Here is a 144,179-nt window from a genome sequence, read left to right on the forward strand (position 1 = left end):
CTGTATCACATAAAAAGGCCCACATGCTGCAAACCCAACCCCAGAAGGGGGGTCTGGGGGATTCTCCCCAGGAGATTTTTAGAAATACTAACATATAAACTACGCATTCTGGTACACTCTGAGAAGAAAATAAATAAATCTAATACTAGCCGACATATTAATAATATGTTATGCCATTGTTTGTTTTTCACTTTGCTCTGACAGCTGAACTTGCTGCTCCTCACAGAGAGAAGAGCAAAGATGAGAGAGTCTGTGTGAATTACTTTAAATTGTGGGTAAGGGTAGATAGCTCCCATTGTTCTGTGACCTGTCAATCATCAAACCGGGGGTCATATTTCATTGTGTGTACATTTTTATATGAAGTTGTACCCATGGATGTATAAAGAATAGTTCTACCGCAAAGTTATTCTCCGTGGGGACTTCCGGCAACAATCTTGATTCTGATTGGCCAGAAGACTCGAAAAAACATCAGCAAAGATGTTTTATTGAGAAGATGATCACGACGTGACAGAAGTTTTCAAAACCGTTTATGGTCTCCGGTACTTCCAGTCCAACGCCTACTGCATGCACAGCGTTAGAAAATCAGGCGTTTAAAATAAAAGTTTGACTTTTTTCCAAAAAAAAAGAAAAGAAAAAAAGTCAACTTTTTTTTCCCTTCACTCTCACATCCGCGACCCATTCAAAACGGGTCCGGACCACTGGTATAGATACGAGCATGGTTTTATATACTATCACGTTTAATCATGTTTTATGCCGTTCGCCGCCTACTTGATAAGTCGCTCGTAAAACACAGGAGGTATGGAAACTAAGAACACCATATGTGGTAAATTGTACAGCTAATATAACACAACACATTAGTTGTATTTCCTTTAACTGGTGGATTATGGATATATAGTTGCTGATCGACAGCTGGAACACAAACCACCAAATACAACAAAATAATTCAGATCCAGTCGTCATGACTCCACTCCGGAGGGATTCCCCGATCATTTCTTACAGTTTCTCATCAAGGGGGTGTCTCCTGTCCCCGGTGCAAACACACTGCCTGAGGAAGGCTATGTGTATTTATTTTGTCATTAACTTTTTTCGGACCACTTATTTATTTATGTTGGTGACGATCCGTCCTCCATGCTGCTACTCTGGTTCAAACTGCATCCACCAAACATTATGATTTATCTCCACCTCCCCAAAATAACCAAAATCTGACACGGTGTGAGATGTCTTTTTTAGCTGTTCTGTCATCATTTCCTGCGATCTTCTTCATGCAGTCAGTCAAAATGAATGAATGAATGGGCGTTTCTTTGACTATTCATAGGCAAATATGGGCGTTACGTGAAGCCTGCAAAATCTGCGCCGCATTTCGAGTTGATTGTGATTTATAAAGGGAAACCAGCGTAGGATGTGCCGTACGCAAGTCCTGCGCCGGTACGCAGTCTTTTATGAATCGGAAACAACAAGTCCTCCAACTAATACGACCAAATAGGCCGATTGTTCCGACCCATAATACGACCCACAGGAGCGTTACGTTACGTTTGTTATGAACGTATCTCAAATACGTTTATTTTCTACATATCTTCTAGAAACATATTTTCTCCCACGTTACGTTTGTTATCAACGTATCTTAAATACAGTTATTTTCTACATATCTTTGCCATTTATTGTCTTGCTTATAATAATGATAATAGTCATTTAACAAATATCATTTTAGAGCACACATTTGAAATCGACAATCGGGCTCGATATAGGCTATGGTTAAATTAAAATCAGTAGGCGAGGCTGTAATTTCGCCAGCTGTTACTCTCATGAGCGAGGCAGAAAATAATAGTTGTAACATGCCAAAAAGCTGCTGTGTCGTTTATTGCACCTCAAACATTAAAACAAATCCAGAGTTACGTGTTTCTGTACTTCCTCTAAGAAGAAAGGACAGTAACAGAAGAGCTCTGTGGCTTCAGGCTTGATCGCTGTTCAAATGACAGGCCGTTTTTCAATCGCGAGGATGCTGGCTTGGTAGCACAGCCGAGCCGAGCATCTTGCTTCAGAAGCAAGGCAAGAATACTTCCTGGCATTCGGAAAACAAAGAGTGGAACAGGCTAGCAAGTGTGCAGGTGTGCGTCATATGAGAGGCCCCGCCTTACATCTTCCGCCACAGATTTGGGGAAATTGGTCCATGCGCAAAGCATTGTGGGGATTTTAAGGACGCGAAGTCTACTCATGTGCAGCCTCGAAATTTCCCCCAAACCAAGGACGCGGCCTCGGTGGAATTCCAAGTATGCTGAAGATTGGAACAGTCCTTCGGCGGCACTCGATGACGTAGCATCCTTGAAATATTGGCTTGGAAGCCAGTTTCCTCGCGATTGAGAAACGGCCAGTGTTGGTTTCCCCAAAAGTGGGCGGGGCTGTAAAGTGACGTAGATTTTACTCTCATCTATTATTCAAAACCATTCTATTTATTCTAACGTAAATTACATGCCAGTGTTTTATCTTTTTATTTAGCAATTTGTTTATGTTTAACTGGAATGTTTTTACAGGAACAATACCGGAAACAGACGTAGGCAAGATCCTCAGCTCGGTGATTCGATGGTTTAGCCGCAATGCACGTTGGGATATGCCGTTTATGCAATGTGAAATCCGAAAACATTTAAAAGAAATAAAATAATACTTTATTCCGAGTGTTCTTGCTTTTCTCTTTGGAAGTCATCACATAAAGGCATTGTAATACACGGTTCGGCTACATTAAATATTGCATATCTGCCGTAGATATTTATTTATAGAGCCCTGATCAGAAGACCTTTGGACAAACTGGAAGAACTGCCGCCGAAACTGAATACGTGACGTAAATAATAAATCATAAATATATTAGCAATTAAACAACATCTTCCATTTCTTTTCACACAATACGTCTCCTTGCAGTATCAACACTAATTCGGCTGACTTTTATATTTGATCCAATTGGTAGATAGGTTATATTTACACCATAACGGTGCACAGCTGATAGAAAGGGATTTTTTTGTAGTTTTTAAAGATATTATTTACTGAACTACCTTTCCAACTCCTCATGCAGTTGACTGTTACAGGTACAGGTTCATAGTACAATGCATAAGCTTCAAATCGAGAGACTGAAACTGTATTTTCCTTTACCGTTCTGTTTTAATTTCACAATAAAGTTAATAGTCATATTATGTTTGATATTATTATGTTTTATTAACTACACCACTGTTTTTTTTAACCCGCACCGCCTAGTGGTTAAAGCACGTTATTTAATTTTGTTGTTGAATAAGTTTTATTTGATGAAAACATTTAAATATTAAGAGTAGCCTACATACAAAATAGGGGGAAAGTAGAAGGCATGATAGAAATATAGAATAGAAAATATCAAGAAGATACTGTGGTGATCTCTACAATAAAACAGTTTAGTGCAGGACGTCCAAAGATATTAACAGGAGGATGTGCAAAACAGACAAACTAATAAGGCTTTATTTAAACATTAAAGAATACTTTAAGTTAAGGTCTTCTTTTGAATAAGAAAAAAACGTTGGGGTTATGTTGATGTTTTTTAGTGGATGAGTATTGCAGATATCACTGTGTAATCATTTGATAGTGAGGGGAATATATCCGGTTTTATTATGAAAACTTTGAGACCGGAAAAACTGTTTTCACCCACGCTAACTTTACATGGAAGCTGCCCCATATACACGTTATCCTGGCGAGACCTCTTCGTAATATCTATCAAACTATAGATCCTACACATCGACTGGACGTGGATTCTAAGAGTGCAATATACACTTCTCGCCAGAAATGGAATCACAAAGCATTTTAATGACCAAACTATTCCACAATTTAGGATTTTCCAGAGAGGGTTATTTGTGAATAAACGTCCCTCCGGAGCGTTTGCAATGAACGGGCCGGGAGCATGTTGTTTCTTACACGACCACTAGAGCACCTCTAGCGGTCGTGTAAGAAACAACATACACTTTAAAACGTGTCTCTGGGTCGTAATAAGGGCATGAACAATCGGCCTATATGGTCGTTTTTTGTAGGAGGACAGGCTGATCGGAAAATGTCTGTGCGTATTTATTTGCTTTGTCCTACGTAAGCAACCTTCCCACGCCAATCCTACGCAAGGCGTTATAAATGAGGCCCCTGAGCCAGAACTACCCCTAGTGGAAAAGCAAAAAAACGTGCGGTAGTGGAAAAGCGCCATTAGAGATGTCCCGCTACTTAGCCAGTCAGGTACAATGTGTTGGAGCGCTAGCCAATAGGAGCGCGAGTGTTACATAGTGTTGTCACTATGTTTGTGAGAGAAACTCCCTCTGAAGCGAACACAGGGATTTTAGCCTTTGTAGACCATTTACACACAAAATGCACAAAAACCTACACAACACACTACAGGAAAGGAACATTATCTATACAGTGAAATGGTCTGTATTTGTTTTGTTTTCCTGCCATGTAGCCTAAACTGATGTTTACTCTTTGTAACCAACTGCTGGAATGACACACACAGAGTTCCTGTTGAATAACCTTTTATTACAGCACACAAAATAAAAACATCACATGAAGGAAAACTCTGTCTCTCCTCACTGAGAACAAGGACAAAGGTAAAGCAAGGATTCCTTTGGATATCAAAATGTACCCTCTCTCCACTTCTGTGGAAGGCAAGAAAAACTATCGCACATTTTATATTCCTATTGAAATAATCATTGGCATTCAAGCAGTGTTATGTAAAGTCTTGGTGTGTGCCATTATAGCAGAAACGCTCCAGATCAAAGCATGTTTTCAGTATTGAGTTTTGTGTTGGATCTGAATCCATTACATTCACAGACACTTTCATTATTCTCTCACAGGAGATTAGGTGACACATTATACATTATATTAACAGGCTTTTAATTTAAATTCCTTGGTTCTCATAGCATATTGTACCACTTTTTACAGCCCTGTTACATTTATATACAACTCATTTGCAACAACAAATCAGTTTGTGTATGGAAAGTTATGCTGCCTGGAAGTTTCCTATTCAGATAATGAGGAAATGTCAATTAAATAATGTGAGTTAACATAAATGGGTGGTGGCAAGGTGTTGCTACTGAATTTAAAATGATCGGAACATGAGCAGAAATCTTTAGCTGTATTTAAATATGAAATGTTATACAGATATAACATAATAAATCATCTTATTTTTCACATCTTAACCATGCAAATGTGGAGAGAAGGTACCAACAGAAGTCACTGAGCTCCTCACACTGCACTCTGTTCACCATGTAAGCAAAAAACGCAGATTCAAACTCTTATTAATTACATATTTACTGTAGGTGTTGCTGGAGGAGCATCACAGCCAACCTCCAGTTCTGACAGACAAACTGCCCTAATATTTTCTTTACAAAATATGCAGTATTTACATTGGCATTTACAAGCAACTTTTAAAAAAGGCAAAACAAAAGACTCTAAAAAGAAAAAACGTTCAGTCAGTTTGAGTGCAAAAATGCCTTCTGAAAGTGGAGCACAGCGCCAAAACATAAACAGTCTTATTATAAAATGTTTGAGATGAGCATCGACCAATTCATTATTGCTGTGCTTTGTGAATATCGGTGAAGTTTCATTTCACCCTGAGGATCAAAAAGAAAGAATGTAGAATAAAACTGTCAAATATAAATATGTTTTGTATAAAATCACCAATAATATCAGTTGTTTTCTTGTAAGCATGATTCAAGAAGTTTGAGTTGGTAGTAAGACAAAACTGCAGTCAACATAACATAAATATAGTCCTTCACCGCTCAGAGGGAGGCACACTGTCACCTGACACATTCATCAGATTTAACCATGAGGTACAGTCGGTCTGAGGATGTTGACATGTTGGGGAATTTGCAGTTTACAGTCATCTCCACCTGGTAGTAACATGTGCTCTGTATCTGGATAACATCTGATCAGAGACCTGTGCATTCACACCTGCAACAAAAGATGTTCCTATCCCTTAGCAAGGTTGCTACCTGAGTGAAATAACCCAGAAGAACCAAAGGGTCAGCCATGATAAGAGCTGTTTGAAAACTCTAGATGAGCCTTCAGCTCAGGACAATCCTCAACAAAAGGAAAGTAGATCATGATATCCCATAAAACTTGTTCACAACTGGAACAAATGAAAACAACGTGAAAGACTCTTGAGGAACAGTTTTGACACACAAGGTAAGAGTGGTGTTCTAAACACAAACACATGGTATGAGGTCATAAGAGATATAAAGGAGAATTTAAAAGGACTTAGGAGAAGACAACCGCAGTGCGACGAGTATACCAATGCACTGACTTTAGGATACGTTATGTGACGGCGGATGTTATCTATTGTTGGACGCCATTATCTCCACTCCTTTATTAAAGATGCCACTTAAATACTTAAGCTTGCAAGCCATCTGATTTCTTTGGTATTATTACCAGGAGCGTTGACACATGGCTGAGATCTGACAACCCTTTCAGACGATGTCGGGCTGATCCAATCACATTCCTATTGCTTTACATTTACACCAAACATATCCAGATACTGAGTGCATGTTAAAACCAGATGTTGGTAACACCTCATGCAAACCCTCCCTATTGTGTATTCTACCACGAAACATCCATACCAGCTCATTGGAGCCTCTGCTGACCAAACCCAGATGTTTCCGCCCTCATTGCAGCTCTCTGCCATGTGCTGTGTTCAGACACAGTGTCAGGACGCTGGCTTGAATGTTCAATATGACGTCAAAAGCAAGACAAACAGCAAGCAACGCCACAGAGGGGTTCAACATGACTTCCCTTTTATCATGAACATCACACACACACACACACACACACACACACACACACACACACACACACACACACACACACACACACACACACACACACACACACACACACACACACACACACACACACACACACACACACACACACACACACACACACACACACACACACACACACACACACACACACACACACACACACACACACACACACACACACACACACACACACGGAAAATGAGCTGAACTTGGGTCTACTTTCTCTGTTTGGTTGTTCCAGGTGTTGTCAGGAGGTCGGTTTGAAATGGAAGTTTTGATGACATTTTCAATATCCATTCAGCTACAAGAGAAATAGCCACATATATGAATTTGTGACGAAATGGCTGACTGGCAGACTTAAACCCTTAATGTATATTTAGACTGCCTCCGCAACTAAATAGTTTGATAACAGAAATGTTATTAATTAAAGTCTTTATTATTAATCAACATGCAGCTTCTTTAGGACCCAGATCAGAAGTCAGAAGTCACTTAAGAGAGTGGGTTGCAGTTATGTGTTTGTTTTTTTTATTGTATTTATTTATTGTTAAAAAGTGTAAGTGTGGTTTACCATACTAAGAGTAGAGGATGAGGGGAATATTATTTATATATAAAATATATATTGACTGAAAACCTTTCTGAAACGTTTATCCCCTCTCATTTGTGGAGAAAAGTGTGGACCCTTTCAGCTCATTGTCCCAGTACTTTGTGATGTCACTTCCTCTCTCTATGAGCCTCCCTCTGCAGCTACAATCATCTCTCTCTCATTAAGGTACTAAACATAGTTTGTCTTATCATAGCCATTACAAATAATTTACATATATTACTGTTCAGTGAAATGTGTAGTATGTGTGATATTTACATTGAGTATCCAGTCAGGTATAACAGTTAGGAGGGATATGCCTACGTGTGTGTGTGTGTGTGTGTGTGTGTGTGTGTGTGTGTGTGTGTGTGTGTGTGTGTGTGTGTGTGTGTGTGTGTGTGTGTGTGTGTGTGTGTGCGTGTTGTATTTGCTGAAAGTCTGTTTCCTGCATGCCTTGTACAGCGTGTGTACTGCTGGGCCTTCATAAAGTGTGTGTATGTAAGCGGTCTATCTGTTCCTTTTGTGTGTTTGTATGTGTGTGTTGTGTGGTATTACTTCATTACATGTGCCAACATCTCCTCCCTCAGTGAGTGTCTTGGGTCACTGTGTGTGCATGCATGTCACTCGTGTGTGTGTGTGTGTGTGTGTGTGTGTGTGTGTGTGTGTGTGTGTGTGTGTGTGTGTGTGTGTGTGTGTGTGTGTGTGTGTGTGTGTGTGTGTGTGTGTGTGTGTGTGTGTGTGTTTAGGAGGACATGCCGTTGACCAGGCTCCTCAGCTGTTTGACCACTGTCTCTATCAGCTTCTGTTTGTCTCTGTCGTTCTTCCTGAACTGAGAGAAGATGTTGTTCTTCTTACTGGTGTCCTTCATCCTGTCAGAGAGGAAGACAAAGAGACGAGTCAGACAGATGTTTAGGAGGTGTGAAAGCAGCCAGTCAAACTCTAGTGTGGACAAAACACTGGGGAAAAAACTAAGGCTGCAGCCACACGAGGACGATAACGCAAACGGACCGAAATCGTTATCAAAAAAGTCTTCCGTCAACACGCAATAGGCACCAGAAACGTGTCCGTCCACACGAGACCGCTCGAACCGCTGGAGATGCTGTAGTACATATATGCCGGGCCTGTAAGTGGCGCTGTACTTCTGCCACAAAATACACCAAAAGCAGCGAAGAAGACTTCTCGCGCATGCATGGTTGCCATGGTTGCCCTTCTGTTTATTCTCCGCGCTGGATTTAACAGCAGAGGTGGGGTTTCGCCGGTCAAGATGTCCGTTAAAGTTTAAATCTTCCGGACAAAATTAGAAAAGTGCCGGTCAAAGGTCTTCTTTGTTATTTATTGAGCTTTAAAACAAATGAATAACGACTCTATATAATAATATAAGAATAATACATGGAGGACAGAGCCTCTCTTTTCCTCCCCCTCTCCTGACAGCCCGTCAGTATCCGTGGTCTCATGCAGCTGGCTGATCCAGTAATGAGTGACTCGACAGTCAAAATAAACATATTTATAACTAGTTTAGGTAGTTTGAGAGGTCATTAAAATAGCTAAGGGTGATGATCTAACTTGAAGTGTGTGTTTTGTTCTGCTCATCGCTCCATCACAGCGGGCGGAGCTGCAGGTTATCATGCAGAGCTGCGTGTCTCCTCTCCTGTCCGATTAGACTTCACTCGCGTTTATGTCCATATCGATCAAAACTAGCTGGAAGCTCCTGCTGGGTGCACTGTCCTGCGAGATACCGGGACCTGGCTCGAAACACTGGGGCTATTGCGTCATCGTTATCAGGAAATGATCGTATAGGCGTAAACACGGAGTCGTTTGCCCCCCAGAGCGTGGGACCCGTTATCGTTTTATGCGTTTCCATGGCGGCCTCGTGTGGCCGAACCGTCTATCTGATAGAGAACCGTAGCAGATACAACCGTTATCGTCCTCGTGTGGCTGCAGCAGGCTGTGAAAGCAGAACACTAGAACCACAGGAGCTAATGACTGCTGAAGACTTTAGTGGGAATTCAGAAGCTAAACTGTTATTAAATCCATCTGCTGAACTTGAACTCTTTAGAGAGCGATTACCCAACCTGTGTCAGTGTGGAGTAACTAATATAAAAGATCATTTTGTAATCATGTGTGTCACCATGTAATTGTGGGGTTTTCCTCCCAATCAGGAGCACCCTTATATATTCATCAATGGCATTTAGTCTTAATAAAACTCTCTATTGTGCGTTTATAAAGTGGAGACAATTCATTCTGTAGGAAGTGGAAACAATGTTGAGATGATCAGAGCATGCATGGGGACGACCAAAGAAAAGCAGTGAGGAAACGGCACCTACCCTCTGTAGACTCTGAGCAGCAGCAGAGAAAAAGATTGAGTATCAGAAAAGCACCAATAAATCTCAAGCAAAGCAGACAAATTCATATAAATTACATGCAAGCATTATTGTAATAAAGTGCTGAAAATATCAAAGACAATGGTACAACTTTCACTGAAAACTTCTTAAAATAGGAATACAAAATATGTGTTGACATTTTATCACACTAACAATTTTCTTAAATTCTATAAGAATTCCGGTGTAGATTTGTTTCCCTTCTGTTCTCATACATCACAACTATGACACCTGTTTTGGATTCATCCAAAAGCAAGCCTGGAACCCATCACCTAATCTTTTCCTTTTAATATCTGAAGGAAAGAGGGCAATAACCACCCACACTAAAACAAACTTATATAAGCAAATGTTCTGGTGAAGCTGGTTTGACTTCATTTTCACTACACGGGACGCGTTTTTCCAACCCAGTTTAGATTAAACCACGCCCACTTCCGCATTAAAGGGGACCTATCATGCAAAATGCACTTTTGTACGTCTTTTAGACATGAATATGTGTCCCCGGTGTTCCAGGGAACTCACCAAGTGTCAGAAAACACAACCCTCTCTATTTTCCTCCATACCCAAATCTCTAAAAAAGGGGCTGCAACGGATCTGATAAAAACTGATCCAGATTTGAACACTGTCCTGATGTCAGGACGGTGGCGCTACGGCTATTGGGCCAACTCCACCAATCAGGAGGAGACAGCCACGGCCATTGCCGTTCGAAAGCGCTGAAGACGCTGTAGTACATATGCCAGGCCTGTAAGTGGCGCTGTAGTCTGCCACAAAACCAGCGAAGAAGACTTCCCGCCCATAGTTACCATGGTTACCCTTCTGTTTATTCTCCGCTGTGGCTTTCTTTCTCCCTCCCCGAGGCAAGCGTTTGCTCCCGCTGCTGTAATTCAATGCAATCCCTCCCCGTCGAGGCAAGCACTGTAATTCTCTCCGGTTAGTCCACCAGCAGATGACAAACACCCACCTCTCCGCCTCTTCCAAGGAACGAGGGGACCGTGCGGCAGAGTTTCAGTTTCTTTCGCCGGTCAAGATGTCCGTTAAAGTTTAAATCTTCCGGACAAAATTAGAAAAGTGCCGGTCAAAGGTCTTCTTTGTTATTTATTGAGCTTTAAAACAAATGAATAACGACTCTATATAATAAAACATGGAGGACGGAGATCTCTTTTTCTCCCCCTCTTCTGACAGCCCAGCAGCTGATCAGAGCACGTCTCCCCTCTCCTGCAGGGGGGCGTGGTCAGCAGAATCAGCCCCGTAGACAGCAAACAGCACATAGAGTGAAATGAGGCATGGCTAAAATGCATGATCTGTTTGGTATTTTGAAAACAGAAACGTATAAATATACCTTATATAGGTATGGCCCTACAATATATCATTTAAATATAGCATGATAGGTCCACTTTAATGTAGCTCTGGGTGACGTATAAAGAGAACTTCCCCATGTTAACAACGCTGAAGTTATATTCTACTATAGCTTGGAAAAAAATGATATGGGTTGTTTATGTATGCATAAATCCGCAGGTCTCCCTTGAAAAAGAGATCGTTGATCTCAATGGGATTTTTAACCTGGTTAAATAAAGGCTACAAACAATGCACCTTAAATGTATATATATATATATATATATATATATATTTAAAATATCTGTTCTGCTCACATTTCTGTATATATTTACATTCACTGGATCATAGTTTAACTCACATTATGTTTGTTATTTCTATAAATAATGTGAATACATGTTTATTCTTATTATTTCTTTTTTTTATTCTTGTTATGTGTACTATCTGTGTTTCCTTCTCTGTCTGTTGCTGTTATGACATGTGAATTTCCCTACAGGGATGAATAAAGGTCCATCTTCTCTTAATCGGTCAGTGAAAAACGTTCCAGCGGTCTGCAGCAAGAGGAACATTTTTTATCCTCTGACAGTGTTGGAGAGTAATAAAGTACATTTACTCAAATACTGTACTCATGTACAAAACGTGAAAAAAACGAAAAACAAGCTATTAAGCTACAGTACATATTGGTTTTTAGTTCATTATATTTAAATTCATGGTGAATTCATACAAAAAATTATAATTAACATTTACTCAGCTAAGCTTAACTATGACGTTCTTTCATATTGAGAAAGCGCTATTTCCATCTACTTTGAAAAAGATGCTCCATGAATTCATATTTCGTGAAGAAAACTCCTAGACTGACGCTCTGACGCTGCACTGACTGAATAATAACCCATATCGGTTTTTTCCAAGCTATAGTAGACATGATATTACTTTTGTTAACATGGGGACATTCTCTTTATAGGTCCATGACGCAGTCACGCAGAGCTACGTTAATGCAGAAGTGGGCGTGGTTAAATCTAAACTGGGTTGGAAAAAAACGAAAGACGCGCATGGGACAGCTACATTTGACTCTACACGACTTTTGGTACCAATAAGGTTGAGCCTTACTGAGCCTTGTGCTTCATTCACTTCAGGAGCATGTTGACTGTTACACAGCACTCGATGGCTTAGAGAGGTTTGTTTCAGCTGAAAAACACAAGACTGGTTTCCTCCATCGCTCCTTCCCCAAGTTCACTCTCCAGCTCAAACCTCAGAAATCCAAAGGCCTGTAGAGCGCATATTCAGGCCTTAACTGTATATCAAATGTCCCCAAGAGAACACCAGAACGCTTCCTCAGCAATGAGAGAAGCCAGAAAATCATACTACTCATAATCTCTGACCAGAACAATCCTAGACACCTGTTTATACAATAAATCAATGCTTGTTCCTGGAGATTCCTCTGGATCCTGAGGATATTAAATCTGCATTTGTTTAGCAAAGGTCTTGGAGTTGGCCCTTTAAAAGTGTTGCAATAGTGTAAACACGTTAGCAGCAGTGTGTGGACTCACTTCTCCAGCAGAGCCAGGGCAGTAGCTGGGTTCACTCTCAGATATTTGGAGGTTGGTTGGCCGTAGTCTGCCAGGTACGTTGACCAGTCCCACACCATGAACAGATCCAGGAGCTGTAAAACAGACACAACACTCAGAACAGAAGCCCACTTCAGAAACAGAAGAAGATTGAGGCTGGTGGTGGTGACAGTTTGAACGGAAAGTTATCATTTTTTAATACAGGATAAATGACTTCAGTGTTTCAGCCAGTATTGTTGGGAGGTGGTCAAATGCTCGGAGGGAGAGATAATACAAATATTGTCAAACATGGTGAGTTCCACAAAACATAAAAATTGAGATGAGATTTAAATGAGCATTTGCACTACCGTAAAAAACGTTGGAACCGTCTGTTATTTTGATTCTATTCTTTCTTTCTTTGCGGCAGCGGACACAAATATGAATCCAACCTGCTCCTCTTAAGCAAGTCTTCCCCTTTACAGTATCTCCCCTTTCAAAACTGTCAATATCCAAAAAAGGGCAATCTGACCAAAAGCATTTTATATTTTTCAGTTTGAGCCCCAAAATATGAATAAACTGATTAAAAGTTCCATTTAGTTGATGTCCCCACAGTGTTGCATTTCCACTAGAGCATAGAGCTAGTGATTCTTGATCATTATTGGTCAGTTGGAGTTAGTGTGTTTCTTTGGGCCCTCTGCAGTCTAGTTTCGATTGAAGAGGTTTAAACTCTGGTTTGACAGTCCATCGATCAGCTAACCCCTTGACAATCCTATTGTGAAGTTTGAAGAAGAGCTCTGCTAAAGCAACATGTATGTTAATTCTAGCTTGTTTGAGGCATTGTGATGCACTTGACAATGAAACAGGAACATAATTACCTGCAAACACTTTGATTCTAAGCTTCCAGTTTCATTGATAATGTGACGATGGTAAACACTTTCGTATCTTGGGTCACTGCGTCACTCAGAAGAGTGAGAGAAGAAGGGAGGAGGGGGGTTCTGCTGCTTAAAATGATGAGTGTTAAGTCTAAACAGGAACATTTTAAATGAGCCCCCCACGACCCCTGGTTAACCTGATGGAGATGACCCCCCCCTGCCCCACCCACACAGTGTATGCTAATGTCATAGGGTGAAACAGCTGGGTGTTTGGCTCACGTTGAAAGAGCAGCTTAGTGATAATAGCATTATTCAGCGGACTGAGAGACTCCGACACACAGAGAGAGGCTTAGCAACAAAGCCATTATTCTCACCTGGAGCTAAGTGATGAGCCACCAGCAGCAGCCATCTAAGGCTGCCTTTACACGAGAACGAAACGGCTTGTATCTGCATAGTTTCTCTTGCGTATAGCCCTATTATTTACACGAGGCCGTAACAAACGGACCTCATAAGCGATAACGGGTCCCAAGGTGGATAGATTTGCAAACGAAACGCTCTGGGGGGTCAAACGAGTCCGTGTAATCACCTCTATACGAATATTTCCTGAAAAAATAACGTTAGCCCCACCTCTCCACGCCTCTGCTGCTCACTGCTGTAGCATGGCCAGTAGCTACTGTCAGTAGCTACTGCTAGTGCTACTGCTACTGACCATGCTACAGATGTTAGTGCAAAATCTACAGCTCCTCTACCACAACCATCAGCAACAAGTGGACATGGAGAATTACATGAACTACTACATGTTGCTAAATCCACCGCGGGGCATGAACAGAAGGGCAACCATGGCAACATTGCTCCGGGGTCTTCTTCGCTGCTTTTGGTGTATTTTGTGGCGGAAGTTACAGCGCCACTTACAGTCCCGGCATATGTACTACAGCGTGTCCAGCGCTTTCGAGCGGTCTCGTGCGGAAGTACAGCGCCACTTACAGTCCCGGCATATGTACTACAGCGTTTCCAGCGGTCTCGTTTGAACAGACACGTTAAATGAAACGAATGCATGTGAACGGAAGACTTTTTTGAAAGCGCATACTGTGCATAAACGCAAACGTTCCCGTGTAAAGGCAGCCTTACTCTGACGCTCACTCAGCCCTCCACAGCTCACAACAATTAATGTTAATTGGTAAGGAAAACTCCAATGGGTTACAACCACGCTATGAAAAGAGAGTTTTGTGGACATACTGCAGTGAGGTCGAAACATCTTAGGTGCACGACTAATGCTCTCTGGTAGAAACACAATGACAAAACAAAACCTCGGCATTCCTCTATTCAAATGTCTTTATATTTACTGGGCCTGTACCAATTTAGGACTGATACATTATGATGCTCACTTTCAGTTTGACGTCCAAATAAAGTTTGTGTAGATCTTCTGGATTAACTGTTGTCTTGTAAACAAATGATGATAATTGTTTACTTTGCAAAGAATCATCAGAACTGTTAAAGAAAGATGTCCAAAACAAAAACCAGAGCTAAGAGCTAAAGTCATGTTACATTAGAACTACATCCAGATCAATGCAAACCTTACAGACATACTCATGCTTGGATAATCAAATCTAATGTTGTTGCATTAATGCAGCCCTCACACTACTGTTTGTGAACCGTTCCTCAATATCCAACACCAACTAGGGGATCTCATTCCCACCCCCAAATGCAGTGAGGACAACAATCAGTGTAAACTCAATTACGCATTTCCTCTGCAGCACGTAGCACGGTTTAAGCGTGCCGTGCCAAACCGGGCCCGTTTTTTTGTTGCTTTTCCACTAGGGGTAGTTCCGGCTCAGGGCTACTTTTTCACCTTTTTTCTGGCTCTCCAAAATCAAGGTTCTTACCGGGCCAACAACCGGGCTGAATATGCTAAACTAGTGACGTAAACACTCGTCAGAAGAGAATCGCTGGCAAGGGGGCTACAACTACAACAAGATGAACATATTTGACCGTGATTTAATTGTAATACACGTTTCAAAATGATGCCGAAGTAACAACATACTGATACCGGTTAGTAAAAACCATGAATTAATGCTTTGACAAGTCTGCAGACAGACGGCAGGCGAAAAACCTTTTAAAATGCTTGTTTTCTAAATGGAGATTGGCTAAGCTAACGCAGTATATGCTCCGACCTTCCACACTCACAACAACGGCCTATACAGACATAAATAAACCAGCGACTGTATTCACCATGACACAGGCAGTCTGTGGTTTGTACTTGTTTAACTTTTGTCTAGTTTCTGAACAGATATGAGGAGCTGTGAGCTCTGAGTGCTAACAGCTAACGGCTGTGTTGGTTTTGTGGTTCTCATTGAAGATGACGTCACGGCTCCGCCTACACTGCGTTACTATAGTTACTGCCCCAGCTACTAAACTGTAATGGAAACGCAGCATAAAGTGAGCCTGGACTACCAAGGCCTAACTATACCGTACTAAGCCGTGCGAGCAGTGGCGACTGGTCATTAGGGGCAGGTGGGGCACAGCCCCACCTAGTGTCAGCAGAAAGTATTACAAATAATGATTACAAAAATGCAAAAAAATAAATAAAAAAATATATAAAATATATTTTAAGATCATGTTTAATCATCTGATTCGTCTGTACATTGCTGTTTTAGTCTGTGTTCTTCTAATTAGTGTGTCTACAGTCACAGTGTGTGCCTATTGAGCTGTTTAGAGCCATGTGGGACAAAACCTGATTATGCCCCTTCCTCTCGCTGTGAAGTCAACGGTGACTGTAAAAACTTCACTGCGCATGCTCAGAGTATTTTGTAATGAAATGTGTGTGGCAAAAAAATAATGACCAGAGGGGCATGGAGCTACCAATCCCACCATACGTCATCTCAAATCATTCAGAGCTGATTGGCTGTAAGTACGTGTGCCGCGAAAAGTGTGCTGTGTGAAGAGGAGACGAGAGAGCTGCAGTGGCGCGTCCTAAAACCAGGAAGTAAGCACAAAAAAGCAATGAGATTTCTCCAGAGGATTTTAGAAAATAGCTCGAAATAAGATCTGTGGGAAACGTACCTGTTAGATAAATGCACGTTTTGATTAGCCGGATAACATCCACATGTCTACCCTACTTATATAATTTTTTTATCATAAATCTATGGATTAGATTTATGATAGACTTTTGAAACTACAAGAACATAAGGAGGACTTTTACAAAAAAGTAATAGAAATGTTTGTCCAGAAGGATAGGCAAATGGACTTCATCTTCAAGTCAAGGTAAGACCGCCATTTTATTGAAAATGGGATCTTACTAAGAGAGAACAATTCAATATTTAAATGATAAAATGACATTTTTTGGGTATCCTTTTGTTGAACTGTCTGTTTAAAATTAATCGAAGCATCAGACAAAAAAAGCTTTTGAAAATAATATTATATTTTGGTTTAGGTCAAAATATAATATTTGTAAACCTGAAGAGTCAGTGCCAGTGCCTCACCAGCCATGAACCTCACTGCACGTCACTGCAGAAGCTTATATATAGACATCTAAGTTTTTTGTGCCCCACCACTTTTGTACATATAAAAACGCCACTGCGTGCGAGGCCCTGCAGTGGAAATGCGCCAGATTCTGCTGGGTCATGTTATAAAAACATTGATATAGTAAACACTTCTGGGAAATAATCTTTTAGCATCAGAGAGATAAAGAGAAAGGCTGAGTGTGTGCACATTTCCTGCATAAAGGTTGACCTTTCCTGGAAAAAAAATCACTCAGGGTCATGGTGTTGAATGTCCAAATTCCAGAATCTCCCCTCCCAATATCTATCTGCATTAAGCTTTGAATGAATAGGCTTGCGGACACAAGTGGTTGAAATTAGGGATGCACCGATGCATGTTAGCCCTATTTACAACCATAGGAAAATAAGGTGACATGCGGCGATGCCAGTCGTCCATATCTACGTTTTGCTCGATGACTGGAAGAGGTCGCATTAGCAATTAGGATAGGAACACTGACTGGGTAGCATCTGTCTCTCAGTCTTTTTTCTGTGGATGTATTTTGTCAGAGATAGTAAAAATGTGGTCACAAATGTACTGGACGGCAAGGAGCCATCGGCCCCCCACCTTTACGCACCTGGCAATGTGCCTTCTGAAGATTGCTTTTTTAAATAATTTCATTCAAAAATTGAACTTCAACCTAGAAGGTAGAAAGTGACATGGTGTTGGTGTCCAGGGTTAGGCTGAGGTGACTGTTTATGATTAATGGCAGGAGTCTGAGCAGAAGGAAAAGAGAAAGATGTGTGTCATATAAACTATCTATTAGTTCATGGTCTGTTGGGACAATCTTAGGTTTCACATTTGACTTTGAAACAATGAGTGTTGGCGTTCTGAAATTGGAGAAATCCCTCTCTGCTTTCCTTCCCTTTATTAAGCTTGGCTTTGGATGTGTTCCATAAGATGCTATTGTCTCATTGACTAGTATTGTTAAGTAAAACATTAGTAATAATTGTATACAAGGCTATTATCTCTGTCACCATTACATTGTCATCAGAGAGTGGGAGTCAAGAGGTGAGACAAGGTCAACTCTAAATCATTGTTACACTCTGTTTACACTTTAAGAAGCCTGTATAATGTATCGTGTGTGCAGCTCCGTGAATACAGTGTAAATACAGCCCCTAACAGACATGTAAGAGACAGTCATTTTTGATTTCATCATTTCAACATTTACATACTATTATAGTATATTACTACTATCCTTTTATTGGGGGGAAATATAGGTTTGTTGTTATTGAGGTTGTATAAATAAATGGAATGATGGACTGCTGGATTGCTCTCCTACTGCCCGGTACATGTATGCGTGTGCCTTTGTGCGCAGCAAGCAGAGAAAGAAAAGTATCTCCATTACATATCAACCAGAGAGTTGATTTTTACACTGTAAAACATTCTGCTCAGTATGGATGTTGGTCACAATAAAAAACCAAAACAAACAACAAAGATCAGTTCATACTGTATATCAGATTTCTATGTTGATATTTGTAAAGGCCTGGAACATGTTTAACTCACACAAAGGCATCTTTGCCACAATTTGCATTACCTAGAGTGAAATCTGCATCTATTCATGTTGCTGTATGACTTTGCATGCAATCACACTGCCACGCTCAGTGTGAGGCCACTGTTTGCTTGTCCTTGCTGGAATGTCAACACTTGCAAGCTTGTTAGCAAGCATTGTGTAAACAGGTAACTCACAACTTTCTCCAACAATTTACATGATATTGGGCCAAGCAGCACTCCTATTTATTCAAACCTATACCCTCAGGAGATACGCTATGAAAAAGGGAATGTACCAGATATATATATATATATATTCTCCTCCTATGATTTTTGTCCAAAGCAACAAAGTCAACTAAAGTCACATTTTCCTGTCAGTTTCTGGCCAAATCAATTCAGATGTTTAACACAAATGTCCTGTCACAAGTTATTCAGGCTGATTCAAATCAGAAATCAAATGCAAATGTCTCTTTAGTGACAGTGATGGTATGTTAAATGTCTGTTTTCCTTGTATCTTGTCTTAATATTTGTCCTTGTTGATGTTATTGACAACAATATGTTATTAAGCATTGGCGTATTGTGTGTCTCCACAATGACCACACATATAGAGATCAAACTAAAACGACAGAAATCTCTTTATCTGTGTATATATGACTTTGTATTATCTCACCAACCCTTGGACCTACCTAATTCACGCTTGCTGTGAGTGTTGTTGAGGACCAGAGGAGGGCAGGTAAGTGCTGGTTAGAGCCTTCGCTAAGACAATAAGATGCTCATAAACATCCACACACCAGTGCGACCAATACTGCTAACGACTACTATCAAAAAACGACAATGTGTGTATGTGTGTCAAACATGTTGCATGTCTATTCGTACAGTAACGTTACAGTTGCCTGGATTAGCCCCATGTGTGTAGGATTGTAAACAAAGGTTTCTCTTTTGCTTGATCTTTATTTAGGTCATACAACTATAATGGGAGTTTTGTGCACATGATGCATATACTGTAGCGTTGCTAACCTAATCACCTGATCACTTCAAATACTAAGAAGAAGCGGCACAAGCACATACCGAACCAGCAGCGCATTAGCCTCTATAACTGTATTCATCTTAACATTCACCTGCCCCTCAGTATAGTTCATCATACATGCATTCACTGCCTTTCTATACATTGCATTTGGGATTAAACAAGTTCAATTAAGTACAGGTAAAAGTAAATAGCTGCATTATAATAATAGAAGTGCATTTCATTTTCCTAAAAAAGCATCTAAAATGATTTTATATATCATTAAGTCAAACTCAAATATTCGTCATGCACAGGTTATTGAGGTGGCCACTTTAAAGGAAATACTGTATAAATAAGTTTCACATTGTATTGACGAGACTTTTGACATATGTTATTTATGAAAGGTGATTTGATAACTGAAGTGTAGAATATACTTGATCAAGATTTGTTTTAAGTAAGCACATCAACTATATTGCAGGCAACAGCAAATACTATCAGGTAAATCTTTTTTCCAAGCCTTTTAGCCCTACATGTTTGACGTTCAATCACTTGAAATGGTTGGAGGATAAGGATCTAAAAAGCAGTTACAGATATGGAATCAGGAGCCATGAGATAAAGGGAAAGTAAAGGCTGACCTCGGAGTCACCCCGGCCTGTGGAAGCCTCCAAAGCCTTCACCTAGGGCTAGGATTAACATGTCAACCAGCAGCCTGAATAAAAGGAACATGGCCACATCTTGTCTAATGAGCTGCATCGGAGGGAACCAGTTGAGTTGAGAAGCACTTCTTGTTTCTTAGCACAATTGCTTCAGTAAAACCCAAGTGTATTAAACTATAGTTGTAGTTTACTTTAACTTCAGGTTATGAAAATATGTAGAGGTTTAGCAACAATATTGACTTTTGACCATTCGGTACTGTTATTTACGGACTGTTAGATCATTCCTTTTATATGTTCATTACTTTTATAATGCTGCAAGTTATCTTTACTATCGGGATGTGTACTTATACATTTGTTATTGTATTAACATGTGCTTGCTTCTTTATTTAATAAGTTAGTGTACTCTTATTTCATGTTTTTATCTGCACTGTCCCCATTTTTGTAACAATGTAAATGTCCCGCTGTGGGACGAATAAAGGACTTCTGAATTCTGAAGCCAGACGAAGATCTTCATTAGATCGTAACGTTGCACAATAAACTTTGTGTTTACATTTGTTTTGCTTTTGTTGATCCATCTTGTGGTGTTTATTGGATGTGTACCCTAGAACCTGTTATCTTCTATAAAATACAAAGACAAACAAAATGATGGGGTTTCATCTGTGTTCAAAAAGCTGCGAAACATAAAATGACAATATTTGATTTACATATTGCAAAAATGGATCAGCTACTTTAGTAACAGTCTCAGATGTATTGTTGAAAAAATAAATAAATGTTGCAGAAATATAGAAAAGGCCCCTTGACCCAAAACAAAGAGCAGGTCACTGGGAACTGCTGGGATCACTAAAGAATCCAAACAACGTTACTTCATATGCAGGAATTAGAAATAGAAAATCTAGAGCTCACAGTTTTAATAACAACTACTGCGTTTACAACTGTTGCATTGTTTCGACAACACTCATGTCTTGAGAGATTAAGAAGAGTCAAAAATAGTTCTTATTCCTCTACTTGCTGCATCATAATAAAAGCCTTTACTATAACATTGCACTCCATATCCAGATCTAGCCTTTTTGTCTAACTAGGCTGATTAAGACCTTCATCTTTATGCCTAAAATGCATCTAACGCTCTATGTGTCTTATCTGTGTTAGGATTTCAAACTGATACAGGCTGGGAAAATGCACAATAGAATTGCCTTAATGTTTGAATGTGAAAGGTTGGTTTATCTTCTCTTGTCTTTTTGCACTTTCAACAAACGTGCTGAGTACCGCGGTGACCTGGACTGGATTCAGAACCAAGCCTCCACCTCAGGCTCAGATTAACCGGTCAGCGAAGACACGAGGTAATGAGAGCCGGCAACACTTTACATACCACTGGTGTTTACAACAAGAAGGGAGGCAGGGGGTTAGTGCGTGTGTGTTGCTATAGGAATGTTTCCTGAGCGGGTGAACTTTGGGACATGTGAAAGTTGAAAAGGTTACACACAGACGGCCAGTTAAACCCAATATTGTTGATGAGATGTGTAAAAGGTAAGATGTGGGACAGCTGAGAGTTAAAACGTGAAGTGGAAAACATTTTAAGTAAATATAAAAAACTGTTCTTCTTCTGGCAGTTCTGGAATCTTTTAACTATAACACTCATAACATAATTGTTAAGTGGTGAAGACTAAAACGTCCTGTATCAGAGGTTCAAAAACGTTGTGTAGACGCTAGGAGTTAGTTACACCTTTTGAAATGAAACGTATGCGAGTGGCCTGAGGATGACAGACTGAACGCAACACAGATGGCAACAAACACCAGGATTGTTATTACTCCAATTCAAGAAAATCCACACATTGATGAAATAACTACCATGAAATAATAATTGGTGCAGTAAATTAAGCTTTGTCTTCCTACAGAGAAACATCATAAGTGAATGAATTCAATCCAGCTCAGTTTGTAGTTTACCTGTCGCAGGTCGATGAAGGCCAGCTGCAGCGTGTCTCCTTGAAAACCAGGAACCGGCTCTGAGCTGGCAAACACTGAGAGGAAGCAGAAATACCACCAGTCAACGATCAAATACATTTCACAGATTACAGAGCACATAATCAGTGTTAAAAAAGTACGCTTTATATTGATGGGACCACATATAATCACAGTGGACATCAACAAAACACTAGATAAAAAAAGGGATACAAATATACCTCAGTGAAAAAAACCAACAGACTAACTTTCACTTTCATTGTGATGGACTATAAATAATAACATCGATTATGGGATGCTACAGGTTTCTTCCACATATTGAAACATTCCCCTAATGAAAGCATTGATTTTGATAACAGGACTACAGCATGTTAGTCATTATAGTCTGACCAACACATGTTCTTTTGAGGCCAATACCACTTATGATTATTCATAGTTTAAAATCAAATAATAAATGAATGATAAAAGTGATATGTTCCGTGAACAATAAAGGCCAGGATTGATTCATTATGTATTCCCTTCTCCTCTAAAGTCTTAATGAAAAGAATTGTAGAATTTGAAATGTTAGAGAAGCTGTTGGTTTACTGAATCGTATTTTGCATATAAATTAGATTGTGTCTATATTTGTTTGTCTGTGTGTTTCACTTTTCCCTGGTGAAAAAATATCTATTAGATACTATATACTTACATTCACACTGGATGACATCCAGGTTGAATTGCTGAATGGCCCCCATGCTGATCTGTTTGAGTTCTGTGTCCAGCAGCATCTGCATCAGGGACGTGGACAGATGTTTGCAGGCTGACATACACGCCGTCTGGGCCACTTTACCCTGGAGATGCACAGGAGGAAGGAGGAGAAGGAAGGTGACAGAGGATGGGAGGATGAAAAAGAAGAGGGGGAGATGGAAAGGTGGGAAATATTAGGATGAGAAGCACAGATAATGAGTAGACTTTTTATGGTAAAGATCAGTTGACTAGTCTAATACTGTATCATACGCAGTCTGTTTTGAGAAACAGCTGATCCATAATGGGAGTCACTGCCGCAAACCTTGTGAAAGACCTTTCAGCCTCAGCAGGAGCAAGACTGAACACTGAAGGCAAACCCCCCTCATGTCTCTACACCATGTATCCTAATGTATACTTCAGTGCACACTGAAAGATGTGCCTAAAAGCACTTATTCCTATCAATATTCTGCATTATGTTGATAAGAACTGCAACAGTCAATGACGATGGATAATTGACACAAAAGCACCAAGACCGAGCATGTGTGTGTTTGGGGCTACAAGTGGCACAGGTATGTTGTTGAATGCCATTACAACTGTAGTCCTTTAATACTGAATTGTTCTAGAGGAATGTCAGGACCCATCCTACCAAGGAAGCATCTTTAACTTGAGAAGTCTCTCTTATTACATTTTTGGATGTTTTTGGATCAAAGTGTATGTCTAACAAAGAACAGTTGTGGATTATAGTTAAAGTCAAGTAGTAAATTAACAAGTTATTGCATTAATAGACGCTATAAGTGCATACAAAGAATCTTTGACAAAAAGGTATACAAAGCTGACATGGGTTTGAGTGTTGTTGAGTTAATGATTTCAAAAATATGTTATGTTATATGTTTCCAAGCCTCTATCAAGCCAGATAAAGAGCTACTTTGGAAAGGGAATCCCCACATTCAAAAACAGTTATTCATTATACAGCGCATCTATTCTTTTTTTGGGAGGATTTGATGTCATAAACTCCATCCTTACCGTGGATAGCTTCTGAAACAGGCCATTATGATGCAAGTTGTTACTTAAAAGCTTTAATACCAATTACAATGCTTTTCATTTGACAAACTTTGTTCTTTGGAAAACATCACACATTTGACAAAACACAGATAGCCTAACACATGCATAACACTCCACATAACTCCACAGCATGTTTACAACTTCAAAGTAAATACGAATTGTGAGCGTTTCCACTACTTGAGGTGTTTAAACACATGATCCACATTGAAACAGGTGGGATTTGAATCACTTACACCTTTCCTCAAGTGTGTGGAACACTAACAGTCATGTGAATGTTTCTGTTAATTACAGTAAGTGTTTGTGGTACACAGAAACAGAACAGCAGCTCAACAGACACTCATGCAACAACTCTAAAACCCAGGGATGATGTGGTAAGCTCAATGTCAAGGATAATGCACAGCCAATAATGTTGTTGATTTACAGTTACATAAAGAAATCCCAAAACACACTGAAGAGACAATCAGGGATTCTTTTAATAAATAGTTTGCTAGTAAAAACAGGAATCACTGATGGCACCTTCAAAAATGTGTTTTAGTTGCAAAACCAATAGAATAATCTGTGGCTTTCCTTTCTTTGAGCTCCAAAACATCCCTTTAACATCCTTCATGCTGACCGGTGACCGGCAGACAGAGAGCAGTGACACATGGTGTGGCAGGAATATTAAGGTCTGTCCATTTGCTATAAGTGAGTTGCTGCGTAGACAGCTAGCTAACTCAGAGACCATTCACACACAGATGTGGCACACTGAGAAATACTTTACTCCATGCATGGCCACTGACGGAAGTATCTGTGTACTTCCACACTAAGCCTGCTTCATTTAGAAAACTGTGTTGGCCAAGCATTAACACTAAGACACCATTATGGTATGTGTAGCTGTAACATTAGGAAGATGATTTACATGAAATGTCAGTTCACCAAATCAAGCAGCACAGATGCTACCATTTAACTGTATTTATGTTTATCTGTTTGGTGATGATGGTCAGAATAAAAAAAGCATGTAAATGAGATCAACTAAATCATAAGTTTAGAAAAACAATGGTTTGAGGATGGCTTCAATGCATGATAAGAGAGATTAGCCGCTTTATCCAATGTGATGTGGACAGAGAACTTTACACAAACAACCTGAAAATGCTAAAGTTGTACATTTACAGCCTTTCTTCAAAATGTAAAGCTGAATGGATGAATTAGTCTCGGTGCCTTCCTAGCAAGCTGCAATAAGGAGCCAGTTCTTGTCACAGCCCATTTTGGTCTTTAGGTGTTTAGTCTCACTGACTATCATTTACGCTTAAACACTTTTATTTATTGAAGAATTGCATTCACTTGTACCAGTGTCCTTTTCCGTTTGGATAGAAATTGGTTTCTTGTAAAAAAATGGCAACATTTGTATGAGGGCAAAAGAGTGCACTGAATGCCTTACATTATGGTTCCTTGGCCATATGCTATACATTCTCTTAAACAGTCAAAACTAAAACTAAAGTATAAGCACCCAACTATCCCAATGTGGAAATTATGTGTAAAAGCAAATTCATATTTTCTGCATCGGTCCACCATGGGCCTGGGGATGCAAATTACATCATCGCGCGCAGCCCAACATGTGTGACTGCATTGACTGTAATCTTTAAACTGTAAAAACAGAAAATGTTGTTCAAATAACCCAGTCCAGTTGGTGGTGTATGCACCACTGGCATGTTCATGGAATAAAACAAGTAACAAATGAAAAACTAAGTGATTGTTTTATAGAGGTAGATAGGTGTGTGGGGAGATTTACCGTTATGGACGTTACCAAGATTCATCTAAATGTCATTTTAAGAAATACAATGATAAATGGAATTAGACATAATGCAGTGTGGATCAGTAAATGCACATGCATGGAACTCCAGACCGACGCGTGTGTGTTATGAATGGAACAACGCGCACATCCGCGTGGCGTGAAGGGTTACCACAGGTGTCTGAACAATCAACAAGCCTAAAGTAGTGGAGCGTCTACAGTCAAACATTAGCATGCTTCACATCTCCCCTCTGCCTGTGTATGGCAGCATAGTGTTGTAACAGCCAGGCAGGAATACTCACCGACATCGATGCATGGTCATTGTTGTTATTCTGAGCAGAGACACCCCAAAACCAACCAAAAATGGAGGAGGGGAGGAAAAGAGGGAAAGGACAGGAAAAGAAATGTGGCAACAATAAATGGACAGGAGGAGGTAAATTCAACTAGAGATAGCTTTCATGCTTGGTAAGTCAAATTAATCAAGGAATAAAACTGCTAGGAAAACAAATTAGTAACAGCGCTGCTTATTAGAAGGGCGGTTAATGGGGAAAGCAGACATTCTTATAAAAATAATCTATAATTTATTCAAGACAGGAAAAGAGACGTTGGAGAGAAATGCAGGAGTGGAACTCAACAAGCTGTATCTGTGCTATTAAAACACATTAACTGACCTTTAACCCTTTGATATCACTAAATATGTCTTGTTGAACATAATGGCAGTGTGTGCAAAAGCAGTCAGTAACAGCACACTAACCATGCATACAGACACATTACCAAACACCCTTAAATTAACAATGTAAAACTCTACACACATTTTTATTAAGGATGTGATGGACATGTAGCAAAACACCAGGAAAACAGGTGGGGTTACGGGGAAATGTAAAGAAAAGAAAATCACATCCCTACTAACAACAAGACACAATGGAAACTGCCAAACACCATCAAAAGCTGATAAGATGTGATCAAAAACTAAAAAGACTTTGTACCGACAGTTCAAAGACAATCAGTGTGTCAACGATTGGTGGGTCAGACTCACCGGGAGGTGTGTGAAGACCTGGAAGGTGGAGCGCAGGAAGTTGATCAGGTCCATGAGGTATCCTGAGGCTCGCCCGTCAGACTCAGCCATCCCCCATTCATAGTCCGCCAGCTGGATGAACTCATCGATCTTCTGGTTGAGTTTGGTATAAATCTCTCCCTCTGCAGCATGACGAGCATCCTGGAATTGATTTTATAAGCCACTATTACCAGACTGATAGGACTTAATACATGTTTCAATACAGTTATACTGTATATCATAACTGTATAAGGAATATAGAGACAACTTGGCGAAACGCAAACCTGAGAAGTGTACCGCTAGCTATTATGCTAGCATTTTAGCACTTCAGACCATATTAATTACATTTTTCTCCCTTTTTTTATAAAACAGAGTATGGTTACAGTGTCGGACAGTCTTCTGCCAGTACTGAGAACAACATATGTTCAGAACAGAACTGATCAATGTTTTGACTTTCAGTTGAGATCAAAAGAGACTTTGCAATAATTTGGTGTGGGTGGAATCACATTCCAACCTGTCACCAGGTTGGAAACCAAAGTAAATGATTCGTTCTCTCATCCCTTGCAACACTTGTGAACATATAGACAAGCAGAACCAATGAAAACTCAATAATTGACAAAGAACAATCCAAACCCACATTTACCTTGAACGTGGACAAGCCATAGAGTCTTGTGGTGTGAACTGTTTCAGGGGAGACGTTGGTGATGTTTGTTATAAACTCCTCCAGATACTTGCAGGCCTGCTCCAGGTGGGTGGTGTTAATGATGATCTGCACCAGCTAGAGAAACAAGGTAACAGCTTCAGACTTATTGTTAGACTTAATAACAGTGTGTGTGATTGTGCTCTGTAACAGTAGTGGTTCATACCTCGGTCAGTCCTATGTGAGGTTTCTTGATGAGGTTCTGCAGACAGCTGCTGAGTGTTCTCGTCAGCAGCAGGTTGGTGGATTTCCGCAACATGTCATCGATCTCTGTTGAACTGGACACACAAACAAATGTTCTGTCTATTCATTTTAGATATTTAGTTGTACAACAAAAAGAAAAATGATTAGCACTATAGAAGTGCTCTAGAATCTGCTCTAAAATACTCAAAGTATACCCATGTTAATGTTGTGTGGACCAACCTCCGGTGTAGAGACTCAGAGAACTTGAGGCTTGCGTAGATTAACTCTTTGACCTGCGTGTAGATCTGAGGGACGGACTGGGACATTGGCAGCTTCTTTGGAAAGTCCTGCTGCTTACACACACGCGAACAAAACACAGAGAATGACAGTATTAATTGACTCATTATCTATTATACACTCCGTTTTAAAATGTCACTTTTTTTGCTTCAATGTTTATGGTTCTATAAATCTAATTGCAGTGGAAAGTAAGGGAGGGTAAGAGGGTGTTGGTTGAAGGGGGGCTTTTTTTACATTCATTGCCTTAACCAAAGATTAAACATGACAATTAACTTAAGTCTTTATTAATAAAGATTTCCAAAGGGGCAAGTCAAAATGCACTTTGTGGCAGTAGAATTCTGATCTACTTGATTTGATTGAGCGAGTTAAAAGAAACATGTGTTCTGAAACTGTGCTGCAGTTTGGTCAGTGTAAAGCACTTGAACTTGTTACCTTCTCTATCTCAGCATCATGGAAGGGAAAGCGGCTGACAACCAGTATATACTCCTCCTCTGTCTCCACGGGGATGGGACTGTAGTTGTCCAACTCAAAGATCTCCCTGTGGAAAAAAACACAATTTAATGTGTGCACATTTACATTTTGGGTTAGTATTGGAGCTTTGCGAATCTCTCTCTCTGCGACATTTCGCGACGTGTGTTGCTGTTCTTAATTCTACAAGTGTTGTCTGAGTTTGAAACTTTTAGGACCTCTACATGCACCTTACAGTACGATGAGCCAGAAAACAACGCTTTACAAATGTTCTGAGAGAAAAATGTCTAAAGTAACTCTTTATCATTGCAAGAAATGTCTTCGCAAAATTGCTTACAGCTGGGTTTAATGTTAAAATGTAACATGTAAAATGAAGAACAGAAAATAGTTATAGACAGACCCATGATCAAAGCTCACCTGAAAACCAGAGCCCACTTCTTCAGCAGAGTTTCATTATACTGGTCTCTGACCTCAAACAGCAGGTCAAACAGCCGGTTCACTGGGAATCCATAACCCTGAACACACACACACACACACAGAAAATCATGTGTGTTCATCACAGTTGCTCTGCATGCTTATGGAGATGTCCAAATGAAGCACAGCACATTGTGAACCAACCTGTAGTGTGTCAGCAAAGATGACTATGAGGTTCTTCAGCTCCAGGACCAGGTCTGGGTCATCACAGTACGACTGGGAATAACAAACATCATAATCAGCAAACAACACCTAAAGGCATGCGATCGGAAAAACAGCAGTTGTTGTTATTGTTAACTGCAACAATAACACACCACTCTAACCTCCGTATTGGTGTTTTTAGTACATCAAATGTATGTTCAGGGGTGCACTCATCCCACGTTATATGTTATCAGTGTTTCATTAATAAGCTGTATGTCTCACTGGGATGAAGAGACTGGGATCATTTGTTAGGCATCATCAAGCTTGACTTAAACACTGCTTTCCTAACTCTGTAAAATAAAATGTAACAAATAAATAGATAGATCTAAATGTACTGAATTGTTATATATTGTAAAAATAACAAAAAATAATAGGAATTACAATTCATATTTAAACATTTTGTATGCAGGAGATAATGGTCAAACCTCTGGTCAAAAAGTATTATCATGGTGAATGGTAGGAGGATTTGCATTTTAAATGGTGCCTTGCTAACCCTTCAACTACTTAGGCTGGTGCCCCACGGGAACGAAAACGGGTTGTATCCGCATATTTCTCTTGCGTATAGCCCTTTTTTCCACACGAGGCCGTAACTAAACGATAGAAACGGACCCCGCAAACGATAACGGGTCCAAAGGTGGATAGATCTGGGAACGGAGCGCTCTGGGGGGGTCCAACGGCTCCGTGTGATCGCCTCTATACGATCATTTTGTGATAATGATGATGCAATAGCCCCGCCTCTCCCCGCCTCTGCTGCTCACCCCCGCAAAAGTACACTGCACACTGAATTCAGATTATGTATCTTTATCTCGATATGGACATAAACGCGAGTGAAGTCTAATCTGACAGGACGGAGACACGCAGCTCCTCCCGCTGTGATGCAGCGGGAGCAAAACACACACTTCAAGTCAGATCATCACCCTTAGCTATTTTAATTACCTCTCAAACTACCTAAACTAGTTATAAATATGTTCATTTTTACTGTCAGGTCACTCATTACTGGATCAGCTGCTGCATGAGACAGACACTGACACTGTCAGAAGAGAGGAAAAAGAGAGGCCAGGCTCCGTGTATTTTATTATTATATATAGTCGTTATTCATTTGTTTTAAAGCTCAATAAATAACAAAGAAGACCTTTGACCGGCACTTTTATAATTTTGTCCGGAAGATTTAAACTTTTACACACGTTGACCGGCGAAAAACTCTGCCCGGTTCCCTCGGCCCCCACCACGGAGAATAAACAGAAGGGCAACCATGACGACCATGCTTCTTCGCTGCTTTTGTGGAGGAAGTTACAGCGCCACGTACAGGCTCGGCATATGTACTGCAGCTTTTTCCAGCGGTTGGAGCTAAACGGAGCTGTCTCGTGTGAACAGACACTATCCGGTGTATATTGCGTGTGGACGGAAGCTTTTTTGCGATTGCGATTGCGTTAATCCTATGCGTTTTGCCGTATGCGTTCCCGTGGGGCAAGCACCTAAGAGCATTTACACTGCATGCCATCATTTAACCATCCACACATATTTCTACACTGATGCTATACAAGGTGCCAGACTGCTCATCAGTATTCAGTGGCAATTTACCCACAGCTCCAATGCTACAAAGATGAATCTGAGACACATCCTCCACAGTTATCCCTGTAAACTGTGTACATAGTGTTATAATAGAAAGCTTGACAGGCGTAGCAACATTAATAGGGGAGGTGCTAAGCTAAGGGTCAATCAAGAACAACAAGGTGTCTCCATTTTTCCTACGTGCAGAGTGATTTACGACCCTGAAAGCAGCACAGTTGAGTCCCCTCACTCTAACAAGGATCCTGCCAAACACAGGAGTGTGTAAATCACCAGAGTAAATGAACACAGCCTGAGATTTGACTTAAAGCAGCGGCCGGCTGCCTGTTGTTTACGCAGACACACACATACACACACCAACAATCAGCTGGAGACTGCACTACACAGCAGCAATCACAGCAGTGGTACTAATGTATACCACCAGTTTGGACAGTTTTATGAGTCTGTTGGTATAATGCTCTCATCCATGCTATATGTGAATATGACATGACGTTGGTATTAATTAAAAGTGCATTCTTCAATTTGTTGTTTTAATGAATGTAGTATTTAGGGTTAGATTATTTTTATTATAATTATAACTATATAATTGATTATTAGTTTTCCGGGCATTTAGTTAGTGTTAGAGTTTGTTTTTTTAGCTTGTAAATGTCTCTGTATAATACATGAACTCTTTTATATTCTAGATTTATTAGTCATTTATATTGTAAATACTTTTAGTTTAGTGTCGGAGCCCCTGTTCCTAGTTTGAAATAGTTTAGCAAGCTGTCCCATTTCACATATCTCCATTATGTCTTATAATTGTATTTTCTAACTGTTTACGAATAAAACAAATTGTGAGGAATTTGTGTATTCCAATAGTGTGAGAACTAACAGCATGAACACCTTTTGTTATGTGCAATAAAATCGTTGACATTTGACGGTGAATTAGAAGGGGCGTTGCATGGACAGGTTTGTGAAAAACCCTTTCTTCTGCCTGTGGGCTGACCATGCCGTGGTTGTAAGGTCGGACCCTGGCGGTGTCGTGGCCCTGGAGGCCCCGAGGGAGACCAGGGCCTTTGTTAGTCTGCTCACCCCACGCTGTGCGGCCCATTCTCTGGCTTGTTAGCATAATCCTCTGGGTCATTTACAACTGACTGGAGCCCAGCGGTCAGGAATATGCCTGCTTAATCTGCTGTTATTGTTGCAATCTGTCTCTCATTAAGGCCCCAATGACCTCCTCTTTGGCTGCATGCGTATGTGTGTTTTGACCTTTTCTCTTGAGAGTGACATCATTAGTGTGTTTGTGGGTGCGCTGACCTCCACAGTGTCTCGTGTGTGTGTGTGTGTGTGTGTGTGTGTGTGTGTGTGTGTGTGTGTGTGTGTGTGTGTGTGTGTGTGTGTGTGTGTGTATCAGCAAGTGAATGACGGTTCTTGCAGGATAAATAGATCCACAGCAGGCTCTATTATCTCTATTAACTCTGAACAGTCCCCTTCTCATTCACTGTCCACTCCCTGCTCTGTTACTGTATGTGTCATGCGTGTGCGTGTGTGTGTGTGTGTGTGTGTGTGTGTGTGTGTGTGTGTGTGTGTGTGTGTGTGTGTGTGTCAGTGGCGAGCCGTGAGCTTTATACCTAGGCCCTCTGACCCCCACCCCTTCCTTCGAAAAAAAGACATTATTACAGTACGTCACAGCGTATACTTCAGCGGAATATCAAAACAACGGCCCAGGGTGCAAAACGCATCAATGACAGCGACCCTCTACCACACAAAACAACACCTGTGATCCCAATTTGTGTTCTTTGACATTGAAAATGATATTGCATTGTGTTTGTTACTTTCATTGCAGTTGTATGTCTTAAGTGTAATTTGGCATGCTTTTATTTTGAAGGCGAGTTCACGCTGTTGACAGGAAGTTGTTGTTGCTATGGAAACAAGAACAGTTTCACAGCGGGCGGAACTCGTCATAAAGTCCGCGATAATAAAACCCACCCATTTAGAGGGAAGATATGATTGGTCAATTGTACTGTCATTTGACATTACTCTCTCGTTCAGTTACTATAGCGGGCCCTCTGTGAATCGCAGAGAGGCCCGCTATAGTAACTGACATTCAAACAGAGACTGAACAGGCAGATTCGAAGGATTTATTTATTTGGAAATGTTATTTTATTAAATCAAGTTTTTTTTCGGTAAAACTAATGAAAAATATAACAAAAATAATATTAAAAAAATATATATTTAAAAAAAATATATATATTTTTAATGTTTTTAAATATTATTTTTTGGAATATCTTAGGCCCTCACAGAGGGCCTAGAGGGCCCTAACGGCTCGCCACTGGTGTGTGTGTGTGTGTGTGTGTGTGTGTGTGTGTGTGCATACAGAGTGTGTGCGCAGCACGGCGATGATCTTGGACAGGGCCATGTTCCACACTTCATCAGTGAAAGCTCTGGTCACCAGCCCCTGCGTGGCATGAAGGATATGGTCCTCCACAACGAAGAACCTGACACACAGAAAACACACACATATCAGGATTTATATTTATGTTCACATGTGGCTGACTGACATAAACTTGACAGACAGATTGTAATGTTAAAATCAAATGTTGTACTGTGACAATGAAGAGAAAAAGGGAGGAACATCTTACCCCACAATCTGATTGAAGTATCTCCTGTAGCCTTCCACTGTCTCATGCTGGACACACACACAAATCAATGTTTTTAGTGAAACATTATTCAAGTAAATGACTGAAAGTGTCTAGTTATTGCTGCCTTATTTGTTGTTAATAAATTGCATATCAACTTGTTAAGTCTTTGAGTCAAAGCTGCTTGAAAATAAACATTTGTTGACGTCAGGGATATCAACCATAAATAATGGAATATAAATACAGTATATTGATGAATATGCAGTATGGGTGATTCATGATACTGCTTCTATACAAATCATAGGATGTATAATTCAATCTGCATGTGTGTTTGTGGCTCACCATGTTAGCCTGTGGCTGCAGGACGAGCCGGGCCTGTTTTTTCCTCTGTTTCCTGTAGTAGTTCTCAAATGTTTCTCGGTCACCCTGCAGAGAAATACAAACGTTTTAGTACATCTTCGAACTTTACTGACAATGACAAAGAAATAAATATTAAAATCAAAAAATGATGGCGGAGGAAATATGGATATTTGAGCATAGTGGGTACATTTGAAAATCATAGTGGAGAAAGTGAAAGATAAACATTTAAGCATCTATATTTGAAAATGAAATAATACAGTCTTTGTTGTTTGAAAAGTAAAATAAAGTATAGTGTTATATATCTAATGTTGCTACTTGGCCTATTCACACTTAAAACTAAATACATTTTGTTTTAAGTGTGAATAGGGCTTGGATCAAATTTGTAAAAGTGTTCTGCTGTTATGGACTTGGATTTCAGTTTCTGAGGTGAAGTCATCAGTACATTGTGTGCAGAGGTACGCAAGGAGTTCATTTAATCATCATGTTCAATTCTGGAATAATACACTTCTACACAAAATCGTTTCTATGATCCTTTTTATGGATGAGTGTGTGTCTTTGTGAGTGTGTGTGTGACCAGAGAGACACCTACCAGCACTGTGTAAATGTGTAAACACCTGTAGACAGGCGAGAAGTCCACTAGGTCCTGAGCAGTAAGAATCTGTAAGACAACATGAGAAACAAATATATATATATTTTTAACATTTCCAATACATTTATATGATCTACAAATTATTAAAAAAAACAGCAACCAATGAAAACAGGTACCCAATTGTGAAGTAGCAAGATAATGGAAACTCATACACACAAAGGGGCAAGTGTCATTATAGTTTGATCACTTTCTATTTCTATCTCACACAACTACACAGAAGGTTTCCTCACCTCTTCATCTCCTTCATCCTCATCTCCCGTGTCCTCATCCATCATCAGGCCGTTGTGAGTGTGTGTTTGTCCGTTGAGGGTGTACACAGGCTTGGTGTAGTGGCCCGTACTGGCCTGCTTGGCTACTGCGCTGTTAAAGGTCCTGTGCAGCTGGGCCTGCAGGGTCCACACACACACACACACACACACACACACACACACACACACACACACACACACACACACACACACACACACACACACACACACACACACACACACACACACACACACACACACACACACACACACACACACACACACACACACACACACACACACACACACACACACACACACACACACACACACACACACACACACACATCAGAGAGCTGAACAATACATGTTCACTTCTATTGTGGGACTTATTGAAACACAACCTCTCATACCTGTCTCATGGCAGTCTCTCCGACCTTGTCCGAGTGTTTTCTGATGCTCTCCAGGAAGTCCTTGAGGTCCGACATGGAGATCTCCTTGATCTCTTCTCTCAGTCTGGGCAGGTTTTCAGCCATGATCCGACAGAACCTGTACTGACTCACCCTGCAGGAGACAGCAGAACCAGTCCAGTTGGGTCCACTTTATAACATACTATCTAATCTAACCAGCATTGTATCATTTTATATGTAAAATAATGCAATACAAAAGCAGATTCATCTTATTTCTATTAAATGTGAAAAGACTTATACAAATTCAAACTTCCCATAAAATGGCATAATGGATTTCTTAATTAGATTTTAATTCCTGCTGCAACAGCTTTTTAAGGCGGAAGAAGGAATCTATATTAAAGCTGCACTAATCAATATTTGACATACACAATGATTGTTTACCATGTGTAATGTGAAAGCTGTCACAGAATATGATCACAAACTTTGAAGGTCCCCTCATCGCTACAGAACTGTTAGGTCTCTTTTAGCTCCTTACTTAGGTTTAATGTTAGCATTTTTACTATATGGGTTCAGTTAGCTTTTTCCTTACTCTATATCCAACCTCGTCTCTAGCAGCAGTTCTGATAAATCCAATACGTTCATCCAATATGTTTGGAACACAGTGAGCATCAACAGCAAAGTGAATCATGCTGCCGTTTGAGAGATTTCTAAGATTGCAACACGTGATTTTGCCATAACTATGAATCACCAATGATGATCTAAGCTACAAACACTACAGCGGTTTAATATAATGATCCTACCTGGGGATGAAGACCTTTTCCAGCTGCTCCATGGTTTTCAACGCAGCATAGTATCTGCAGAGGAAAACAATAGAGCTGCAGTTAGGATGCAATCACAGCTATGGATATATTCCAACATTTACTTGAAGATGATTTGAGTCTCCACCCTCTGATAAAGTCAAATAAATAATTCTTCCTTCATTGAAGTTTAGAAATCAAGCACTGTCTGGGAAACCCCTAAAAGGGAATTTCATATTGCATTTCTTATAATTCATACTAAAATGTCTTTTAATGGTCCGTCATGATTCCAACTGTGTAATATGAGGGCAATTTTAATTCACTTGAGTACTCCTTTAAATGGCCAACATGGACAGAAATGAATTTAAATGTCAATGTACAGGACAGGAAACCTGACAAATGTTTTAAGACAGACATGGAAACATATTAACCTATCCCTTTGTGTTTGTTTCACTGAGCAGTAGGCTGCCCGATTATATATGAACCAGGTTTTTAAAAACACATTGCCGCATTCACACCAAGTACTTTGCCGTACTCAGTGCCGGCACTCAGTGCCCCGGCACTTATTACCCCAGGGCACTCAGTACAGATCGCGTTCACACCGGAATAAATTCCCTGAGGGAAGATTACGCAAATGAGCCGCTGACGTCACTTCTTCTTCTTCTGCTTTGGGTTTACTGGCAGGCCGCAAACCACTTCACGGTGTATACTGCCACCCGGAGTCCCCGGCCGGAAGTCCCCGGAGTTGGGGACTGGCTTCAGTAGAAGCAACTGGGACTCCCAGCAGCGTCTACTAACAGCAGAAAAATGTAAAACGGGATAGTCAGGATGACAATAGGCGCGTTCACACCGGAGTACTTTTCACCGTACTTTTCGCGTTTAGTGCCGTTAGTACCCCTTATGTCGCGTTCACACCAAAAAGAGCACTTAATCTCGGGAACTTTTACCCCCATTTTTAGTGCCTGCTGAGAGATGGTACTTTCCTGGGGGAAAAAATGTGCCCCAGTTCTGATTGGCTGGGCGAATTGCAAACCACGCCCCGTACAACTCTGAAATGTTTTGTAGAGCTGCCATTTTATTATCCTGGCATTAGCATTATTAGCATTAGCATTCGCCCAGCGCACAAATGCAGAGAGACTAACTTATGGCAACACAAAATAAAACATGGGAGCGGTGAAGATGAGGAGGTGTCGGCGTTCTGGCGATTTACTCGGAAGGCTTCAGTAGAAGCTGCTGGGAGTCCCAGCAGCTTCTACTGAAGCCAGTCCCCAACTCCGTCAGCGGCTCATTTGCGTAATCTTCCCTCAGGGAATTTATTCCGGTGTGAACGCGATCTGTACTAAGTGCCCTGGGGTAATAAGTGCCGGGGCACTGAGTGCCGGCACTGAGTACGGCAAAGTACTTGGTGTGAACGCGGCTATTGTTCTGAGAGAACACCTAAAGGATATAAGACTAATGTATTCAAATTGTATAGTATAACAATTAGGGCTGTCAGTCGATTAAAATATTTAATCGGGATTAATCGCATGATTGTCCATAGTTAATCGCGATTAATCGCAAATTAATCGCACATTTTTTATCTGTTCTAAATGTACCTTAGAGGGATATTTTTAATACTCTTATCAACATATGAGTGGACAAATATGCTTTATATGTTTGTTTATTATCATTTGAACAATGACAAATATTCTCATGAATATTAAACACAACAACCTGAACATTACAAATATTCGCCTCAATTCAACCTGGAACCTCTCTCATACAATAATACAATACAAAGTGTGTGTGTGTGTGTGTGTGTGTGTGTGTGTGTGTGTGTGTGTGTGTGTGTGTGTGTGTGTGTGTGTGTGTGTGTGTGTGTGTGTGTGTGTGTGTGTGTGTGTGTGTGTGTGTGTGTGTGTGTGTGTGTGTGTGTGTGTGTGTGAATGTGGAGACACTGTGATGGATCGTTGGAGCTATGTGCAGCTCAAGGCATATATGCTCGAACGGGAGCTGCCTGGACGCTGCAATCATGTTGCGCGCACTATCCGTGCTGAGTGTGCTGACTTTTCGTACAATGTCCCACTGTCTGGCTACCTGCATAAAGTCAAGTGCTCGGCGCAGTTGTCGGCGAAATGTCGCTCCTCTGTTTTCATTGAAACAGCTCCTTATATCCGTTAGCTCAGCTAGCTAGCACCAGATGCTAACAACAACAACACGTAAGGTGTGCCTCGCTCGCGCTCCACACATACACACACCCTCCCGGTCCTCCCGATGGCCAGTCCGGGCCTGCCGGTGAGCGTGGAAGTGTGGTCTGCCACAAGCGGGCGGCAGGAGCGGGGCTGTCAGCATCAGCTTGTAGATGGTATTTTAAACTCGATGCGCTCTGAAACTACGGGGCGGCCGAGGACAAAAAATACACATGCGTTAATCGCGTTAAAATAATTAGTGGCGTTAATTTTTTTTTCCGTTAGCGCGTTATTAACGCGTTAAATTGACAGCCCTAATAAAAATAGATTGGGTTAGTGCTGTCTCATTTAGATCCTCTTCTAATGGGCTTGTGCACAACAAGCCAATCATAAAGCCACATGCACGTCTAATACATTGCATGCAGTTAATTGTTGTATTTCATTCATTGGGCCACCTGTGCTACAAAGATGTTGTGCTCTTTCATAGTGTGCACACATCACCAGGGTTCAGCCTTGGGTCAGTGTGCTGGGCTCCCATCATTAGTCTGATAGGCAGGCTGTGAAGGGATCTAATTGGTCGGTCAGTGAGTGTAAAATGTGTTGTCTACACATGAACAGAAGACAGCCTCATAAAGTGTACAGTGAAAAGGTTTGTCAGAGTGCAGAGCTCCAGGATGGACAACACAAAGCCTGCAAGTGGCTGGGCATTGGACAGAATGTGACCTGGGCATTGGCACATACCGCGCAGGAAATAATGTGCATTTGCACCATACAAACTCATCCCAATTTGTCGTAAGTGTTTAGGCTATGTCATTAGTGCTTCAAATACACTCCACACACAAACACAAATCCCACAAGGTGGTCAGCATGGTTTAATTGCCTTGGATTGGCTGAGGGTCGTGACAGGGCTGCAGTGAGGGGGCCTTGTTGTGAACAAGGGCACACTGAGGGTCAATTGTCCTGCTAGTGAATGGCCTTTTTCCTTTGGTACACAGTAATGAACAAGGAAGGGTCATTATTTTCCTGTCCTAAGTGAACTCTCCTCCCCTGATGTATTTACGACCAAACATGAAGTTCATGGGGTAAAAAAACATTTTTACCACAATTGGTTCGGTAGGATGTTTGATTACTCTGTTAGCTCTTTGCTAAAGCAGTTGTTTCGAATGGAAACGGAAACATGTATATAGTTTGCTATTTAGATTTACATCTCCATTTACTTAGTTACTTCAGTCATTTAATACCAGATTAGTAAGCAATCTATTACTGCCTACTGTGGTTCAAAGTTTAAACTCTGACCACAGCCAGCCTCACTTATACTCGTACATTTAAGGCTGGGGCTCAAATGTAATACTTTTTTGATAATATTTGTTCCATTTACTAAATATATATACTCATACTTTACTTTATATGGATGAAATCCTCTATACTTTATATGGATGACAAACTACCTCTTCATGGACTAAATCACGTTTACAAGGTTTTAACTCGCATGGTAAACCATGCATTTTGAGTTTTTGTTTGGTTCATGTTTGTTTAAATGTATATTTTGTTGTACTTCTCAGGCTGTGTGAAATTTGATTTTCATCATTGTTTTAATTTGTTATTTTCATTGGTTCTTTCGGGTCCTAAATTCTTGAAAGGGAAAACTCTGTTGAACCTTTGGCAACAACATGCTTTTTCAAAGTATATTTAGTATACTAGTACATTTGTATATATAGTCATTATATATACATATATATTTATATATAGTACCATGCTACACCTCAGTTGATCTCATATACTTGTAAGTGTGCCGCGCTGGGTAGTAGCATGGCACTATAGTGCTATAGCCTATGGTACCTCACAGTTGGACACTGATGGGAAAGGGGTGCTGTCACCAATAGTTGATAAGGCAAGCAAGATTATAGATAGTGTGATGTAATCTGGGAACTTTAAGAGTATTACACCTCTGAAGTTGTTTTAATATTAGTGTTCATGAGTCACATCGTGATGAAATGCTTAGTTATGGATACCTTTTGGACTCCAGCTGCTCCTTTAGTTTGCTGTACATTTCTAGCACTGAAAAGGAAGACAAGACGGGAAACAGGATCAGTAACAGGATCAGTACTTGAAGCCATTCACTTACTTTTTCTCCAAAATAGCTAATTTACTGTGCATACAAGATAACACATGCTAGACTAAAGTGTCTGACCAACCCAAGACAGGAAGTTATATTAAAGTTTATACTTTACTATTAACTCAAAACAGTGGCTAACTAACAAGTCTACCGTAACAGGAGGGTTGTCTGTCTGGCAATAAATCTGCATGCCTTTGAGCAAGGCACCAGACATCCACACCGCTCCCCTGGCGCCTTATAATAGTTGCACACTGCTCCAAATACTGGGATGTGTTATATGCAGGGACTAACTGAGAATGCAGGGTTGATTAGAAAATAATTCATTTCAAATCCTCCATTTCCACTAAATACTATATACATTCCTACCTGCACACATACATGGACTCCAGTGGCACCCTAAAGTCACAGATGACTAACTAGAATAAAGGGACCATCATCTTGACACACATGCAGCAGTGGTACCTGGTATACAGAGCTGCAGCTTCTCCACAGTGGTGGCCATGTTCCTCTGCTGGATGCGGCAGCGAATCACCTCTTCTGTCTGACACGTCACCTGAGGGAAGGAACACACAATGGAAGGAAACAATGAGAGAGAGGCCTCCACTGTTCACTACTGGGTTAAAGAACGGTCATGTGTAATGCACAACTGTCTTTGCACAACAAAAAGCACACTTGTTGTCCTCTGCACATTCATGCATACACTCATACGTGGACTTACCTCCCTCCCCGACTCCTGGAGCCTTCGATTAGTGTCCGTCACCTGACCCTTTAAAAACAAACACAGACAGTTTACATGTAGTGACTCAGAATCTCTACATTTATTTTGTCTTTGCTCCACCTTTGGTTCCTACAACTTTCTGTTTAATGTCAAAACATATATTGTCTTTTTCCTGTGCTATATGCTATAGAACTATCCTATGAAAAAAACAATAATGAACACACACTGTAGAGAAAGCCGCCTGATGCCATAAAGATTCGCTACAACACCAAATATATATTAATCTGCAGCAGAAAATAATCCCAGACAAATGCACCGCTTCCTCCTGTTGGAGCAACATTTGCTACAAAATACAGCATTTAGCTGGTACAGTATTTACTTCAATATATATTGAATATACAAAATATTTAAGATTTTGGTTTTTAGTAGTATTCAATGGGCTTGGGTGACTGAACTCCATGGACATTGACCGACTTATACATTGTTGGATTTTGTCCTTACATTACATTTGTGACTTAAAGGGGGAAAATGTCATAAAAACCAGCCATATCTTTTAAAAGTTGCTGCATGTAGAAAACAAAAACATGGCAGAGGTTTAATTTGAAAGTTTATCATGAGGATATCTTGCAATGTTTCATCTATAAATAAGGGGTCTTCCTCTCATTGATATTAAGGTAAAGGTGGGGAAAATATGTATTCATAATGAGACGTTCAGGTTTCTGTGACTCATCACTTATCTTAAAGACTCTAAAACACTGGTTTATTGACATTCTTGAATGGCTCCATGTTAACAAAACCACGACTGTTAAGTATTTTTTTAGAATGCTGTCACATGTCTATCCGTCCTTCCTCCCTGTCTGCTCCCCCTCTTCATGCCCTCTCGTTTCCCTCTCGTTTCCCTCTCTACCTCCCTCACTGCAGCTGCTCAGCCTTGTAATCAGCTCATTGTCCATGAAGGGGGAAGGACAAAGGCTGGCAAATTCAGATTAACCAGGCAGCGAGGACCTGAACCCATCGCCGGTGCACTGGGCCTTTCATAGGGTTTAATGGCTTGTGACAGGCTCTTTCTCACAGATTCAGTGACAAACTTCTCAATTCTGGATGAGGATTTTTGAACTCTCGGCTCTTGTCACACGGCTGAGAGCCATGACCCAATTGACCAGTCGGCTTTCTGATGACAATCCTTTCAACAGTGAAGCTTCCAAACGAGGGGGGACAGACCAAATAATCACCGCTTCTTTTTTCATTATTCAGGCACGCAGCACCACAGCACAGAAGTGCTCGAGAGCAAAGAGATAATTGATGTTTCTAGAAACTTACCCAAGACTGTTATCTAATACAGCATAATGTTGCACTGGTCAGCTACCAGGAAGTAGAACCAATTACATTCTATTACAGGACAGGGTCTTCTCCCATTAGCTACCTTCAGAGGTGGGAAGTAACTAAATACATTTACTCAAGTAAAGTATACTTTAGTACAATTTTTAGATACTTGTACTTTAGTTGAGTACTTCCATGTTATGCTACTTTGTACTTCTACTCCACTACAATTCAGAGGTAAATGGTGTACTTTTACTCCACTACATTTATTTTGTACCTTTAGTTACTTTACAGATTTGGATTGATGATGTGAAGTATAATCGATTATCATACAATCATTCAAAGTAGCTATTTTGATTCTAACACTTCTGCACTTTTAGATCGCAAGAAGTGACGGGGACGCTGGCTCCGCTACTCCAGCAGCATCCCTGGAGAAGCTGAAAATAATCTCTTGAGAGACGGTGCCTACGCGCCTGAACCGGGACGCATACAGAGAGAGAGCGCGGAAAAACCTCCGGGGATTTCAACGTGACACCGGTGATACCTTTTCACAAAATAGCATCCCTTCCACACACACGTATCTGGACATTCCCTTGGTAAGATCATTTACCAAACAGTTGTAAGAAAATACACATAGATGACAAGGGACTGCCACAGTGTTTATTTAGTGGTTTATGCTGGCTCCTTAAAAGGTGTGCCTATGATACAAAATCACAGTGTTCCTTAGGGTGGGAAACCATAGCCTATATAATGTAAAACAAGAAACCTTTCTATCTGGGAGTTTAGAACGTCGCCCTTCGTGTTTACTGAAATACACACTCATACAGAGGTATTTCAGTTTACGCGGGAGAGGCCCTTCATTCATCGAAGGTATCTTCCTCTCCAACTTTGTTTTTACTTCTATAAGTAACTTCGATGATGGAAGCCATTTGTTATGTTCAAGAGTTAGATGTTTTCGTTATTTGTGTTACCATGTTAAAGTCACCCAGGGTTTACAATATAGAGATGCTAAATATACATAGAAACAAATGCAAGAGTACAATGTAATAACTCTGAATGTTAACGGGTTACAAAGTCCAGTAAAGAGAGGCAAACTCATTGCCTAAATGAAAAGGGAAAATCAACATATTATCTTTTGGCAAGAAACTCATCTTGTACAAGCTGAACATGAGAAACTAAAAGAATTAGGATTTAAAAACACGTTTTACTCCTCTTATGTTAATAGGCGTGCCAGAGGTGTTGCTATTTTAATTTCAAACAAAGTGACCTTCCAGCTCTCCTCACAGGTTATTGACAAGGAGGGACGTTATGTCCTGGTAAAGGGAATTCTTGATTCTAGGCGTGCCCTGTCGCCCAAACTCAATTTGGTGTGTCCCGAACCGTCGGCCGTGACACGCCTTATTTGGCCTTTCACGGCCGACGCATGGCCGATTCAACATGTTGAATCGGCCATGCGTCGGACACAGGCAGTCGGACCAAGAAACCACTCTGATTGGCTTCAGAATCACCCCCCGGTGGCACCAGCAGTGGCACCAGCAGTGAAACCTTGACCAGCACCACTGCATTATTTTATCTCACTTTATGCTTTGCTCTTGCTGCTTGTTTTACACTGATTTTATGTCTTATTTTATACTGATGTAAAGCACTTTGAACTGCAATCCCCTGTATGAAAGGTGCTATACAAATAAAGTTATTATTATTATTCAGATGGATGTTTCTGCCCCTCTGTTCATTCTCCCATTATCCTCCTCAATCTGCCTAGAAGTATTTTAATGTTGTAGCTGTTACTATACCAAATACTAATGCTAGGACTGCAACTGACAGTTATGTAGGCACATTGTTATTGTTTCTTATCGCTGTGTGATTAAAAGAATAAACACAAAAAGCAGGATAGGCAATGCAAAACTTTATTTCGTACCTTCATACACACATAACACAACATTAGAATGAGCTTTTATCAACGCCTACATGATGATGACCTGTCAACATGACAGGAAAATCCACATGACATTAATACAGAGCGGGCAGTTGATGTTTAAGTCTCCGACAATAATTAGCTCTTTGTTGGAGTCACAGGAATTCAGCAGGAGTTTTACCTGGTCATAGAAATCCACCTTAGCGGTGGGTTGTCGATACAGGCAAATCATGGTGAGGGACATTTCCTCAGATAGTGTGATTTCCACACCAACACAATCAAACTCAATATTAGCTGGGAGTACAATCTCCCTACAAGTAAAGGTATTCCTCACATAAAGCAACACACCCCCTCCTTTTCCCTTCAGTCTGTCCTTCCTAAACACATTATATCCTGACATAGATACAATAGAAGATGGTGACGACTGTTTTAGCCAAGATTCAGATATTCCCAAACAGTCAATATTGGACTCAAGGAGGAGATGTTCTAGTTGTTCATGTTTAGTGCAGATGCTGCGGAAATTTAAATGTCCACTGAATAGTCCCTTCGTCTTGCACCGAGGATCCCACACTATTTTAGCTTGATTCACTGTTTGAAACATTTTTGTGCAACGGTGTCTTTTAAATACAGGATTTCTAGGCTTTACCTCGGTGCCGTTTATGACAGTGGAGCAGTCAAAGCTAGCTGGTGTTTTATGGATGTCTGCCGCTAGGCTGCTAGCCATCGGCGCGGAGCCATCGGCGCTGCATTCCTCCGATGGTGTTAGGCCTGCAGTGCTAGGCCAGCAGCCGTCAGCGCGAGACCACCGAGACCCGCCGGCAGAGCTAGCTGTTCAGCTAGCCGGCTTCTTCTGAAGCCAGTCCGGTGGTGTCCGGTGGTGTCCGGTGGTGTCCGGTGGTGCGAAAATCACCGCTGCTAGGCCGCTAACCTCTGTTTGCTTTAATCGAGGCTACGTAGTTATGCAACGCCCCCATCGTCAGCAAATGGAAGTACTACAAAGAACCCCGTTTAGTGCAGTTATTTCACAAGTTTTGTTATATACACAGCTCGGAAAAAATTACCGAGATCCGGACCTCGGTGACCTCAAATGTGGATACGGCCCTGATACCAAGTTACTGCGTGGCACTTTGGTTTTGATAAAACAGTGTAGTTCCACTATATAAACGTTACATTCATAATCAAACAAGACAATCTGCAAGAGAATTAGCTATTTTTTGTTATTCTTAATTAGGGCTGTCAGTCGATTAAAATATTTAATCGCATGATTGTCCATAGTTAATCGCGATTAATTGCAAATTAATCGCACATTTTGTATCTGTATCCGAGTGGACAAATATGTTTTATATGTTTGTTTATTATCATTTGAACAATGACAAATATTCTCATGAATATTAAACACAACAACCTCTGAACATTACAAATATTCGCCTCAATTCAACCTGGAACCTCTCTCTCTCTCCTCTCTGTGATGGATCGTTGGAGCTATGTGCAGCTCAAGGCATATATGCTCGAACGGGAGCTGCCTGGACGCTGCAATCATGTTGCGCGCACTATCCGTGCTGAGTGTGCTGACTTTTCGTACAATGTCCCACTGTCTGGCTACCTGCATAAAGTCAAGTGCTCGGCGCAGTCGTCGGCGAAATGTCGCTCCTCTGTTTTCATTGAAACAGCTCCTTATATCCGTTAGCGCAGCTAGCTAGCACCAGATGCTAACAACAACAACACGTAAGGTGTGCCTCGCTCGCGCCACACATACACACACCCTCCCGGTCCTCCCGATGGCCAGTCCGGGCCTGCCGGTGAGCGTGGAAGTGTGGTCTGCCACAAGCGGGCGGCAGGAGCGGGGCTGTCAGCATCAGCTTGTAGATGGTATTTTAAACTCGATGCGCTCTGAAACTACGGGGCGGCCGAGGAAAAAAAATACACATGCGTTAATCGCGTTAAAATAATTAGTGGCGTTAATTTTTTTTTTGCGTTAGCGCGTTATTAACGCGTTAACTTGACAGCCCTATTCTTAATGCTTGTCATTCACACGTTAATAAAATAAAATAAGTAGGCTACCGATACATAGCAGAACAATTGTGGCGATGTTCAGCTTAATAAGCCTTGTTCAACATAATTTCTTTAGCTAATACTACAGCGGGCTGCAGGCAAACCAAGTCCGAGTTTCGCTGCATTCCTTGATCTCCAGTTATAACGCCGGACTCCGCTGCCGGGACGCCGGCCGGAGCTAACGGAGCTAGCCCCCTGCGGCTCCGTTAGCTCCGGCGGCCACCACTGGGATAATTGGGTCCCCTTTTAACATTTGCTCCCGTTTAGCAGGGCTGCCAACCTTTGAGTTCAGCTTGGAGTGAGATTTTTTTTTTGGTGAACCGAAAAAAGAAACGTTCATGTGTACATTGTTACAAATGTATTGAACATGTACAAACTAGGGTTTCCCATTAATGTACCGGGCGCTACAGTGGAATACGCACATACACAGTGTACCCGCGACTCTTACAATGAAGGCTCGACAATCAGCTCACAGCATATAAAATGGCATATAGGTGTAAGCAGAGGTAAAGTGCTATTTCATAAGTCCGGGGGGGGGGGGGGGGGTCCTCACCTCCTCTAGGGGGGTCCGGGGGCATGCTCCCCCGGGAAGATTTGTTTTAAAATATTGAAGTTAAAACCATCAATCTGGTGCACTTTGAGAGGAAAATGAATTTATGGATGCATCTCTCAACATCCATATGAAACAGAACTGTAAACAGATTTTCTTTTTCTTTATGGATATTTTACAAATCACTCACCTTTTAACCTGTTAAGCACCAAGCCTGTTTTTCATGTTTCAGGCTCGAAAATGACATGCCCAAAACAAATGACTACAACTTAACTTCTAAAAGGGTTATATGAATAATTTCTTTTATCAAAGCAAGGTTACATCTGTGAGTTGGATGTAGAAGTGTCAGAATCAATATAGATGTTTTTTATTTTAAAGAAAATTCAGATTTTACATAGTAAAAAACTGTAAATTATAGTGTCCGTCCAAATATTATTTTTTACTTATAGTGAAAACTACCCTTGGATGATGGGTTAGTAGACTAAAAGCTTTAGGAATCCAAAGTACAACATATAATAAGTACCCTGTATCAAGATTGATGCAAAACAAGTGACATTTGACCTTTTTAGAGAGGTTTAGCCAAAACCACCCCACCTCTGAGGTGATTTGGGTGAAAATGGTTTTTTTTCCATATCTCTGGCCCCCCTTGGTCGATTTTGATGGTTGACACCTCTTTCTGACCGTTAGAGCCAATAGAATCGAAGGGGGAGGCCCCCACACACACTCGTTATGAAAACAAACGGTGGGGGCTTCGCGCATGTAATTTTGCAGCAGAGTGGACCGATCTCTCGCTCTGACATTTGGAAACGAAAAAGCAGTTTTATTGCTTATGGATTATCAGAAATAATTTCAAAGAGGACACAGACACATTGGATTAACCTATGGATTAACTGCAGCATCGTTTTTTTATCGTTTTAATGCCATTGAAGACCAGTTTTGACCAAGGTAAGCCATGTTAGCGTTTCTAGCTACCTAGCTCCACATGTTATGATGTACGCTTTCGTTTATAGCGTCGCAAATGTTTATCACTGAGTGTTGAGGTGGGCACCCCCAGATTCTGTGTCTCCAGGAGATGCAAAACGAGGGGTTGGCTGTGCATCTAGGATAAGTAATAAGGGAGTTATGAGTGAGTTTAGGTGCAGTTTTAGGTTACATTTTTTCGCTCGTGACTAATTCAGAGGCTGAGTGTTAGCATTGTGGGGTTTTTTTGGAGAAAAAAAATTAAAAAGATCAGTTAGCTGAGTTTCTTCCCGTTACATGGATATAAAACATTCATAGTTTATTAAATATTAAGATTCCTTAGACGTTGTTTCCTGCAAATGACGCGTTTATCCGCCCGGTACCGGGGGGGCGGTGCGTAACAGGTTAAACTGTATTCTTGTTTTACTGTCATATAGTATTTCATAACTGTTTTTCATTTATTCTCATAAATGGTGACCAAACCGTTTGAGACCCACTGAGATAACTAGACTAAAGTTAACTATCTAAACACTCAGAGAGTCCCTTACCTCACTGAGCTGTACTGTAGTTATCTCTCTCAGTCTGACAGGAGAGAGCTCTCCCTCTCGTTGTTTTAGAAACAGCTTCTAATAATCCGTTAGCGCAGCTAGCTAACCAGATGCTAACAACAACAATGCAAATAGTGAGTTTGGTAGAAATATACTGTATAATAGTAAAGTTATTGAAGATGATGCCATATTTATTGAAGATTTTACATTATAAATATTTCCCAAAATTATTCAAAAGCATATTCTTCAAAACTCCTTGCTGTAGTATAACCACCAGGAGACTATTGATGTGTGTGGTGAGTTTGGTAGTAATATGCTGTATAATAGTGATTGAATATTATTGTATTCTCTTTTTTCGGAGTTGCACTTTGCAGACGGTCCTTGAGCACTCGTTTCTTCTCCGGCTGCGGATAGAGACCAATGTAATGTGTCCAGCTCGGAGGACGGCGCGTATTGGCTTTTTTGATCAAAATGTGATTGTAGTTCGTTGTCAACCTTACCACGGTACTTAGGAGACGTCATTTGTGTCTGAATAACGTTTTGTTCATGAGTTATTGATCCGTGAAATCCGAATCTCCCAATATCGTTCCAACTTTACTGAACTAAGCCAGAAGACCGTCTCATTTCGTTGACCGCTCGGTTTGCTGATCCTTCACTTTATTTTTATATTTATATACATTTATTTTGGACGAAAACTTAGCGTGAGGAAAGGCATGTGTGGCGTGAGTGCGTGAGATATGGGTTAATTGCGTGACTCTCACGCTCAATGCGTGAGGGTTGGCAGCCCTGCGTTTAGCATTATGGGCGTCATAGCCATAGACTATAAAAGTCTTACCCAAGGCTGAATCATAAACTAAACTGTATATGTGTATATATATATCAAGTACAGTAACTACAACTAGCTAACGTTGTAGCCTAGCAGAGTGGACAAGTTGCTGTTAGCTGACAGTGAGGCACGTACCTGTCCATCAAAGTGACCACGCCCTAATTTATGCAAAAACTTTAAGACCTAATATAAATAAAAGGGTCGCGTTATAAAACAATTCACTCACCAATTCATAATCATGAAGGTGGAATCTAACTATATCCCGAATAATTTGTATTGCATCCAGGGGCAGAAACATGTTTATTTCTGCTGTAAAGTTGGGCATTTTAACATGGGGGTCTATGGAAATTGATCCTTTCTGCAGTCATCGCCTATCGGCCGATAGATGAACTGCAGTTTGTGGCACTTCCTTATTGGCCTTCCGGCTCTGCCCCAGAGTTTGCCGCTTGGGCAGAACCCTATGTTATCAAAGATTTTTGGGATTCTCAAGAGCTACCATCAATAGATGTGGTACAAAATAAATTGCTAACTCAAAATATCACAATATCAGAGCTTGACAGTGCTATATCAAGACTCAAAACAAGCAAGGTGCCAGGGGGAGATGGGTTTTCGGCAGAATGGTACAAGAAATTCAGGGAACTATTAATGCCTATACTTCTAAAATGTGTCAACTATATCCTTAAGGGTGGAGAAACCCCTGTGTCCTGGAAACAGGCTATAATATCTGTGATTCCTAAGGTGGGGAAAGACCGAACTGAATGTAGCTCATACAGGCCTATTTCTGTTTTAAACATAGATTACAGATTATTTGCCTCATTAATGGCAAAAAGACTAGAAAACATAGTTCCAGACTTGATAGACACAGATCAAACCGGTTTTATTAAAAGCAGACAGACACAAGATAATGTGAGGCGGTCTTTGTTTCTGGCCGATATTATGAGCAAAGACAATTCAGAGTCAATAGCAATCAGCCTTGACGCAGAAAAGGCTTTTGATTCTGTAAATTGGGAGTTTCTGTATCTGGTGCTGTGTCATTTTGGCTTTAATGAAGAAATCATTACATGTCTTAAACATGGTTCGTACGGTCATTAAAAACCTGGAAAAGTCATGGAAATTCAAAATGCAAATTCCAGGCCCTGGAAAAGTTACGGAAAACAATATTTTTCCCAAAGTTTTGGAAAAGTCATGGTCATTTAACTAAAGTTGCGTCAAATATAATTTACATTTGATCTAATCGCCGAAATAATCTGCGATCGCGAGCTGTTATGTGCCATCATGACGTGCATGGTGTTATTTTTTAATATATGAAGCGGGAGCTGTGTGCTCGAGTCTTCCTGCCTGTCGGCTGAACTCTGCTGCTCCGGGAAGAGGGTCTAACTTCAGCAGCTACATTACCTACGGTGCGTTCGTTAACAGTAACAGTGCGGAGTCACTATGGCACAGACTGGACCGCTGGTGAACAGGTGTTAGAACGGTTCAGGTGTTCAGAGCAGAGCTCCCTGTCGGAGCGGCAGAGCATGATGTGCACTGAAACGTTTTTCTGTCGCAATATTATTTAATTATTTAAGGAATCGTTGAGCTAGTTAGCCAGCATACATTTTCACTATCTGCTAACGTTAGCTTTAGTCTTCGTTTTCTAATAGTTTTTCTCATAGGCTATAAACAGAGGTCGTATAAGTATAGATATTGTACTAGAGTAAAAGTAGAAGTACTCAGATCTTGTACTAGAGTAAAAGTAGAAGTAGGCTACACAGATCTTGTACGAGTTAAAGTAGAAGTACCAGAGTGTAGGAATACTCTGTTACAAGTAAAAGTCCTGCAATCAAATTGTTACCCAAGTAAAAGTACAAAAGTATTATCATCAAAATGTACTTAACCTGTTAAGCCCAGAGCCTGTTTTTCAGGTCTCAGGCTCGAAAATGACATTCCCAGAACAAATGACCATATCTTCCCTTCTAAAAGGGTTAAATTAATAATCTTTTTTCTCAAAGTAATGATAAACCTGTGAGTTGGATGTAGAAAAGTCAGAATCAATATAGATGTTTTTTATTTTAAAGAAAATTCAGATTTTACATAGTAAAAAACTGTAAATTATAGTGTCCGTCCAAAAATTATTTTTTACTTATAATAATAATAATAGCTTGCATTTATATAGCGCCTTTCAAGGGACCCAAGGTCGCTTTACAGTAATAGGGCAAAAACAAACATAACAAAACAAAAGTCAGACAGACAAAACAACAGATCGATTAGGGGCCGAAAGCCTTGGCAAACAGATGGGACTTGAGGGCCCTTTTGAAGGCGTCGAGTGTGGGGATGTTGCGAATCTCCGCAGGGAGAGCATTCCAGAGGGTGGGGGCTGCCACACTGAAGGCTCTGTCCCCGAAGGTTCGCAGTTTGGTGCGGGGGGTGGTAAGCAGGCCAGAGTCTGAGGACCGCAGGTTCCGGGGTGGGGCATGTGGGTGAAGGATGTCCGACAGGTACTGGGGGCCAAGGGCATGGAGGGACTTGTAGGTAAGGAGGAGTACTTTGTAAGATATACGGAAAGTGAATATACCTATATATTATAGTGAAAACCACCCTTGGATGATGGGTTAGTAGACTAAAAGCTTTAGGAATCCAAAGTACAACATATAATAAGTACCCTGTATCAAGATTGATGCAAAACAAGTGACATTTGACCTTTTTAGAGAGATTTAGCAAAAAGAAACCACTTCTGGGGTCATTTGGGTGGATTTTCCATATCTCTGGCTTCCCTTGCTCGCTTTTGATGGTTGACACCTCTTTCCAGTGTTGTAGTCAAGTCACCAATTCACGAGTCCAAGTCACTCTCGAGTCACCACTCTTCGAGTCCGAGTCCAAGTCTGAGTCACCAAGGGAGAGTCGTAGTCGAGTCCGAGTCCAAGTCCGAGTCACCCAAGGAGTGTCCGAGTCGAGTCAGAGTCCGAGTCATCATTACCTGTGTTCGAGTCAGAGTCCAAGTCCGAGTCACCTAAGAAGAGTCCAAGTCAAGTCCGAGTCACAAGTCTTCATGTATTAATCTTCGTGGATATATGTGTTGTAATGTAGCTGCTCCTCTACATTGCTTTTATCCTGTCATGTTATACTAATCTGTCTATTGAACTGCTGTGAAGCCAGTTTGGCTACAATTCTTGTAATAGGTGCTATACAAATATAAAGCTTATTACTAATATTAATATTATTATTATTATTATTGTAAATGACCTATAATATGTCTAACTATATTTAAAATGAGTTACCTTTTAGAGAAGTGATTATATTTGTATGCCAATATTTTCCTATGGTAAAGTTTTAGTTTTGCACTTTTATTTTGATAGTAATAAGATCGGGACTCTTATTTTGAAGGAACTTTTACCGGTTAAATCGGTTTACTGATGAAGATTAAGCCCCATTCTGCATGTTAAGTAGCCATGTGCTTTCGTGTTATCAGCTGAATCTTTATTTATTGATTAGATCAAGTTACTCTGATGATAGTGTTCAAGACAGCCTATATGTCTGAACTCGATCCTTAGAGTAATGTTACGGAGCCTTCTCTTCAATATTTTTTCCACATAACGAGCATTTTGCGCTGCTCTTTTCCAATGTGGAAGCAGAATGTGTGAAAGCATACAGCACGATGCGGGGTGTGTCTCTAGACATCTTTAGACTGGAATAGCGGGGCCCAGTACGTGAACTCGCCTCGCAGGTGCACACGCCAGGATAGAGGACATCAGACTCCAGAGAAAACTTGCTCGAGTCCGAGTCCAAGTCGGAGCGTCAATGTACAAGTCGAGTCCGAGTCATCTTGGGGGGAAAAATTCACGAGTCCGAGTCCAAGTCATGGAAAAGTCATTGAAAATCATTGGTGAAAAAGTGTATGAACCCTGCTTAAATCCTTATACCATTTACCTACAGCTCGGATTAAAATAAATGGCAGTCTCTCAAAGGCGGTGGAACTGGAGAGGGGATGCAGGCAGGGTTGCCCTCTGAGCCCCACCCTGTTTGCATTATTTATAGAACCGCTCGCTCAGTCAATTAGAGAAGATACTGAAATAACCGGAATCCCTGTTAAGGATAAAGAACATAAAATATGTCTGTACGCGGACGACATTTTGCTGACCCTCTCCAACCCAAATTCAAGCCTTCCCAAACTTATGTCCTGCCTAGAACAGTTTGGGTCTTACTCAGGATCTAAATTGAATATAAGTAAAACCCAGACCCTTTCTTTTAATTACACACCGCATGACGTAATTCGGAATAGCTTTAAATGGAACTCGACCAGTATTAAATATCTTGGTGTAAATATACCAAAGGATTTGGCCAATATTTATGATATGAATAATGGTAATGTCACAAAGGAGGTGAAAGCAGATTTAGAAAGATGGATTCCCTTGACCCTCAACTTGTATAGTCGGATTGAGATCATTACGATGAACATTTTGCCACGTCTGCTATTCCTTTTTCAATCACTGTCTATAGAAATACCAACAAAACAGTTTAATGATTGGAACCGAATTATTTCGAGATTTATATGGAAGGGTCAGAAACCCAGGGTGCGACTCAAAACGCTACAATTACCAAAAAAAGAGGAGGGGATGTCCCTGCCATGCTTGGAAGACTATTACAAGGCAGCACAATTAAGGTATTTGGTTTGCTGGTGTAGTCAGGATTATGAAGCAAAATGGAAAGAACTTGAATTTAGCTAATTGGATATACCCCTTCAGTCCATATTGGGTGATAAAACCTCCATGAGCACACACTTAGAGAAACTAAGTTGTTGGACACTGGTTCCTCTAAATGTATGGTTTAAAGAATGCAAAAACCTAAAACTGGAAAGAAGCGCAAGGCTATTAAGATGGGTAGCATTTGACAACGATTTTAAGCCAGCTCAGTTGGATTGGAGATTTAAAAAATGGATCCAGAGAGGCATTACAACGTATGCCCTAATTGCTACTCATTCCGGCTTGGAAAGCTTCCAACGTCTGACTGTAACCCACAACCCCGTTTACACGAGGACGATACGGGTTGTATCCGCATAGTTTCTTTTGCGTATAGCCCTTTCGTTTACACGAGGCCGTAACAAAACGATAGAAACGGACCCCGCAAATGATAACGGGTCCCTAGGTGGATAGATCTGCAACCGGAACGCTCTGGGGGGTCAAACGGCTCCGTGTGTACGCCTCTATACGATCATTTTCTGATAATGATGAAATAGCCCCGCCTCCCTCTCCCCACGTCTCCCTCTCCCCACGTCTCCTGCTCAGAGATCAGCTGCTGGGCTGTCAGAAGAGGGGGAGGAAAAGAGAGGCTCCGTTTATTATTCTTATATTATTATATAGAGTCGTTATCAATTTGTTTTAAAGCTCAATAAATAACAAAGAAGACCTTTGACCGGCACTTTTTCAAATTTTGTCCGGAAGATTTCAACTTTAACGGACATGATGTTAACGGAAACTCTGCCGCACGGTCCCCTTGTCCCTTGGAAGAGGCGGAGAGGTGGGTGTTTTTCATCTGGTTGTGGACTACCGGAGATTTACAGCAGGAGCACACGCCGTCCACCGCGGAGAATAAACAGAAGGGCAACCATGGCAACCATGCTCCGGGGTCTTCTTCGCTGCTTTTGGTGTATTTTGTGGCGGCAGCAGCGCCACTTACAGGCCTAGCATATGTACTACAGCGTTTCCAGCGGTCTCGTGTGAACGGACACGTTAATTGAGCTGAATGCGTGTGAACGGAAGACTTTTTTGAAAACGCATACGGTGCGTAAACGCAAACGTTTCCGTGTAACTGGGGTCTTAGATAAACAGGATTTCTACAGATACTTACAGCTTAGGCATCACTTTAATAACAATATTAAGATTACTGAAAGCAACGGTCTGAACTTGATTTACGTTTTTATCGGTGCATACAAAGGTAGCACAAACTGGTGTCTAGGTGTCTTGTCTACAACTTTCCAAGAATCACTCTACTTTATATGTTAAAGCCAAATGGGAGGTTGAGGCAAATATAACTCTAACAGGGGAAGACTGGTCAAACATTTGTAGAATACAATCCTCTACCTCCAGCTCCAGCCAATGGAGAGAATTTGCATGGAAGAATATAATCCGATTTTTTTCTCGCTCCAAAGAGAATATATCATCAGAATAGCAGAACAGAATCAGGACATTGCTGGAGGCAATGTGATAATATAATGGCTGATCACTTCCACATATTTTGGAGTTGTCCAAAGATCCAACCCTTCTGGCTGGAAATCATAACAGAAATAAACTCAATATTGGGCTTTGAGATGGATAATAGCTTTGGCACAATATATTTAGGTAATATACCACCTGATTTTAACGTGAGGGACCTCCTTAAAATATTCATTGTTGCCAGCAAAAAAGCAATAACAAAAAAATGGCTTGCGAATGAGCCCCCGACTAAAGGAGAATGGATAGTGATTGTAAGGGGCATATTCGATATGGAGAAAATGACCTTCTCCTTAAGACTTTGTAGTGGAACATGTGACCAATACTGGGCTAAATGGGTTTCACATATGAAGGATATTCCCCAAATGCAATAAATCTTTTTTTTTTTTTGGTTTTGTTTATTTTGATTCTGATTTTGTGTAAATAGGACACAATTCTGCTGTATATGTAACTTTCCCCCGTTTTACCTTGTATAACTGCATTGCTTGTCTCACCCACCCTGGTTCCACATGTGTATCTCCTTGAGAATAATTCTCGATCCTCTTTCTTACAATTTAATATGGACTGTAATGGACACGTGGGTACCCTCACCCTCTGATGGACAGTAACTCCAACCCCAATTATAGATGTTGTGCTACTTTGTAATACCCATGGTGACTAATATGTTATATGTTTGTATTTTCTGTTGTTCTAAAAATAAAGTTATACAAAAAAAAGAAGTGCTAACTGAAAGGGAACTGGATTTACTTATAATGGTTGATAATGATAATAATCATTGTTATCACCAAAAATGTGTTCCGTGAAAGTAAAGCAAGTTCATAATTAGATAGACATCGTGAGGTATTTATTTTCGGTACAGTTTATGTTGAAACCGTTAGAGAGAGTGGCACACTTGTTAGCCTGTTCCATTTTTCTTCGTTTTCCGAAGCCGTGGCTTGGAAGCATACTTGCTTCGTTTCTGAAGGAAGTGACTTGGAAGTACGCGACTACCAAGCCAGCATCCTCGCGATTGAGAAACGGCCTGTGTGTTTTGTGTGAGTGAGTGAGTGAGTGAGTGAGTGAGTGAGTGAGTGAGTGAGTGAGTGAGTGAGAGAGAGAGAGAGAGAGAGAGAGAGAGAGAGTGTGTGAGTATGAAATGAACAGTTAGAACTGACTGCTGTCAGTTGGAGTGATGACATCATCGTGTTCCATTACACAGGTGTTTATAGTTGAGCTAACGAGCTCTGTAGAGATCAAAGGTTTGCATTGTTCTGAATGAGAGATGAACCTCTTACATGTGAACGTTTTGTGGAAGAACGATAACAGATATCTGTGAAATTTCAAAACGTGAAGCATGTCAAGGAAGTTGAGTATCTGAAGTGTAATTTTTGTGTACTTTCGGGTTAATAATGTGGCCTTTTTGGCAGTTTAACTAAAGGTGTGCGGCTGCTGCTGTGAGGAAATATCAGCCTGAAATTACAATGGGTTTTAATGGAGACATGTTGAAAGTTTTTGTCACTTCATGCCCTCAAGAGGCATTTTGTTTAATTATTTTTTTTTTGCTTAATTATTTGTCATTTTTCAAGCTACGAGATGTTTTCCTACGTTTGTCATGAAAAATTATGTCTCAGGAATGTAGGGTTTGGGAATTATGGCAGTTTAAAAAAAAATATGAAGGCAAATTTCAAGATTTCCTACCCTCGAGCTGTGACATCACGCACTCTAGTTAATGTTAAAATCTGAAGAAAGCCTCTGTACCAAGGTCTGAACAATGTTTAATATCTCTAAAAGTAAGAATCAGATTTAAAAGTTGCGTTACACAAATAATGTCAGAAAGATGTGTAACATTTTAAAGTTGGAATGAGGTTTCTGAGTGAAAGTATGAATGAACAGTTAGCAGTTGAAGTCGCATGAAGATTGTTCAAGTCTGAAGATTTTCTCCATTGACTTCAATGGTTAAAAATGTGATGAATTATGGGATGTATCTCTGGAATTATGAAAGTTATGAATAATCCAAATGATAGCCATCGATTCCCGACCGAACTGAACGTTTTGATGTTTGAACAGAGTTTCTGCGATGTTGAATGCAGGAGGAGAAGAGGTGCAAAATTCCGGCGGAATAATACAAATGTTGTCCGTAGAATAACATATAGTTGGAATGCTGTATCAGCATTCCAACTAAATAATATAATATGTGTATAGTGCAATAATTTGTATTGCAACATAAAGCCCTCTGAATGTGTCTGAAACATTGAAGCCTATGAACAGAACACTATTAGAAACATTTATTGTGGGTATTGGAATTCATCTTTCACAATAACTAACCTTGTACAAATGTAGTGGATTATTTAAAGTTATTTAAGTTAAAATGCATAAAACAGACTTAATAATGGAAAAACATATTTTATTTGTTTCTTTAGCAATCTAGTTTGTAAGAACATGCGAGTACATGTGGCCTATTAATTGTGAGTGGATGTTGGCCTGCTATATGAGCTCCTGGCCTCAGTCCTCTTTACAGTGAGCTCTCTTACCATCAGCTTCTCAGCGTCAGCGCGGACTTTCAGCAGCTCTGTGATGGCGTCTACGAAGCCTTGGTGGTGGAAATTGCACATCTTTTCAATCTCACGGTCATGGTTCCGTATCCTGGCATCCAGCTTTTCCATGAAGCGCTTGTGGGCGTTGGGCTGGTCATCGTAAATAGATCTGAGAGAGACACACGAGATGAGGAAACAAGAGCGGGGAACGAAGAAGAAGGGGGTAAGGTGGGAAGGGAGGGTAAGGTGGGAAGGGAGAGATGGAGAAAAAGAGAAAACTGTCAGAACTGTTCAGCTGACACTATATCTTTGCATGTGCATTTATCAGTGTGTGTTATAGTGTGTGGATATGTAGTATTTACATTGTGGCAGATTGTATTATTATTAGGGCTGTCAGTCGATTAAAATATTTAATCGCAAATTAATCGCACATTTTTTATCTGTTCTAAATGTACCTTAGAGGGATATTTTTTAAGTTTTTAATACTCTTATCAACATATGAGTGGACAAATATGCTTTATATGTTTGTTTATTATCATTTGAACAATGACAAATATTCTCATGAATATTAAACACAACAACCTCTGAACATTACAAATATTCGCCTCAATTCAACCTGGAACCTCTCTCATACAATAATACAATACAAAGTGTGTGTGTGTGTGTGTGTGTGTGTGTGTGTGTGTGTGTGTGTGTGTGTGTGTGAGAGAATGTGGAGACACTGTGATGGATCGTTGGAGCTATGTGCAGCTCAAGGCATATATGCTCGAATGGGAGCTGCCTGGACGCTGCAATCATGTTGCGCGCACTATCCGTGCTGAGTGTGCTGACTTTTCGTACAATGTCCCACTGTCTGGCTACCTGCATAAAGTCAAGTGTTCGGCGCAGTTGTCGGCGAAATGTCGCTCCTCTGTTTTTATTGAAACAGCTCCTTATATCCGTTAGCGCAGCTAGCTAGCACCAGATGCTAACAACAACAACAACACGTAAGGTGTGCCTCGCTCGCGCCACACATACACACACCCTCCCGGTCCTCCCGATGGCCAGTCCGGGCCTGCCGGTGAGCGTGGAAGTGTGGTCTGCCACAAGCGGGCGGCAGGAGCGGGGCTGTCAGCATCAGCTTGTAGATGGTATTTTAAACTCGATGCGCTCTGAAACTACGGGCGGCCGAGGACAAAAAATACACATGCGTTAATCGCGTTAAAATAATTAGTGGCGTTCATTTTTTTTTTGCGTTAACGCGTTAACTTGACAGCCCTAATTATTATGTATAATAAGCACTGAAGGCGTAGCCCCAAGAAGGCTCACATTTATTTTAAAGATGGTATTTCGTAAAAATGTTAATAAGCTTTAATCACCCTTTTATAAATACTAATTCTTAAAGAGAGAATACCTTAGCTTTAAGTCGAGTAAATCTACATTAAACTAGTTGAAATTGCATATTTTTTTCTCTCACTTTCATGACAATAAAAAAGTGTTCCTTCTCTAAAATTCTTTTTCCAGTGTTAAACTTACAAACATGGCTTACAACTTTCTTCATTATATCAACTACAATATATGTTGGCTTTGGTTGTATAATAAAAAAGCCCTGAAATGTTTAAATAGCCTTCTAACCAAATACTTTGGCGCAAAGAATGTTAAAACAACTCATTCTAGAGCCAAACAAATGGATACAGAATAAAAACATGAATGTATATATATATATATATATATATATATATATATATATATATATATATATATATATATATATATATATATATATATATATATGGCCTTTAAGTTAACATGCTTTTGATTTAGAAGGGTTGATGAATCAGGATCCATCAGACACAGTCTTTGAGCCCTCAGCCTTAACTACGGATAATTACCCTTTCTTTTTTCTGGAGTAACAGCTCCATCTAGTGAAACTGTAATGGAGTGCTACATTCATGAATTGATCATAAATAATAATATTATATTAGGAATGATCACAGTGCTTTTGTGTAAACATCCGTCACAGATGTAGATGTTATCCGGAAAAAAATGACCACAGGTCCCATGTGCCTTTTAACGATTTCAGGAACACACCGATGAGGAGGTGGGGAGGGTGAGGGGGGGGGGGGGACAAGGCAGGCTATTCATGACTTCCAAAGTATTGAATAATACAATGATATGGAGTCACACACACATGTGGTTTACCAGAAAAGTAATCTGCTGACTTTGTTTTATAGATCTGTAGCAAATATTGAATTTAATTTCTATAATGAAAAAGAAAACTATAAAATGAAATATGTCCATGACGTTCTTTTTAAAAGTAGAAAATTGATCCAGATTTAAGAAGGTGGTTTGAATTTTCTTGGAAAGCACAAATCAAATGAATACTTTTGAAGTTAGGCCTTTGGGATACACTTCGGGATGATACTTTTGAAATGAACAATTTGGTTTCCAGACAACTGTTTAACATGTTTGTTGTTGTGTCTGACAATAACGAGCTAAACACACCACCTTCTTTGTGTTTAGAAGTACAGGTTAAACATTCAACTAACTATGGTATCGTAGTGTTATGTGCAGGAAAACAATCAAAAGTAAACATATCTTTACACTCATATACTGTGTAACATTGTGTCATTTTGACAGTAGGCTGTTAGGTAAACTTTTGCAAGCCATATTGTAATTTAAAACAGTATTATTAGCTGCATAAAATGATCCTGGTCCACACCATCGAGCTACATCACCTTACTCTGCCTAGCAACTCAAAAGGCTGAAATTGATTGTGCATTGTCAAAAATGTAAAAAAAAAAAACATGTATTGGGGTATTAGTTTGTTAATGTATTGAAACCTTTAAAGAAAAAGAGCAGAGGCGATACGTCACGATTCACGAACATACTCCTCTACAGAAGTAACTGCATCCTGTTACAATCCAATCTAATTGGAGGATCACTTTGTACGTAGCCGTTGCAGTCATAAACCAGAACAGCATATCAGACACACATTTTAACTAATGCAGTCAGAACAGAGTTGATGTCAAAGTTGAGTAGTGATTACCCCAGTTCTGTTCACATCAGTAACTGTTTTTTACAAAAGCACTGTTTATTACACGTCATTTCCATTCAGCTGCAGCCTTTTCATAACAAAACACTATATTTGATTATTTATACAACAAAGTCTTTGTACAGTCAAATGCGCCAAACCTGAAGACAAAGGTTCTAGTGTTAAATCACCCCACACAGGCCGAACTATGTAATGGTCAGATAACATAAGTAAATCAATGATTTTCTGCTCGTCTGCCTTTAACTGTCTCCCCCCTTTCCTTTCTATAACTGCGAAATATTAAATGTGGAGGTGTGTTTCGTATCAATGTTGGCTTTTTGGAGGGGAGTGGTCCCTTCTGCTGTTCAAAGAAGATTTTTAGATGAGGTTGTCGTTTTCTGCTGTACCTTTATCCTGTTGAAGGATAAGGTACTCACAAAAACATGAATAGCATTTGCTGAAGGGTATTTTATCTGGAACTGTGGGTCATTGCTGATAAGCGCTGACAAAAACACAGGTGCGGCCTGGAGCACCTGGGCTACTTATTTACATACGTTTTACACCATCACTCGCACAGAAGTCATAAACTCAAACCATGGCTAGCTGTTACCATGCAAGTGGTAGGTTGTATTAGCATGCTAATTGAAGAGTTTAATATATATTGCTAATCATTTTTTATTGTAAAATATATATTATATAAATGTTGTTTACTTCAAACTCTTTAGTCTGCACACACAGCATCAGTGTGTTACTACGTTCTTGGTACTGTAATAGGACGCCAGAGTTGCAACAAGTCACTTCGTGGAATTTCTCTCACCTAGATATTACACGATGAACTGTAAGTGGTATTATTGCAAAGTGGAAACGTTTAGGAACCTCAGCAACTCAGCCACAAAGTGTCAGACCACGTAAAGTTACAGAGCGGGGGTTTGCCGAATGCTGAGGTGCATAGTGCCTAAAAGTGGCTACAGCTCTGTTGACTCAATAACTGCAGAGTTCCAGCTCTGGCATTAATATCAGCACCAAAACTGTGCGCCAGGAGCTTCATGGATTTTCATGGCCGAGCAGCTGCATCAAGCCTTACATCACCAACACAATGCCAAGCGTCGGATGGAGTGGTGTAAAGCACGCCACCACTGGACTCTGGAGCAGTGGAAACGTGTTGGGTGGAGCGACCAATCACGCTTCTCTATCTGTGCTCTGATGGACCAGTCTGGGTTTGGCGAATGCCAGGAGAACGTTACCTGCCTGACTGCATTGTGCCGACTGTAAAGTTTGGTGGAGTAATAATATGCCTCTTGTCCAACATCAGTGTCTGACCTCACAAATGCTCTTCTGGATTAATGGGCAACAATTCCAACAGACACACTCCAAAATCTTGTAGAAAGCCTTCCCAGAAGAGTGGAAGCTGTTATAGCTGCAAAGAGGGACCAACTTCAGATTAATGCTTAAGAATTTGGAATGGGATGTCATAAAAGCTCCTGTAGGTGTAATGTGTAGGTGGCCCAATACTTGTCTATATAGTGTATATTGGTTTGTTTCCAAATATTCAGTTTGATTGTATATGAAACTAGAGAATGCAATTCCTGAAGAAATTGCTAGTGGGAATGCTTTATGCTGAAAAGCTGACGCTAAACTGCCATGCTGAAATGTAATCTGTAAGAAGAAAGTGAAGAATTTAGATTGAAATGATACATGAACACTGGGGGCTTGAATGTGTGATGAGTGAAGAAAAGAAAGTAAAAAGGCTTGGAAAAGCAGCAGAATATTTGAACTGCAAACTTTTGAACTAACTTGATGGTGAATGATCTGTCGCCATGGCAACGGCATTTGATGACACCCCATAATACGCTTAGATGCGTTGATGGCTGCATCGTTACCAAACCTGTGAAGTTTTGGGCCGTTTGGAACATTTTCACTGAAGTTATGAGAAAACCGTGTTTCATGGCGAGCAGGAAGAGGAAGATATTGAGGAAGAGGAAGATGGAGAGAGGAAGATATTGAGGAAGAGGAAGATGGAGAGAGGAAGATATTGAGGAAGAGGAAGATAGAGAGAGGAAGATATTGAGGAAGATAAAATAATTTTTGGACGGACACTATAATTTACAGTTTTTTACTATGTAAAATCTGAATTTTCTTTAAAATAAAAAACATCTATATTGATTCTGACTTTTCTACATCCAACTCACAGGTTTATCATTACTTTGAGAACAAAGATTATTAATTTAACCCTTTTAGAAGGGAAGATATGGTCATTTGTTCTGGGAATGTCATTTTCGAGCCTGAGACCTGAAAAACAGGCTCAGGGCTTAACAGGTTAAGCTTATTAAAAAAATAATATACCTTGCACAGTATTTGTACAATATTTGAATGTAAAAAGTGTCCATGGGGTATTAATATGACTGTTAACATTAGCTTATCCTTGTCATAAACACCAAAAATTGGAATTCAACACTGTTCGCGGTAATTGACCTCTCTAGGTCCTCAGAGGTCCAATCAGAAATGCCTCCACATCTGAAATCAAACCTCATTATATGTACTAACACTGGTGAAAATGTCATGCTTCTTTTCATAAAGTGTATACCTTCTATATTATGAGCTTAACCACTGTACTGATTAGCCAATCACCAACCAAGGTAACCCCCCCCCCCCCCACCTTATCACCTGAATCTCCACCATTGTGTTCTTTTTAACTAAATATCTCTCAGAGGGGCGTGGCTCCTTGTTTTCATCTAAAGTAACGGACAGAGAATCAGCTCTTTTGAAAAAGCCTGAAACAGAGGGGTTTATGGGATGCTACAATGCATGATCTGTTTGCCAAACACTTCAGAGACATGTTTTGTATATATCTGAGACCTATAATATATTGATGAAAAACAGTATAATAGGGGAACTTTAAAGCATTATTCTGCTGTCATATTTAAATTGCTTGACTAAATTAATGTAAGCTTACTGTAGCCTTTGTACTTATGATGGAAAATAGAGGAAGGAAAATATGATTTTTTAAATATGAAATCAAACTCAATATTGGCAAACACAAAAAACATCTGTGACTTTTTTACCTACACGGTTACCAAAAGAAACAAATTAGCAGTATTGATTATTTTTTGCACCTGTTTTGCAAATGTTTCACCAATTTTCTCCCAGTTGCTTGTATTAGTATAAATGAGAATGATCACCTGTGCATAGAGACCTTACCTCTGTGGAGCCATGCAGGGACCAACAGTTGGAGACAATTTGTTAAACAAATCAGATGTTGCTTCACCTAATCAAATGTTCATCCTTACTTTCAAATAATTTGCAGGAGAGTTTTAAGTCAGCTCATTTGCCAGAGGACAAATGGAAGGTAGATTATCAAAAGACAAGAAATAACAATGACCTTTAATCAGTGTTTCCACCAGGGGGGCGTCTTGCCGTCATTTGACGGCCATATTCAGCTCGGAACGCCCTGAACTCGAGCCGAGGGCGTCAAAAAAAAAAAAATAGTTTTTATCGCTTGAAATGATGAAAAGGAAAAAGGACAAGGACATCCCTCTGTTGGAGGGGCAAAGGAGCCTGGAGGGATTCTTTTCGGAGTATTGAAGATCGTTTCCCCGACATCGGCCTCTTTTCAGCTTTTCGTATCTTGGACCCACGGTGCCTGCCACAGGACAACACGGAACGTGCGCGATTTGGACGCGATGAGCGGTGGAGCACGCGCTTTAACTGCGAGTGCATGCCGGAGCCTCGCAGCGGCGAAAATGAGGCTCCGTGGTAAAAAGAGCCGGCTTTTCTTCTTATGGCACATTTCCACTACACGGTCGGCCTCGGCCACGCTCGGTACGGCTCGGTACGGCTTGGCCTTAACAGGGCCGACTCACTTCATGCTGCGCTTCCATTACAGTTTAGGAACTGGGGTAGTTACTATAGTAACGCAGTGTAGGCGGAGCCGTGACGTCATCTTCAATGAGAACTCCAGAAACACAACACAGCCATTAGCTGTTAGCACTCAGAGCTCACAGCTCCTTATATATGTTCAGAAACTCGACAAAAGTTAAACAAGTACACACCACAGACTGCCTGTGTCATGGTGAATACAGTCGCTGCTTTATTTATGTCTGTATAGGCCGTTGTTGTGAGTGTGGACGGTCGGAGCATATATTGCGTTAGCTTAGCCAATCTCCATCTAGAAAACAAGCATTTTAAAAGGTTTTTCGCCTGCCGTCTGTCTGCAGACTTGTCAAAGCATTAATTCATGGTTTTTACTAACCGGTATGTTTTTACTAACCGGTATCAGTATGTTGTTACTTCGGCATCATTTTGAAACGTGTATTACAATTAAATCACGGTCAAATATGTCCATCTTGTTGTAGTTGTAGCCCCCTTGCCAGCGCTCCTCTCTCTAGTTTAGCATACTCAGCCCGACTCAGCCCTGTTTGTTGGCCTCGATAGAACCACAATTTTCTCGGGCCAGAAAAGACGTGAAAAAGTGGCCCCGGGCCGGGCCGGGCCGGGCCGGAACTAGGCCTAGTGGAAGCGCAACCAAAAACGGGCACGGCACGCTTAAAGCGAGCTCCGCGCTGTAGTGGAACTGCGCCATTAGTGAGCCGAGCCAAATGATCCGGCTCGCTAAAAAGAGCTGTAATACCCATCACTAACGTAAAGAGATATTATCTATAAGGGACGGCTCAATTCAAAATTCAAGTCACGTGACGTCACCACCCATCCCCGCTCTCGGGGTGGACGCCCTCTCAGCCCTGGTCTGGCGGAAACACTGCCTTTAATTAAAGGGGCCATATTTCTATATCACCGTAACCCAAAGGTATGACTATGTTTGAGGGCTTTAAGAGATAAGGCTTTCTATCATTTCCATTTCCTTTAAGGGCTGCACAAATAACAATAAGTGTATTAACTGGTTAATTTATTTACTTTTTCAAATGTAATTGAATCTATTGAAATTAAAAATGAATATAAAAATAATGTGAAATTCAAAAGGCATTTATTTGAAATGGATATGACACAGAAACAAGGAAACAATTCTTACAATTGGAAGAAGGCACTGGCTAATGTTTGGTGTTCTTGATGAATGATTGATTAACATTCAACTAAAGCTAGGAACACGGCCTGATGTATAAAACAGCACAGCACATGCAAACTGGAAACGTGCATGCTAATGCAGTCCAGTAATCATCAGCCTGCATGCTGCCATACGAGGTTCCTCTTTCCTGTTATTAATAATTGAAAGCAGGTGGGAGCTGTAAAGAATACTGTCACTGTTTTCCTGTTTCCTGCCATGGTAGGAAGCTAACTTATCGCTAAGTGGCCTCTGTTACAAACACTATGCTTTGTCATTCTACCTTTCAAATTGTTATTCAGATAATTACAGAGACACACAACAAAAATGAATGTAACAACCACTTTGTAATCTTAGACTTTCACTAAATGTGTGTGTCAATGCAGGGTGTGTTTTTCCAGCTCTAACTGCTAGTGTTGCCAGATAACAGACTGATAACAGGGATGGGACATTCTCACAGTTTTAACTCAACTGGTATGTTATTTCTGGATTTCCTTTATCAAGACACGTGGTGGGAAAGATCCAAATATTCTGTACCCATTGCTTTAGTAATAATTTGGTTAAAGAAATAGATATGGTTGATGGAAACAGAGAGCAAAGGAGCACAATATTAAACTGGAAGTGTTTCAGGTAAAACATATTTGTTTGTTTGTTTATTTATTTAATATTCACCCCATTACACTCACTTCGACTATTTTGCTTCCACATTACCTACTTTTGTGTTCTTATTACTGTTTAAGAGCAGAAGTGCAATTACTTTACTTAGCATTAGAAGCTTTATCGTGCTCCAAGAATATGTTTCTTAGCTTTAAAAAAGGTGTTATTACTTTTTCTGGCATAAAAATAACAAGTTCGATTCCCAATATGTTTCAAGTTTGGAGAAATAACGCATACATGTATGTGAACTTCTTTGGAGTTATGAGCAACTGTTAGCTGTGTGAAAGTGGCTGGTTGGCAATAATACAAAGACATGGTAAGGTTTACTCTCACAGGCCAGAAGGGTAGTCACAGGTCTGCACTGCAGGGTAGGGATGCTCCGATCGATCGGTCACTGATCGAGATCTGCCGATACTCACTCTCTACCGATCGATCGGTGCTCTCTAAACATGCCGATCGCGAGGGCCGATCGCATGACGTAAAATACATGACACTTTTCTCTGTACACGGCAAAACAAGCTCGCCAAAATGGCTTCACCGGTCTGGCATTATTTTAAGGTGTCCGAAAAAGACAGTAATATAGCGGTATGCAACGTGTGTGTGAAGCAGAAATCCTGCAGCTCCACCCGCTGTGACGGACCGGTGAGCGGAGCGAAACACACAAGAGTTAGACCTAACACACTTAGCTATTTTATCTACCTCTGGAACAAGCTAAACTAGTTATAAATATGTTTATTCTTCACTGTCGGCCTCACACATTACTGGATCAGCGAGCTGCATGAGACGATACTGACGGGCTGTCAGGAGAGGGAGAGAGGGGGAGAGAGGAGGAGAGAGAGAGGGAGAGAGAGGAAAAGAGAGCGCTTCCGCTCATTTCTCCCGTGGTATTATCCAAAGTGAATGTAAACTTGAATAATATACATAATTTGAATGGAATAATTAAGTTGATTGTTGTTTGTGGAAGCTCCAGTGAATGAGCCCCATTAACTGAGTTTTAAACATCACTTTAAATGGAAGATTTAAAGTGATGTTTAAATCTTCCATTTAGGCCCCGCCCACTCGATCGGATCGGCGATCGGTATCGGCCGATACTGATTCCGGCGATCGGCCCCAAAATTGGCGATCGGAGCATCCCTACTGCAGGGTATTAAATAATACTTTTTAAAAATTACTGTTAATAACTAAAAAAGTACAGAGAAAGCTTGATTTAATCAATCTCTAGATAAAGTAATTATTATAAACACGCCATGAAAGTTATTACAATGTCAATGTGTGCTTTCTTAAAGAGTCCAGCCAGATAGTGTGTATGCTGAGTGGGCCGATATGCTTCAGTACTTTTGTAGTTCCTCATAGCAGAGCTATACACCAGAAGACACAACAACGTTTTGAAAATGTCCCCATATAATAATAATAATAATAATAATAATAATAATAATAATAATAATAATAATAATAATAATAATAAATGGAATTTATAAAGCGCCTTTCACGGGACCCAAGGTCGCTGTACATAGTGGACAGACAAAACAAAACAAACTGTATGATTTCAAGCCATTTTCCGACGTTATCCTGCCAGACATCTCAAAGAAAGCCAGAATAAGTTGAACATCAGAAGATTAAACATCAATGAAGTTTTATCAAGCATTGCTCTTATCATGTTAGGAAAAGTCAGTCAGATAGTTAGTAAAACCACTCAGCCCTAAAGAGATGTTTAAGGCAAAACTTTGTAAATGAAGGTTTAATTAATCCCAGAAAGTGGTACACGCAACTGCCAGGCGACACTCACTAAAACAGTCCAGACTTCAGCTGGTAAGTAAACACTTGCACCGAGGTGAATAAGAAAAGCACATTCAAGCAGTGAAATGTATGCAAATTTAAAACATCCTAAGAAAATGCTGGAGTCAGAGTGGCCGGAGGTTCAACAAGCTATAATGCTTTACCCAATTTCGATCCCTAAAACTGCCATCAAGTCAATTCCTGTTGTCAAAAACCAGGTACAAATAATCTAGTACCTGACTGTAGAGGTAAAGTTACAAACATGTTACAAGTCAAATTAGCCAATATAATCTGTGATAGTGACATTATTTCTATTCGCAAATAGTCTGATATTGAAACTTGTAGATCATACAGGCGCCATAATTATAGAACATCAATTGAGATTAGTATCAATACACATCATCCAGTTATTCTAATAATGAGTCCATTCAAAGGGGTGTTAAAGCAGGCAACAGACAAGTAAAAAGCAGCTAGCAGAAATGATGTAATATCTTACTTAAAGATATGACAAAGTAGGCAAATGCTGGAAAAAAACTAAAACAAAAAAGGTGTAATTCTATACTAATATTTAAAAGAACAATTGACAGTCATTTTGTAACAACTAATCTAGACTGTCAAGCTCATCTGTAAATACAATGACAATGTTATAAAAACATATAGTAATCACTGAAACTGAAACTGAGCTGAGGTGTGTATTTAATGTTACCTTTAGGGCATATATTCACTGGTTTCCCCAGGTATGCTGAGAGACAACCAGAGCCTACAGGCATGTCTACGGGACAGGCGTGTGTGAGAGGCGGAAACATTCAGCTGAGGCTGCAGTCAGTTTATAAACATTGGCTTGTCAAACTAATGTCAATCATTATGGCCGTGGAGGCTAGCTTGGTAGCTACCTAACATAACCTATGCAGTGTGTTAGAACGTTAGCTTAAGCAATTCCACATCCAATGTTACCGCTACAAGGCTTTCAAGATGACTCACCCCAATCAGGGTTACTTATATCAGGATGACAGTAGTGTACATGTGAAATGTCTGCTTAACAACTAGCCGAAGTAGTTAGCTATTAGCTAAAATCAGCTTCATAATGATAAGATGAGGAGTCCCACAGCCACACCCACAACTGTGTTTACATTGTGACAGGTCACCAGATGTCCATCAATAGACTGAGTCTGAAAAATACACACAAACGCGCCTTTTGTACCTACAGTACATTCAAATAACTGAAATAGTGGTCAATGTTAGTTAGCAAGCCAGCTAGGCTCACGTTTCATTTCAAAAGCATATAGCCTGTCAGCTAATGTTAGCCTGCTGACTAGGATAGCTAACCTAGCTAAGGAACAAAGGTCTGATAACGTAGGACATTCAACATACACGGACATTTTTATTGGGAAGGACTTTTCATTAAGCCGTATATTCTTACCGAAGAGTGGGACCAACACAAGCCGTGTCGGTGCTCTCAATTTCCTGCAAAATCCGCTCGTGCTCCGTTATACACTCCAGGGTCTCATTCTCCGCCATGACTGTTATGTGTGTGTGAGGCTAACACTCAGCTAACACTGCAGCTACAGCGCACAGCTCGGGGCAGCGCGGGCTCTCGCCTGTGGGGGGCGCACTACTGCAGACTGTTGACTCTAATTTAATTAAACCTGGAAAGCAGCCCATATAATGTAATATACAGCTGTGGAAAGAGACCACTGCAGCATGATCAGTTTCTCTGGTTTTTACTATTTATAGTAAATTGAGTACAATTAAACAACAAATATTTTATTCTATATACTACATTTCTCTGTGTTGGAGTTCAACAGACACTGGAATGTAATGGATGCCATACGTGTAGACATTGAGATTTAAAATAAATGTGAATTGGTTTTTTTCAGAGCTGTATATAAATACATATTATAATTAAATAATTAAATTTTTCAGACAAGAATAATTATGGCTATCTTTAATGTACATGTTAATTTGGAAGTACTATTCTAATGAAAGTGCATTATGGTCATAAGTACATACAGGGCAGGTTGTAAAGTTTTATGAGGAAAGTTTATTTAAATTGCTCAACATCACATTAAGTTTAGTTAAAAGAGATTTGATAATATGATAGATAATATCGTATAAGCATCTAACGTAAAAAAGGGGGAGCTCTATTGTCTTGTCCTTGATTGATATTATATTTTAAGAAATGTTATAATTACACTTCACATGTGAATGAAAATACAGATTGAAAAAAACGTATTCATGCCTAAATACGTTGTTTTTTGTACCAGGCTGCAGATGGTCGATCTCAACCACCTGACAAGCAATACTTGGGGCAAAATGAAAGGCTGGAAATAAGCACTCATTCCATTTTCAAGCTAAATTCTTTGTATATTTAAAGTGATTTAAGAGCGCATTGCACTAAAAGTACAATTGTACTTTTAGCATTTTGAGCACATAAAAATGTATGTATGGTTTTCTTGGTTGATGGCATCTCTTGATGTGTTAATTCCAATTAGAATTTTAAATCATTTGATATGTTACTCAGGTTATCGAGTCCTCCATCAACGGTATCAAATGGAAGAAGAAAGAGTGTGTTGAATATTGCAGGATTTTACCTTAAGGTGGTTCCTAGGGGCAGGTCCACAGATTCTAACTCAGCAAATATATTCCCAAAAACCTTCTCTTCTTCTTTGTTCTCCTCTTCACTCAGACTGGGAGGGTCAGGCAAAGCAGCGTGGACCCTGTTACTGGCCATTTCTCTTTTGCAGATTCTTCGAATGAGGAATACAAATCTGCATGTGTGAAAGAGAAGGAAACTAAGAAAATGTGTGTGTGTGTGTGTGTGTGTGTGTGTGTGTGTGTGTGTGTGTGTGTGTGTGTGTGTGTGTGTGTGTGTGTGTGTGTGTGTGTGTGTGTGTGTGTGTGTGTGTGTGTGTGTGTGTGTGTCATGAATTCCAGGGCACCTGCTAGGGTCAGCAGAAAAAGAGGGAGCAACAGGAAAAAGAGACCTTGTGATTCTCCGGACTTTGAAACCAACAAAACTAACTTCAGCTTCTCCCTGTTTGTACATTTGTCTAATTTATTTATTTTATAAGCCTTTAAAAAGACCATGAAGAAGCCTGAGCTGTTTGCCACTGCATAATAAAACAAAGTCAGCAGTCAGACCAGAGATAAGGTGGTTCATGAGTAAATAAATTAATCATAAATAACAAGAGCAAAATGGAATGGAAATGATATGTGTAATTCTGGTAACAAAGAAACTTAAAGTAGGAAAAAGGAACTTCACAGGTTTTGTGTTGCAGAAGTATAAATATTAATCGTTTTAATTTGTTTTTGTTTATAAAACCATTTGCATGGAGCTGTTGCATTTTGTGAGACACATGTATTTAAAGGGGACCTATCATGCAAAATGCACTTTTGTACGTCTTTTATACATGAATATGTGTCCCCGGTGTTCCAGGGAACTCACCAAGTGTCAGAAAACACAACCCTCTCTATTTTCCTCCATACCCAAGTCTCTAAAAAAGGGGCTGCAACGGATCTGATAAAAACTGATCCAGATTTGAACACTGTCCTGACGTCAGGACGGTGGCGCTACGGCTATTGGGCCAACTCCACCAATCAGGAGGAGACAGCCACGGCCATTGCCGTTCGAAAGTGCTGGAGACGCTGTAGTACATATGCCAGGCCTGTAGGTGGTGCTGTTCTCACTGAATCAGCCCTTGCAAAAACAGGGGTAAAAAAGTGAAATGAGGCATGGCTAAAATGCATGATCTGTTTGGTAATTAAAAATAAAAAGTATAAATATGCCTTATATAGGTATGGTCCTACACTATATTATTCAAATATAGCATGATAGGTCCACTTTAAGTAAGCAGGATGGAAGTATAAGCAAGAGCAAGAAGAAAAAAATGGAGCCACAGAAAGGTTACCACATTTTCTGAAACAACCTTTTGAGTAAGGCAGAAGGCCGTGAGCAACTTACTCAACAACTTTCTATTTCCTGCCTTTCTTCTCCAAATGCATTGGCCCATTAGGCGTGTGGAAGTAGTCGTTGACAATCAGCTCTTTACAAAAGACCTGACTATGAGTTTCCTTATTACTCCACCAAAAACAAGAAGTGGTCTCACACACACACACACACACACACACACACCCACACGCACACACACACACACACACACACACACACACACACACACACACACACACACACACACACACACACACACACACACACACACACACACACACAGCAGTTAAGGAAATGTGTCATTATTACAGGGGCAGACGCACAGATGGTTTGATGCTTTACAATGGGGACAAAAAGAGGCCAACTGTTTTCAAAGATATAAGAGGACAGATGAATGGAAAATGAATATATGATTATGTACATATCTTTCCTTCTCCTTTACAAATACACCAAGAGCATTGATATTGTGTGCTCCTCCACAGAAGTCAACAGTGCCAATATCTTTGAAATTCTCCCATCTCTCTTTTTTTTTAACTAGCACATGGCAACAACAGTTTGGAACAATTGTGGTTATTGGAAAAACATATGGTTTAGGGTTGGTCAAATAAAGGTTTGAATACAGAAGGTTTTGGTAAGACGTAAAACTTTCATCTATCCGCTTACTTTCCTGAAACTTGCTCCCTGTGTTGGCATTTAATAAAAATCCCCTATTTACTGCTATAGATATCATTTCAGGTAGTGGGAGACTCCTAATGCCTCTGATTCTTTCTGTCAGGGTCATAGCTACCATTGAGGACACTGAGGTCATGTCCTTTGTATATTTGAGTAAACTTGAGGGTTTAGGGTGCTGATATCCTGCAGTCCTTCCATTGATCATTTTTGCGTTATTAGATCAAACCAATGTGAGATGTAGATTGTTTTCCTGGTAATAGTTAGGGCTACAGGTCACATCATTGTGGTTTGTATTGAACATGTGTTGAGTGAATCCAGATCGTCCAATAAAAACACTAAATAAGTCAACTGTAGTGTTGCATCACTGTAAGGGATTTAAAGAAGAGAAACACATCAGAGAGGAGCAGATGAGCATTGGTATCACATTCTGCTGTTAGCCTAATCCTATCCTCGAAACAGCCCATCCATCCACGCATTTCATTTATCGTCCTGTGAGTTAGCCAAAAGCACATCCACAAGATTTTCATAGGTATTCTTACCAGTAACCATTTAAATACTTGTCCTTCTCTAGTCCACCACGGACCCCATTTCGATATATATAATACAGGGTCTTGGACAATACTAAAACCCATAAGGACTGCTGTGGCATACATTCTTTGCTTCCAGTTTGTGATGTGTATTTTACTCGCATGAATAAGGGATACAAAAGTTTAATATCTTATTTGGATATTCACCAATTGCCTATTTATACAATAATCTCATACCCGTGTTTTGGGCAGCATGTTTTAGTCCCTTTTTCTTACAGAAAGAAAATGTAAGTTATTGTCAAACATCCATGACTAAATGAGACTACTAAACGTTATCACCCCGAACATTAGCTTAGCTTAACAGTGGTGACGTGAAGTCAGGCAACCGTGAACAATCCCATTGCTTTTACTCCAGGGAGCCCTTGCAATGCATACATCCAGGTCCACCTACACAAATACATTATCACTGCACTACTCTATTTAGTGTTTTCAGACACTATAGGTAATGCATAATAAGTACTTTTACTTTTGGTACTTTAAGTATATGTTGATGCTACATTTTTTTACTTTTATTTCACATTTTGATTGCAGGACTTTTACTTGTAGCAGGGTATTCCTACACTCTGGTGTAGTGGCTTTTACTAAAGTACAAGGTCTTATTCCGCCTCTGACTAGATGTGACAGATGTTGACAATTTGTTTCACTTAACCATGTTTATTGCAGGTCTGTTAGTGTTTCATATCACCAAACGCTAACCCTTACAGATTGTCTGATGATAATCATGATTGTGTCCCCTTTGAAAGAGGATGGGTCACTGCAGCGAGGGCTCTGGACTGTCCCTCTGCTATTCTTCTCTCCGAGAGCTCTTCCTCTCCATGCTCTGCCAGCTTCCTGCCAGCTCCCCTGTGTGTCCGGGCCACAGGCTGCTATACAACTGCTGACCTCCATTGTAAGTTACACTGCTAACAAATCCCCCTGAAGGACATCCTGGATGGAGACGCTCCCCTCCTACAGCCACAGAGGTTGTCCAGATGTTTCAGGCAGGGCCAGGCTCCCACTACAATGTGTTAAGTATCAGTTTGACATTTTGGGAAATACACAATTTGCCTCCAAATCTCATGGAAAACTGCCTCCTGGGTGTGATTCGCTTAGCAACAAAGACTGGCAGCAGGGATAATACGCCTATCTTAGAGATTACCCTATATAGGCTCCATGGTGTGTTATTCTATTTTCTTTTTTTCCACTTATTCAATAATTTGCAGACAAGTCACAGGGGACAGCATGTGGCTTTGCAGGATGGGTTTGGTTTAGTTGTATTATTCTATTCAGTTTGTAAATAAGCACATACATAAATCATACACAGATATGTTACCTAAATTGACTACATGTCTGATCCCATGAATGAGTGTTTTCTGTAAATGAGCTTGTACTCTTTATACTTATGTTAGTATAGATATGCAGAGGATGTAATTACACATTTTGTTCTGGAATGATTATTGGTTTGGATTATGAAGCCTTTTCCCCATGTTCTATTGGAATATGAAGTCCATTGTAAGGGTCTGAAGGAGATGTGAGTGTATACAGGTTTGAGAGAGGTTTTCCATCACAGTGGTGAGAGATGAGATGAGATATCTTTCCTCATTGTGTTTGAGTTGGTTTGCTATGTATGTATCAGATTTTCCGTAATGTTCAAAATGGTTTTACTGTAGTCTTTGTAACATTCATTTAGTGTTTTTATGGAGGACGTTGTCAAGTTGAAGTTTAGTATTTTTAATATTAATGTTTTCCATGATTAAAGGATAATCAAATACTGTGTGTTGTGTGAAAATGTTGCAAATGTATCAGTGGGACCAGTCAAAAACTTGATTCAAGTTTCAAGTTTTCATTATTGTGTCTCGAGAGAAAATTGCTGATGGAAATAAACTAAAAGCAAAAAATGTCATAAAAACTCAATAAAGGCAGGCCTGAACTCAAATAAATCTATCTCACTGTTAATGGAAGATGATATTATTTGTGTGACTATTGGTATTGGTGTGCACCCTTATGAACAGCTGACTGAGTGAGGCAGCACTGACGCCTGCTGCCCTGCAGAGGGCGCCAAAGAACCAAAGTGCATGTTGACATACTTCTTTTTAAACTTAATCAAGGAGAAATCTGAATTCATGGTGTTTGAAAGGTAGATTGAAAATACAGTTTATTTTGGAAAAGATTATTGCCACAAAAAATCAAAGGGTGGCTCAATAAGTTTATGGAAAACAATCAGCTCTAACGAAGAGTGGGATTATAAGGAACAATACACATGCTAGGTATGTTATGTGTGGGGTTTGGGGTTGTATTGGGCTGTCGACCAATGACATGTTGAAGCGATCCTATTGACTGTTGTTTCTATTTCTATTTATGTATTCATTTGTTGTCTTGTTTTGTTCTTCTGTTTGTGTCTAATGAGTGCTATCACACTTATTGTATTGAGATGGGAATGTCATCTCCCTTATGTTATTGTTATGTCCATGTCCAAACAAATGTAAGTACATGTTTCCGTTTTTGACAGAATACATGAATCAAATACGTGTAATCAACTACCCAGATGCTGCTTCTCTCCTCACCATTGCTTCACAATCAACAATCACTTTCTACTATTATTCATCAACATCATTATTTTTCTCTTGTTTTGATCAGGATCAAAAACGTTTGCCTTGTCAAGTAAAAATTCAAGTCAATATTGATCTTTTAATCATAAAGTTAAACATTTGTTAAACATTTAATTAGAGTCTAGAGAGGTACATGTATGTTCATGACATGTTCCAAATGTAAAGGACAAGCAGAGAAAGAGCATGTCTATCCAATATTCATGTTCTACACATTTAGATTCACACAGGAGTCCTGATGATGGCCCCTTCAATGAATGATTCTAATGATTCAATATGCCATATGACGCCCAGGAATCTGGCACCAGGTCCACTCCTGCTGCTGCTGTTATAAAACGTCAGGATCGAAGATGTAATATTATATGCAAAGTATACGATTTTGAAATGTGATCTTCAGCTTTCAGAAATATATGAGCAAGCTGCCTTCACCAAATCCTGGAGGATTTTCTCATCAGCATAGGATTTGGAAATTCTTTCTATTTAGATCTACATCTACCCCTTTTTTGTCATTCAACCTTTATTTGCTTGAATTTGAATAATATTGTTTTAACTTCATATTCATTTGCACCTTTTAGCGTGTTGTTAACATTTAAACCTCTCTGTATAGGCTTATCCCTGTGTAAGAAACGTGCTTATAAAAAAAAAAGTGGCTGCTTATGGCTTCCTAAAAAGCAACCAGTGAAGGGGAACCAATATGTTCTTTTTGGAGCCAGTTAGGAGATTACAAGTGATCTCAATGTGGAAATTCAGCTTTAACGCATTTGAACACAGTTTGTTTTGAACGGCGCTGCTGGAGGTGTAACTGCTTGGCTTTGTAAAGGTTGTTCTGGATGGATGTCTGTCTCCACGAAGAGCTCTTGTCAGCAGGACAAAAAGCTCTGATGGCTCTTTGAGTGTCTCTCTCAGTGTTTAGTTTACTCAGCCAGATTCACCACTTACACTGACCCACTCACACACATATAACGCTCACACACACACTCTCTCACACACAGACATGCATGATCATTGTTCAGCAGACATTAACCTCTCAGAGGCCGTCAGTTGTCTCTCCTGTCTCCTTCAAGTGGACAGGAAGTGGGAGGAATGTTAACATATGTACACAGATACTTTATCAACGCCTCTCTCTTTCCCTCTTTGTTCATTTCCCCATTTCCATTTACTGGATTATATCTCAAATGGAATTAGATTTGTCTTTTTTTGTTTTACAAGATATTGTTCATTTTAAACTTTATTAAACTTGACTAAATATATAGGAAGTCCCAAGGTTCCAAGGACTGCATTTTTCTCGCGCAGGCTAAATGTGTGTAAGTGATGAAAACCGTCTTAAAGAAGCACCGAGCGTATCCTCTGAGTGCAGCAGTCGTCCTTCTGTCTGCTCAGCTATGGACTCTTCACCTCTGTTTCTCTGAATGAAGAGGTCAAGATCATCCTGCCACGCAGATTTATCAAACACTAAGAAGAGGAAGTCGAACAAAGGTAATGGTCTCCGTCTGTAGGCTCAAGTTGAAGTTGCAGGTAAAGATATCTCTTGTCAGAGGTTATACAGACAATATTAGAAAGGAAACTATTTCCTGCTATCTCAAATGACTAATGCATAAGATATGGCTAGGATTTACATTTAGTCATGTGAAGAAGTAATTGTGACATTATGTAAAATACGTCTATGTATTGATATGTCTACTAGCATTTGCAAGCTAACGTTCAGTCTGCCCTCCGCCCAGAGGAAGGAGTGCTTCCCTGACTGATGGCTGACAGGAATGAGTCTTTAAACCAGGAAATGATTGAAATGAACTACATCACAGTCGCATGACTCACGTCCACAAAGCTAAGCTAAAGGCGGACTGATGTTCGGTCTCATTTAGACAATCAATAGCAGTCGCCGTTATTAAGACACTTCAGTCGAGGCTTGTGATATTCACCAGTGGGATATTTACTGACATGTTTTAAGTCGTCAAACAAAAGATTGAAAACGTTTCAGTTGGTTTTAACCACAGACTTGAATTCAGTTTTTTTACTTTGAGACAAGAAGTGTTAAATGGCTAACCCATTTCTGGGTTTAGGACTCATTCCTGGAATACTCTATGCAGTAACACCATCCTGATACAGTATACTCCTAATACTGCTATTAAATCCAAAGCCATTAGATTTAAGCAGTTCAAACTGAGTTTTCTATTTCTGCTGATAAATCAGTTGCAAACTCATTTCCAGGTTTAGGACTCATTCCCGCACCACTTTTTAGTACAGCTATGATTACATTTAGTTTTTGGATTAAAATCGAAGTGGCAGAAATAAGAAAACAGCACCGAGGGGTCTAACCCAGGCCCTGCAGACCTGCTGTTGCTGCTGTTAGACCCAGATCTCAGACAGCACTGAATGAAGGCACACTCACACTCTACAAGCTATATATTTGCACATGTTTTCATCTTAATTTCCTGTCTTTTAGAACCCTAGTCCAGCAGTGGCACAAACCAAGGAAATCAGGACGTTTTTTTAAGGATTTCTTTAAACTGCAATGTTTAATAATGGGACCCTTTTGTTAGACTTGTTGGGGCACATCTGAACACAGCAATCGTATTCAGGTGTGGACCAAAACAGTGGCTCTTTTATAATGTTATCCAACCTCCATCTGATTGAATTTCAAAGCATATTCTGCAAATGTAATCAAACAGATTCTAGTTTTCCCACCTAGACTATTATCAATGACTGCATATTTGATTCACAGAAAGATATGTTTAGAATATTCATAGATGCAGGGTCCAAATGTTTGAGAAGAGAAACATTTAAGCTGTAATTTTAAGACAACAATCTATTTATTTGTGGGGAAGTGTCATCATGCATCTATTAGAGAGCAGTCAATGTTGACATGAATATTTTGAAGATTATCAATATTCTATTTTTGAGAACAATTAAATTAACTGCCTTTAGGACCCCCATGTATGTGTGTGTGTGTGTGTGTGTGTGTGTGTGTGTGTGTGTGTGTGTGTGTGTGTGTGTGTGTGTGTGTGTGTGTGTGTGTGTGTGTGTGTGTGTGTGTGTGTGTGTGTGTGTGTGTGTGTGTGTGTGTGTGTGTGTGTGTGTGTGTCTGACAATATGTGCATGCTAATCAAGTCCGTCTATCATTGTTGTGAAATTGGCTTCTCGGTAATACAAAATGGAGAAGTGAAAAAGAGGCAGAGATATACACACACACACAAACACACACACACATGCAGAGTGTTCAGTAAAGCAGTGCGGTCGTACGCCCTGACAGACACATGTGGTCTTAGATAGCTTGTTGTTTTTGAACAGGAGAACATGTGCTGATACTGATAGGCAAATCCATCGGGTGCAAACAGGAGAAGGAGCATCCACTCACTCAACTGACACTGAGACACTGAGACACTGAGACACTGAGACACTGAGACACTGAGACACTGAGACACTGAGACACTGAGACACTGAGACACTGAGACACTGAGACACTGAGACACTGAGACACTGAGACACTGAGAGACAGCGGTTGGTTTGGGAAAATAGTGAGAGCCAACAGCCAACCATGATTAGAACAATTAAACTAACAATATGTAGTAGGCTATACCTATCAATGCATGACAAATATAAACACAGTTGTGAGATCGCATTGCCTGCACGCAAACTGGAAAGACCATATCTTGATTATTAGAGTGCAATGATGAAATTTGATTTATTTCAAATGTATAATAAATAATTTGTCTGACAAACCCACAGCAGCCAGAAAAAATGGCGAATGCAGTGTTGCAAGAAAAGAAAGCCTAGGTGGTTGTCCGATTGCTCTCATCACTTTTATAGTTTCAGGTGGATTTTCACACTGATTCAAATGAGAGATCTGAGTTTATACAAATGTTGGTTACTCACATTTTGTAACCTGGGTTTTGCCTCAAGCTATATTCAGGCAGCATATTTTTTTAGTGAAGGTTTTTGACGCTGCTGAATATGCAACCTTAAAGGAAAACTTCCAGGCACTACTTTTGGGCATTTCTTTAAATGTTTACAATTGGTATTGCTCTGTGTAATAGCCAGGCAATATTCTGACATAATCTGCAATTTGCTAAACTGGTTTCTATAAATACATGGAACATACCTATACAGGGAGCATAAAGAGTACACAGACCAAAAAAAAGTGTATTCTCCTCTGGCTCTTTTAGCTTTATGTGCTAGCACTGAAGCTAGGTCAATCCCGATACCATTCAATAATTGTATATCCTACTGTGTTATGACTGATCGATTCATGCCACCCAGTCTAACAACCCTTTTTCAATTAAGTGATTCCATATGTTGTATTGTAGAGTCGTACACTGTTATACAGAAGTCAAGTACCTCCATTTACCAAATAGCAAGGCTTTGAAGTGAGCAGTGTCTCCATCACATCCGTGTCAAATCAACAACACACCAAACTACACTTAAAGTTAGTAAATGTCTGGATATTACAGGTTAGATCCTTTACAAAACTTCACCCAACTTCCTTTGAATCCGTTTAATTATTTAGTCTCTCTCCACTTCCTACTCTTTCCTTAACTCACTCTGATACAGTCCTAAACAAAGTGGGACTGGGAGGAAGTGATAAAACAGCACATCCTGTTACCCGCATTGTCTCAGATAACACTTTTCATGGATAACAAGAATGCAGCAGGGTCCATGGAGAGATTGTTTTATGAAATCAAATGACTGCATACCACTTGTCAGATTCCTGGCATTGTAGACCAGCATCTGTTGACACTTTGTAACCAATGAAAATCCATGAAACCATCCATGAAACCATCTATAAAACCATCCATCCATCCATTCATCCATTCATTTATTCATCTATTCATCTATTCATCCATTCATCTATTCATCTATTCATCTATTCATCTATTCATCCATTCATCTATTCATCCATTCATCTATTCATCTATTCATCTATTCATCTATTCATCCATTCATCTATTCATCCATTCATCTATTCATCCATTCATCTATTCATCCATTCATCTATTCATCTATTCATCTATTCATCTATTCATCCATTCATCTATTCATCTATTCATCTATTCATCTATTCATCTATTCATCCATGTATTCATCTATTCATCTATTGAATCATCCATCTATTGATCCATTGATTTATCAAAGCCATCCATCCATCCATCCATCCATCCATCCATCCATCCATCCATCTATTCATCCATCTTTTCATCCATTCATCCATCAATGTATTCATACCTCCATATAGGTGTAAATTACAGAAGTAATGATGTATACAGTCTATGTACATTCTTCAATATCAGGGTCCCAGTGTTTGTCGTGCTGGTTTACAGTCACCCTGTCAAGGCTTACTTGACACTTTAACAGAATAGGGATATTATTATTGTTAAACCCTGAGTTCCAAATCATAAACACAATCAATGAGTTTCCTAAAGACTGGTCTCTGTTACCAGCATCACTGGGCTTATGGCTAGCTGTATAAATACAAATCATCGTTATTCAGCACCGTATTGCTAGTTTGCTGTTCGGTTTTCTCTTTCTCTGTCCAACATCCTCCTTCACCCCTGCCCCCCCAGCATTCCTTCATCTATTAATGTCCTTTCCTGTCTCTGTGGCCATCACTGTTTTCACAGTCCCTCGCCGGAAACCAAACAAATTAACACTGCATTGTTCTGGCTGGTCACATTATAGCTGGAAACATCAGCGCAACAATAGTTTCCTGAAACCACACATTAATAAGCAAAGGCCAGTGTGTGTGTGTGTGTGTGTGTGTGTGTGTGTGTGTGTGTGTGTGTGTGTGTGTGTGTGGGTGTGTGTGTGTGTGTGTGTGTGGTGTGTGTGTGTTGTGTGTGTGTGTGTGTGTGTGTGTGTGTGTGTGTGTGTGTGTGTGTGTGTGTGTGTGTGTGTGTGTGTGTCTGTGTGTGTGTGTGTGTGTGTGTGTGTGTGTGTCTGTGTGTGTGTGTGTGTGTGTGTGTGTGTGTGTGTGTGTGTGTGTGTGTGTGTGTGTGTGTGTGTGTGTGTGTGTGTGTGTGTGTGTGTGTGTGTGTGTGTGTGTGTGTGTGTGTGTGTGTGTGTGTGTGTCTGTGTGTGTGTGTGTGTGTGTGTGTGTGTGTGTGTGTGTGTGTGTGTGTGTGTGTGTGTGTGTGTAAGGCCTAGTAAAGGACCTGAAGCTCAACTCTCTTTTTATTACTTTGAATTCCGCACCCTGTCTTTGGCTCTTTATTCTGCAGCTATTCACACCTCAGTAGGCCAAATGTTGCAACATTGTCCTGCTCACAAGAATGTAACAACACCAAAGAAGAACAAGAATAATCGCATTTATAAATTCAGGGGCAGGGGTGTCCAAACTACGGCCCGGGGGCCAAATGCGGCCCGCGGACCATTTTGAATCGGCCCTCAGCAAATTCAAAAAGTATAATGCCTTAAGTATAATAAACTTCTGCTTGTCTTATATTGTACTTCTTAAATATATATGTTCAAATATATTACACAGTATTCATGTGTTAATAAGCCCAATTTTCAAATAAAAAAACACTAAGAAATCTAAGTTGATAAGAAAAAAGCCCAATAACAAATTTACATAAAAACCTGGAAATATACCCTTCACATTTCCTCTCATTATAATCCATCTGAAGCTTCTGTTTTAAGGAATGAGCTGCCAACAAGATCAAGTAAACCCTCTGGAGAGCTGTGATGTGGGCAGTTAGTTTTTTTCTAACAGCATTTTCAAGTATCAAGAATAATTGACCTACATTGGATTGATTTTTCCAACTTATAACTGAACTTATGAGGCAATATACCTCTAGGTATATAGGCCCAGCCCTTCGTATATTTTTCTGTATGTGGCCCTCGGTAAAAAAAGTTTGGAAACCCCTGTTCTAAGGGATTCCGTTTTTCACTCTGTTAGTTATGTATACGTAGAGTGGGAATACACACAGATGTACACCAATAAACATTGCAAATACATACACATTAGGTCTGAATATATTATTTGGGTCTGAGCCGGCAATTCCCAAGCCAAGTCCCCCAGACTGAGCTGCTGCCGCCCCACAGTATAGTTAGGTTTCAAACCCCTAATTAAAAAGCAAAATCAGAAATCTCAGTTTTAACCGGTTCAATCTAATTGAATTGGATCTGATAGTAGTATAGCAGGATGGTGTTTGTTTAAAGCGTGGTGCAGGAATGAGTCATAAACCAAAAATAAGTGAGCTTTTAGCATTTCTGATCATCTCGAAGTTGATGACCTTTTGGTTAGATTACCAAAGTGAGGTCTGTGGAAAATACAAGGTAATAAGCTATTTACTTCTGGGAATTGCATTTACGCTTTAAAGAGGACATATTATGCTCATTTTCAGGTTCATAGTTGTATTTAGTGCCTCGAATGTGACATATTTACATGTTTTAATGTTCAAAAAGGTTGCTATTTTTCTCATAAAGCCAGCCTGCTCTGATTGGTTTGCTTGCCGGCTCGCGCGCGCACACACACACACACACACACACACACACACACACACACACACACACACACACACACACACACACACACACACACACACACACACACACACACACACACACACACACACACACACACACACACACACACACACACACACTACCTGCCCAACACATTGCTGTGGACTGAGGCCCTCTCACCATGGTTCCTGTTGTTTACACAGGCAGTAAAAATCAATGGTGTGTGATGGAAACAACATGTCATAAAAGGAGCAGCAGCAGATCGATGGAAGCTTATAACTGGATGTTTAGGTGTGTTTGTCTCTGTGAGGAGATGATAAGAACTGCTATTCAACACTGTAAAACTATACAGGCTGCGTGGTCCTGTTCCTCACACATACCTCCACACATACTGTACGTGTATAGACACTCAGACCCCTTTTTTGTCTTGAACAAATAAAATAAAAAATTGAAAAAGATTATTTGTGTGTTTTACTAATTCATTATTTTTGTGTCTGTACATTTAAACTTAATTCACCAAAAGTTAGCATAAGATAATGACATACTGTATTTCGAAATTCGGAAAAAGAATGCAGAAAAAGAATTGTCTTAATACTAGTAATCAACTAGGGAGTGATAAGAAGAGATATCCGCATTTCCCTCTGTAAAAACATAATGTCATATTATGTCAACAAACTACAACAAGAATTTTGAACCTATCTTTTGAACCGATTTCTGTTCCAAAGTGTATGCACATTAGCACATCATTTATTTAGAAATTATTTAATATTCAATTTAAGATCATTTCTTCAAACTGTTATTATATATATTAAATATTTACCCCATTCACTTGTAGTGTCTTCCCTTCACATTGGGGAACCATCGTTTTTTGTTTCTCTCCCATAGAACCTTTTTAAGTTTCATTACATACCATGTTAAGCATTATGAATTCAAAACTTTGAAACTGATTCTCCTTGAATTTGATCATGGGTCATTCGAGTCCTCTGTCCTCTTCATCTGTGCATTGCTTTACAAACTCAACACAGATCTATATGTTTTGGCTCTGTGTTTTAACTTTAACTTTGTAAAGTGTACCTAATCAGTGCTGTTAATAGTGTAGTGTCACTGTGCAACAGTGACTGGTTGCCAGGCTGATAAGACTGAATCACACTTTAGAATCATTTCCGCTGACATTCCATTCCAATGTTACAGTGCTGGCTTTGTGTGTGCAGAGGCACCATGACTTTATGGTTTGCTGTGTCTGTGATGATTGTGAAATGAGGTATTTATGGCACCTTTCTTCCAAAAGCGTATTAAAATTATACTGAAGTAAAATAATAACTGATAAGCAAAACTATTTGTGCTTTAATCTAACATTGACCTGATGGAGCCAGAGAGAAACAATCCTTTCATTCACATGAATCCCACAGACTGTAAACATGTGCCTCACGTAAAGCTAAAGCCAGAGGACAGGGCACTCCCAAGCCGGGGCTTGACTTCCAGGTAGCTTTGGATTTCTTCAGAGTTGTATCAATGACTCATTGGTATCGACCTCTTTATGATCTTCATGCACCGCAGGACAAAAATGGTAAGATTCCCAATAGGAAGCTGATTTAGGCATGATACATCTAACCTTCATACTGGAGACATCATTTTTGGGGTGATTGTATTTCCTCTTTTATTATTAATGTGTGACTGGTTCAGAAGTCACTGAAAAATGACTTACATATTACCAACAATCAAAAGTACCTTTGACAGTAAGGTTAAATTAAATAGTTCCTTTAAATAATGCAAATGTCCGCGTTGGTTCAAGTGAATAATAATCCCTTGTCGATGTATGACCATGAAGTGATTTCATGTGTTTTTAAAAACACAAGGCTTTTATGAACCTATCACACTGGAACATTCAACAGGATTCTGTCTCCGAGTAGCGCCCCCCCCCCCACCTCACCTCAGGAGATATCCTTTTATGTTTCCCCTTAAAGGTCACTTGTGCACTAATAGCACCTTAATTCAGTCGGATGTTTGCAGCATTTAGCCATAACTATTTATTATCGGTGTGTGTGCTCTGCGGGCAGCTTGTTTGAGCAGCTAATCGTTCAGATGGACTCTATCTAAATTGGATGGTGAGGCAGAAAATCCTGTACTCTTTTAACTAGCATGTTAATACATTTAAAACCCCCCTATCTTCCATTTGGATATGGCCTAATTGAAAAGCAAATAGCACACTTGAGTGCACCCATGAATCGGTGAGTGATATCTCCTTAGCTGCCGGAGGAATGGGTCCCCCAGCCGGCCCCTCTCTCCCGTTTTCCAGTGCTTCAAATGGCCTCCCGCACACATTATCTATTGGATTATTGTTTTGGGGATTAATGTCTTGATGTGGATCCTTTTCACACACAGTAAGTGGTTTCTGGGACAGCCTCTCTGTTGACTCAGCAGATGGAGCGCTGAACAAAGACAGGCTGATCGAGGTGAACATGGAGAGGACTTTACACAATTAGGTATTAATGTGAAAAGGGATGTTTAAAAACTGATGATTAGAATGATAATGACAGTGTTTGATGAAATAATGGTATTTTATTCATTAATAAAATGTGATGATACTGCCATTTTCTCAAATAGCATGCAGAGTATTTCTTGGTCATGCAGTGTGGAGGGTCAAAGATATATATGGCACTTATCTTTTTACTTATATAAGGATTATTTTCTGTGAAAACGTTTTCCAAAATGGTTTGGTTTATATGCAAGTGAGACTTTATGTTATTAAAACAATATAATATATGCTAATGTGGAAATATTTACAGAAGATACATCTGAAAATTAAAAATTAAATAAAGCCAGGTTCAAAATTGTTGTTTCATTTTGTTGACATATCAAAAGACAAAACGTTTTACAGGGGATTGTGTATATCTCTTTGTATCACTCGATAAAGCAGAACAAAATGAAAAAACGTGTGATTTTGCAAGACAGTACAGATGAATAGCGTAAAGAAATGTAATACAAATATATCAATTGACTACTGCATTAAAAACACTGTTTTCTCTCATGTAATGTCTTACTACATAATGAACTAATGTCGAGCAGTAGTCCTTTCGTCTGGTTCCTTATGACCATGAGTCAGTCATCCCAAATGAAAGATGGTCACTTATTGGAACCAGCTTTATATGTTTCCAGCCTGAGCAGTCTCTACATGTCCTGCAAGGCTGGTGGCCCCTGACCCGAGGCAGCATCTCTGGTGAGTCTCTGCTAGCCTTGGAGAGTGTTCATGGGTAAAAAAGTTAGCATTGGGCTACATGCCTGCTGACATGCACTTCACTGTTTTCAGTTGGTTTCACTTCTTAGTTTTGAGCCCTGGCGTCGGCAGTGTCTCACTTAACGGTCTGTCCACTCAGCTGATGACTCTTAAGGAGAACCAACCTTCTGATGATGTCATCACGGTTATCTCAGTTTTGGCAGAGAAAACTAACCTCAGGTTAAAACTGGACACAGGGAATTTGAAAGATCTAGGTATTCACTGGGCATGCAGCATTTAAGTACATATGTTGTCAAGTTGCATTATGGGAAATGTAGGCTCCACCATGTATCAAATCAAATCAAATCAAGTTTTATTTATAAAGCACATTTAAAAACGATTTTTGGTCAAGCCAAAGTGCTGTACATGTAGTACACTACAATAACATAAGAACAAAAAATAGAAAAGACAAGAATTTACAACAGAAATATAAAGACGTCTCATGTATAGGACTTGATCCAATCTGGAGACTAAAACTTGTGATATCTCTGTCAACAGAGTGCCTCCCACACGCCTATTGAAGATGTAATTAGGTGTTGGGATTGTCACTACAATAGGCATGGTGGTAATATGTTAGCGGCTGTTTTCTGATTGCTTTTCCTTATCTTGACCTTATGAGATGGTGCTTATAGTAACATGTATCTGGTCATTTGAACTCTCAGATTCTCTCCAGGAAACCCCCCTTGTACCTGAGCTAACATCATGATGAAGCACGTGTAGATACAGCATGAACAGAAGCCTGTTATCCAGAGATAAAGAAACATAATGAGTCATTTATCTTAACAACTCAATGAATGCTTCCTTAAGATAATGTTGAAATTGATAACCTCAGGATAACTAGCTTTGAAAGAGTAAATATTGGCATCATTTGTTGTTATGAGATAGTCAGATAACTTAAAGTCATGTTTAGATCATTAGATAATGAAGCTGTTGTTACCATGAAGTAGTTAACAATGCCAATAACAGTAATTACTGGCATATAATCCAATAGAGGTCGGAGAATATTCTATATGTATAGTTTACGTTGGTGCAAGGTAACACTGTATGCTACGATTGAGAGGCTTAGATGAGGATAACATGTACTGTACAACTAAACATGTTTATATATGATACAGATAGGAATAATACAATATAATAATAACACAGGAATGTGAGGTGTAACATACACCTAAAGGTATGGTGAGACTATGGACAGTTTTAATAAAAAGCAAAGAGAAAATAGTGCTTTTAAATGAATTAGTGCAGTATCTCAGCACATTTAAACCTCAGGAGAGAAATCTGGGCTTTACACATTTACATAACTTTGCAACCGCATATTAAAACTGTGTTTTTGTTAAATCCTAAAAGTTAAAGGTCCAACCAAGGATGATTGCAAATTAGCCATTTTTTAAATCTATATCATATCGTCCCTGTTAAATCAATAAGCAAGTTGATAATAATACAAAAGTTCAGGCCAAACCTTTAATGAACAGACGAAAAACCAACTATTTCAGATAAATGTGTATGAGTCCATTTAAAACACGTCTTAATACAAACAGTCCTCTGGTACAAGTAGCGGCTGTCCTCATGGCAGGTTAATGGTGGAGCTCACCCACAAACACACATTTGTCATCATAACAAGTGTTCAGAAAGCGGTTTGGTCCTGTGTGCCGCGCAGCTGAGCACATGAGCCGCTGTTTGCTCTCTTTCAACACCAATCAGCTCGGCCAATTTAACTCCTAGTCCCTCTGCACTGAGAGAAGACATGACTAAACCATCCCAGTCTACAATAATAACACGATTACCTGTGTGTGTGTGTGTGTGTGTGTGTGTGTGTGTGTGCGTGCGTGCATGCGTGCGTGCGTGCATGTGTGTGTGTGTGTGTGTGTGTGTGTGTGTGTGTGTGTGTGTGTGTGTGTGTGTGTGTGTGTGTGTGTGTGTGTGTGTGTGTGTGTGTGTGTGTGTGTGTGTGTGTTTTTTTTTCATATACAGGCCCAAATGGAAGGACATGGAAACATCTATTCTCCTCTTATCTGTTTTCACAGTCACATTGTGAGGACCCACCTCGTTTTGAAGACAAAAACCAGATCCAGACATTTTCATCTTAGACTTGGTTTATGGTTACACCTGATGTAGGTTTGTAGGCTGTATAAAAGAAGCCCTCTGGTTTGTCCATTATGGTTTGAAGTGTTGAGTTAACCCTAACCCTCAAGCCGCCCTCCCATGATACCCAATGTGTTCTTTGCTCACCTCCAGGTAGGAACAGAGCATTGGAGAAAACAGCTAGTTTTATCGTTGCTCATGTGAACCCGGCTTAATCCTGTTAACTATAACCCTGCTAACTATAACCCTAACCCTTCAGGACAGCACTGTATTAATATAGGTCCTCATCTGTTTTTAGAAATGTTAGGCGATTTATATTATTTATGGACATAATTATCAACTATTCCATGTTCAATTTGGACGGCAGTAGTTCAGTAGGGACTTGACTTGGACCTGGAACAGACCAAGTACCGAGCAAGAACCTGAACTATTGTTTGAGGATAACAGTCTGTGGTGGTCTTAAACAAGGCAGCAGACCACCGCAATGCTCCTATAGCTCTTAATATGAGGAGGGGTTAAATGAACAACTACATTTCAGTGTGTTCAAGTTAGTGAATGAAAGAGTAATTCATTCCAATCCTTTGACTTCCAACACACACTGTAGTTCACAACATAGTATATTGTTAAATTAAGAATTACGAAATGATTGCACGCAGATTTGAAACTTTTTTCAATTAAATAAAAGTAAGCTTTTAGTGAACATATGAACCTCTTACCATTCTTTTTTTTCTTTTTTGTTTCTTTAAAACTTAATGTCAATTAATACAAGCTTCATGTTGGAATAAATAATTTGATAATATGTTCTCACCTCGTCTAAGTAGTGCTGTATTAGTTCAATTTGCCATCCTGATATTTGTGTTTCTCAATGACCCAGCCCCCACCCAAACCCCTCCCTCCCTCTGTCTCTGTGGCTGCTGGCGACACTAGTATCGATGTAAGCTGTGTTTTCTCTCATTAATTTATCAGCTCAGTGGAGGAGGGGGGCCTCAGCGGGAGGGGGAGATAATGGCTTCCATTTGGCCAAGGTCAACAGTCAACACATTCCTCAGTCGTTCAAATATAACCACACATTAACTCCTTTCCACCAGAACCACAAGGGCACACACGCACACGCACACGCACACACACTGACACTCACACACGCACACGCACACGCACTGACACTCACACACGCACACGCACACGCACTGACACTCACACACGCACACGCACACACACTGACACTCACACACGCACACGCACACACACACGCACACGCACACACACTGACACTCACGCACGCATGCACGCACGCACGCACGCACGCACGCACGCACGCACGCACGCACGCACGCACGCACGCACACACACACACACACACACACACACACACACACACACTGACACTCACAGCTAATAGATTGTTAGTGAGCTGGTAATACTGTCTCTGATACAAAGGCTCTGATCCCTGTTCAGAATAAGAGCTGAAGAATGGTGAACTTATGATAACCACTGTAGAGAAATAAAGTACAGATGAAACCTGAAATGGAAAATCAGATTTATAGCTGAAATGTAGTTTACCTGTTTTCAGGGCACTATTTTTCCTTTTACGGTTCAAGACTTTAACTTTTTTTTGGCTGGTTTGTGAAGATGAAACCACAAGATTTATTGACTACAAATAAAAATGTTGACACTCATGCAAAGTTTTCTTAAACAGTCATAGACCCATAAAGGTTACAGCCTGTTAATAATAAATATCCACACCTGTTGGCTTCTTCTTTGTTTACAGGCCACAACATATATGTAATCTTTTATGGTACAAATATTATATAATGTATATATATATAAATATCTTGAAAAATAAAAAAGACTAAAGTTGTAGCACTTGTGTGCCCTGAATTTACACGTACAGGTATATCATTCTAAATAGTTTTGTCATTTTTGGGGTAAACAAACAAAACACAATTACAATATGTTTAGGTTAAGGTAACTGTGATTTGGTCAAATAAAATAAAATAAAAATAAAGAAAAGGGAAACGGAAATACTCTTGTTCTTCATAAAAAAACAAATGTATTAGCATGATAATAGTAAATAACATTATTTTCCTCTGAAAAAAACACATTTGTTGTTACACATGTTTAGAGTGTAATTGCAATTTCTAGACTGGGTTACTTGGGCAATAATATGAAATGCTCTAAATAAACAGAAGGATGGTACTTTTTGAACAGCATTCACTCAGTTTTTACTGCGTCTTTCACAGTATAAGTATAGCCATTAAGAAAGTGCCCTTGAATGATGAATTGATCACAACCTATGATGACAATGTAAGTAGGCTACTACAATAATTGATTAAGGCAGGTAAACTTAAACAATCCTTTTTTGTCACGCACATATCTCGAATGACCTTTGGAGGTACAATTAGTAACCGTTCCATTTATGCTAACAGAATGGTTTCACGAACAATAATTGTGTGATTATTCCAAAAAAACACTGCAACTACAATTTCAACGGAGCCAGTGAGAAACAGACTCCTGTGGTGGTGGTATCTGTGTGTGGTGTGTGTGTGTGTGTGTGTGTGTGTGTGTGTGTGTGTGTGTGTGTGTGTGTGTGTGTGTGTGTGTGTGTGTGTGTGTGTGTGTGTGTGTGTGTGTGTGTGTGTGTGTGTGTGTGTGTGTGTGTGTGTGTGTGTGTGTGTGTGTGTGTGTGTGTAAAGTGAACAGATCAGCAGGCCCTTTGGAATCAGTCGGCTATCTGCAGAACATTTCACCCACAACTGTGTGGGCTATTTCTCCAAATGTTGACTTTCCCCTGCACAATTTGTGAAGCATTACACAATACAGAGGCTGAGATCGATGTGCATACTGTTGGTTTTGGAACAGTCTTGGATGTGTGCGGTCATTAACCTCGGCAATGTAACACAAACAAGGTTATAAGAGCAGAGAGCTTTAATCCTTCACCCACTGTTCTTTTCTGTAACATTTCCAAATATGCCTCCACATCTCCTCCACTTTAACAACAACGGATCACCTCTGGTATTAAAAGCACTGAACATATGACAATCAATCAGCGCCCTGTATCTCCTGCTGTCCCGCTCTTTTGAGGGTTCATCAATCATTAACCTAATCTACTTACTGAAAAACTCCCACAGTGTTTGCATGAGAACTCAATGATAAGCTATTTGAAGTTGAATGTGGTGATGGGACGACCATTGACATGGACTAAACTGTTTGCTAATCTGTGGCTGCCTTTGATTCCTCTGAAATCAGGAAGCAGCCAAACTGCAGAATGAAGAGCAGTGATTGGGTTTGCATGACTGCTGTGTTTCAAGCAACGATCCTCCAAACAACAACCACTTGTATATACTGAAATATCTTTAGAATCAATTCAAATGTCCATGACCTAAAGGCTACTTGCTGACAAGTAAGTGTAAACCCAAAGAAGTTACAAGAGCTTGAGAAAATTAGGGCAACTGATTGACTTGATAAAAAAAGGCATAAATATGGAGCTTAAATATTTTTGACACTTGCATCAATAAACAACGGATATGAGTTCTATATATATATTGTATCTTTTAATCTGATTTTACTTAATCCACAAAATAGAATCAAAAACAATCTGTTAGATTAACTCAAAAACGAAGAAAATTTCGGAGGAACTCAAAATATTGAAGGTATCTAGAACTTTTTTGAAACTGTAGGTTTCCACTACTTCATCTTTTTAATTATTTTGAACATCTGGGTATGCAGTGTATCTGAGTGAGTTATTTGTGCATCATTTGAATAAAAGCCGGATTGCGTATCTATTACAGAAAAAATAGGCAATCCTCAGCTGAGGTGTGTGTTTTTCAGAATGCCTAAATATATGGATGGCAGGTTATGTTTATAAGAAGCTCATTTAAAATGTAAAAACAGGAAACCAGGGCCTCACTTTACACATTTGAATGTTAATTGACTCCAGAGCATTGTCTGAAGATAACAATAAAACAATTCAAAGAGCTTTAAGTGTGATTATGAGGTCTTGTAAGTCTTCCTAAAGAGCACAGGTTTTGTTATCCGTGATGTTAGGTGGGGGAAAGGGGGGGGGGGGGGGGGTCGAGGATGAGCTGCTGCCTGTAAAACTCCACCAATCCCAGATTATTTAAGGCAAGTACTTTCCATATCACTGATAACTTTCACTTTAAAAATGTTATTTAAAAAGCATGATAAACTTTGATGCTAAAATGCTAACACATATAAAGAGTATCACAAAAGCAGCCTGCTTTAACTTTGTGTTTATAAAGGCCCTTTTTTTGTTTCTTTTTAAATGTGTCCTTCCAATTCATTTGATCATTCAAATGTTATCCCCATTGAATTAGCTTCAGCACTGACTGAATTGTTACCACCTCTGACTAGGATTATGTTGGTATGTATTTCAAAAGCCTCATTATTTATTTCTCTATTCAGTTATCATATTTATTTCAGGTGAATTGTTTGTTTTCACTATTTGTGTCTGTCTTATATGGTCTATAATTAAACCAATTGCAATTCCAACAAATACAAAATAATAAATCTACATCCAAAGATGACACATTTATATTACCACAAAAATAGTTTATTAAATGTGACAAAACAGAACATAATGTGCTACATTGATTATTTAATTGAATATCACATTAAGGCAACAGCCCATAGACTTATGAGTGTTTATCACCCGACATACAGAACAGAAGATAACAGTTCATTTACAGTGATCCACAACACAGAAACAACACAAATACAGCGAGTGCTATTATGTACAAAAAGACTGTTGTTCAATAGAGATGACAGTCATAGTGAAAGGCACGGAACAATGGGGAAACGTTATTGGGGTTTGATTTTCACCTAAATATTACAACAGGCTAGTCAACCTGTCTCAACATGAAGTAAAAAGACCATGGGCCATAGGGGGGGGCAGCAGAAGCCAGCGCCCCTGTAACACTGAGCTTGGACCCCCCTGTGGCCCCCCTGCAAAGGAATATTTTATAATATTACAATTTATGATATAGCGTTGCAGCAAAGACTACTGTTACTTGGGTCCGCATTCGCATGAATGTGATCTCCAATAATCCAATTTAATAAAACTGTACCTGAGTCATTGGTCTAAGAGAACACCAATTATGGTGTTTTATGTTTTTTATGGACTATGACTTGAACTGAACAAAAACTGTCTATTCTATTTCTATTTTGTCCTGCATTAAATGGGCCCCTCTCATAAAGTAGCTGGCCCCAGCAAGGCCCCCCCAGTAAAGGGCCTGAATGTGAAGGGACAGGCTGAAGAAGAGCTCATGATCTTCATCACCCAGCTGGTGGATCAGATTCAGTGGAACTGTGGTCACATAAAGGTCAATGGTTCAGTGTGAACCCGTCGTCCTCTATGTCCAGCTCCTGGTCTGTATCCTCTGACACATCAGAGTCCAGCTCTGAGTGCTGCTGCGTCTGGTTTTGCTGCTGGTTCTGGTTCTGCTGCTGGTTCTGGCTCTGCTGGTCCTGCTGGTTCTGCCGCTGCGGGGACACGGAACGCCCGCAGCGGGCCGCCTGCAGCTCTGAGGCCGGGGCAGTGAGTCTCTGCTCCGGGCTCTGGATCCCGCAGGAGTCGGAGGTCTCGTCTCCTTTACTCCTCCCCGCGGAACCTTCATCCTCCACCTCCCTCTTCACTCCCTGGGGATTTTCCTGATGCGATCAGAGAAATATTGTTAGTGAATAAAGGACAGTGTGGTCGATCGCGCAGGCTAATAATAAAGATGAACCCTTTCTGAGGGGACATTCGTCCAAACCTCTCACCTGTTTTAGTCTCCGCCATTTCGCTCTTCGATTCTGGAACCAGGTTTTAACCTGAAGGACAAAATGAGAAAAAAAAAAGAATCTGTTTGTTTTTAGGATGATTCAATTAAGCATTATAACAAATGTCAAATAGAGGCTATGGGGTCAAATCCACCTAACATCGAGATGCTTTTTATGCGCCATTTTTTCATTTGTTAAAAAATATTTGTAGGGCTTCACCAGGTGGTCAGAACATGTCTATAATGGCCGGGTTTCATCTGCAGACACCGTATTTTACAAGATTTAAAAAAAGTATAATTTAACAATACTTTTCATTTGTTGATATTACACATTAATATTATAAATGAATCTTAATTCATATGAATATATTCAAACTAAACTGACCAAAATGTCCTCCAAACATTTGAAATGTACTCCCGTAAAGGCCTACCGCATATTTAAAAGTTGGGGTCATTTATTGAATGTCCAATTAGGCCTACATTATTTTGTAGTGCCTAATTTAAAACATGTTCATAAACACAACCTCAGTAACAAGCTAACGGAATATATTTATATTAGCCGATCCGTCTTTATTCCGCTGTCCCCTCACCTGTCTCTCGCTGAGCTGCAGCATCTTGGCCAGCCTCTTCCTCTCGGGGGGGGACAGGTACTTCTGCGTCTCGAACTTCTTCTCCAGCTCGATGGTCTGCTCGTTGGAGAACCGGACCTGCCCCCCCTTCCTCTTGTGGAGGGGCCGCTGCATGAAGGGGGTCCACATCAGGGGCTTGCCTGGTGGGGGGAGAAGAGACTCGGTTACCCTCACCATCCGAGCATACCGGGGGTTCTGACGGTCACTGAGCGATACAGCACCGTAACGGAACAAGCACATATTCAGACTAATACTGATATGGCTACATTGTAAGTAAGAAAAACGATTACGTTTTAATTGTTCAATAATTGCTATAGGCTATATCACTTAATTAAAATAATAATAAAAACGATCAAATATGCCTGAAATGAAAGAAATAAGAGATTGGAGACTTGAACATGCGGTGATATTAATAATATTATTATTATTATTAGGCTATTATTATTAGTGTTAGGCTATATGCGCTTATATTGGTTAATGTGTTAAATTAGCCTATTAACTTTTCAAATATAGCCTAACTGATGCCAACTGAAAGAGAAAAACGGCAGATTGCACACTTGTAATAATATAGCCTAAAGTGTTTACATATTTAGTTTTCGTTAATTGGTCTATTACAGTGTATTCTAACTTATTCTGTAGGCCTATATTTTATATAGGCCTATGTATATTTTTTAACATTTACAGTGTATTTAATGTAGCCTATTCTATATTAGTGATTGTAATGTTTTTTTTCTTCTGTAAAGCACTTTTACTCTCATATTGTTGAACTGTGCTTGATAAATAAACTGTTCTTACCTTGCCTTGCTTACAGGAAAATATATTAAAGTGCATCAATCTGAAATATGTTAGGGTCTGCCCCTTCTTTAATCCGATAGGCCTATATATTTATGTAGGCCTATCTTTTTTCATATTTAGGCCTACATTTTCTCTTCCAATTTTATTTTAAATACATGTTAAAGTCTTGTTCAATTCCTTGTAAACTGCTGTTACGAAGCATTTCCGATCTGGGATGGATAAAGCGGATCAAAATAATTCCCCTCACGATGTGAATTAATGAAAATTAATAGAATATCACCTCCCATCTTCAGAGCAATCTGACTAATATAACATTAGCGTTAAGAAAGCTTAGCTAAATATCTGCCACAAGTTAACATAAGTAACCGGATCAAAGTAACATTAGCCTATCCGCGGCACTGTGAGTGCAGACGTCGATGTGTCCAATTATCATTCATATCACATCATATCACATCTTCTGTAGGCTATCATATATTTCCTTATCTGAGTCAGCTGAGCCGTATCTCGCCGTGCAATACTTACAGTGTCACATAGGCTACTGTATGCAGAAGTATTATTTTAAGCAACACATTAAGTTGACGAAACACTCGAGTCAAATGTAGCCTAATTAAAGTCAGATCGTGTCTAGACGGGGCAGTGATATCATAAACCTGTTAATGTACGCATTCAAACGCTTTTTCTTTTACCAGCTGTATTCACCTTGCAGGTGCAGCTATGTGACTTTCATCCTGGATAAAGTGTTTAAGTCATGGATGTTTAAAGTTTAACGTCTTCATATTTGTCTAATATTATAGTTGACTTTTCATTCAGGAAGTATGACGCTGCGCTGTCAGTGCGCTTCTCCATGTTTGTGATTGGTCAAATGTTGCTAACCCCGCCCCTTTCATGTGAACGCGCACATAACTAGATAGGGCAAAACTGGCTTGAGTTAACAAGTTGATAACCAGCGTCGTAGGACCGTTTAGCGAGAGCGCGTTTGTTTTGGATTAGGTAAACCTGGTAACTCAAACATATCCAGGATATGTTGAACTGGATTCGTCGTACAGGCCTCTGGTCAGTGCTCCGTGTTGTTTCTCCTGATTGGAGAGTGTTTGTCTCTGTGAATGTTCTGGAACAGCAGCAGAGTGTGCAGGGCCCTCTTTAGGGAAGCTCGTGACAGAGTGAACATTATGGGCAAATATCCGCTGCATGCTTCCTGCTGGGGGGGGGGGGGGGGGGGGGGGGGCTGCTCCCCCGACACAGTGAATCTGCTGCTGCGGTTCAAACTGCTGCAGAACTATTGCAGCTCCTTCAGAGGAAGTTACCTTATCCAGGGTGAGGATGAGGTTAACATATTCTGAACACACTGATATCATGAAAGGGAGGTTTCAGTTGAATAAAGCTGAGAATAATTACCATTAAAAATATAGGACCCCTTTGGAGTCCTTGAAGTTGAGAGTGGATGATATTTGCAGTTTTTTAAGAAAGTCCAATGTTTTTAATGTTTTTATGAGCAGTATAATCGTTTTTTGTTTTGTTTCTTTCTGCCGGAAATATGCTCTAAATGTTGTTTAATTCTCCAAATGCAACCTGTATGCTATGGCAGGCTACAGTAAAGCTATTCATGTTTAACATTCTCTATTTTATATATTTACATTTTGTTTATTAGTTAATGTTCTGATTGGAATAAAGTCCTAAGTTATCCTCGATTTTCCAAAATGTCTAGAAAAGAATTGAATTTAAATGGTTTATTGACAATATATACACACAAATGTAATAAATAATATATAGAGCCTGAACAGGAGGAATCGTCTTAATGAATTATGTGTGGCTTACTTAAAACGCTTACTGTTTCCGTATACGAAAGGTATATATTTAAAGATACGAAAATGTAAATGCTATTGCAGGGCCAGTGGTGGACATTAAGGTTCATTCATCCAATACTGTAATTAAGCACACATTTGAGATACTTGTACTTCACCTGAGTATTTTTTATGAAACTTTATAATTACAGGCCTTTTCCACTTTATCAGAGGCAAATATTGCTTTCCCTTTTTTATCTTATCTTTGGTTAATTTAAATCAGATACTTAACACAAAATATTATTATCCTAATTGATTATGTGGTATCGTATACATATATTAGGGATAACAAAGTAGTTTAAATTAAAGTGCAAACTTAAAGTGTTCAACAAATTAATATATATTTTGTTTTTATTAACTGGAATATAATTGTTAATGCATTCAAAAAATGTAAAGAAGATAATAAAACGTTGAATAATTCCCTAAAAACACAAGTGAATAAACACAGGTCTGAAAAGGAGGAAACGGTCTCATAGACGTTTGTGTTATTTTAGTTTACATTTTATTTAAAATGTTATATCTGATTGAATCTGGTATCAGGGTCTCAAAACGCATCACGTGCTGAGTGGATTTATTTTGTTGGAACTGAGAAGTTCTTCCTTTTTCAGTTTTAGAGGCAATATGAGGTCAAACTTTGTTTTTTATTTAACACGAGCCTCTTTCTCCTTTAAAGCACAATTAAATATTTTCTAAATGAGACCTTTTTAACATCCATTCTGTTCCCCCCCCCCCCCACCCCCCCCCCCCCCCCCCCACCCCCCTCGCCGCCAACCATAAAGAAAGTCACCACTTCCTCGCGGCCCTGCAGAGGAAGTGAACAATATGTGAAAAACGGATCCCGGGCTATCAGAGGCCGAGTGTTTCCTGAATATGTCTGTATTGAGGATGTCGATAAAATAATCAGCAGCGTGCAGCGGGCTCCCGAGGAAGCGGCTGGCCGGGCCGAGCCAGGAAACATCCAACAGCTCCGGGGCAGATTTACTCTCACACCGAGCAGCTTCCGTTAGGAGCGGAAGAGCCACACAAAGGCAGACGGTCCGCCTGTCACTGTCTGTGGGGTGGGGTGGGGGGGGTGGGGAGTACCCGAGTACTTTTACTCTAGTACGGACAGTTTGGAGGTGCTTGTACTTTACTTTAGTATTTATATGCTACTTATACTCCAGTACAATTCAGAGGTAAATCTTAACATAAATCAGACTTTAGTTCCACCTGGAGTAAATCCACAAGCTACCCTGCAGTATACAAAGTCATTCAAACTAGCTGCACCTTTACCAGCTTTGAGAACACTTTAATGATCAATCATTATAAAACATATCATATATATTATTCTGCAATGGACCAATCTGCACAATGACTACTTTTACTGTCGCTACTTTAACTATATTTTGATGCTAATACTTTTCTACTTTTACTTGAGTAACATTTTGAATGCAGGACTTTTACTGTAACAGAGTATTCCTAAACTCTGGTACTTCTACTTTTACTCAAGTACAAGATCTGAGTACTTATACCACCTTTGTACAGGACCATCGACCTGAGTTAAAAAGAAAAGAAATCTGTTCAATGGGCTCAAATCCTAACGTGTTGTTATTTAATCAATGTTGAAAGAAGTAAAAGTCCTGATCTCAAAATGTTACTTTAAAAAAAAGTAAAAATGTTGAGGATAAAAAATTACCTAAAGTACAAAAAGTAAAACCTATTCTGCACAATGGCCAACTTCAGAACAATAAAGTATCAGGTAAATGTAATTCAAGTATCACAAGTAAATGTCCTTTTTATACATGTTCTACTGATTACTATTATATCAACACATCATGTGTTTGTATGTATAGAGTAACTGAGGGTTAAATAAAGGAGGTGGATTAGAAGATTAAAGTAGCATTAAATGAAAAATAATCAAGCAAAGTACAAATATGTCAAAATAGTACTTAAGTAGTACTTTAGTAAATGTACTTTGTTACTTCCCACCACTGTATTTAATGTATAAACTTCCAATGAATAAACCACCTGAATCCCCCTGATCCCACTACCACCTGATGCTTTTTGCCTTCTAGTAAATCAAAACAATCTTGTAACTTTTATTCTTTTATTTTAGACCTGTCTTTTTCTATTTTAACTTGTTTTAATTTGTATTCTATTGGCTTTAATATATAACTGTTTTTAAATGTACTCATAACAAATGTGTTTCACTTTCAATATATATTAATGATTGTAAGGTTATGACAGTGATTTATAAATAAAATGTCCTTGCTTTGCCTACAGGAACATATATTTAAGTATATGAAACCTAAATATTTTAGGGTTTGCTTTTTCTTAAACCCGATATATATGATTTATTTAAATGTGTCATAAACAACTTATGTAATTTGGCTATAATAAAAAAACATATGCATTGAAATGAATTGTCCTACTTTTTAGGGGACATTTGGTGCTTGAAAACACACACACCAACACATACAAAGCAGTGAAATAACAAGTGATTTAGAGCCATGTTTTAGTCACCGGCTGATTCGCTCCTCTGATGTTTCAGAACAATGGCAGTCAGGAAAAAGAGTCAAGGTTGCCATGCCCCCCCCCCTCCCCCCTCCCTATCACCAGCAGCAGCAGACGGAATGGATAAGCCTGCTGTTGCTATTGTGGCCCCAAATATGTCTGTCACAATAACAAAGTGACTCATATGTGCGTGGTCAGGCAGAAGGCCTCATGCAGAACTCTGTTGGTTCCAAAAAGAGCTGAAGTCTTTTCCCCTGCAATGTGTTTATGTGGGCTGCCTGTAACCGTCTTACAGTCGATATGCATGCATGACCAAGCGTGGTATATATGCAAAACGGTTTCGTTGACTCTGAAACGAGGCTTGCAAGACAGAAACGTTTTAAAGCAAAGGGTGAAACTATTGCTGAAATCAAGTGTGGTTTCTTTACAATATTAAAATAATAAAAATGCAAGGATGACTAATGAAAAGTGAGGATTTGCAGTCTGATAACAGACGCACTGACTGATGTGTCATTAGGCCAACAGTGGAACTGACGTGCTTTGTCACAACAAAAACATGATCTCTGTGGGTGGTTCTGTAAATGGCATTCCATTTAGAGTTCAAAGGCTTTATGTCATACACCAGATACAGTTATACATAAGTGATACATTATTAACGTATACACATAAGAAATAGTATGAATGCCCAAAATATAATCTATGACTTTTACGCACGCTTTACGCACAACTCACCGAGAGGGTCGTGCCTCAGCAGCGCCTGTGCGTACTCCCCCATGGAGCGGTGGTGCTGGTGGTGGTGGTGGTGGTGGTGGAACGGGTAGATGGAGCCGGCGAAAGCCCCGGCGGAGGCGTAGGTGAACGCAGCGGCGGCGTGGTGAGACAGCGCCGGGTGGATCGGGGTGGGTTCATAAATCGGGGTCCTGTACGGCGAGATGAGACTGGTGAAGGAGGAGTTGGGCGACGGGAGGGTCGGTGTAGGCATGATCGGAGTGGAGCAGGAGGATGAGGAGGAAGATGGGGAGGTGGTGGAGGCAGTCCTCCCCAGGATGTCCTCGATGTAGAAGGGTGTCGGGTGGGCCGGCTGGATGGGAGTCGGTGCGTAAAGCGGGACGCTCATGGTGCTGCGCGCTGGAACCGAGTTAAAGGAAAGCTGCGTCCCTCTTTTCTCTCCCTAAAGCCTTCCTCTTTCTCAGAACAACTTCTTTATATCCAACTAAACATCCACTTTGACTCACAGTGCAAACTTGAGTCCACTGAAACGCGTAACAGAGAGTCTTCCAGGCAGGAGGAGACCGTTAGAGTGTTTTGGTGTCCATCAGGTTGCGGTGGTGTCTCGCTGGTGCTTGGTCCAACTGTTGGGGCTGTTATCTGGCTGCAGGCGGAGAAGGGAGGAGATAAGAGGACGGCCAACTTCCTGCAGGTGGCCAGCGGGCGTTTCTGATTGGCTCACTCGCGCCTCCAATGGAGCCTACAGTGATCAGATGACCCGAGAGAAGAGATAGCTGTACTTCAGGAGAATCAGTTCACTACAGCCTATCATGTGTTAACCAGATGTACTGAGTGATATAATGCTTTAACGATGACTTAACAAATAGGTTTGTTTTTTTTAAAGCCAAAAGTCGTTATTCACTACAACACTAAAGCCATCTCATATTTAAATCTCATCACATTAAGCGCAATAGCCACAATGGTTCGTGGTTATTGCGACCGATCATAGACTCTGGAAAGCAGAAATCGTGTTTCTTCAATGGAAAACAAGTCCAATATTTAAACATGTTTTTCTTTCAATTGATCGGAAATAAAAAAGACAAGTACGAAATTATGTAAAAGCTCGAAAAATAGCACAAAAAAAGAAAAATGTCTGCATTTAAAATCTTACCAAAGTAGCACAGAAGTAACCCATTATAAGCACCTGAAGTGTCCTACTGTCAGATTGTTATATATTTTCTGATTATTAATGAGTTGGTTTTAATTGTTGGATGAGGAGAGATCATTATGAGGTTATTGATGACCAAGCTGTTTTGCCCATTTATTGTTAAGTTAAGTTGTTGGTCAAAATCTTCTCCAACTTATCTGCAAAACCAAATCTGACACTCTTTACATACATGCTACAGCTAAAAGTTCATTTGGAGGCTCTTTTTAATGTGAGTTTTGGTGATGCCTTCCTACATGCTGCATTCAGTAACATTAGCCTACAAACACAGGCCATTATCACACTTTGTCCATTTATTTAATGTGACCTCTAAATATCATATTGTTTCAAACTAAACTAAATAACTATTTTATTACATATTTATTACATTATGATAAGTGTTCAGTTCATACTTTCTATTTCTGACCAATAATGGTACTTTGAAATGTGTGAGTCCTTCATCACCCAACTAAATGAATGGAGTTAACCAAATTCTGAATAAAGTACTAAATGCTGTATTTATAGATTTGTGGCCTATAGCTAATCCAATTTATACAGGATTCCAATCATTCCAATAATACAGGATCCTGTAAAAATATCCAGAATGAACCCTGCAGTAAACTCCCCCAGGACCAAACCCCCCAACTCTCACACAGATCCAACTGCCTCCTGCTGTCAGTGTTATATGGCCCTGGTTTTGCGCACAGCCTAACGTGCGTTAAATGGTTATTTGACTAATCACACAGTTAGAGTGTTATCTCTAACAATGTAGTACAGAATAACTGCAATCCACATCCCTAACGGTGAGCTGTAGGAGAGTGATTAACTCACAATTTGAATGTTTGGAGTTTTCCTGTGAAATCCACCTATCAGGTGATATACTTATGATAATGGCTACAAATGCAAATCGCTTTAATGGCTCACTTAGTGCATGTTTACCGGCCCTCACACACGTTTCCGCAGGGTGTTAAACAATAACTGATAACTTGTGTGTTCCACAGTTACACCACGGACACAACACATGCTGATTTTTTTACGACTTCATACGGTCACAAGTCACGCTTCAGTGTTGGGAGGAAGTCCAGAGCTGCTCACTGATAAATCTCAATGGACCTCAATAGTTCGATTATCTGATTCGTCTTTAAAGCGCGCGCCGCTAACTGCCAACTTTCTAATGGCTGTAATTTAGATAAAGTGGACTAAGAGAGCAAACAGCGGTATTAGCAGCCTTGAAGACATGAAAGAAGAGAGCAAACGGCTAATATTTGGACTGAGACAATGATTGCAGCGCATTGATCCGGCCGGCGTCAGGCTCCTGTCCGGCAGAGACTGATCACTCCTCAGCCCCTCTGCTGCCGCCAGCTGGCGCCATGTCAGCCTATATATGTAACAATCAACAATCCAAAGAAGTCTCACAGAAAGGACGGAGTTTTCCACAGTCTCCTACTATGAACACACATCAGTATTATTTCTATGAACAAAAAAAAGTGGTAAGGAAATCACTTTCAATCACTTGGTAATGAAAAGTGGTGGGGACTTGGGGGCAGAGGTGGAAGAATTACTAAAATGGAAAAGTAGCAATACTAAAGGGTAAAAAATGCTCTATCGCAACTAAAGGTCCTGAATCACAATTATTATTTAAGAAAAAAATTCCAAAGTAGCCTATTGGCATCAAGTTATACTTAAAGTACCAAAAGTAAACGTACTCATTAGGCCTAAAGGACCAACATATGATACTGGGTTATGATCAGAGGAGGAGGAAGTACTCAGATCATTTTCTTTAGTAAAAGAAGCAATGCAGTAATGTCAAAATACTCCATTACAAGGAAAGGGTCCTACATTCTGAAGTAAACGTACAGTATTATCAAGAGAAAATTAATTGAAAGTATAAAAAGCATGTGTGATATATTATTATATATGACATTATTAGATTGTTAAAATTGTTGCATCAAGCTGTGTTTTACTGTTGTACACAAAGTTTTGTAATATATTATAAATAAATAGTTTTACTTTTTTGTACTGCTTGATGAATCATTATAAGGTTTATCAGATGTGTATTAATGCAACATCTTAAAGGTAACAAAGACTGTATAATAAATGGAGTTATTACATGGAAAGACTCAACAGTTGCCCCTTGCAATTGATACATGTTTTAATCTATTTTATTTTATAGATTGTTGAGTTATTGAAGCCTTCTTATCTTTCGAAATTAATCTTGACCTTAATTGTCCTTGTTCATACCAAGTCAATTTCATTCGTCTAAGTAATTGAAAATAATATACCATTTAATTCCACACTGTCCTGTCGCATGTGCAGACAACAAGCCTCCATTTTCTTGGAGATGGTTATTTTGCATATTTTCCGCTCGGGAGGATTTTCTGCCTATCCAAGGCTCTCTGTTTTCAGTAAGAAAATATGCAATTTATATCCATTGTTTTTCTTTGTATTTGATTAAAAAAAATATCCTGGTTTGCTTACGGTGTTGGTAACATTAGCTATGTTAACATGCAGCAGCTAAGTTAGCTTAAAGGTCCCCTATTATACTGTTTTTCATCAATATATTATAGGTCTCAGATATATACAAAACATGTCTCTGAAGTGTTTGGCTGGAAACACCAAACAGATCATTGCAGCATCCCATAATCCCTTCTGTTTCAGCCCTGTTTCAAAAGTGCTGATTCTCTGTCTGTTACTTTAGATGAAAATATGGAGCCCCTCCCCACGCCCCTCTGAGAGATATTTGGTTAAAAAGAACCCAGTGTTGCTCTAGTGCGGCTTTCACACCAGCGCTTTTCCCTTTCTAGCTCCGAGCTAGAGCTTTTCTGCTCCCGCTCTGTTCACACCACTCAGAGCCGGGATGGTGCTGCGTCATGACGTCACCGTTTACATCGCTGATTTGCTCCCCAACGGCGCTCACAACAACAACAACAACGGGGGACTGCGTCGGATCGATGATCGTGTTGCTTTTAATCATACGAAGCCAGATTAAATTAAATAACGACTTCTCCAACCTTATACTTTTCTCCAGAGTGCCGTGGTTCATTGTTTATTAATGTGTTTCAGCGGCATTTACCGACCGCTGCAGTGCTGGCTGCTCTTCCACGGGAGTTTATTCTCCCGTTAGCTCCGGGTTAGCTCACACGGCTCTAAAGTATTCACTGTCTGACTGTCACACAAGCAGCTGATACATATCCCCAGTCCCCCTTAAAGGGGACCTATCATGCAAAATGCACTTTTGTACGTCTTTTATACATGAATATGTGTCCCCGGTGTTCCAGGGAACTCACCAAGTGTCAGAAAACACAACCCTCTCTATTTTCCTCCATACCCAAATCTCTAAAAAAGGGGCTGCAACGGATCTGATACAGACTGATCCAGATTTGAACACTTCTATGTCGTCACAGAAGTGACGCTACGGCTATTGGGCCAACTCTCCACCTATCAGGGGAATGTGGGCTTGGGCCACGGCCGGCCATTGCCGCTCGAAAGCGCTGGAGACGCTGTAGTACATATGCCAGGCCTGTAAGTGGCGCTGTAGTCTGCCACAAAAGCAGCGAAGAAGACTTCCCGCCCATAGTTACCATGGTTACCCTTCTGTTTATTCTCCGCTGTGGCTTTTTTTCTCCCTCCCCGAGGCAAGCGTTTGCTCCTGCTGCTGTAATTCAATGCAATCCCTCCCCGTCGAGGCAAGCACTGTAATTCTCTCCGGTTAGTCCACCAGCAGATGACAAACACCCACCTCTCCGCCTCTTCCAAGGAACGAGGGGACCGTGCGGCAGAGGTTCAGTTTCAGTTTCTTTCGCCAGTCAAGATGTCCATTAAAGTTTCAATCTTCCGGACAAAATTAGAAAAGTGCCGGTCAAAGGTCTTCTTTGTTATTTATTGAGCTTTAAAACAAATGAATAACGACTCTATATAATAAAACAGGAGGACGGAGATCTCTTTTTCTCCCCCTCTTCTGACAGCCCAGCAGCTGATCAGAGCACGTCTCCCCTCTCCTGCAGGGGGGCGTGGTCAGCAGAATCAGACCCGTAGACAGCAAACAGCACATAGAGCGAAATGAGGCATGGCTAAAATGCATGATCTGTTTGGTATTTTGAAAACAGAAACGTATAAATATACCTTATATAGGTATGGCCCTACAATATATCATTTAAATATAGCATGATAGGTCCACTTTAAGTGAATGTGTGTCAGTCTGAATTGACGCTGTTTGGCATCACAACGCTGTTATGAAAGTTTCTCTGGTATAACATGGGTGATGTTAGCATAGCAACCGAAGCTAAACTGACTACTTATTATACATCCATGCATGAGACGCTACTCAAGATGGCGCAGACAAATCAACTTCCGGTGATACCGAGGACCGAGGAAATGAAAATAGTCGACCTGAGAAGGACCCATAGACTAACTTCTGTTAGGTCAATTAGTAGGTCTGAGTACTACCGGAATAAATTATCAGCCCTCCCGACTCCCAAGAGTTCTTACCAAATGTAAACATGTGTTTTTAATCTTGTCAGTGTTGTAATATTGGGACAGAACTAAACATGTGAAATCACGTTGAAAAAGGGATTTTTATCTCTTGGTGACAGCAACGGGCTAATGTTACCGCGGCTAAAGTTATATTCTTGGCTCCAAATGCAAACCGAACACCACAGAAAACTGCCGACTGCGTTGCCTTTCATTTTAAACAACAAGAATGCCACGGGGAATCCCACAGTTCCAGACAGTTAAACTTCTACCATGTCTGTGGAACTACAGTTAATGATTTCACTTTATCGTTGCAGATAGGCCTACTGTGTAGTTGACGATTTAGGTCTAGTTTACGCAAATAACACTTAGCTACAACATAAAGGAGGGACTGAAGGCACCAAGAAAAACAAGTTTAATTCACGATAAAAAAAGGAGAAATGCAAATGCTTGTTAAAAAAATGTGTTTTGCATGTAACGTGAGCAGCGGTTCTGCATTCACAACCACAATGTTCTGAAGAAGCGGGAAGAAAACACTGTTATCGTGGCTCAGCAAGCAAAACACAATTCTTAAGATCCGTATCAAACAATGAGTTATATGTCACTGCTCAACTTGAATGCTAAGTATTAACTTATATAAATATTATAGGACAAATGTGAATGGAAAAATACTTATACCTGTACAGGGTAAAAATAACAGGCACAGTACTCGTGTAAAGTTTGTGGTAAAACTACCTGCATTTCGTGTTGGCTTGGTTATATCTCAGACATTATTTTGTTTCTGCAGTGGACTGCATTATTAAAAAACGGTATTATTCTAAGACATTGTACAGGGATTTATGTTCTATGTTTTGTTGTACAAATAATGAAAGTTCAATCAAGAAACCATATCTCTGCTTTCTTCTTAAGTTATTGCAATTCATTCCATAAACCTTATTATCCCCTCTTATTTAATTACATTCGTTCATCATAGAAATATCACACTTGACAGAAAATATTCCAGCAGTGAGAATAAATAAGTAAATAAATAAAATGATTATACTTGAACATTTATTACATGTCTGTCAGTCGGGTCCTACAGTACCATCTTAATCTGTAGGTTGTGGCATATAGTAACAATAAGGTACTTAATAAAAAAAAGACTTGAAATGATCACAAATGAGTTTGTAGTGATCTGATATGAGTTGTTCTGTGTTGAAAGAAGTTAGTAGTTGTTGGATAATATCAATTTCTTTCAACACTTTTTTTTCTAATTTATGCTAATTCTAAAGTCATGTTTTTCCATGATTTTCCTGATGTTGCTGTGATGCCTAACATAACCTTACTCTTTGAGGACGTCATGTTTTTTTCGCTGGTCACGTCCTTACTCTTCAACTTTTGAACAGAATATTAGGAGTTTTGTTCAGTTGATTCTGCCTATTATGACATTCCCTGGCCTAAACTATGAGTGACACTTTCCAGTTCATGTGGCAGGGTAAAGACAGGGGTGCTTAAGTGTCTAGGCGAACAGAACTTCTTGAACATTACAGACTAGAAGAGAACTAGAAGGCTAGTTTTGTTGATCAGGTGCTCCGTAAGATACCAAGATGCATCATCTACTTACTATACAGAGAATATTTGAGTCAAGATTTATTGGAATTCCACAATTTTTACTGTCAATGCGTCCCTTGAAATGTATCTTAGTATCAATCACTGCTTATTTAATTTCAGGTTGGCATATCAGGACGGGATCGGGCTAAAATCCTGAGGGGGCGATGGGAAAACTCCCACCCACTCACCACAGAGACTGCTGACCTCCACAATATCATTGATGGCAAAGTGGTGGATTGAAAGGTGAATGTGTAAGATGAATTGAAAATCAGACAGGACAGGAGCACACTGTTCTTTTCATCGCTTCCTGAGGGATTTCATGCTCCCATCTCCAATAAGGTGGTGAAGTTCAGGACTAAAGGAGTGAAGGTCAATGGAAAGATCATATATGACCTTGAGGCTTTGTTTGCTCAGCTACTGGTGGGGGGCAAAAGAAGAATGGCGCTCTCTGCCCTCTTTGACTACGAGCTCAGACAGACATCATCATTGATGTTAAAAAGTGAACAAGTCGGTGTCGTCCAGCGTCTTGGAATGGTCTCACAGCCCTTAAGTACTTAATCATTACACTACACAAACATCTGACATCTTTGACCAGTCTGAGCAAGTTTCTGCCAAAGTCCAAGAGAGGCAAAGAACAGCCAGGGACGACTCAAGAGTCTCACTGACAACTCCTCGACCTAGACAACACAAAGGGATGAAAAACAAGACAAACGAAGAGGAGGAAGTTTACATGATCTGCCAATTCTGATTGGCAGATCACAGAGGCTGGGAGGGTCTTCTTCCTGGCTCTATACAACAAGAGAAGGTTGGCATCTCTGAACATTGCCAGTTATGACATATACCGAAAGTGTAATACCCTCCCCATGACAGGTGATGCTTTGGAAAGCAGCAGACCGCCCTGATCCACCAGCTGTGGACAAGCTAATAGGTACATAAATACATATTTTAAAAAAAACTCATAAATATATACAGTATGTTCATTCAGAGAAATATGTAATATGACTAGATTTATCTTCGGGGAGAAAGGCATTCAAATTAAGTATCACATGCCATTTTAGTTTTCTCCCATCTCCTTTAAATATACAGGACAGTGAAGAGACATCCACTGTGGGCATATACTGTATGTATTCCAATAGGGGGGTGAAGAAACTGGATATCCATGCACTGAACTTAGCTAACCCAAAACTACTTAGATACTACCAATTTGTTCGGAAGGTGCTCTTGCAAATGGTGAACGGCTTTCCCCCAAAGTCCTTGGACTGGAGAACAAAATAAATCCTGGCCTGGATATCTTCCTGTGCTTTACAAACTGCTGCCATTTAAGCATTCAGAAGAAGAGGGTGCAATGAAACGACATGACGCCAGTAAAGATAGTGCCGTCTTTGCTCCACACTGATCTTATGATATTACAAAGAAAGTTAAACTAAAATAAAACATTTTGAGAGAAATATGAAACAAGACACCGACACAGAACATGTCTTCTATGCCTTGACCATGCCGTGGTTCCAGCTGCTGTAGAACTAAATGATATTGCAGTTTTGGGGGCCTCAGACGTTCCCCTGCGTCAATAAGAGTGATGCTTCAACCTCTATTGTAAATCATGTTAGAAATGTTGGTATTTCTAAATCAAAGAATTTAACAAAGAAGAATGTTTTCACTTTACATTTGAATTTAATCTGCATGTGCTGAAACAAATAATAATTCTACATTCAGTATGATCACACCACTCCAGATGTGGCACTTACAGATGGGATGTTAGAAACAAAACTGGACAAACCGTGAAAAAATGGTTTGGAGCAACAGAAATAGTTTTTATTTGCATGACAATTAACTCAAGTGTCTTCTCCAGTAGTGCTACAGAAGAGGTAACGGGTGCTTTACTAAAGGTTCCTTTTCATAACTGAACATCCCATCAGATCAAAAATATAAATCAAGTTAAATAAAGTTTTGCTGATCTTAGAATATCCCAAAATACTGTGGCTGCAAGAAGAAACTCTGTTAGTAAAGGGAATAGACAATAAGCTAATATTTTAAATCTGTTCAGCATAAATCAGAAATCCTCCAGTGTGAAAGGACTTTCTCCATTTCTTTACACGGTTAGCCTGTTTTACATTGGACAACACATTTTAAACTGTGGTGTGTCAAGCAATCTTCCCTAACAGTATGTTGATTCTTTTGTTCCTGTGAACATGTTTTAAATGATGGAATGTATGTATACTATGATTCCATCATGCAGCTTCATAATACAAGGAGGGAAATAAACAAGTGAGAGAAGGAAGCTAAAATGTAAATAGGGTGTCATTCAGAGACAAAAAGGATTATATTGAGAGGAGTTACACTGGGTTATTCCTCTCTGAGTCCATTGAGTTCCAAAACAACTGGTTATGAAGTTTGTCTCAATTTGTCATTTGCTGAACACCTTAAGTAGTCTGTATTTATACAGTACTTTGTAGTATTTACAGTCACTCAGTCAGCATTCACACGTTCTCAGGTAGAGGCTTCCTGCGAGGTGCCACCTGCTCCCCAGGAGAGATCAACATCACTTGCCCATTATCGGCCGTGGCATCAGGCTCCGTTTGTGGTTCAGATTGGCAGACGACCCTGCTGAGTGACAGACACCACATAAGTGTTTCTTTAAGTAAAACACCCACAGGTTTAACGGAATGTTCTCTTCACTGGGAAGCTGAGCAGGTGAGTCTTGACTTTGGGCCTGTGCCCAATGTCATTTCAATCGTTTCCAATGAGGAGAGTGGGTATGACGCCAAAATATTTTCGGTACGTTTCAGAAGAAAGCTGGTGACATCACAGTAGAAGCTTGTTTTAGGCTGTGTCTTTGAGACATTACAAAGACCAAAAGGCCCATTTATTTGAGCAGATGGTCTGAGAAGACCCTGGATGTTGCTGCCAGTGAGTGTTGTGCTTCTGTCGCCTTGCTCTGCGGCTGTCAGACTGAGCGCTGAAGCTCCTTCATTCCAAATATGAGAGCAAGAATCTTCTCGTGGAAGTACATGGTAAAAAAACATTTTAAACAAATATATTGTGGCACAAACCCGTTATAAAATCCAACGGGTCGATGCTAGTCCGTCATACAACAGCGGTGATGAGTTGTCCAGATACAGTTGTGAAATTAACAATTTAAAATAAACGCTGTGATTTGTTTTGGTATGGAACGCCAGGAGTAGGCTCTCCTTATTGTCCGGCCATGCTGCTTTTTGACAGAAGATGCTCCATGTGGCCACAGGCTCCTGCTCAGCTGAGGGCCTCGGGGCAGGGCTGCAGGGCCCTCAGGATGTGCTCCAGACTCCACTGCTCCTCCTGCAGGGCGTGCTCCTCCAGGGTGAACTGGCCCTGCTTGGTCCGGGTTAGCTCCTTCACATGAGCACATGACGACAGAGCTGCAGCACACAGGGACACAGGTGTTAGCAGGGCTGGTTTCTGATTGATTAGTCAACTACATCACATCAGTCCAGTTCTGAAGTCTTTACACTGGCTTCCTGTGTGTCAAAGAATTGATTTCAAAATATTGCTGCTGGTTTATAAAGCATTGAATTACATGACATGTCACTTGTTAGACGCTTTTATCCAAAGCGACTTACATACTCAATACTGTGGACAATCCCCACAGGAGCAATTTGGGGTGAAGTGTCTCAGGGACACAACGACATGCTGACTGCAGTGGGGTTTGAACCTGTGCGTCCCTGATCCGAACACCAACACTCTATCCACTGCGCCACACGCCTCCCTATGGCGAATGGTTTAGGCCCAAAATACATTTCTGACCTACTGCTAAATGATGAACCATCCAGAACTCTCAGGTCTTCTGGTCAGCTTTCTGTCCCCAGAGTCAGAACTAAACCTGGAGAAGTTCAGTTATGATGCTCCAAATATCTGGAACAAACTACCATGCCGCTTTCACAACAGCGTTTTTCCCTTTCTAGCTCCGAGCTAGAGCTTTTCTGGTTCAGCTCCGGTTTCCCTTTTCTGCTCCCGCTCTGTTCACACCACTCAGAGCCGGGATGGTGCTGCGTCATGACGTCACCGTTTACATCGCTGATTTGCTCCCCAACGGCGCTCACAACAACAACAACGGGGGACTGCGTCGGGTCGATGATCGTGTTGCTTTTAATCATACGAAGCCAGATTAAATTAAATAACGACTTCTCCAACCTTATACTTTTCTCCAGAGTGCCGTGGTTCATTGTTTATTAATGTGTTTCAGCGGCATTTACCGACCGCTGCAGTGGCTGCTCTTCCACGGGAGTTTATTCTCCCTTTAGCTCCGGGTTAGCTCACACGGCTCTAAAGTATTCACTGTCTGACTGTCACACAAGCAGCTGATACATATCCCCAGTTCCCCTTAAGTGAATGTGTGTCAGTCTGAATTGACGCTGTTTGGCATCACAACGCTGTTATGAAAGTTTCTCTGGTATAACATGGGTGATGTTAGCATAGCAACCGAAGCTAAACTGACTACTTGCTAAGCCGTTTTATACAGGCCCATTTTACCGGCGTATTTTTCATTATGATTCTACTTGTGATAGTCGGACATGACAACCTGTACAGCCCATGTATTGATTCCATCCGATAGCTGCTATAATAACAAACAAAACGTCTGCCTGCTCTCCACAATGATCAATAACAGCGAACGGATGGTCAAAGTAAGGTACAAATAAACAGAATCACACGAAGCCTGGTTAGTGTTGCCTGACTTTATAAAGTGTGTTTTTTTTTTATAAGTGTGGTTGCCTTCTAGTCACTTTGCTCAGCGCTACTGCTTGTAGGCAGGCATGACGAGACTCTTCAGTCGACCCATGTTCAGGAGAGGTGGGTTTAGTTTCCTGCACGCCTCGACGTAAGAGAGACGTAAGCGCCGCCGCCTCTTAGCTCCGAAGCTCTTGCTTCTAGACCGACAATTTTTTGGAGCTGGAAACGAACTGGATTCCGGAGCTAAGAGGCGGCGCCGCTGCGGTGTGAACAGGAAAAAACGGTACTTTTCAGGCTCCAGCTCCGAGCCTGCGCTGAAAACGCGTTGGTGTGAAAGGGGCAACAGAAACCTGCAGGTCCGATGCGACTTTTACTACTTTTAAATCCAGGCTGAAGACTTTTCTATTTGCCGCTGCTTTTAATTGAAATATTCCTATCTTACACTGCACTGTAAATTGTATTCATGTATATTTTTTTAATGTTTATTTTATTATCTTGACTGTTTAAATGCCATTTTCTTAATGTCTTTCATTTTTGTAAAGCACTTTGAATTGCCTTGTGTTGAAAGGTGCTATATAAATCAACTTGCCTTGAGGAGTAAATGATTGAATCTCACCTTTTCCCAGGTCATCCACCAAACTTCTGACATAAAATCCACCACCGCACTCAATATCTGTTAGAGAAACAACATGTGGGAAATAAAAAAGGGAAAAAGAAGGAAATGACATTAGATAGCAGAAAGTCATAAGTCAGTATTGCGGAGATGAAGAGAGCGTGTGCTGACCCAGGGTGAAGAGCGGGGGGGTGAACTCCTGCAGGGTCAGGTTGTACACGGTGACAGCCCGCGCTGGTTTGGCCTCCACCTTGTGGCCCTTCATCAGCAGGGCAGACAGGCGCTGGCCGTCCCTCTTCAGTGCAGAGTAGCTGGGATGACAGAAATGTATAAATCACATCATGCTGAAGGGATGAGCAGCAATTAGAACATATCAAATACACATTTTAAAATCCTTCAACTAGTATACGAAGCTCTGAATGGTCTAGCATCCTTTTATGTCCTCTATCGGTTATACCCCTGATCAAACCCTAAGGTCCTCTGCAGCAGGCTTTTCAAATATTCCCAAAATTCCCCCCAAAAAACACCTAACCTGAAACTATACGAGGGTGAAAGAGCTGGAAACGTACTTTGATCAATTAAACGATCTGTATTTATTTATACAGGCATTTGTTTTGCATTTATATTTCTAAATGCATAGTATTTCTTAATTGTGTCTTCTTTCTGTCTTGGAGTGAGTGAGTTATGTGTCCTTTCCTATATTTGATTGTTTTTAATCTTCTGCTTCCCATACTTTTGGGGAATGATGTTTGTATCATGTAAACGTGCTGCATGTGTGATCATGTGTTTTAGCCTCTGTCTTAAATTGAATGTGTTATTTTCTGTTGCAAAAAGTGCTGGACAAATAAAGCTTATGACTATTTACAGAGTTACATGTAGCTAAATGAAGGGATCCTGCTGGTGGCAGGAGGTATTCAGTTTCACAATACAAATCTAAAGTGTGACCTCTAGAGGTCACACTTTAGAGGTCACACAATGACTGAGCAAATCAGTCATTATTTAATTTAATCTGGCTTCTAATAGGTTCACATCTATTCTTCTGATGGTTTCATCTATTCTTAGAGACTAGGCAGAGTTCAAAACACTCATTACTCCTATCAAAATCTGAAATGATATTTCTGTGGAATCTTGAATATCTTTAGCAGCATTTTACACAGGAAATGAAGTCCTGTTTACATCAAAAAATAATAATAGGGCAATTTATTTGCATGCCGTATGTGAATTTAAATTAATGTAAAAATATACTTGCGTAAGTAAAGTAAATGTTGGCCGAGAGAGTTGTGCACTAGGTCGCCATAGTCAATAGGTGCGTCTTTGTTTTAGTACAACATTAATGTGTAAATATGTTTATGTCTTATCTATAAGACAGTAGTCCAGACTCTAGAGTACAGTCCCACTTTTTTTCTTACGGGGACAATAAAGTATATCATGACGTATTGCATATAAGGCTCTGCAGCAATGCAACATTTATTACATCTGCTTCACGTTCAGTTTTCTCCAGTGATAAGAAAACTCATGAAGGGTCTATGGTCTATAGCAGGGGTATTCAACTAAAATTCAACGAGGTCCAGTTAGAGAAAATCTCCCCATGCAAAGGTCCGGAACATCAAAATGTCTAAGTTGCTTTATGAATTAGTGTGATATATATTGAAGTAACTGTAGCTTTATCAACATCTGCATGTAATCAACAACTGACTGCCAATCAAATAAAGAAAGTACAATTCATAAACAACAATATTTATTGTCAATTAACATTGAACTATACAGATATACAGTAAATACTGTGGATATGTGTAATGTTCCTCTCGGGCTGCATTTAAAAATAAAATAGAGAAAATAAATAAAATAGCTTTTGAAAATGTGTGCATCTTAAAAGTGCTTAATTTGAGATCAATAAAATAAAGTGTAGCAGCAGCTTGCGTTTCCCTTTTTCTTTGTTAACCGTTTCACATCATGACTTAACAGTTTCCGCCGATTATAGAACAATATCAGTCTTTACACATCATAACAATTGAACAGTTTTAAAGTTTCTCTTTCTTTCCCTCTTATATTGCAGTCCCTCACTCACTTTTTATTAATTCAGTGCGAGAATTGAGCTTGAGCTTGTCCTGCCAGGAGTTTAGATCTGGGCTGAAATGGTGTCAGGGCCATTCTCATACACACATGCAGGTGCTCTTTGGTTAGCCTCGGTTAGCCTGCCCTGGAACCATATTTAGTTTTAATTTTGATCCTGGTGGACTGATCATATTTAGCTCTGAGACTGCTTATTTTTTGTGACCTCAGTTCTGACTTGAGAGGGAATGTTTGGTCAAACACTTTGTGTTTTGTCTCATAGTGGCGTTTTGGCACTTTTAATGAGCGCCACGGTCTCTGAACAAATGAGACACACTGGTTCTGTGCTCCCAGTGGGCAGGATGAACATGAATGAGTCCACTCAGGGTTAAAAGCTCTGTTCTCACTTTCCTCTTCTTGGAGAGCGCCATGTGTCATTATTTTCCTCTCCCTGTCTGCCGCTAACACGCATGTTCACTCTCCTCTCCGCTTCTCTCCCTGTATCGCTAATTATTCTCTTCACTCACTTTCCTCTCCGCTTCTCTCTGCCGCGCTCTCATCTCTTCTTCTATGTTTCTCTCCCTGTCGCTCACTCGTCTCTTTCGCCCCCTGTCGGCGGCGGTTAAAATAGAATCGCCCCGTCAAAATTGAAATCCCCTATTAATGTATTGATTATAGGTCCGGGTCCGTATAGGTCGGCGTCTGGGTCCGGATTCGGACCGCGGTCCGCCTGTTGCAGACCCCTGGTCTATAGTCTAGGGTCTACATTACTTTAGGAGCATGAATATGAAGGGTCTATGGTGGCTACATTACTTTAGCTGGTCAGCTTTCTGTCCCCAGAGTCAGAACTAAACCAGGAGAAGTTCAGTTATTATGCTCCAAATATCTGGAACAAACTAACAGAAACCTGCAGGTCCGACTTTTACTACTTTTAAATCCAGGCTGAAGACTTTTCTATTTGCCGCTGCTTTTAATTGATATACTCCTATCTTACACTGCACTGTAACTTGTATTTTTTTTTTATGTTTATTTTATTATCTTGACTGATTTGAAATGCCATTTTCTTAATGTCTTTCATTTTTGTAAAGCACTTTGAATTGCCTTGTGTTGAAAGGTGCTATATAAATAAACTTGCCTTGAGGAGTAAATGATTGAATCTCACCTTTTCCCAGGTCATCCACCAAAGGATGACCTGAATATGAAGGGTCTATGGTGGCTACATTACTTTAGGAGCATGAATATGAAGGGTCTATGGTGGCTACATTACTTTAGGAGCATGAATATGAAGGGTCTATGGTGGCTACATTACTTTAGGAGCATGAATATGAAGGGTCTATGGTGGCTACATTACTTTAGGAGCATGAATATGAAGGGTCTATGGTGGCTACATTACTTTAGGAGCATGAATATGAAGGGTCTATGGTGGCTACATTACTTTAGGAGCATGAATATGAACAGTGAAAGGCATTTCTTTCTGCTCATTAGATCAGCAGGTTGAACCCAGTTTACACTAACATGTACAAATGTAACTGCTGTGACTACATCTTCTCAGATAGGAGGCTTCACTCACAGTGGAGGAACTTGCATGATGTCACCAGTGAACGTTTTCAGTTTCTCCTCAACTTCCAACCTGGTTACGTGTTCTGTGGACAAAAATCTTATAAACATATTTCACTGTTTATATGAAAAGTGCAAAAAGGGGGGGGATAACAACCCAATAGACTGCTGAATTGGGATAACTGTTCCTTTTAAATTATTATACATAAATAAAATCAATATTTACCAAAGTCTTTCTCCAGCACCACACTGCCAGCGGCATCAAGAGTGTCTGTTGCTTTGCCCAGTTGCCCTACAGCAACATATTTCTGAAAAACAAACAGCGCACATCACTATTAAACATTTCATGCTACTCATTCTAAATACCTCATATTAGGTCAAACGGTAATGCACTAGTTAACCCAGTTTATCTTTACTTGGTATAATATACCTATAATATCTTTATATAAAATGATATGAATATCTGGTAGGGTTTAAATTACTTTTCACAGTAATAGTCAGAGGTGGGGACTCGAGTCACATGACTTGACTCGAGTCAGACTCGAGTCGCATATTTTTTGACTTGAGACTTGCTTGACTAACATTGATAAAAGACTTGACTTGGACTTGGTATTCATGACTTGAGACTTGACTTAAGCTTGAGACAGATGACTTGACTGTTTAAAATTAAATATTTGCGTTTGTTTTTGTAGTGAGATATTACGTTTAGTTTTTTCGAAAAATGTGATTGGGTGATTATAGCGCCGTGCGCGCAAACCTGGCAACCCACTAGACGGCAGGAGTGTCAGTTAACATGGCAGCGGCTAGCGTTACTCCAAAAATAGTCAAGTTTGGATTCAAGGGTTATGTTGTCGATGACGCTAATAAGAAGAGAACAGCGGTATGCAGGGTCTGCAGCATAAAGATCAGTGACACGACCACCACAACATCCAACTTCATTCGTCACTACAAAAAAACCCACAGAGAAAGGTGCGTGAATGTGTTGTGTTAGCTAGAAAGCTAACGTTAAGTTTAAGCTACGTTAGACTTGGTTTCAAATCGATTAAGCATTGCAAAGAGAAGACAAAACGGTAAATGAACACTAGAACCGCCAAGGGATTCATTTGGACTAACCCTGATACTGACGGGCTGTCAGGAGAGGGAGAGGGAGAGGGAGAGAGAGAGAGAGAGATGCCTCGTTTATTTCCCCTGTGTTATTATCAGAAGTTACTGTAAACTGTTGAATAATGTAGTTCATCTACTTTTAGTAGTTTGTTTAAATGTTTTAATTATGTTGTTTTTGTTTGTAGAAGTGCATCATTCCTTGATTTATTGTAAAATGAATCTGAACTTTTTGATCTGTTATGATGATAAACTGAAGCAATTTCTAAATTAACCCAATTAAGTGAGTTTTAAATCCTAGCTATATTGTCTGCAGTTCTAGGGTTAATATTAATCTAATATGATTGTCATCGGTCTAAATTAGATTTCAAATGATTAACTGTGTATGTAATGAAGATCATAGTGTGGGTTGATCCATTTTCATAACCACTGTCTTTTAACTGATTTAAATGCGGAAACTGGGCTTATTCATCAGAATTTCGTATGACTTGACTTGACTTGCTTGACCTGAGCAATGACTTGACTTGACTTGCTTGACTCTCACCACAGTGACTTGGGACTTGCTTGATACTTGTAGGTCAAGACTTGAGACTTGCTCATGACTTGCACATGTAGGACTTACTCCCACCTATGGTAATAGTAGAGTTTTTTTTCTAAAGTTATGAAATAAAACTAGGGATGCTCCGATCGATCGGTCACCGATCGAGATCTGCCGATACTCACTCTCTACCGATCGATCGGTGCTCTCTAAACATGCCGATCGCGAGGGCCGATCGCATGACGTAAAATACATGACACTTTTCTCTGTACGCGGCAAAACAAGCTCGCCAAAATGGCTTCACCGGTCTGGCATTATTTTAAGGTGTCCGAAAAAGACAGTAAAATAGCGGCATGCAACGTGTGTGTGAAGCAGAAATCCTGCAGCTCCACCCGCTGTGACGGAGCGGTGAGCGGAGCGAAACACACAAGAGTTAGACCTAACACACTTAGCTATTTTATCTACCTCTGGAACAAGCTAAACTAGTTATAAATATGTTTATTCTTCACTGTCGGCCTCACACATTACTGGATCAGCGAGCTGCATGAGACGATACTGACGGGCTGTCAGGAGAGGGAGAGAGGGGGAGAGAGGGGGAGAGAGAGAGGGAGAGAGAGGAAAAGAGAGCGCTTGCTAATTTCTCCCGTGGTATTATCCAAAGTGAATGTAAACTTGAATAATATACATAATTTGAATGTAATAATTAAGTTGATTGTTGTTTGTGGAAGCTCCAGTGAATGAGCCCCATTAACTGAGTTTTAAACATCACTTTAAATGGAAGATTTAAAGTGATGTTTAAATCTTCCATTTAGGCCCCGCCCACTCGATCGGATCGGCGATCGGTATCGGCAGATACTGATTCCGGCGATCGGCCCCAAAATTGGCGATCGGAGCATCCCTAAATAAAACCATGTTAAAAAATGTGGACTTTTCCTGACCATCATATCATACCGTTTTTCTTTGTGGTAACAGAATCATAATAAACTAAAAATGAAAAATCGTTGCTTAAAAGCAAGTATTATTCTAAAAACAATGTTGAGATCCACGAGCCTTATTGATTTTAGGGTAGAATAATAACAGAATCATCAAAATAGAAACACACAGTGTGTTTAAACTGAACGATTGCCCAGTGGTGTTATGAAGCTCTTCAAAGCATTGTTCAATTCATACATTGACTTGAAACATTTGCATAAGTGTAGGTGAACTCACCTTAGAGCCAGCCAACATCGTAGTGAGCATCTTTGTCCCGTTCCCAACCCCAACCACTGCAGGGGACAGAGACACAGTGTTCCACTACACCCACCCTGATGGTTGCACGCATTTTACAGCCTTACCAGTCATGGCTCTGGGAATATGTTACCTATTTTATTACATCCCAACCATGCTTTCAGAGGGGACTGGTACTGTCCAAATTCAGGAGGAGGAGCAACCAAATATAATCATCATTTTGTATTAATCTGCCACACGTTTGGCCTGTAAAAGCAACTACAAAGTCCATCCCAAGTTCAAAGTCTAAGATAATTTCTTCAAAATATATATATATGTTAGTATTTGAGTGTAGTACAGTCATGGACCAAAAACTACTTCTCTTCAAATTAAGAACTCTTTCCTTATTCCAAAACTAAGGTGTAGTCTAATTCCTGAAACCGACCCTTAGACATTGAATTGGGAAACATGAGATAGAGGACACAGAGTACATTACATTTATATTGTTATTATCATCAGAACAATATGACTTTGTTGATGGTATGCATCAGTTATGTTCAACGTATTCCTTTCCTCAAATTGCATAATATGCTTCACATGGTTGTTTAATCTTCTAACTTTTGTACCACCTTGTACACTGTACTTTGATATGGTCATGCCAATTGAGCTTCTCTGAATTTGAGTAGCTCATAGTCACAGATATTGATTGCAACAGTCCAGGCAATGAAAATAACAATTTAGAAGTCTTCATTTAGGTGGCATTCCTCTGATATATTCCTCTGTTTATTATCATATATATATATATATATATATATATATATATATATAGGTTCCACTATCAGAGGAATGCCACCTAAATGAAGACTTCTAAATTGTATATATATATATATATATATATATATTGGTTATTAAAGAGGAATGCCACCTAAATGAAGACTTCTAAATTGTTATATATATATATATATATATATATATATATATTAGGGCTGTCAGTCGATTAAAATATTTAATCGCATGATGTCCATAGTTAATCGCAAATTAATCGCACATTTTGTATCTGTATTTTTCAAGTTTTTAATACTCTTATCAACATATGAGTGGACAAATATGCATTATGCAAATGTTTGTTTATTATCATTGGAACAATGACAAATATTCTCCTGAATATTCTCAACACAACCACCTGGAACCTCTCTCTCTCTCTTACACTCTCTCCCAACCCTGTGTACTTCTTTGCACTGAGCCAGTTGCTCAAACAGACAAGCCTGTTTACAGTTGTCGGCGAAATGCCGCTCCTCTGTCTTCATAACAGTCAAAGCATGAGACTGAAGTTCCCACTGTGGGTCACAATAATGCGCTGTGATGTGCAGTCGACACGTTGGATGCGATCCGAATGATCTAACGCAGCCCCTCGTCCTCCACAATGTTAAGCTGTAGCCACCCATTTAGCTATCGCTGTTGTTGTCCAGGCGTCTCCCCGGCAAACTTAGAAGCGCAAGCGAGCGGCAGGAGCGGGGCTGTCGGCATCAGAATCAGCTGTGTGCTTGGCTTGCTGTTTAAAACACCTTTTTTTGTATCCATATCTCTCGCTAGAATCTCCCACCATCCAACTAATAACAACAACAACAACGTCAAGCCTTTGGGCTCTGAAACTACGGGGCGGGCCGAGGACAAATACACATGCGTTAATCGCACGTTAAAATAATTAGTGGCGTTAAAAAAAACGCGTTAACTTGACAGCCCTAATATATATATATATATATATATATATATATATATATATATATATATATATATATATATATATATATATATATATATATATATATATATATATATATATGCACTTGGAGAAATATAACAAAGTACATCAGTATTTCCTTCCATGTTGAGTGTAGGTGGAAATCTCTTGTGCTCCACTACAACCATGACTGTAACGGGCCGTCTCCACGGCAGCGTTAAAAAATCTTGAAACGCTTCTGCCCATTCACTTTGAATGGGGTGACGTCACTTTTTTTCGCTTTCGCCGAAATGCATTGTGGGCAGGCGAGCGGAGATTCTCAGGATTTTCAAGATCCAAAGTTGAACAATGTTCAACTTTTGAAGCTGAGGAGGAAGCGTCAGCCAATCAAATCCCGTGTACGCAAATCTGACAGTTCAAGCTCTAGCCAATCAAACGGCGTGTATGCTGGGAGAGACAGACCGCAGGTCATTTCCTCATATTCCAAAACATGGAGGAGAAATTAGCGGTAGCGAATCAATCACCCGGTGCTTTATGACCAGACCTACCGGGATATAAACCGGAGGAGCCAGGCATGGAGGGAGGTGGCAGAGACAGTGGTATGTTTTCGCCTGTTTTGGGGAGTTTATATCCAGTTTACTTCGGGCTTTTTGGCTTCATATGTCGCGGGCGGGAGATTCATGTGATTGGTTGATCGCAAAAAAATCCCCAAGCCTCAGATACGCCCACCTCCAAGACCGTAACGGGCCGTCTCCACGGCAGCGTTAAAAAAAATCTTGGAGGTGGGCGTATCTGAGGCTTATACACAATGCATTTCGGCGAAAGCGAAAAAAAGTGACGTCACCCCATTCAAAGTGAATGGGCAGAAGCGTTTCAAGATTTTTTAACGCTGCCGTGGAGACGGCCCGTAACACAACCAGAGGCAGAATGACAACAGTCACACGTGGAGCAACACTCTGTTATGTAAATGGGACGACCTCTTACCCAGAACCCCACACGCGTTGCTGTCCAGCGTTCCGCCGTGCCCCATCTTCAGGCTCTGCTTCTTCCTCTTCCGCGAGTTTGGGTTTTCGACACCAGCCTCTGGAAGACACATGAAAACAAACCGCTTCACTATCAGCTTCAACAGACACACAGTCCCTGTATTTCCAGATTCCCACCTCTGTGGAATTACCCCTGAGTAAAACTTCTTTGAGAGAGTTCAGCACGTTTGCTGAAGTCGGCCCTTGTTTTTTATATATCGCAAACAATCCATTTAAAGCCTGTAGTTTAGTTAAGGAACTATTGCTGCTGATGATTCTTGCCATGCTTGTTTTTTTTCTTCTTCATGACATGTGATACTCTTCTTCTTCTACGGTTTCTGGTTCAGTTACCAGCTGCGAACCGTTCGCCCCCTGCTGGTGCATCATTATTTCTTGTTTGGGCTCCAAGCCGAAACAGCGTTGTTGTTGTTTTTATCAGAGGTGGAAGAAGTACTCAGATTATTTACTTAAAAGTAAAAAAAGTATCAGCATAAAAAATACTTTAAGTACCAAAAGTAAAAAAAAAAAATGCATTATGCAAAATGAGCAATTTAAGTGAATAATATTATTTGTTGGTGTATTAATGTATTAGTAATGGTAGTTTAATTTATAATAATATATAATAATGTCTGTCGATTTGAATGTTATATTAATCAGCTACATCTGCAAAGTAACTATAACTAAATCCATTTGCCCACCAAATGTAGTGGAGTAAAAACATAAAGTAGCATAATGTGAAACATTGAAGTAAAGTACAGGTACCTCCGTTTTACCTCAGCACAGTAGGCCCTACTTGAGTAAATGTGTGTTGTTACATTACACCACTAGTTTTTATTATATAACATCATATTCAAATATTGCTTATTAAGGTTGATTAAGTTAAACCTACATTAAATTAAACTTAATCAACATTCAATCCAACGTAATCAACAGCTAACAGCGTACATCAACTAAATACGTTTAATTTAGAGAAATGGAAAATGCTCACGTTATCAAAACTACATTGACCAAGATGCTTTGCGCCGATGTACACTTCCTGGTTACTTTGTCGCTTGGCTTCCTTTGCCTGTCAGCTGTACTGTCTACGACAACAATAACTGCCAGGAAGATATTGGAAGATACTTGTGCTGCAGTCTCTGAGGTTTGTGAGGGTTTTACCTGAAGATTACTTTGTTATTTATTCAGCTAAACTCCCTCAGGCTTCCGTAGTTTACAGGACGGTTATCCATTTGAAAGCGCTGCACGAGTCTGCTTTTACTCGCTCCCGACACTCTCATTCAACATTTGGCTATTCAAGTTTACTTGCTTATCTCCACGATGCAGCTATTGTATAATAACAATTAATACATTTTCTAAAACTATGGAAGCAATATGTCAGTTCGGCTCACACATTAGGATGTATTTCATTCAGTGTTGTGCGTTGTTGTGATGTGGACTTCCTTCCGACTACTATCAAACATAACAGTCCAAGCACTTCTTAAAGTTAGAATTCATATTAAGTTATGATCTTAGGTCAGATATTGCCGAACTGATGAGGTGGATCTAGTGGTGTAGGGTGCATTGTAATTGTTATGTTACAGTGTACGTGTTCATGATGTAGGCTACTCTAAACTACTGTAGTGTTTCTTGACTTGAGGCTGTCATACTTTCAAGAAAAGTGTCAGTTCTTAGCACAGGGCCGTCCCTCCCTACAGGCCGATCACGCAGACTGCGTGGGGCCTCAACTGAGCTGAAAATGCGGCACGGTTTCGCGGCTGCTAGGCTCCATATTCTTTTATCATTAATCCATATCTGCAAGGCAAATAAAGGTACTACATAAATGTGGTGGTGTAATAGTACAATAAATACCTCTGATTCTGAATTGTAGTGGTGTAGAAGTACTACGCAGCATAACATGGAAATACTCAAGTTAAGTAGCCTACTGTACCTATGAATTTGACTTAAGTACAATACTTGAGCAAATGTACTTTACAACACTGCAAAATAGTATTCATGCTGTCCATCACAGTGGACGCAGTAACTCAGGATACTGTCAGTTCCTCACTTGTGTTTATCCGATTCAGCGTCCATATATTTCCATGGAAATTATCATTCCCTATTATTTTGCAAATCATATCGCAATTGCATTGTCAATACAAAATTATGGCAATAAGTACATTTTCCCCAGATCATGCAGCCTTAATTAATTTATCAGTCTTGTTTTGTCTACCCTCCAGTCCAAAACCCAATAATATTCACCTTACAATCCCACCAGTCATAGAAAAGCACCAAATCATCACAGTCCAAACGTTACTAGAGCATGGCTGGCTTTGTGGCTTGAAAATTGACATGGTCTTTCAATGAATAATTTCACTCCTAATTCACTCTTTTCTTCTCCAGAGGAAGGAAGGAAGACATTAAGAGATTGTTGGACAACTCAGATGAAAAGGAGCGAGTGGTGATGCACAATGGAGGATTTCAGGCGGACATACCTTCGTCTGTGTAAGGAGAGCGGTGTGGAGCCTCAGGAGAGCGTGGTGGGCCGGCTCCAGGGGGGGGGGGCTCAGGGGTCCAGCCTGGACCTGAGTGGACAGAGCCTGTCTGCAGAGACCTGCTCCGTGCTGGCCAGGGCCTTCCAAAGAGACACCGTCTTCACAGAGGTGCTGCTCAGTGACTGTATGCTCAGCGAGGAAGGTGCGTCAATATTAAGATCCACTAACAGCCTAAATGGCAGGTGTCAAGCATACATTTAAATGCAAGTATACACATGTTTTGATTCCCCATATACAGTAATGCAGTGGTATGCACATTTACTGTAGCTATTTAAAGGACAGGTGTCATGCTTTTCCGGTTATTACCCGTCCCCTTGTGTGTTATGAAGGTTTTTCTGCATGTAAACGGTGTGCAGAGTCAAAACCCTCAAAGTACACCCTGTAGCGAGTAAAACTCTAACACAGAAAATACCTCCCCAAAATGCCTCGTTGGAGATACGTCATTGTCCATTGTTTACTTCCTGGGTATCGCTACGTAGGGATACCCAGTAGCCACGCCCAGAGCTATGACGCGATACGGTCATGCGGTACCCGGAACCAAATGGACCAATCCGTGGAGCCGTTACGTTACGTCCGCGGAGCCGTTACGTTAAGCCCCCGCTGATTGGTCCAAATTGACCAATCCACGGACTTCCTCACACACAGGCAGCTCTGCTGATTTCCCCTCCCTGGCTGCAGGCTGATAACAGACAGTTGGGATCGCGGCGAAATTCTCTCTGCAGACCCATTCTCACAGCGTTTATCAACCTTTTTCTTACTCAATATCAAGCCACACTTATTGTTTTTACTTCGGCTGTGAGTTTGTGTGTGCTCAGGATGAGTTTGGCTGTGTTTCGCTGTGTATCCTAAACAAGGAAACAACACCTCCACGGAGCTCAGCGCGATTCACAACGTCCCGACCAATCAGAGCACACTGTGCTCACAGGGAGGGTGGGGGCTGGAGCTATTGGAGCTACAACGAGCCGTTAAAGGCAGAGAGTGAAATTCAGTGAATACACGTAGTATACAGAGATGCTGTGTGAGAAACCAATGTGAGTTTGGAAAATTGCACAATATAAATCTATTTTAGTATACCTCAACAATGGAATTATGATCAGTGGAAATGGCCATGACACCTCTCCTTTAAAGTGGACCTATCATGCTATATTTAAATGATATATTGTAGGGCCATACCTATATAAGGTATATTTATACGTTTCTGTTTTCAAAATACCAAACAGATCATGCATTTTAGCCATGCCTCATTTCGCTCTATGTGCTGTTTGCTGTCTACGGGGCTGATCTCTGTGAGCTGCAGCTGACCACGCCCCCCCTTGATGAAGTCAAAAGGGGGAGAAAAAAAGATCTCCGTCCTCCGTGTTTTATTATATAGAGTCGTTATTCATTTGTTTTAAAGCTCAATAAATAACAAAGAAGACCTTTGACCGGTACTTTTCTAATTTTGTCCGGAAGTTTTAAACTTTAACGGACCTCTTGACCGGCGAAAGAAACTGAAACTGAAACTCTGCCGCACGGTCCCCTTGTTCCTTGGAAGAGGCGGAGAGGTGGGTGTTTGTCATCTGCTGGTGGACTAACCGGAGAGAATTATAGTGCTTGCCTCGACGGGGAGGGATTGCATTGAATTACAGCAGCGGGAGCAAACGCTTGCCTCGGGGAGGGAGAAAAAAAGCCACAGCGGAGAATAAACAGAAGGGTAACCATGGTAACTATGGGCGGGAAGTCTTCGTCGCTGCTTTTGTGGCAGACTACAGCGCCACTTACAGGCCTGGCATATGTACTACAGCGTCTCCAGCGCTTTCGAGAGGCAATGGCCGGCCGTGGCCCAACCCCACATTCCCCTGATAGGTGGAGAGTTGGCCCAATAGCCGTAGCATCACTTCTGTGACGTAATAGAAGTGTTCAAATCTGGATCAGTCTGTATCAGATCCGTTGCAGCCCCTTTTTTAGAGATTTGGGTATGTAGGAAAATAGAGAGGGTTGTGTTTTCTGACACTTGGTGAGTTCCCTGGAACACCGGGGACACATATTCATGTATAAAAGACGTACAAAAGTGCATTTTGCATGATAGGTCCCCTTTAAAAGAAGAAAAAGACCCAAACCAACGATGTGTAATTCTGTCTCTTAAAACTTTCTGACTTTCTTACCCTGTCTTTTGCTCTCAGTTCGAAACCCATTGGTTCCATTGAACGTATAGATCCTAAAATAGTCTCAATAGTTTCCCTAAACAGTAGGACACTACATTTAAACAAACTCTACACAAACAGGAAGAAATAGTGCATTTTGTGGGGATTATTTGTATGGGCGGATTAATCCACAACTGGTGTTTATACAGCTATATGTTGTAAGGGGCTGGGAGGCAGGGTAGTGGGAGGCACCTACATTCCCAACAGGTGGCTCCACCCTCTTCCAATTAGCAGTATTGGGAGCAGGTGTGGAGACCTCACACCTGGTGCTAATCAGTCCCTCAAGGGAGACAAAGCACATAGAGTTGCTCAGTTGTGTGTGGCACATGGAGGGAGCAGGAGGCTCCCAGTGTAAGGAAACGTTTTGGAAAGCTGGTAAGTCGGTTAGCGGCCCGGCTACGTTAGCCTTTGTTTAATGGAAGGTATTTTTGAGCTTGATAGCAATAAAGCCTCTTTTTGGATTTGAACACTGCCTCTGTCGTGATTGCTGCACTACTACTTTCCTCTTTATCTGCCCAGTCCTGTTACACTGGTGGAGAATGTGGGCATAAGGACTCTAGTGGTGGTGTTGCAGTTTTTTACGTTTTTAAGATGGAGGATGTACTTAGAGAGTTGGTGCGCATTTCTACTGAGCAGCAGACTCTGCAACGGGAGATGATACAGGAGCAGCGGAAACAGAATGCGCTTCTCCATTTGGAGGTCCAAAAATGCCTAACAGCAGCCTCTCCTATCCAGAGGGGAGCAACAGTGCAGCCTAACCCAGGTCGATTCATCCCCAAAATGACACAGAGTGATGAGATAGAGGCCTACTTAACAGCCTTTGAGCGCACAGCTGAAAGAGAGGGCTGGCCAAGGGACTCCTGGGCTGATCTGGTTGGACCGTTCCTCCTGGGCCCGGCACAGCAAGCTTACTTCGACCTCCCTCCTGACCAAGCAAAGGATTACGTCGTCTTGAAGAGGGAAATCCTGGCGAGGTATGGCTACAGCTTAGCAGCAAGAGCCCAGCGATTCCATGACTGGAAATACAAGCCAGAGTTGTCAGCCAGGGCCCAGATGTATGACCTAGCCCGGGTAACCAGAGCCTGGCTGACATGCAACCCCGAAAAGTTAAGTGTTTTAGAGAGGATAATGTTGGACAAATACATTCGGTCTCTGCCCTATGAGATCAAGAAAGTGACAAGCCAGCAGAATCCAGCCAGTCTGGATGAGTTGGTTAACCTAGTGGAGAGCCACGTGGTCACAGCGGACCTGCTTAAGTCCACACGACCAGACACCGAGTGGGGCCGGAAGGTCAGTGGGGAAGCATCAAGGACTAGACGGGCACGAGAACCGCCACGGGAACCAGAAGAGGTAAGGCGACGACAGTCCTACCTGCCAGAGGGCCAACCGCGTTGCTACCAGTGTGGGGAGACAGGCCACATTTCCCGGGACTGCCCAGGGAAGGATGAGCTAATGCCGACCGCCAACTCATCTGGTGCAAGGCCCTGCCACCTTCTTGACTCTTGCTGGGTACAGGAAAGCTCCCCTGGCTCAAATGATACCAGTCAAAGTAAATGGAAAAGATGCAGAGGCGCTAGTTTTACCCCACATGCTTCATCCACCTTACCACGGTTAAAGGCAGCTGTGAGCTGAAAGTGGGGGTGGTTCCTTCCCTACCAGTCCCAGTCTTGGTGGAGCAAGACTGCCCACTATACAAGCGCCTGCAGCACCAGATGGAGATGAGTCCCAAAAAGCCCAAGCGTGCCAAAGGAAAACGAGAGAAAGGACAAATTGCCACCCAGGGTACTTCTCCTCAGCAGTCCCCCAAAGTTGTGTGTGCTGTGCCGGAGGAGCAGAGAGGCAACCAATCTTCCAGTGCAGATGAGGCAAATGATAACCTTTTTGTTGCTTTCCCTGGAGACCTAAGCACAGGTGATGAGGAGGGTGAAGTCTCATTGCTTCCAAGTTTGAAGGGCCAGTTCGGGACCGCCCAGATGGAAGACCCCAATCTGTTGCATGCACGCAGCAATGTTACGGAAATAGAGGGAAAACCAGTTCCAGGAGTAGGTGAGCTTACATGTCCTCATTTCCTAATAAAAAATAATCTGTTATACTATGCCAAAGAGGTTGAAGGTCAGCGAAGAGACTTGTTGGTTGTCCCAAAACAATATGTGTCCACAGTGTTGCATCTGGCTCACAGCCATGTCCTAGGGGCCCACCTAGGGGTTGAGAAGACAAGGCAGCGGATTGGGAGCCGGTTCCACTGGCCAGGGGTGGTAAGAGCTAGAGAGGTAGAGGATTATTGTCGCACCTGTGTTGAATGTCAAAAGATGAGTCCCAAGCCACACTTTAAATATCCCCTAATACCTCTACCGATAATCGATGTACCGTTTTCTCGCATTGCCATGGACTTAGTGGGACCGCTGGTGAAGTCTGCCAGGGGACATCAGTATATTCTTGTGATCCTTGACTATGCAACCAGGTACCCGGAGGCCATTCCCTTGAGGAACATGACAACGAGAGTGATTGCACGGGAGCTGCTTCACCTGTTCAGCCGAGTTGGGATTCCTAAAGAGATGCTAACAGACCAAGGCACTCCCTTCATGTCCAAGATAATGAAGGATCTCTGCAGGCTCTTCAAGGTACAGCTTCGTACATCTGTCTACCATCCTCAGATAGACGGATTGGTAGAACGCTTTAACAAGACATTGAAATCCATGTCAAAGAAGGTTGTTGACAAGGATGGTCGTAACTGGGACGAGCTTCTGCCCTATGTCCTGTTTTCAATCAGGGAAGTTCCACAGGCTTCAACCGGTTTCTCCCCTTTCGAGCTGCTGTATGGCCGACAGCCCAGAGGACTTCTCGACATCGCGAAGGAAGCCTGGGAGGAGCAACCAAGCCCCGATCGGAGCCTGATTGAGCATGTAGAGACGATGCAGGCGCATATGAAAGATGTTTGGCCCATGGTGAGAGAGCACATGGCTCAAGCCCAAGAAGCCCAGAGAAAAGTGTATAACAGAGGTGCCCAACCGCGTGAGTTCCTGCCCGGGGATAAAGTGCTTCTCCTGGTCCCCACCACAGAACACAAATTCCTGGCATCGTGGCAAGGTCCCTATGAAGTGGCAGAGAAGGTGGGACCAGTCAATTACAAGGTACGCCAACCTGGCCGTCGCAAACCATCCCAAATATACCATGTTAACCTGTTAAAGAAATAGTACGCCCGAGAGGCACTGCTGTGTGGTTCTTCCCCAGTTGTGTCCCCCTCTTCTCCAGACAATGAGGGGGCCGAAGTTGAATACGGTCCAGGGCTATCCAAAGCTCAGTTACAGCAAACCAAGGAACTGGTTCAGCAGAGTTTGGATGTGTTCTCACTACGACCTGGACGCACAACGATGGTGGAACACCAAATCCACACAGAGCCGGGCCAAAAGGTAAAGATGCGGCCATACCGGGTGCCGGAGGCAAGACGGGCGGCCATTGAGCAAGAAGTGCAGAAAATGCTGGCTATGGGGGTGATTGAAGAATCTCACAGTGAGTGGACCAGCCCTGTCGTTCTGGTTCCTAAGCCAGACAAAACCAACAGGTTATGTAATGATTTCAGAAAATGTAATGAAATCTCCAAGTTTGATGCGTATCCTATGCCCAGGATAGATGAGCTAATTGATCGGCTTGGGGAAGCCAGGTATATCAGCACTCTGGACTTGACGAAAGGGTATTGGCAGGTCCCACTTGAAGCAGCCTCAAGAGAGAAGACGGCCTTCGCCACCCCCACAGGGCTGTACCAGTATACTGTGCTTCCCTTTGGGCTTCATGGAGCACCAGCCACGTTCCAGAGACTGATGGACAAGGTCCTGAGGCCACATCGTGAGTATGCAGCTGCCTATTTAGATGACGTTGTTATCCACAGTGACTCATGGGATAGCCATCTCACAAGGCTTGCAGCAGTGCTGGAATCTCTCCGCAGGGCGGGCTTGACAGCCAATCCAAGAAAATGCAAGCTTGGACTGGAGGAAGCTGAATACCTGGGCTTCACCATTGGGCGGGGCAACGTTAGACCACAAGAAAGGAAGGTTCAGGCGATCCAGGACTGGCCACGGTCATCAACCAAGAAACAGGTGAAAACATTCTTGGGTCTGACGTCCTACTATTGCCGTTTCATCCCAAACTTCTCCACAGTAGCCTCTCCCCTTACAGACCTGACCAGAAACTCACAGCCGCTAATGGTCAAGTGGACAGGAGAGGCTGAACACGCCTTTTGCGGCTTTCACACCAGCGCTTTTCCCTTTCTAGCTCCGAGCTAGAGCTTTTCTGGTTCAGCTCCGGTTTCCCTTTTCTGCTCCCGCTCTGTTCACACCGCCCAGAGCTGCCGCTGCTGCGTCATGACGTCACCGTTTACATCGCTGATTTTCTCCCCAACGGAGCTCACAACAACAACAACAACGGGGGGGGGGACTGCGTCGGGTCGATGATCGTGTTGCTTTTAATCATACGAAGCCAGATTAAATTAAATAACGACTTCTCCAACCTTATACTTTTCGCCAGAGTGCCGTGGTTCATTGTTTATTAATGTGTTTCAGCGGCATTTACCGACCGCTGCAGTGCTGGCTGCTCTTCCACGGGAGTTTATTCTCCCGTTAGCTCCGGGTTAGCTCACACGGCTCTAAAGTATTCACTGTCTGACTGTCACACAAGCAGCTGATACATATCCCCAGTTCCCCTTAAGTGAATGTGTGTCAGTCTGAATTGACGCTGTTTGGCATCACAACGTTGTTATGAAAGTTTCTCTGGTATAACATGGGTGATGTTAGCATAGCAACCGAAGCTAAACTGACTACTTGCTAAGCCGTTTTCTACAGGCACATTTTACCAGCGTATTTTTCATTATGATTCTACTTGTGATAGTCGGACATGACAACCTGTGCAGCCCATGTATTGATTCCATCCGATAGCTGCTATAATAACAAACAAAACGTCTGCCTCTTCACAATGATCAATAACAGCGAACGGATGGTCAAAGTAAGGTACAAATAAACAGAATCACACGAAGCCTGGTTAGTGTTGCCTGACTTTATAAAGTGTGTTTTTTTTTTTATAAGTGTGGTTGCCTTCTAGTCACTTTGCTCAGCGCTACTGCTTGTAGGCAGGCATGACGAGACTCTTCAGTCGACCCATGTTCAGGGGAGGTGGGTTTAGTTTCCTCCACGCCTCGACGTAAGAGAGACGTAAGCGACGCCGCGTCATAGCTCCGAAGCTCTTGCCTCTAGACCGACAGTTTTTTGGAGCTGGAAGTGAACCGCATTCCGGAGCTATGACGCGGCGCCGCTGCGGTGTGAACAGGAAAAAACTGCGCTTTTCCAGCTCCGAGCCGGAGCTGGAAAAGCGCTGGTGTAAAAGGGGCATTAGAGGGACTGAAGAGGGCTCTCTGTGCACGGCCGGTGTTGGTGACATCCAGACTTCAGCCGGGGTATGATTGTGCAGACGGATGTGTCAGAGGTGGGCATAGGAGCAGTACTATCCCAGGAGGTTCACGGTGAGGAACATCCCGTCATGTACATCAGCCGGAAGCTGAACACAAGGGAACAAGGGTATGCTACTGTGGAGAAAGAAGGCCTAGCAATAAAATGGGCGCTTGAGCGCCTCCGGTATTACCAATGTATTATATCTGTATATTATATGTATTTATGGCAGCAGATGGGTGTAAAATAAACTAGTTGATGTTAATAGAGAAACATGTCAATGCAACTGTGTGGCTCATTAGTGTGTTAGTCATTTTAGAGGAATAATCATTGCTGGTGTATTGACTTTGATGACATTAATGTTAACATCATGTATAACAGTGTCTTTTCATGCTTGTGTGACTCTCAGGTGCAAAAGTACTTCTAAGTGGACTGTCAGGCAACACAACTGTAAAAGTCCTGGATCTGAAGGTGACACATGCAAAAATGAAATTGTCCGTACTGTCAGACCCTAATTGGTTTTCTTTCATGAGACAGGTTGGTATTCTGTTGATGCAACATGTGTTTTTACAGGGTAACAACCTGAGATCGACAGGGGCTGAGGTGTTGGGAAAGCTGTTGGCACTTAACAAGACTCTGCGCAGGTGAGAACAAGGATTTTAATGTGAGAATATTTGTTCAGTTGCTGCTTGCAACACCAGACATGTGACCAATCTGGTCATAGCATGTATTGGGTCATTATACAATTAATTTAAACTAAATAATATTAACTCAAGTTCCACTTACTAGTTGTTTCCTGTGCTTTCACCTTCACATGGTCTTTATCAGCATGCATATTTTGCTCTGCTGTCATCACATCAGAATGGAACCTCTCCATATTGACTGAGTAAACCCCATCCACTAATGAAAGCCTAAAGAGTGGTTAAAAACTTTGAGTTATGATGAATCTGTTAAACTGCTATGTCCAAGGTCGAGAAATAACTTTCCTGAGTCAAAACTACAAATGTTTTTTAATGTTTCAATTAAAACAATAAATACATCTTAGTTTAAAATTACACTTTTTCTTATATGTTTTTGCATTAACAGATCACCTAGTTTATAATTGTTATAATTATTGGCAGACTTTGCATAGGTTCCTCAGGTAATGTGGTTTAATTATTTGCAATGAATATACTTCAAAATTCCATAAATCATCCTAATGTAGGCATTAAGGTGCAGTTATCTTTTTAAAAAGTGCAAAGGGCATTTTTCAGTGGCTGGTCACATTATTCACATTCACAAAGTGTTAGAAAAATATCACTCGTCACCGGCTTGATCTTCAATATCAGGATACATGTATTTATTATCCTTGCAAGAATGGAAGTAGTCATCACACACAGAGCTGCTTGGGACAAATAGTTCCCAGAGTAGAGTCCTTGATATGCTTATATACAAGAGAGGGTGTTGCAGTCAACAAGATGGAAGAATACCGGTTCAGAGCAGTATTCTGACATTAGTTCAGATTAGCTAAGGCCTGCGTAAGCAATACACATGACAGTCATATGCCTATCTCTAGGGGCTGTGTCATCATGCCAATCTTAGGAACATAGCTATCATAACTTAAACACAGTGTCTCATGAGCGTCATCCATGTAGTCATACATCCGGCTACGTATACAGCAGGGGTGCCCACACTTTTTCAGCTTGGGAGCTACTTTTAAAATGACCAAGCCCAGATGATCTACCTACAGGGCCGCCCCTGCTCAATCTGTGTCGGGAGCGGGAGCGGGGGGGGGGGGGTGCTAGTGGACTAAACGGCGGATATACTGTGGCGCGCTTACTCTAATTGCACCGCATAAGCGCCTAATAGTGCGCCGCATTTGCGCTTCAGATGAGGAGGTGAGGCCCCCTCATAACTGCATGAACCCGTATGGCACAATACAACTGAGACTGGCAAATGCCATAGTAAGGATGGATGATAGGCTAACTCTTTTTTTTTATTTATTTATTTTTTATACAATGCCATGCGATCTACCCACACTACCTTTGCGATCGACCGGTCGATCGCAATCAACGTATTGGGCACCCCTGGTATACAGCTACGTAGGGCCTCTGTTATCATGTGCTACTCTGATATAGAAGGAACATTCAGTATTTTCCCAACACAAAGAAACCATGTCTTTTTAATAACATATATGATCCAAAATATGTACAAATTAAAGTTGACAACTACTACTAGATTAGAATCAACTAATAAACCAATTCCTTTAAAAGATTTTTCGACCAGCATATTAACTTGATTTTCAAGGAAGAAATCACCCTATGCTCTGTCCCCATGAACACTTGATGTTTAAACCTGTGATTGCTGTTTGCAGGCTGGTGTTGGAGTGGAACGCTCTGGGCGTGTGGGACGAAGCCTTCTCTCTCTTCTGCGATGGTTTGGCCTCCAACAGCGTGCTGACACAGCTGGACCTGCGCAACAATCAGATCAACCACCACGGAGCGTCCGAGCTCGCACTGGCACTTAAACGCAACACCACGCTGCAAGTGCTGGGTGAGGTCTTCATATCTTCTGAAACACATATGGTGGTACCAAGTTTAATCACAGATTGTTTATGCATGCAATCAAACAGATGATACGAGATAAACTACAGGTAACATATTGTGTGTTTTCTGTCAAGGTTTAAACAATAATTAAAGTGGACCTATCATGCTATATTATAATAATATAGTGTAGGACCATACCTATATAAGGCATATTTATACTTTTTTTTTTTCTTCAAAATACCAAACAGATCATGCATTTTAGCCATGCCTCATTTCGCTCAATTTGCACTTTTTTACCCCTGTTTTTGCAAGGGCTGATTCTGTGAGAACAGCACCATCTACAGGCCTGGCATATGTACTACAGCGCTTTCGAACGGCAATGGCCGTGGCTGTCTCCTCCTGATTGGTGGAGTTGGCCCAATAGCCGTAGCGCCACCGTCCTGACGTCAGGACAGTGTTCAAATCTGGATCAGTTTTTATCAGATCCGTTGCAGCCCCTTTTTTAGAGATTTGGGTATGGAGGAAAATAGAGAGGGTTGTGTTTTCTGACACTTGGTGAGTTCCCTGGAACACCGGGGACACATATTCATGTATAAAAGACGTACAAAAGTGTATTTTGCATGATAGGTCCCCTTTAAGTCTGATTTAATGAAATGGAAAAATCAAATATAATTTACTCCTGGTACAATTATATTTAAATGTTTTCATGACTTGACAGTTTCTTGTACATTTGCCATGTCAATGCATCATCAGCTCCTTACATCTACTGATTATAGTTTTCATTTAAATTGTCATCAAGCATAAACCATTTATATATGTCACGCAATTTCTATACAAAGACAATTAACAATTTGCCTTATTTTGATCCATGCCTATAGACTGTCAACTGAACTGTAGCCCTTCCGACTGACTGTAGGCACGGGCGATATGACAAAATACATTGTCAAAACGTTATAAAAGGATGTCTGTCGCATATATTTTTCTATATAGACTACTATATAGATTTATTTTTCTCTATAATCTTACTTTTAACAGTTCATTTTGCACATAACGTTCTTAAAATTACTTTTTCAAGTATGTAATACACACAGGTGTATAGAAAATAGGCTTGCAATGTTGTCTTATTTAGACTATTCTTTTATTTATTGAGTTACCAAAAACATGCTATGTCATTATTTATATTGGTATTCATTTGAAGTTAGCTATCTCCTGACAGAGTGTTTGTGCCTCCCTGTTTTCAGACCTGAGGTGGAACAACGTTGGTCTGCTGGGCGGCCGGACCCTGCTGGAGGCTCTGCAGCAGAACAAGAGCCTCACACAGCTGGAGATGGCAGGGAACAACATACCGAGTGACACCCTCAAAGCACTTGGTAAGGGGTTGTGTGTGTGTGTGTGTGTATCCGTGTGTGTGCACGCAGTACATGGTTAAGCACATGTGTCTGTACGTGTCTTTAGTAGTTGTATGATTTTATCCCAGTTTTATCTATGCCTGGCTTCCAGAAGCAAGTGAATACAAGAAGAAATACCATATTTTTGTTACATTGAAGTTGTAAAGAAAAGTAATTGATGTCAAATGGTCTTTTGTGAGTGAAGTATTCTTTTAAAGCTATAGTAATCCTTTAAAAAAATTGTTCTTAAGTAATGTTACGGATACAGACGCCACCATTTTTTATGGTAAACAATATTATATGATTCATATTAAAGGAGTTATTCAATATGAGATGATGTTTTGTTTCAACTGGAGGCTCAACACATAACAACGTATAGGGCCTTTCTTTGCACAGTGTTATCACATCCTTAAGTTTTTAAGACATACGACATAAGGGCAGCTTGTGTTGAGATATACTGCAGTTGTCTGATATACAGTATATTCAGAGAAACTTATTCTTACTTCAATACTATGGCTATAATTTGATGATTTTCAACCCCTTTCCTTACTAGGAAAGCTATAACACTAATGTGGCCTGATTTTGATTGTGTTAATGATTATCCCCCAGTGATACCTGTTACCTCTGCTTTCTCTCTCTCTCCCCTCCCTGTGGCCCCTGTGGCCCCTGTGGTTGAACCCTCTCAGAGCAGACCTCAGGACACAACTCAGAGCGACAGAGCGGCCTGAGAGAGAGCCGCAGCCGGACGCAGGTCCTCGGCAAGGAGATTCAGATTCTGAAGGAGGAGAAGGGGCGCCAGGTAACCCCACACTGAAGAGTTCAATCATTATGATTTAGAATAAGAACACTATTTTAAGACTTTTAAGAAACCACATAAAAAACATTCTACACGTGTCATAATGCATCTGGCCATGCAAATAGTCAAAAATGTTTTAAGGTCTGTTGGTTGATCCACTTCTTTGTTCCAGATAGAATGATCAGATTTTAGATGGATTCAATTAGTTTAGACATTTTGACAACCCTCTGCCAGTTTATCGTATAACACCATGCTCTTAAAGGTAGGGTAGGTAAGTTTGAGAAACCGGCTCGAGATACACTTTTTGTTATATTCCATGGAATGCTCTTAACATCCCGATAGCAATGAATATCTTAAGTGCTTTGACAAAAAATGTCATCTGTGGAAGCCGTAGTACTGTAAAAAGTACGACCAATCATTTGAGCCGGCCCGGCTAAAATAACTGGATGGCCTACCTGCCTGTCAGCCTTCCATCTGTGCACACATTTATCTCGTGCCCTCATTGGTCATGTGCGCGTTCGTGTGTCTTGGAGGAGGAGCTCTGTAAGGAAGTGGCAGATTTTCTCCGGTTCTGTATTTTCAAATTCTAGCGATCTCGAGCCGGTTTCTCAAACTTACCTACCCCACCTTTAATGATTGTGTTTTCACAATAGATTGGCATTTTAATTTAGTACAGATGTTCATACTCCCAAGAAGATGCATACTAATGGCTTTGATGATCCCCTCTGCATCTAAAAGATTGATTGAAAATGTTTTTTCTAGGAACATTCATGTTCATATCATATGATGATATCCCCCTGACCTTCCCTCTGCCTAATGCTTGCAAAACGAATGACATTGTCATTAGCTGCTTTGGCAGTATTTGCTGTTTTGTGGTCATTATGTAATCACTGATTGTGTCATCTGAGTATGTGGACGTAGACATTTAGCATTGACTGTAGCTCAAAGCAGTGCTGTAGTTCAGTAAAGCCTCACAGAGCTGCTAGTCTTCCTGGAGTCTTGTTAGATATTGAAAGACCTCCTTAGTAGTATTCAATAGAAATATTTGTCACTGTAGAAAGAGTTTTATTGAAAAATTGTGCACAGTATCACTCTGTGATTTGTAAAAGTGAAACCTGAAAAACTTTTTTTGGTACACAAAAGATGTTGTGCGAAAAATCACTTTAAATTCTAAGTATTATAATGAAGTATTGCTGATTTATAGTAGTGATTTCTGTGGTTAATTCTCCTCTCTTTTAGTTCCTAAGCCTCATGGAAACCATAGACAGACAGAGGGAGGAGATGGGACGCTCCAGTGGGTGAGTGCCGGTCATCGGCTGTCATTTTAGTTCTGAAACAACACCCACATGAGTCTTTAAGCCACATACATCACATGATACATCATCCTTATGCGATCACATTCTGTATCCATGACCTGTTCCCCTTCTTTTCTGTTTGATAAGGTCTGCCTCCATTCAGGTAGGCCAACTCCAGGAAGCTCTGAATGAGAGGAAGTCAGCGATCAACTCCCTCACTGCCAAGTAAGCATTTCATTTCCCTTTATTCAAATCAGAAGCTGTAGCTTTAGTAGTGTCTTGCAGCCTTCAGATGGCTGCAGGGATTCAATGAATGGAAGTAGAAGTTTCTTAATACTGTGAGCTGCTGACATTAGATACTATAAGAAGCATTCCAATTCATTTATTGATACATAAATAATACATCTTGTTTAACAATGGTTTTGCTTTCACATTAACTGTTTATTTTTCAGTGTTTAACACATCTACTGGTTGAATAGCAATTTACACTTTAGGCATTATTCCGTCATTGCTGCCCATTTGCTTTAAGAATTTAGTTTTCTCTTGTGGATAATAAACCCTGTTTCCACTAAAACGCCTGTGATTTACTGCAATCTCTCTGCAATCAGCACCAAGATACCAACATATTTTGTTCTGCAGCCTAAAAAATAGGGCCTGTATTATTAAGAATACTTTTTAGCTTGTGTTCATCCACAAATGCACATGCAGTAACTCTGACACATGATGTGATGGTGTGCAGACTACAGATGACGGAGGCTGCCCTCGCCCTCTCGGAGCAGAAGAACCACAACCTGGGAGAGCTGCTGACACGAGTGAAGGCTGAGAAAGAAGAGCAGAGGGAGCGACAGAGCAGAGAAAGGAGGAAGGAGCAGGAGGTGCGGACAGATGGCACGATGATGATGATGACCCCTTATATGAGATTCTGACAGATGTTCCCATATTTTTCATGTGTGCTTTAGCCTGTTACTTTTTCATGAGAGCTTTCACATGTGCTTCTAAATTTAGTGCGGTAAATACATTTTTTCACTGGCTGTTCCCTACAGGGTAAATCAAGGTCACATGACCATATAGAGGGGAATCATTTAACCTACACAGAGACAAAATGTGACAGGCTTGTCGATCGTATGTTGAGGTATCTCAAATTGGCCAATTCATCTATGACAGAGTTCCCTTTACAGGCCAACAAAGAAGTTAGCATTGCAAGGGCTAACGTAGTGCTGTTAAATGCTATATGACAGTTTGCATGATCTCTTACAGGACGTCCTAAAATGGATCCCTGCCACACACCCTTGGTAACTGATAGGATTTTAGATGTAGCTGTGTCTCCTACACAACCCCACCTACCAACATGCTACCTACTTAGCCGGCTAAGTAGGTAGCATGTTCAGCGTTTGCTCCCATAAATAAAGGAGATATTAGTTTAGGTGTAAACAAGATATCTTAGATTAACAAAAGCTTTAGGTTGTTTGCTTAACAGGATGTCGACATGTTATTTGATAAAAGGGCAGTGATATAACATTACATTTTATTCAGCTGACACATTTATGACACTTTCTCAAAGCAATGTACACACAATGATAATATGGGGTTAAATACTTTGCCTGGAGTGAACTTCTGACCTTCTGATTTTGAGGCGCTTACTTATATTGGAACACAGTGAGATTATAAATAAATAGTGACAGAAAAAAATAATTGGATAATCCCAAAATCAGAGAAAAAGAGGCTTTTGAAATGCAGAATTTTTAAATTACATTTCTTCTTGGATTAGATTTATTTTGAATGAAAGTGAACCCCTAAAACACTGACAATAGGAATGAAAGCATTTCCTTATTTTTCCACAAATTGATTTATTTTATAGCTTCTTTTTGTCAATTATCCAATTCATATATTGACTATAAATATGTGTGGCAGAAGTCTAGTTCCATCTCTTTGTCAACGATATGCAGCCTAATATGGCAGGAGCATGTAGAAAAATGAGAAAACACTGAAAATTATCATGTCAGAGTTCAGTTTAGCAAAAATGACTGACAATTTGCTCTAATCACAGCATGAAAAACATGAATGTGTATTAAGAGTCTGCTGTAACAAATGTACCTCATGTGTTTCCATCCTGTAGGACAATGCACTCAGAGAGGGCAAACTGCTCAGAGAGACCCAAAACCTGTCCGACACCAAAGTCCAACAGATGAATAAAGTAAGAGTATTGTGTCTTTATCACAGTGTGTTATGTCTGAGGAGTGTGAGACTGATTGTGGTGTGTGTTAGGTGGAGGAGCTGGGGCGCAGGTGTAAGTCTCAGCAGCAGCAGGTCTTTGAGCTGAAGCAGGAGCTGACCAACAGCAGTGCCGAGCTCAAGCTGCAGCTAGCACAGGCAGAAGGTATCACACACCCACAGAACACGCACACTTTTCTTATTTACAGATACACAGAGAGAAAGTATTTTTTTACATAAAGCCAAGCAGAACTTTTGTATGTCCCCCTCTGATAGACCGTCTGGAGATGGAGAAGCGGAGGTCCAAGCAGGCTCTGCAGGACAGTGACAGTCTCCGCCAGAAAGAGGTGCACTCAGGAACTCATAAACCAATGTATTATTCACATTTCAAATCATTTGGTCCTGAAAAGTAGAATAATTAAATGAACTAACTTCTGTTAAGTCAATGCCGTCACAATTTTGCATGACAGGGGAGAATACTGTTTCAACTTGGATTATGAACCGGTTTTCTAGTCCTGATCCCTATTGAACCACAATGCTATAATTTGGGTCTACATTCTGAATGAGTTTGTTTTTCTTTGGGCCGTCTGCAGTTTGCACAGTGGTTATATTGAGGAGGTTTAAAGGAGTACGTAGTGTGTTCAGCTGATATATGAATAGGGCTGCACCATTTGGAAAAAATAACTAATTGCAATTATTTTGACTGATATAGCTATTGTGATATGATTCACTATATCAAAGTGACTATTTTTTCATCATTATTATTGAAGGATATATTTAACATTTTTAAGATGATCTGTACCAAAGATATTTTTTAAGTCTGTAGAATACGAGTTGTATGCCAGGACATCTATGCAAAACCACCTGTTTTTATTAAGATGAATATTTCCCATATTTCGTGTGACAAATACTGCGTCTCCTGCAGTTTGAATATTGCACTAGCCCATATTGCAATTTCAAATACATTTTGATTATAGCACAGCCCTTTTGCCCCAAGTTGCATGGTCATTCTAGCCTGTTAGAGGCATTATAGTGCCCTTTACATGGGGGGACGGATTTGTAACCTCTTTCATGTTTATTGTTTATTTCACTTTTCTATATGATTCATTAAAACTCCATATCCTAATAAATAAAACTACATGTAATGAAATGTACAGGTGGAGCAATTGAATCGTCATCTGGAAGAGTGTGAGAGGACTCTGCAGGAACGCATCTTCAAACTGGAGGGACAGCGGATACAACTGGAGGAGGTCAGAGTTCAGAGCGTCCATGTTTACAACCAGAAACGTAATGTAACTGCTAAGAGGTGTCACGTAGTAGTTAGTATTGGCCCAAAGCCTAATGCTCTTCATTTAGTGGTTAAAAGGTAGCAGCGGAGGCTATATACTTGGCCATAAAAACATAACTTCACTAATCAGGACTACAGGGGCTATGCAAATGAGACGTGATTGGTTGGTGTTTTTTCCCACATGTTTCTGAAACAGTGTTTGACAGGCAGGGCGGCACATCCTTATCGTGCTGGTGGTGCTATCGGGGCTTAAATCACAAAACAACTTTGTACCACTTTGCATGGATTCACTGAAGGCAGCCAAGGTTCAGTGTGAGGGGGCTTTGTGAACTGAAGGGGGGGCGTTATTAGTTAGCTTCCCTAACTGTATTTTCCAGATACGTTATTCAAATCCACAAGGAGGCCTCTTCTCTTTCCACACTGGGAATTTCCCACTAGACAAGGGGACACCCTAAAGCTGAGAGTTGAGTAATAAAACACTGAATGTGGCGAGGTACAGTTCGTGGATGCAGTAAAACTACCATCTCCATGTTTTAGGAGCATTTCTACAGAATGAAACTGCAGTGAAATTAAATGCTGTTCCTCATTTTGGTTTGTATCCTTAACGACTCCTTCAGAAACTACCTGTGCTCTTTATGTGACGTTGTGTTATGATGTAATTGTGTTGCAGGAGCTGAGTAAAGCCAGAGCGGTGTGTGTGACAGAGAGAGCTCAGGCAGAGGAGGAGCTGGGGAGAGTGCGAGCTCAAGTTCGTCTGGAGGAGGTGGGTTTTAAAAAACTGTTATTAAAATGTTACTACATTTTCGGTTACATTATTGATGGCTTTTCTCTGAGGCAACATACAAGGTGAGGTGTAATCAAAGAAAGAAATGAATGTACTGCAGTTAAACAGCTCTGGAGTGATGACATGCTATCTGAGATCATTGGAGTTCAGATACCATGTGTCCCAGTCAGCCTCAGCAAAACAGCCCTGAATATGATGTAAGGTTTTTCAGTACAATTAATACCATCCCTGAGTTTGTATACCAAGCAATATTATAAAAAAAAAAATGTTTTACAAACTCATTAATTATGGCTAATTCTAATATTGTAGGCATTTCAGAAATGACCTTACAATGTGCTTTCCTCCCTCGCATTCATTGTTTTTAATGACTCTTTGAATGAAAAGCAGATCATCCTTGTCGTGGCTTCCTTCCTTGTTTTTCTATCAAGCCACTAGATGCCTTAAACAGACATTTTGAACTCGTTTTTCTTTCCTTTATATTACTTACAGTCAGTGGCGTTTTTATATGTACAAAAGTGGTGGGGCACGAACAACTTAGATGTGTTTAAGCTTCTGGTGCTTTTTTAAACACGTAAACAAATAGCTGTAGGCTATCCATGGTTCCGATAGAGAGAGGGGGGGGGGGATATAAGGAAAACACAGACACTCATCACCGAGGTCACAATATCAATGGATCCAGCAGAGCAATAGCCTATAGGCAAAACACAGAAGATCAACAAAAGATATGACATAAAATGAACCTACCAAAGCTGAAATAGATGGTCAACTTCATTCATTTTCTTTCCGTTTTACTGATTTTAATCGCTATATGCTGCTCTCTCTCGTCTCCTCTTCACAAACAACTACTATTTTCGCGGCACACGTACTTACAGCCAATCAGCTCTCTGAATTATGAGATGACGTTTGGTGGGTATGTCAGCACACTGCCCCTATGGTGATTATTTTTTTGCCGCACACATTGAATAAAAAAATACTCTTGAGCATGCGCA

At 40.6% G+C, this 144,179-nt stretch overlaps 4 protein-coding genes across 15 annotated transcripts in view; 1 reads left to right on the top strand and 3 right to left on the bottom strand.

Annotated features, from left to right (window-relative positions):
* Positions 1-8,062: 8,062 nt before the first annotated feature.
* exoc6 (exocyst complex component 6) lies at positions 8,063-70,908 on the bottom strand. Of its 12 annotated transcripts, none has more exons than XM_034119807.1 (25): positions 70,698-70,908; positions 57,605-57,776; positions 40,739-40,786; positions 40,483-40,573; positions 39,917-39,962; positions 35,740-35,793; positions 34,943-35,093; positions 34,512-34,667; positions 34,222-34,290; positions 33,615-33,698; positions 33,276-33,322; positions 33,011-33,131; positions 29,029-29,100; positions 28,828-28,925; positions 28,375-28,480; positions 27,886-27,995; positions 27,629-27,740; positions 27,406-27,540; positions 26,745-26,924; positions 26,011-26,040; positions 22,841-22,982; positions 22,138-22,211; positions 12,644-12,756; positions 9,714-9,725; positions 8,063-8,258 (listed from the first exon to the last, which is right to left on the bottom strand). In XM_034119807.1, exons 1-25 carry the CDS (start codon positions 70,835-70,837, stop codon positions 8,132-8,134), a joined length of 2,490 nt encoding a protein of 829 aa, XP_033975698.1. In that variant the 5' UTR covers positions 70,838-70,908; the 3' UTR covers positions 8,063-8,131. The 12 variants fall into 12 exon arrangements, with proteins under 12 accessions (XP_033975698.1, XP_033975697.1, XP_033975709.1 ...); XM_034119806.1 differs by having other exon boundaries at positions 27,886-27,998; XM_034119818.1 differs by lacking the exon at positions 70,698-70,908 and adding an exon at positions 69,527-69,656.
* Positions 70,909-93,274: 22,366 nt separating this feature from the next.
* On the bottom strand, positions 93,275-101,601 carry hhex (hematopoietically expressed homeobox). Its single transcript, XM_034118950.1, has 4 exons — positions 100,981-101,601; positions 95,081-95,259; positions 94,492-94,542; positions 93,275-94,380 (listed from the first exon to the last, which is right to left on the bottom strand). Exons 1-4 carry the CDS (start codon positions 101,363-101,365, stop codon positions 94,054-94,056), a joined length of 942 nt encoding a protein of 313 aa, XP_033974841.1. The 5' UTR covers positions 101,366-101,601; the 3' UTR covers positions 93,275-94,053.
* An 8,409-nt stretch (positions 101,602-110,010) lies between these two features.
* trub1 (TruB pseudouridine (psi) synthase family member 1) lies at positions 110,011-123,080 on the bottom strand. The gene is made up of 8 exons (XM_034119298.1): positions 122,907-123,080; positions 122,717-122,815; positions 119,995-120,050; positions 117,373-117,454; positions 117,160-117,232; positions 113,709-113,848; positions 113,541-113,597; positions 110,011-111,615 (listed from the first exon to the last, which is right to left on the bottom strand). The coding sequence occupies exons 1-8, from the start codon at positions 123,037-123,039 to the stop codon at positions 111,470-111,472; spliced, it is 786 nt and encodes a 261-aa protein (XP_033975189.1). The 5' UTR covers positions 123,040-123,080; the 3' UTR covers positions 110,011-111,469.
* A 718-nt stretch (positions 123,081-123,798) lies between these two features.
* The window catches only part of lrrc45 (leucine rich repeat containing 45), a 25,518-nt gene continuing 5,137 nt past the window's right edge, over positions 123,799-144,179 (top strand). The window contains exons 1-15 of the mRNA XM_034119299.1: positions 123,799-123,895; positions 125,134-125,427; positions 133,313-133,374; positions 133,477-133,547; positions 135,257-135,435; positions 136,670-136,798; positions 137,503-137,615; positions 138,852-138,910; positions 139,055-139,132; positions 139,647-139,782; positions 141,024-141,101; positions 141,173-141,284; positions 141,395-141,465; positions 142,276-142,368; positions 143,077-143,169. Coding sequence (XP_033975190.1) covers positions 125,202-125,427; positions 133,313-133,374; positions 133,477-133,547; positions 135,257-135,435; positions 136,670-136,798; positions 137,503-137,615; positions 138,852-138,910; positions 139,055-139,132; positions 139,647-139,782; positions 141,024-141,101; positions 141,173-141,284; positions 141,395-141,465; positions 142,276-142,368; positions 143,077-143,169 — 1,500 coding nt within the window. The 5' untranslated portion in view covers positions 123,799-123,895; positions 125,134-125,201. The remainder of the gene's footprint in view (positions 123,896-125,133; positions 125,428-133,312; positions 133,375-133,476; positions 133,548-135,256; positions 135,436-136,669; positions 136,799-137,502; positions 137,616-138,851; positions 138,911-139,054; positions 139,133-139,646; positions 139,783-141,023; positions 141,102-141,172; positions 141,285-141,394; positions 141,466-142,275; positions 142,369-143,076; positions 143,170-144,179) is intronic.

The sequence above is a fragment of the Trematomus bernacchii genome, unplaced genomic scaffold, assembly GCF_902827165.1.
Source record: "Trematomus bernacchii unplaced genomic scaffold, fTreBer1.1, whole genome shotgun sequence".
Lineage (NCBI taxonomy): Eukaryota > Metazoa > Chordata > Actinopteri > Perciformes > Nototheniidae > Trematomus > Trematomus bernacchii.

Excerpts from the sequence above, each read along its gene's own strand:
- trub1 (XM_034119298.1), bottom strand. The coding sequence starts at position 123,039 with ATGGCAAGAATCATCAGCAGCAATAGTTCCTTAACTAAACTACAGGCT. Across the intron at positions 120,051-122,716 it reads CAACGCGTGTGGGGTTCTGG|TGGTTGGGGTTGGGAACGGG; the intron begins GTAAGAGGTCGT and ends TGTCCCCTGCAG. Across the intron at positions 113,598-113,708 it reads CCCCCCGCTCTTCACCCTGG|ATATTGAGTGCGGTGGTGGA; the intron begins GTCAGCACACGC and ends TTTCTCTAACAG.
- exoc6 (XM_034119806.1), bottom strand. The coding sequence starts at position 70,837 with ATGGCCAGTAACAGGGTCCACGCTGCTTTGCCTGACCCTCCCAGTCTG. Across the intron at positions 33,132-33,275 it reads TACTTCAATCAGATTGTGGG|GTTCTTCGTTGTGGAGGACC; the intron begins GTAAGATGTTCC and ends TCTGTGTGTCAG. Across the intron at positions 29,101-33,010 it reads CCGTGCTGCGCACACACTCT|TCGTACTGTGATGACCCAGA; the intron begins GTATGCACACAC and ends TGTTATTCCCAG.
- hhex (XM_034118950.1), bottom strand. The coding sequence starts at position 101,365 with ATGAGCGTCCCGCTTTACGCACCGACTCCCATCCAGCCGGCCCACCCG. Across the intron at positions 94,543-95,080 it reads TGCAGCTCAGCGAGAGACAG|GTTAAAACCTGGTTCCAGAA; the intron begins GTGAGGGGACAG and ends TTTGTCCTTCAG. Across the intron at positions 94,381-94,491 it reads AATGGCGGAGACTAAAACAG|GAAAATCCCCAGGGAGTGAA; the intron begins GTGAGAGGTTTG and ends TGATCGCATCAG.